The sequence below is a fragment of the Cynocephalus volans genome, chromosome 17 (genome assembly GCF_027409185.1).
Source record: "Cynocephalus volans isolate mCynVol1 chromosome 17, mCynVol1.pri, whole genome shotgun sequence".
Lineage (NCBI taxonomy): Eukaryota > Metazoa > Chordata > Mammalia > Dermoptera > Cynocephalidae > Cynocephalus > Cynocephalus volans.
Genome location: NC_084476.1, coordinates 44,007,471 through 44,151,649, shown reverse-complemented (window position 1 = coordinate 44,151,649; position 144,179 = coordinate 44,007,471). Strand labels below are relative to the sequence as shown.

At 39.3% G+C, this 144,179-nt stretch overlaps 2 protein-coding genes across 3 annotated transcripts in view; one reads left to right on the top strand and one right to left on the bottom strand.

Annotated features, from left to right (window-relative positions):
* Positions 1–57,523, top strand: part of ACO1 (aconitase 1) — a 63,182-nt gene extending 5,659 nt beyond the window's left edge. For both annotated transcript variants that reach the window (XM_063081804.1, XM_063081805.1), the window contains exons 2-21: positions 14,803–14,921; positions 16,017–16,185; positions 17,212–17,349; positions 30,677–30,746; positions 30,875–31,058; positions 31,549–31,688; positions 33,384–33,555; positions 35,941–36,041; positions 36,998–37,114; positions 37,996–38,155; positions 39,419–39,554; positions 40,388–40,472; positions 41,389–41,545; positions 42,705–42,829; positions 44,837–44,941; positions 45,626–45,768; positions 47,284–47,431; positions 51,357–51,479; positions 54,011–54,196; positions 55,131–57,523. In XM_063081804.1, coding sequence (XP_062937874.1) covers positions 14,825–14,921; positions 16,017–16,185; positions 17,212–17,349; positions 30,677–30,746; positions 30,875–31,058; positions 31,549–31,688; positions 33,384–33,555; positions 35,941–36,041; positions 36,998–37,114; positions 37,996–38,155; positions 39,419–39,554; positions 40,388–40,472; positions 41,389–41,545; positions 42,705–42,829; positions 44,837–44,941; positions 45,626–45,768; positions 47,284–47,431; positions 51,357–51,479; positions 54,011–54,196; positions 55,131–55,244 — 2,670 coding nt within the window. In that variant the 5' untranslated portion in view covers positions 14,803–14,824 and the 3' untranslated portion in view covers positions 55,245–57,523. The remainder of the gene's footprint in view (positions 1–14,802; positions 14,922–16,016; positions 16,186–17,211; positions 17,350–30,676; positions 30,747–30,874; positions 31,059–31,548; positions 31,689–33,383; positions 33,556–35,940; positions 36,042–36,997; positions 37,115–37,995; positions 38,156–39,418; positions 39,555–40,387; positions 40,473–41,388; positions 41,546–42,704; positions 42,830–44,836; positions 44,942–45,625; positions 45,769–47,283; positions 47,432–51,356; positions 51,480–54,010; positions 54,197–55,130) is intronic.
* Positions 57,524–64,560: 7,037 nt separating this feature from the next.
* Positions 64,561–135,079, bottom strand: RIGI (RNA sensor RIG-I). Its single transcript, XM_063082060.1, has 18 exons — positions 134,956–135,079; positions 118,537–118,671; positions 108,113–108,294; positions 107,032–107,179; positions 105,867–105,989; positions 104,131–104,238; positions 103,483–103,636; positions 102,651–102,909; positions 100,809–100,971; positions 99,123–99,227; positions 97,331–97,488; positions 93,597–93,732; positions 91,672–91,820; positions 89,369–89,459; positions 84,220–84,390; positions 82,863–83,014; positions 68,399–68,542; positions 64,561–66,582 (listed from the first exon to the last, which is right to left on the bottom strand). Exons 1-18 carry the CDS (start codon positions 135,059–135,061, stop codon positions 66,286–66,288), a joined length of 2,781 nt encoding a protein of 926 aa, XP_062938130.1. The 5' UTR covers positions 135,062–135,079; the 3' UTR covers positions 64,561–66,285.
* Positions 135,080–144,179: the final 9,100 nt, after the last annotated feature.

The following is a 144,179-nucleotide window of genomic DNA, read 5'->3' as shown; positions in this document are numbered from 1 at the left end:
TGTAATCTTCATGCAAAAGCAGTGTTTTCCCAATCTTCTTTTCTCCTGTGGTACCTAACAATGCTTAATGCAAAGAAGATACTCAAGAAATAACATGGTGAATGAATCTGAATTGATCAAATTCATTAGAGAAAAAATTTGACTATAAAAGAAATCTATCACATTAAAAGAAAAGTTACCAGATGTTACCTAGGATCAACAACATTTTCTCTCACTTGCGTCAACTTCAAAAGATTTTGAAGAATTGTGGCAAAAAGAATCTTGAATTTGAGCCAGTATTAAAAGGTTGCTTTTTTTTTTTTTAGGAAAATAGTTTTCTTAAGGCTCTTTTGTCATTTTTTTGCATCCATAACTGGAGCCTTTATATCTCCTCTGATCTTAGAATGCTTCCCCCCAACCCCTCCCCCTAGGAAAAAGACCTGAAAAAATAAAAGTGAATGATATTGGGTCACTGTTATCGGCCGAGTGATTCTTGACTAAATTTTAAATATTCGTTGCTTTAAAATATAGACTTAAATCTTCAGATATAGGCTACATTTAGAACCCGCCATGTCCCATGTAGTAAATCGATAGCAATCTCTTGAATTATGGTATCTCACAGTGATAGAGTTCCCAGGATATACAATGCGTGTTACCTCATTTAATTATCAGAGCAGCCCTTGTCATCTGAATGGAACAGTTCAGACAGGCATTGTTACCTTAAATTTGTAAAAAAGTAAATGGAGGTTTAAGAAGATAAAGAAAATCTTGTCTACGGCACTAAGCAGCAGGGTCTGGTTTTCAGTGCATCTTGGAAACCAAAGGGCTTTGGGATTTAATGTTGCAAGCATGCAAAGACACAAAACCATCTTTCTAAGCATTATATGTCTTTGGGAGACAGAACATGTTCTTGTACCCCTTAATGTCATAGAACTACTGAAATGATATCACACTCTGTAAGCCAGTTGTTTCTTAGATTCCTCATGTTCTGCTTTAGTCTTTGTGGTCAAAAGTAATCCACCTTTAATGAATTAACAGGGCTGTCTGCATGTGAACGCTGGTGTGGTTCTCTCTCATTCTCTTTTCTTCACCTAAGGAGAACTCTGGGCAAGCCCACCTTTGGATAGTGCAACTTGCCTGGGCCATTGCTCAAACAGATGTGTATGGAGCACTTAATTATTCGTTATCCTCATCATCCATTCTGTGACCATAATTGTAGAATTACAAAAAAGCAAGGTACAAGTTCTGGCATAGTTCATAAAGAAGGTGTGTCAGTCTGAGAAGTGTCCTCCTACATGATCACCAGGTTTGAATTTTTGTTTGGGAAGAGGAGAGGTGGATAAACCATTGCTGAGTGATGGAGTTTGGATGTGTTTTCTCCTCCAAAACTCATGTGGAAATTTAATCTCCAGTGTGGCAGTGTTGGAAACTGATTGAGTCATGGGGGTGGATCCCTCATAAAAGGATTAATGCTCTCCCTGGGGGATAAATGAGTGAGTTCTCACTCTATTAGTTCCCGCGAGACCTTGTTGTTTAAAAGACCCTGGCACCTTTTCTCTCTTTCTTGCTTCCTCTCTCTTGCTTCCTGTCGCCATGTGATCTACTTGTACCCGCTGGCTGCCTGCCACTTTCCACTATGAGTAGAAGCAGCCTGAGGCCCATGCCAGATGCAGCTGTACCAGAATCAGAAGCCAAATAAACCTCTTTTCCTTATAAATTACCCAGTCTCAGGTAATTCTGTTATAGCAACACAGAATGGACTAAAACACTGAGAATCTGTTGTGTGTGAGAGCTATGCTGGGAAAGACATAAGAAAGGTACAATTCTGTATGAATTGTGGGATCAAGACTAGCCTCAGGATTGGTGTTAAAGATGTTATATTTCATAAACCCTTATTCGCTCAGATAAGGAATCAGTTGTATTCCGAGTGCTGGTGATACCTGTATTATTCACCTCAACCCATCTGTATTAGTCAGTTTCTGTTGCTTGTAACAAAATACTTAGAACTGGGTAGTTTGTAAGAAAATAAAATTTATTGCTTACAGTTTCTGAGGCTGGAAAGTCCAAAATCCAGGGAACACATCTGGTGAGGGTCATGGTGGTGGCAACAGTGACCCAGGGGTCTCACATGGCAGAAAATGATGGAGCAGAGAGAGACTAACCTCTAATGTGTTCTCCCTTTAAAGCCCTCAGAACCACACCCCTGACCACCATTTTTAATCCATTCACTACTGCATGGTCCTGCAATCCAATCACCTCTTCAAGGCTCCACCTTTCAGTAACCATAATAGAATTTCCCACCCTCTTACCAGTCACAGTGGGGGTCAAACTACTAATGCATAAAACTTGGGGGACACAATCCATATCATTCCTCCCCTGGCTCCCAAAGTTTATGTCCTTCTCACAGGTAAATACATTCATTCCATCCCCAAAGTCTTAACTTGTTTCAACTCAAAAGTCCAAGGTTCAAAATCCCATCTGTGAATTCAAAACAAGTTATCTACTTCCAAGAAACAGTGATGGGACAAAGGGTATATATTCCCATTCAAAAAGGGAGGAAGTAGGCCAAGAGAAAGGAGTAACAGATCCCATACAGATCCAAACCCAGCAGGACAGGCATTAAATCTTAACAGCTAGTGAATCATGTACCTTGACTCCACGTTCAACGTCCTCTCCATGGTGGTGTGGGGGTTGCTCCACCAAGTCCTCGGGCAGCTCTGTTCCTATGGCTTTCCTGGTGTCAGGCCACACTTTGGCTCTCACAGGCTGGCATTGCATGCTGGTAGCTCTACAATTCTGGGGTCTCCATGGTGGTCCCTCTCTCACAGCTCTACTAGGCATGGCACTGATGGGGTTTATCTGCTGCAACTCTGACCCCACATTTCCTCTCAGCATTGTGGTAGTAAAGGGTCTATGTGGTGACTCCACTCCTGTGACAAATCTCTTCCTGGGCCCCAGTGCTTTTCCATACATCCTTTGAAATCAGGGTGGAGGCTCCCAAGCCTCCCCAACTCTGGCATTCTGAGAGCCTGCAAACTTAACACCATGTGGACACCACTAAGGCTTCTGGCTTGTGTTTTCCAAAGCTGCCAGTTCAGCCACACCTGGGGTCAATTTAGCCACAGCTGGGGCAGCCAAAGTAGCCGGAGTGCTGGTGCTAGAAGCAGCTTCCTGAGGTGGCCCTCAGCAGTGAGCCCATGGAGTGCGCCTTGGGCCTTTTCCCCAAGACCGCTCTGTTTCCCTAGGCCTCTGGACCTGTGATGGAAGGGTTGGACCCAGAGGCTTCTGCAATGTCTTTAGGGCCTTTTACCTAATCTCTTGATTATCCCTTTTTTTAAAAAAATACTAATCTTGTTAGTACCATCACATTTTTCTCCTGAAAATGTTCTTTGCTTCTCTACCACATGGCCAGGCTGCACATTTTCCAAATCTTTATGCTGTGCTTCTCTTTTAAATTCTGGCTTTATGTCTTGCCTTTGCTGCTATAACTCAGCATAAGTTGTTGCTACTAGCCATGAAGCTTCCTGAATGCTTTGCTGCTTAGAAATCTCTCTGCCAGATACCTTGTATGAACACCTTGAAGTTCCACGTTCCATAATACTTTTCGGCATGAAGAGAATGCAGCCAAATTCCTTGCCAGTTCATAGAAAGGGTGATCTTTGCCCCAGCTTCCATTAAGTTCCTTCTCATTTTCATCTGAGATCTTCTCAGAATGGCCTTTACTGTCCATATTTCTATCAGCACTCTGCTCACCACCATTTGATCAGTCTCTAAAACATTCCAAGTTTTCCTGGTTTTCTTGTCTTCTGAACTTTTGCCAGCATCCAGGCGTTTTCTAGCCTGTTCCTCCAAATTCTTCCAGCCCCTCCTCAACATCCAGTTCAAAAGCCACTTCCACATTTTCAAGTACCTGTTGTAAGCAACACCCTACTTCCCTGGTATCAAGTTTTTGTATTAGTCCATTTCTGTTGCTTATAACAAAATACTTGGAACTGGGTACTTTGTAAAAAAAACAAAACTTATTGCTTACAGTTGTAGAAGCTGGGAAGTCCAAAGTCCAGGGAACACATCTGGCAAGGGGCTTGGTGGTGACAACAGTGACCCAGGGGTCTCACATGACCACCATTCTTAATCCATTCACTAGGCATGGTCCTACAGTCTAATCACCTCTTCAAGACCCCACCTTTCAATTACCATAATAGGATTTCCCACCCTCTTAACAGTCACAGTGGGGATCAAGCTACTAAAACCTAAAACTTGGGGGACACAATCCATATCACCATCCTTTTGAAGGTATGGATCATACAAATTTTGCCAAAATCAAGGATATTTTAGGGAACTTGAAATTGACTCTCTGGTCCTCACATATTTGCCTTAGAGTTTGAAGATTGTTTTAAAGTGAGATTTAATTTTTTAAATCCATTTGGTTAATTTGGATCTTCATATATGAAGTGACTATACAGTGATATCACTCAGGCTGCCTGTTGGGACAGCAGCACGGTACAAGAAAGACCACTCTGGCATCAGGAGACCTCAGTTTGACTCCCAGCTTGATCTCTTACCAGCCACGAGACCTTGGCAAGTTACTTCACCCCTCTGATCCTCAGTCTTCTCACCTTTTAAATGGGGTGGTGATGCTGTGTTTCCACAGTTGCTGAGGGACTGCATTAGACAGCATGGGCAAGGTTCCTGGCACCCCACTGCACTCAGCACGTGTCTCCGGGCTGCAGTGTTGCTGGGATGATTGATATAGCGCTCAGGGCATAATGCCTGCACATTGCTGCCATTCTTCCCAACTTCTGTCGCAGCCCAAACCTCCTGAGCTCTGGGCCCACAGATGCAGCTGCCATTGGACATCTTCATCCCAAATTCACAATGTCTACAACCAGCCTCCGGGTTTCCAGCTTGGTCTTTGGCTCTGCCAGTTTGCCCAAATGAGAAACACAGAAGCTTTATTAGACCTCTCTTTCTTCCTCACCCACACCCAGTCCGTTCTGCATTCCTAAGTCTCCCTGGGATCTTGTCTCTACCGTACCTCCTCATTGCTTCTGCCCTCATTTTCTGACTTGCTGACTGTAATAATGCGGTAATCTGACACCCGTCCACACCACTATCAGAGAGATCTCTTAACATCAAGTCTGGTCTTGGAGATTGCAGCTTAGACTCCTTTAGTGGTGCCTCCTTGTCTTCAGTACAAACCTAGACCTTTCAGCGAGGTCCCTTGCAGCCTGGACCCTTCCCCATCCCTTTGCTCTTAGCCCTCCCCAGTATGTGCCCTGTACTTCATCCACATGGAACAACTTTATAATTCCATCAAAGACACACTTCTGTGCTTTTACATATGTCGTCTTCTTTGCCAGAATATTCTTTCAGTGACTCCCCACCTCTGTGCAACTCTGGAAGGCTCATGCATGGGGTTACCTGTCCCTAGAGGCCTTCTTGCCTCCCCCTGCCCCCCCCCCCCACCAATGCTGGATTAGGTGCTCTCTCCTGATGTCTCCTTATCACCCTCCGTCCACCTGGCTGTAGTGTGGGCTGCATGATTCTCTGCTTGTTGCCTGACCAATCTCTCTTCTCAGTCTGTGAGTGACCCAAGGAAGATGGGGACCTTTATCCCTTTGTCACAGTGGTCCATAAATGCCCAATGTGTGAATGAATCCACATCAGTCCCTTCTCTTAAACAATCCAGAAAGGCCCATGTACCAGATGTGTGAAGGTCTAATGCTGCTCTAATACTTTTCACATCTTCAACTCAATGAAATGCAAGTGTCATGTAGAAGCTGTGCTACTTACTGTGTGAGTCACTGAAATGGAACTAGAGTATAGTTGCTTGAGAGCTGAGCTTTAGAGACTGGTGGACTTGAGTTTGAGTTCCAGTTCCCCTTTCTACACACCCACATCTGGCCTCAGATTTCTAGCTCCTAACTGCGCTGCTATGCTGCTGTTGGGAAAAAATGTGCCAGTCAGAAACCAAGAGCATCAGGTCCTCAGGCAGTTGCCTTTCTTATGGGAAATTAGTAAATGCTCTGGGAATGTCATTACCATGAGTCCTGGTCACCAAGTCCAAGTAGTTCTGAGGCCCTGGTGAGATGTGAGGGTTGGGGGGAGGTATAGGGCCTCAGAAATTTGGTAAATTCTCAGAGATAGAGGCAGCCCTGTGAGACTTCTGGCAGCCAGACACTCAGCCTTTTGTGGTGACACCCTTCCTTTGTAAATCCTAAAGTTTGAGTTGGAATCTAAGTTCATTACCTCAATTTATGAAAGGAGTTCAGGAGCTTGAGGAAATCATGCAGCTTTCTTAAAGAATGGATCTCAACTAGACCTGCTCTGTAATGCTTTTTTTAAAAAATGCAGTGGTCTGCCCCCCTCTCCTCATCCCCCTCCTCCTCTCAAGACTTCGATGCAGTAGGACTTAGTTGGGGTCTCTGCAGGTGTCATTTACTAAGTGACTGTGAGAAGCTGCAGCATAGGGGGCCCACATTCTGAGAAGGGACTGAGAGTGACCCTAATGAGGAGGGGATGAAGTCAGATGCAGAGGGCTGGGTCAAGACACGGGGTTCTGAGGATCCAGGACCGCCGCTTCTTCCTCTACTTTCTGGCCAAATGTTTCATGACCCCACAATGACTTTCTTTTCTCAGCCCATCTCTGGAATTTATAAATGCTTGAAGTTAACCAAGACTTTTTATGAAATTCTGCTTATAATAGCCCACAGTGATACAAAAACGAATGTTTCTGTTGTCTGAGTTTGTGCTGCTGCAACTAATTTAAAAGCCGCTTAAAGGATGCATTGAGTTATGTGTCTCCCTTTGGGAGCTGCATACGATGCTGTACTTTCTCTTGGCCAGTGAGCCCAGAACTGGGGGAGCCCTGATGAGACAAGGGCTTGCTCAGTTGGGTGTTGCTCAGCATGGCCCAACTCCCCCAAATCCTGACCATTGTTTTTGGCATGGCTACACACATCTGTCAAATGAGTCATGATCATTTTTGTGATACATCCTGAAAATTTCTAGTGTTACTTAATAATGAAGTTTAGAGAAACAAACTTAGATTTCAGGAAGTGGCCGCTTTTTAAATGCAATCTAATATTTTTATGTTATCAGTTAATTTCTTGTCAAACTTTAACAAATCTTGATGTTGGAAATGTACAATTTAAGCCAGGTATACAGCTAGGAGCTTATAGTTTGTATTTGTCAGTCCCTGTAGTGGCTGGCAAAGACCCATGTAGTCTGGCCTCTGCTACCTCCCTGCCTTTTCTTTCTTGTCCTCACTCACTCTGGCCTCCTTACTATTTCTTAAACCCACCAGGCATGCCCTCACCTCAGGGCCTTTGCATATGATCTTACCCATCCCCCAGTGTGCCATAATTTGTCCCCTTACTTCCTTCAAGGCTCAAGTGGCTTCATGTCAGTGAGGTCTTTGATGATCCGACACCCCCCATGCCCCAGCACTCTGCTCTTGCCCTATCTTATCCACAGAATGGATCACCATCCAACATTCTGTTTCTATTTATTTGTTTAGTTTGTCTCCTTCCACTAAAATGGAAGTACTATGAGGGCAGGGACTTCGTCTGTCTTTTGGTGTATCTCCAGGACCAAAGACAGTTTCTGACACAAATTAGTTAACAAAAATATACATTGAATGAATTAATCGTAGAACCTTTTTTCCATTTCTGTTTATTTTTGTAGGGTACAGTTTGTTGTTTCAATACATGCATATACTGCATAATGATTCACTTAGGGTAGATAGCATAGTTTTACACCTATTAATCCACTACTTCTCTGCCCCACCCCCACCCCCCATCACCCTGTTCTCCAGCCTCGGTAACCATTATTCTACTGTCTACTTCTATGAGAGGCAATGTGGTATTTGTCTTTCTGGGATTGGAGAAGGAGGAAAGGGATTTGGGGATGGGTGAAAAGAGGACAGGGGGTGTCAGCTTGGATTGGTATGTTTGACCTCAAGTATGAGACTGCCCATCTAAAGCTGAGTATGAACCATTTAGGGATTCTCTCCAGAAACTTTTCGCTCCATTGGTGGATAACAAAGGACATATTTGGGAAAGCAAAGTAGGTTTATCTCGAGTTATAGCCACAAATTTACTTTTAAGTAAATCCTCACCAGGCATTATTAAAGAAAGACCTGCATATTTTAGTTCCAGGAACTTTATGAATTGTTCTGTCATCCTTTCAAAGAACATCACTGAAGATGTCAGGTTCTCATTTTATAGAGATGCTATTATAGGTATTTATGTACAAAGTTAAAATGACTGCTCTAGTTTTTAAAGAAAGTAAGTTGTAAATGAATACTTGCTAATCAGAAATAGAATTTGGATAGTACAGAAGTATATAATATAAAAAGTTTAAGTTCCCCTTTTATACAATGTGTTATTCAGTTTATAGATAATACATGTTAACTTTATATCTTTCTTTTTTGTATGCATTTGTATATACAACGGTGTATGTACAAATGAATCTATACTAATAATCTTGAAGTTTTTTAACTTAAATTGGATCCTAGTATATATATTATTCTGCAAGTAAAAAACTTTTCTCACTTAATGTGAATCTTTGCACACATTTCTTATGTTGAATCTGAGTAAGGAATTATGTATTTCATATTACATCGATAAAATGGATTTGCCCTTATTCCTCTACCTCCGTTGGAATAAACTGGCACTGAGGGCAGATTGTCAAAAACTTAAGTCAAAAACCATAACTTGTTTCCCCAAAGTTTAGCCATCAGTTCTCTGAAATTCTGAATCAAGCACTGAAAGACTGTGATACCTTAAGTAGTACTTTTTTCACCTCTACCTGTGAAATATTTTAAGCTTTTTTTTTTTTTTTTTTTTTTTTGCTTTTCATTGGAGGGAAAATCAGCTTTATTTTCTTCCCACTTTTACTACAATGAGCCTTGTCACCCTAGGCAGTCACTTTGTGTTTAGGGCCTCTATTTCCTCCTCAGACAAATGCTAGGTGATTTCTAATAGTACATGAGTTCTTTACAGAAAGCTCAACATTCTCTGATTCTGTCTCATTACCTCCTTAGCATCTGAGGTCAAGGTGTCCCTTAGGTGCCACTCAAAGTCAGTTGCAGGTGTCCTAAATTGAGGCCAGTGATCAGTTAGCAGCAAGCCTGTAGTTGGGGAGGAACCTCTCTGCTCTGAACTCCCCACACATTTTTATGAGGTTCATTTGTTAAATATCTTACTTCAGATCTGCCTGCCTGTGCCTAATATTTGGTATTTTTTAGTGATTTCCTTTAAAAATCTGGAGTTCAGAAACTTCACCCGCCACTCCCACCCTTCCATGCACAAAGTGTACCCGTGGGAATCATGACATTGTACAAGTCACCCAGCTGGTATTTCAAGATGCTTTGAAAGGCATTGCTTCTCTACCAAATAATTATGCTCACTTTTAGAATGTGAACTAGGTGTAGTGAAGGGTTTCGGATACAGAGCAGGTAACTCTTGATTGATTTTGTGTAAGAACTGTTCACGATGCGTCTTGCTTGATTCAGTGGCCAGGGACAAGAGTTCCCCAGCCCTGAGCATTCTGACAGCACCCTGGAAGGATGAGCCCTGAATGACTGTACCCACCTTGCTGCTTAAGAGATTTCAATCCCCCTTTTTTTCTTTTCTTTTTTTCCCCCCTGTTCTTTTCCTCTTTTTTCCGCTCTCCTCAATGCAGTATCATCTCATCCTGTGGAAAAGAAAAGACAGCATCCCCAAATATTGCCATGTATGCTCACTCTCCCCACTTCCAAAAAAAAGAAAAAAAATTAGGATAACACTCCACTCCCCTACCAAAAAGTCAACATTTACTCTCCTTGTTTGTTCATTCCTCTCTTTTGTTACTGAATGAGGATTAGATAAAACAGAGAAAAGAGACAAGAACAAAGCTGCAGGAAGAAAAGAATTGAAACAATAGGATCCCTAATGTATCTACGTGGATGTGGGAAGTAGGAGGGCTCCCTGGCCATTTAGTGAGGTTCCTAGACAATGTTAGTTTGGGAGTTTTCAGAGCCTGTGATAATACTCAAGGAGTGGGGATGGTGGGATTCTGGCCTGGGAAAAGTGGGTTGAGGGGGCGTTGACATTGCCTGCACTTTACTCTGGATCTGAACCTGTTCCCAAGCCAAAGATCTTTCTCCTCACACGTTCCTTGAAACAGGCTTGGTTTGGGCTTTTTCCTGGATTTTACTAAACCACTAGGAACTCCTGTAAGGAGATTTGAGACAAGAGTGATAGTACAGATGGAACCTTGGAGTGGCTCTAAATTCCAGAGTCCAGCTCTGTTTACAATAGCCAAGATATGGAACCAAACTAAATGTCCATTGATGGATGATTGGATAGGAAACTGTGGTATATAGACACCATGGAATACAACTCTGCCATAAATAAGAATGAAATATTCCCATTTGCAACAACATGGATGAACCTGGAGAAACTTATGTTGAGTGAAACGAGCAAAGCATAGAGGGATAAATACCGCATGTGCTCACTCATATGTGGGAGCTAAGAGAGAAAGGAAGAAAGGAAAGAAAGACAACAGTAGTGCCTTGATCCAACAGAGGGAGGGAACATTCCTAGGGCTACAAATTGAAGTTGAGGGGAGAGGGGGAGGCGGAGGGGGGTTGGGGGATAAATGGGTGGGGGACACGGGGTACAAAAGTTATTTCTGGTAGTGGGTATGCCCCCAGCATGAATTTGACCCTCATATAATGGGCATGAGGGTGACAATTAGCTTTGTATCTCATGAATACGATAGATAGATAGATAGATAGATAGATAGATAGATAGATAGATAGATAGATAGATAGATAGATAGATAGATAGATAGGCAGAAAGAAAGAAGAAAGAGAGAGAGGGATAAATTCCTAACCATAAGAAAAAAAAAAATAAAGTAAATTCAAGAGTCCTCTAGGCTTAGATGCAGGGACTGTTTTCAAACTTCTAAGCCAAACCAATGTTTGGTTGCCAGAACATGGCTGCTGTTGCTTTCTACTGACCTGTGGCTTAGTGAAGAGTAGCAGGGACATGTGACAATGCTTGGCTCAGCCCTGGTTGCTTGGGGGACCCCAGGGAAGAAGTAACAACAACTCCAGTATTCGGAGCTGAGTCTCTCCTGGCAGGATTTCTCGTGGCTCTGTCGAGTCCTGGGGCTGGTGGGTGACCTCCAGCTGGCATCACCTTCAGAGCAGGAGTTGCTGCACCTAAAGAGGTGGTTTGGGGTTTTGGAAAGAGCTGGGGTTCAAAACCTAGCTGTTTCTTTTACTAGCTGTATGCCCTTGGGCAAGTTTTTCCATCCCTCTGAGCTTCAGTTTCCTCAGTTGTGAAAAGGAAATCATGATATGCTTTCCTTCAGGGAGGTGTTGCCAGGATTCGTGGTGGTGTGAAGTGTATTGCACATTCTGGTCTTAGAAAGTAGTAATGGGTTCCTCTCTTTCCATACTTCTGCAAGTGGAATTTGCTTCATTAATATAGTGAAACTAGATAATTATCTAATTTCCAAGGAAAAAGGGAGGCAGGTGGTGGTGCGCTTTAAAACAAGCCATTTTCTACAAGAGCCACCATATTGATCACGATGTCCATCCTGAGATACCAGCTGACTTTGTAGGGTGGTGGGAATAGCAAGAATTGTGGGAGGCTTCCTGAGTGATCTGTAAGGCATCTGTAAGCTACCTGGAAATCAATCAACACATTTGGTCCTCACTGCATAATGGCAGATATGGATACAACTTAGCAACTGGTTTAACCATAAAGTTTTGGCAGACTCAGGGCACCTGGCCCCTTCACGACTTGACACAGAGCTAGGGCTGATTCAGAGACTTAAGCTCCCTAAAGAGGTAAATGACCCTTCTCGCTCAGTCCTGCAAGTTTCCCACCACTTGCACTGGTGCAGAGATTCTGAAATGTCCCGCAGCCTCTGTGGACACATTGTTCTGTTGATCTGCTTTTTCAGGGAGGCCCAACAGCAGTTTTACTGTTGCAGTTGCTACTGTTTAGGGCTTAGAAGTTTAGTCTGGGTGCTGTGGCCTGGGTGACAAATCAAAGGGAGAGTAGCACTATTGCTTCTTTAAATATACTTCTTCAGAATTCTAGTGGAATTTTTAGTCTTATTTTCTGATCCCACAGGTTTGTAGACTTCTCCCTCTGCAGACAAGCTAGCATGTTTCTTACTCAACAGAGTATTTATAGGTATTTTCCTCCTGACTGGCTGCTCATTTAGTGGGAATTAATGACAAATCTCTTGCATTTGTGTGGCACTTTATCTTATAAAGCACTCACCTCAAAAACTAAAGCCACCTTCTTCCCTCCCAAAGGAGTCCTAACAGCCCTCAATCCTCCACACCTGGAGTTAAGTTCTATATCTTCTCCCCTTTGATTATTCCCCATTCACTCAGTGGCCATTTTCTTGAAATTTTGCCTCTTCCGTTTTTAATCCATCCCCCTCTTTTTCTATTTCAGTTTCTGACACTCAGTTGCCCTCCCAGGTTACCTGTCACCTCTGGTCAAATAGGGACCACAGGTGTGTTTGGTTTGGCCATCATGCCACAGACGCACACGGTTAGTCTAGAAAAATTTAATTGCCAACTTTTATAAACCAGGACAGTTCATATAAAAATCTGTATTATCAGGCTCACTTGAAAAATTGGATGATCTGTCAGCACTGGGCAGGCGTTCCTGCCTGCAGCTCTGCCCCCCTAGGTGGGCACATGCTTCCCAGGCTGCCTAATCCCTGTGCAACCTGCTTCACTTGTCCAGGTTCTCTTCCTGAGCCCTGGAGGCACTTTGATGGTGACTCCTGCTTTAGAATGTGCCCCTCCCCTTTCCTGCATCTTCCTGCTGTCTCTGCTTCCCAGTGAAGTGCAAGCCCCTCACCTGGGAGGTTAAAGGTGGTGATTCCTGCCACCTCCCCCATTCACTCTGATTTAGTAGTTCAAAGAAGGGGGAGTGGAGACCCAGGAATGTGCATTTTTAACAAGAAAATCCCCAGGTAATTCTAATGCAGATGGCCCAGGATGTAGATGTTTTTATACTTTTAGAAACACAGTATCTCCCAGCGACCTTTGCTATTCTTTCTTTAGTTTCAGTTCCCAAACTCCTAGAGTAGGAAGTCAGTTGGCCCAGACTGGATCAGATACCTTCCCTCTCTCCCACATTTGGCAACTGCTGCAGACTTGGGGAGTAGCAATTCCTAGGAAAGAGGCAGTGGACAGACACCTCGTTGTTTTCCTCTACATTGTCGTGTGCCTTTTTACAGGTACCCAGTGGCTTGTCCTGTCGCCTGCAGCACTGGTAATCCAGGAAGACAAAAGGCTGCTTCTCAATTAACTGCTTCTCCCCAGAACTACCTAATACAGGTTGAGTAACCCTTCTCCGAAATGCTTGGGACCACAAGTGTCTCAGATTTTTGAATACTATTTGCAAAATACGTACCAGTTGAGCATTACCTTTGAGCTTCATGTTGGCACTCAAAAAGTTTTAGATTTTACAGCATTTCGGATTTTGGATTTTCTGATTTGGGATGCCCAACCTGTACTGCATTTTGGACAGAGGACCTGTGCAAATATCTATTTCTTTTAAAAATTTAACTAGTTTTTTTAAAAGTTATGTGTGTACACAGCTAAAAATGCAAACAATATTAAAGGATATACAGTGAAAACTGAGTGTTTCTCACAGTCCTGACTTCTAGATCCCTGTCCCTCTTAAAGTAACCCCAGACAGACCTTTTGGGCTGTTAATGAAGATATGGTCCTGTCCGTAGAGAAAAGGCACACTTCTAACTTTTTACTCACAAACAATCCTTTTCTATACACAGTGCTTTTCATTTTATGGTAATATATTGATCATTCCATATCAGTCATTCCATTAATATGTTGAATATTTAAATAATATTTACTCATAAAAAACCCTGGGATTGAGTAGGGAAATGTTAACTGTTCTTCTCTTAAAATTAAGAATATTGCAGAATGGATTGATTAAAGGATTTTTGGCCAAGAAGTAGGACCAGAAAGCAAGTCTTCTGACTCCCACCCCAGTGTGTTTTGCTCTAAGTTGTGTAAAGTTCTTTGAAATCACTGTTCATCTGTGTGGTGGAGGCCAGGAATAGTGTCTTCTCTTGTTCACTGCCTGTAATTTGTAAAAAGATACATGAGAAGTCCTGCCCAGAGCTGGGGCAGAGAGGGTCCCCTCCAAGCATATCTGAGGAGTTTGGGCCTTTATGCCACCATAATGTACTTTAAAAATTCCCTAATGTTAATACACTGTTGCCACAATATGTAAAAGCGAATTAGGGAGTATTCTAACTATGGTGTTCAAGTTTATTAAAAATGCTACAGAGATTGTTACAACTGGCAATTCAGAGGACAGTACTAGAAAACTACTTCTCTCAAGTCCTAACTTTGAAAGTGCAAGTTTCATACAATCGCATGTCACTTGATATGGACTTCTTACCTCCTGCCAAGCAGGACATGAGTCCATCTTAGAGGTTTGTTCATATATTCAGGATTTACAGTGAGATGTACTCTTCAGTGGAAGAATGTTGGGAAGTTGTAGAAATAAGACAAAAAAAATTGGGGGTTTTATGCTCTCTTGAGAGGTGAATGCAAGCTTTCACAGTAGCTTCACAGAAGCCCATCTTATTTGCTAAGAATATCATTCTTGTATTCATTTATGTCCCACCATCCCCCTACTTTGAAAATATAATAAGCAACTTCTTTCAGTGAATATATACTGAAATTGTTAAAAAGGGCAAACGCTCATCAGGGTGAATGAGGTCCAGCTTCAAAAGTAGGAATGAAATGTTCTCTTTCCTTTTCAGGGACACAAGGCCATCAGTAATCATGAGCAACCCATTCACCCACCTTGCTGAGCCATTGGATCCTACACAACCAGGAAAGAAATTCTTCAATTTGAATAAATTGGAGGATTCAAGATATGGTAGGTATATGGCTCTATGATGTAATTGCTCTGATAGCAACTGGAATCTCATTTGCATTATAATCGAGCTGTGTAATTTATTAGCCGCTGGGAGTGTTGGAAAAGGGAGTAAGAGAGAAGGAGTGAATGTTCTTGGATTAAACACATAAACATACAAACTCTGTCACACACACACCTTTTTTATATTAGCCATTTTTAATTTGGTTGTAATGATTATATACATGTAACATTTATATGACATTTCATAGTATATAGAGTGTTTGTATATATAACATACCATTTAATCTGAATAACCACCCTATGGGGTCATATTTATAAAATATAAGAAATCCTGAGGAAGCTGTGGCCCAGAGAGTCAGTGACATATGCTCAGATAACAAGTATGTGCGTAGCAGAAGAGGACAAGAACACGAGTCTTCTTTATTCCAAATCCTCTGCTTTTTCTACCATTGCACTGTCTTTTCCAGATAATATTTCCAGGTAATATTGGTGAGTAAATTTTCATATACAAAGATGAAATTTTTGTTAAATAAATAAACAAAATAGTTTTTCTATGAGTTACCATTGTTTTAGCCTAGAAACTCCAGTTACCAATAGCCATATTACATGGTGTTTAGTGTTTTATTTTCTTTGAAAGATGTACCTATACTTTGGTCTTAATTACAATAATTGTAAAGGGGTTATTTCCTCATTTCTTGAGCATTTGTTTTCATTAGCAATGTTACTCTGTGTGTGTATAAACATATATTATTTGCTAACATACAATACAGTAAAACTCTGGACTGATGGTGAGATGTGATGACTTATGGAAAATTTTGTTATTGGAATCAAAGGCAAGGCAACCATTTAGAATGAAAGAATAAACTAATATTTTACTTTTGCCTAGCCTGCGGGTATTTCCTATTACTGAATATCTCTTAAACCCATTCAAGATCCATATCTTTTAAACCATTGGTCACTTTACCCTCTTTCCCTGTTGGTAGAATAGTCTGATGCCTCATATCAAGTTTACCTAGAGTGGCTTTAAAGAAGGTTCTTATAATAGGGTGTCTCATGGTCTTTATTTGTTTTGTTGTGCTTACCCTCTTATTCTAGGACGCTTACCGTTTTCCATCAGAGTTCTCCTGGAGGCAGCCATTCGGAACTGCGATGAATTTTTGGTGAAGAAAAATGACATTGAAAATATCCTAAATTGGAAGGTCATGCAACATGAGAACATAGAGGTGCCATTTAAGCCTGCCCGTGTCATCCTGCAGGACTTTACGTGAGCCTAATGCTACCTGACTCTCTTCTTCTCTGCCTCTCTTTCAGCCTTTCAAGAAAAAAATTTTTTAACAAAAAAAAACCACTGCAGTGACTATAATTTATCACCCAATATTAAGACACGTTTGAAAGAAAAAAGGGGCTATTATTCCTGGCAGCAGGAATAAACTGGGATTGTATAAGGCAAACCAGGATGTGTAGTCACCCCGCCTTTTCCAGTGGCAAGGATCAATGCCTCAAAGACCCTAGTCCTGAGTATCCTAGGGAAAGGTGAAAAGAATAGCCCAGAGCAGAGATGTCTTGGAATCTTTTCCCCTTCTCGTCCTGTCACCCAGGATACCAGGTTTCAAACAGCTGTACTTGAAACATGATGTGCTGTCTTCTGAGGGGAGACAGGTAGCTCACAAGGCCTGATCGGTGCTGTGTAAGCCTCAGCTCACATCCTGCTCTTCTTCAGACTCCTTGCTCCTCATCACAGCCTCTTTTTTGAGACACTATCTTTCCATTTTTAAATGATGTTATTTTATTTCTTCTAGAGACCTAATTTCTTTTTCCTAGAGGAAGATCACCCAAATTTTATACTTTTTAGATAATAAGAAGGAAGGATCCACTTAACATAAATTTGATTCACAGCCTACTTTTCTGAATTATAAACATTCCTTTAAATTTGGTCTGAAGTTAATGTGTGATCTGTATGTCTTCTTCAGGTCTTTGTCAACCCTCCATGTGAATGGAAGGCGGTCATAGCAGTAAAAGGTTCAGAGTTTTTAAGTACCAGCTTTCCCATAGTTTCTCTGTTTAGACCATAGTTGTCATTAAATTTAATACAGTGATAAAATTGTATATAGAGATACTACTCAGTCACGGTACTTATTACCTATATGATTTCTGCTCAAGGAAATATGCTTAGAAGCTTTCACTTTTCTGAAGAGTTAGTCCCTTATGAGTATTATCAATGGAAGCAAAAGCTGAGAAATCCAATTACACGTGTTTACAATTACACATGTTCTGCTTAATTCTCTCTTAGGGGTGTGCCAACTGTGGTTGACTTTGCTGCAATGCGTGATGCTGTGAAAAAGTTAGGAGGAGATCCAGAGAAAATAAACCCTATCTGTCCTGCTGACCTTGTAATTGATCATTCCATCCAGGTTGATTTCAACAGAAGGTGAGATATTAAGATATGAATTACCTGAGTGTTCTGCTTTGTGTGAAATCTTTGGAATACATGTCTTTTTTGTGTGTATGTGTGGTTAAATTAAAATATATGTGTGTTTAAAAGATATCTTCAGGAAAACTCAAACTTAATGTAGATATTCCAGTGAAGATTTCTGGGGGGTGGTTGGGGGATATTTTTTAAATCTTTTTTCAGTGCATGTTTACTTCTTGGGTGGGATTAGCCTGCATTTTAATCTAGATTAAAATCTGGGTGAAAAGATACACACATGGAGTTCTGCAGTGAGAGCTTCTCAATACAGGTATACGTTTGACTCTAAAAGAGTTTGGGATTTTTCATCCACTGGATCCTTATTCCTTTTTTGATCCCAAGCTATCACTGCCTCTCTGTGGGCTTTCATAATGCCTATCTATCCCTTTCTTTTCTTCTTCTATTGTTTAGGATATCCTCTCCTCTATTCCTGTGAAAATCCTACCTGTCCTTCAAGGCCAGCTTAAATTCTTTTCTATTAGGAATTCCTTGCTCTGCAGCCTACATCAAGCTACAACAAAGCTTCCCTTTTCTTCAGTTTGCTAGAAGACTTAGAAAATATGAGTCTGTAAGTGTCAAATGTCTTGATGAGAAAGATCTTTCTAAATTTAGAAGCAATAAATGAAACAAAAAAGGAAAAAAATCTATAGATGTAATGACTTCAAAGTTAAGAAGAAATAACTTGAAAAATATTTGCAACAAATAAGACAAAGGATTAATATCTTTAATATAAAGAGGGTGTGTAATTCTCTTAGAAAAATGGTAAGAGATCCTCACTGAGCGGATCCTAAGATGGCGGTGGCTGCGGCAGTTGGCGCTGAGTTGCTGAGGTGGAAAAGGTGGCCACTGGGCCTCAGGCAGCCAGGAAACTTGTGGACCTCCCTCTTGCCGTCTCTTAAGGGAGGACCGCTGCTGGTGGCCGGTCGTGGGCGCTGACCGCCACTTTGCCCTTGGCAGGAGAGGCTGCCTCGTTTACAGGCAACAGTGTTGAAGTGTGGAGCAGGAAAAGAACTGTTCCTTAGCTGCATCGGCCAGCTGCCCTATTCAGGATTCGAGGTTTCAGGCCGGCATAAAAGAAGATTTCTAGGAGCACCCGAGCCGTGCCGCAGGACCGAGTGAGCAGCCTGAGGTGGCAGCGGCCGAGGACGGGGATGGCGACGGTGATGACGCGGAGGCAGAGAGGGAGCCGCCCGGCCCAGCCCCGTGAGTGACCCCCGGCCCGGCCCTGCTCGGGGGGCGGACACCTGCCTGGCTTCCGCCTGCCCCACCGGGCCACTCACCGGCCCCGGGGCTGCCTCCATTTTCTCAGGTGGTGGCGGCTGTGGCCTGGCTCGGCTAGTCCTGTCCTCCTCACCTGGCTCGGCTCCTCACTGAGCCTTCCCACTTGCTCGCCACAGCGCGGGGCTTCCCGGGGCCTGCGGGCCGGCTTCCCCTCCCACTCCCTCCATGGTTCTCTGGCGGGGCTGGTGGCGTGGGACATCCCCAGCCAGTGTCAGGTGGGCAAGGAAGTACGGGCTGGGCCAACTGTCACTCCACTGCACCCTGGTCTCCAGCCCCCGGTAAACTTCCTGTTACCGGGCGGCAGATACCATCTCTGCGGCCACCACTTCGGAAAAACGCCTAACCGATTTCTGGTTAGGAATAGTGTGGTCGGAGTGTTCCCGAGTTTGCTTGAACCTGCCGGAGAGCTGACTGCGGGCGGGCAACAGACTCGGTCCACACCATGGGGATTCAAAGGTGAACCGTGTGATGCGGGCTCCTCCCCTGAGGAGCTCACGCTCTGGTGTGGAAGATAAGACAAGCACACAAATAACCACGATACCAGGAAGAAGGTGATAAGTCCCGAGAAAGATCTACACAGTGCTACAAAGGCACCCAGAGCGACCGGTTGTCTGCGCCTAGCAGAAACTGTTAGACTTCATGGGCGAGGCGGTGCTGAGCAGGGTCTTGAAGGCCCGGCCGATAGACGAGGGTTACAGAAGACACGTTCCAGCCCAGCCCAGTGCGCACATGGCAGGGAGACGTCCAGCTAGGGAGGCAGAGACTTGACAGAAACCACACACCCTGTGGGGCTGCCACTGCGTGATCTAGCAGCCCAGGCCAGAGTGCACGGAGCAGGGAGAAGTCCTGCACGGGAAGTGGAAGATCAGCAGAGACCACACACCCTCCAATACCGCCCTGTGATCCAGCAGCCCAGCAGAGTCCAAGCTGACCAGAGAGGTGGCTCCCCAGAGAGACCCAAGACCCGAGGCAACCACACACACAAGGCACTAGAGGCCAACTTAGCAGTCACAGAAGTAGCCATACAAAATTGGCAACCACAGCAACATCTTAGTTAGTCAATAGTCTCAAACCAGTGGACTGTGAAACCCCCTGCCACAATAAATAAACATCAAAAAAAAGATACCAGCAATACAAAAAATCAAGAAGCACACCACCAAAAGTTAATAAATCTCAAACTCTAGATCCTATAGAACAAGAAGCCCTTGAAATGACTGACAAGGAATTTCGAGTGATAATTCTAAGGAAACTGAATGAAATACAAGAAAACTCAGCTAGACATCATGATGAAACGAGGAAAAGTATACAGGACCTGAAAGAGGAAATGTACAAGGAAATCAATGTCCTGGAAAAAAATGTAGCAGAACTTGCTGAACTGAAGAAGTTATTCAGCAAAATAAAAAACACAGCAGAGAGTTTAACCAGCAGGCTTGTCGAAGTTGAAGAGAGAACCTCTGAACTTGAAGATGGGCTGTTTGAAATAACACAAGCAGACAAAAACAAAGAAAAAAGAATCAAAGACATTGAAGAAAATCTGAGAGAGATATCAGACAACCTTAGGCGCTCAAATATCCTAGTCATGGGTATTCCAGGAGGGGAGGAAAACAGAGATTGCATTGAAAACATATTCAACAAATTAGTGGCAGAAAACTTCCCAGGTATAGGAAAAATCACAGATCTTCAGATCCAGGAAGCTCAACGATCTCCAAAAGTATTCAACCCCAAAAGGCCTTCTACAAGACATGTTATAGTCAAATTGGCAAAACTCAGAGACAAAGAGAGAATCTTAAAAGCTGCAAGAGAGAAGCATCAAATCACCTATAAGGGAGCCCCAGTCAGGCTAACATCAGACTTTTCATCACAAACCCTAAAAGCCAGAAAGGAATGGGATGATATATTCAAAATACTAAAAGACAAAGATTGCCAGCCAAGAATACTCTACCCTGCAAGGCTGTCCTTCTGAAATGGAGGGCAAATAGTATATTTCACAGACAAACAAAAACTGCAGGAGTTCACTACCACACAACCACCCTTACAAGAAATCCTCAAGGGAGTACTGGGTTTGGTTCCTGAAAAATAACTACCACTGCCATAAAGACCCAAGAAAAATCAAAACCCACTACTACAATAAAAATGGCATTCATGAAGAGAAAACAAACAAACAGAAATGCTATCTACAACCTAAGGAACCAACAAACACAGAAACCAAACAGTAAATCAGAAAGCAAGGAACAAAAGACACCTAAGACAACCAAACAAGCAATAAAATGCTAGGAATTAATCAACACCTTTCAATAACAACTCTTAATGTAAAAGGCTTAAATTCCCCAATCAAAAGACACAGACTGGCTGACTGGATCAAAAAGCAGGACCCAACTATATGCTGCCTACAAGAGACCCACCTCACCCATAAAGATTCACATAGACTAAGAGTGAAAGGATGGAAAAAGATTTGCCATGCAAACAGAAAAGAAAAACGAGCTGGAGTAGCTATTCTTATATCTGACAAAATAGACTTTAAAAGCCATAAAAAGAGACAATGAGGGACACTACTTAATGATAAAAGGACTGATCCATCAAGAAGACATAACAATCATAAATATGTACGCACCCAATGTTGGAGCAGCCAGATTTATAAAACAAACTCTATTAGACCTAAAGAAGGAAATAGACACTAATACCATAATAGCAGGGGACCTGAACACCCCACTGTCAATATTAGACAGATCATCTAGGCAAAGAATCAGTAGAGAAACACAAGATCTAAACAAGACTCTAGATCAATTGGAATTGGCAGATATCTACAGAACATTCCACCCAACAACCTCAGAATATTCATTCTTCTCATCAGCACATGGATCATTCTCCAGGATAGATCACATATTAGGTCACAAATCAAGTCTCAATACATTCAAAAAAATTGGAATTATCTCATGTGTTCTCTCAGACCAACAATGGATTAAAACTAGAAGTCAATAACAAACGAAACTCTGGAAACTATACAAACACATGGAAATTAAACAGCATTCTACTTAATGACATATGGGTAGAAGAAGAAATCAAGCAGGAAATCAAAATATTTATTGAAACTAATGAAAATAATGATACATCATACCAAAACCTGTGGGATACTGCAAAAGCAGTATTAAGGGGGAAATTTATCGGCTTAAATGCTCACCTCAGAAGAATGGAAAGATGGCAAGTGAACAACCTAACACTTCACCTTAAAGAACTAGAAAAACAAGAACAATCCAAACCTAAAGTTAGCAGACGGAAAGAAATCATTAAGATCAGAGCAGAACTTAATGAAATTGAAACCCGAAAAACAATACAAAAGATCAATGAATCAAAAAGTTGGTTTTTTGAAAAGATAAATAAAATTGACAAACCATTAGCATGGCTAACAAAAAAAAGAAGAGAGAAGATTCAAATAACAAAAATTAGAAATGAAAAAGGCGATATTGCAACTGATTCATCTGAAATACAAGGAATCATTCGAGACTACTATAAACAACTATACGCCAACAAATTTGAAAATCTGGAGGAAATGGATAAATTTCTGGACACACACAAGCTCCCAAAACTGAGCCATGAAGATATAGAAAATCTGAACAGACCAATAACAATAAAGGAGATTGAAGCTGTTATCAGAAGGCTCCCAACAAAGAAAAGCCCAAGACCAGATGGATTCACAGCAGAATTTTACCAAACATTCAAAGAGGAATTGACACCGATTCTTGACAAACTATTCCAAAAGATTGAAACAGACACAAATCTCCCAAACTCATTCTATGAAGCAAACATCATCCTGATACCAAAACCAGGTAAAGATATAACCAAAAAAGAAAACTACAGGCCAATATCCTTGATGAATATAGAAGCAAAAATCCTCACTAAAATACTAGCAAACAGAATACAGCAACACACATGTAAAATTATTCACCATGATCAAGTGGAATTCATCCCAGGGATGCAAGGTTGGTTCAACGTACGCAAATCAATAAATGTGATACACCATATTAATAAAGTCAAACACAAGGACCATATGATCATCTCTATAGATGCTAAAAAAGCATTGGATAAAATTCAGCACTCATTCATGACAAAGACCCTCTATAAGTTAGGTATAGAGGGAAAGCATCTCAACATAATTAAAGCCATATATGATATACCCACTGCCAATATCGTCCTGAATGGGGAAAAGCTGAAAGCTTTTCCTTTAAGAACAGGAACTAGACAAGGATGCCCACTCTCACCACTCCAATTCAACATAGGGTTGGAAGTACTAGTCAGAGCAATCAGAGATGAGAAGGAAATAAAGGGCATCCAGATTGGAAAAGATGAAGTCAAACTGTCCCTGTTTGCAGATGACATGATCCTATATATCGAACAGCCTAAAACCTCTACAAAAAAACTCTTGGTATTGATAAATGATTTCAGTACAGTAGCAGGATACAAAATCAACACACAAAAATCAGTAGCATTTCTTTTCTCCAATAGTGAACATGCAGAATGAGAAATCCATAAAGCCTGCCCATTTACAATAGCCACCAAAAGAATAAAATACTTAGGAATTGAGTTAACCAAGGAGGTGAAAAATCTCTATAATGAGAACTACAAACCACTGCTGAGAGAAATTAGAGAGGATACAAGAAGATGGAAAGATATCCCATGCTCTTTGATTGGAAGAATCAACATAGTGAAAATGTCCATACTACCCAAAGTGATATACAAATTCAGTGCAATCCCCATCAAAATTCCAAAGACATTTTTCTCAGAAATGGAAAGAACTATCCAGACATTTATATGGAATAATAAAAGACCACGTGTAGCCAAATCAATGCTGAGCAAAAAAAAATAAATCTGTAGGCATAACACTACCCGACTTTAAGCTATACTACAAAGCTATAATAACCAAAACAGTATGGTACTGGCATAAAAACAGACACACTGATCAATGGAATCAAATAGAGAATCCAGAAGTCAACCCACACACTTACAGCCATCTGATCTTTGACAAAGGCACCAAGCCTATTCACTGGGGAAGGGACTGCCTCTTCAGCAAATGGTGCTGGGAAAACTGGATATCCATATGGAGGAGAATGAAACTAGACCCATACCTCTCACATATACTAAAATCAACTCAAAATGGATTAAGGATTTAAATATAGACCCTGAAACAATAAAACTTCTTAAAGAAAACATAGGAGAAACACTTCAGGAAATAGGACTGGACACAGACTTCATGAATACGACCCCAAAAGCACAGGCAACCAAAGGAAAAATAAACAAATGAGATTATATCAAACTAAAAACCTTCTGCACAGCAAAAGAAACAATTAACAGAGTTAAAAGACAACCACCAGTGGGAGAAAATATTTGCAAAATATACATCTGACAAAGGATTAATATCCAGAATATATAAGGAACTCAAACAACTTTACAAGAAAAAAACAAGCAACCCAATTTAAAAATGGGCAAAAGAGCTAAGTAGGCATTTCTATAAGGAAGATATACAAATGGCCAACAGGCATATGAAAAAATGCTCAACATCACTCAGCATCCTGGAAATGCAAATCAAAACCACATTGAGATACCATCTAACCCCAGTTAGGATGGCTAAAATCCAAAAGACTCTGAACGATAAATGCTGGCGAGGCTGCGGAGAAAAAGGAACTCTCATACATTGTTGGTGGGACTGCAAAATGGTGCAGCCTTTATGGAAAATGGTGTGGAGGTTCCTCAAACAATTGCAGATAGATCTACCATATGACCCAGCTATCCCACTGTTGGGAATATACCCAGAGGAATGGAAATCATCAAGTCGAAGGTATACCTGTTCCCCAATGTTCATTGCAGCACTCTTTACAATAGCCAAGAGTTGGAACCAACCCAAATGTCCATCATCAGATGAGTGGATACGGAAAATGTGGTACATCTACACAATGGAATACTACTCGGCTATAAAAACGAGTGAAATACTGCCATTTGCAACAACATGGATGGACCTTGAGAGAATTATATTAAGTGAAACGAGTCAGGCACAGAAAGAGAAATACCACATGTTCTCACTTACTGGTGGGAGCTAAAAATTAATATATAAATTCACACACACACACACACAAAAAAAACCGGAGGTGGGGGAAGAAGATATAACAACTACAATTCCTTGAAGTTGATACGACAAGCAAACAGAAAGGACATTGTTGTGGGGGGGGAGGAGAGGGAGGAGGGAGGGAGGTTTTGGTAAGGGGCAACAATAATCAACCACAATATATATCGACAAAATAAAATTAAGAAATAAATAAATAAATAAAAAATAAAAATAAGAAAAATAATAAGACCCAGCAGATAAATGGGTAAAGGAAAGTGGACAATTCACAATAAAAGGAAATGCAAATGGTAGTAAACAGTATATAAAGCCTTTTCAATCTTACAAGTAATAAAGAAGTAAAATAAATATGTGATATAATTTTTTCTTATCAATATAATTAAGATTAGAAAATAAACATTATTAATTATAAAGGTATCATGAGGGAGACACTTTTATGCACTGGTGATATCACTGTAAATTAGAAATCATGAAAACAATATCTATGAAGACCTTAGAAATTTCTGTATCCTTTGTTTTGGAATTTCTACTTCTAAGCATACCTTTAATAGATCACTGAAGTTCAGAAAAAGCTTAATGGCCAATAATGTTTATTAAAGTATTATTTGTAAGTAGAAATCTAGAAACATTCTATATGTCCAACAAAGGAGAATGGCTTTTAAATTATGGTATATCCCTAAGTGAATTATTAGGTAACCTTTACAGTTAGGGTTACAAAGTGCTTAATAACACTCAGAACATGCTCATGATATAGTTCAATAAATGAGATACTAAACTGTGTATGTAGAGTGAGCTCAGCTAGATGAAAAGTTATGCAGGGATTAAAAGATTGAAAAGAGGTGCCAAACTGCTAAGCAGTTATCTCAGGTGTTGTATTTGGTCTTTATTTATTTTTGCAATAAGAAGCTATTATTTTTATGATTTAAAAAAGTCATTTAAGAATATGAAACAAACCACTCAGAGGAAAACAAAAACAAAAACATCTTTATTTGCTTCCTTGAGGATTTAAGTGGGTTCCAGGGCTGGCTGGTTAGTTCAGTTGGTTAGAGCGTGGTGCTGATAACACCAAGGTCCAGGGTTTGATCCCTGTACCAACCAGCTGCCAAAAAAAAGAATTAAACGTATTCCATACACCCTCAAAAGAAACTTAGAAAATGGTCATCTGCAAATTAATATTGCCAGTATCTAAACCAGATAAATTCATGATAAAGAGAAATCTGCTTTGTTCTCTGAATTGACAGTTCTTGGAACAGACTGGAATACTTGCCAATGCTTCACTTTCTTTGGACTCTGAAAGCATCCTTAGGCGATGTGTCTTTTTTTTCCCCTTTAAACCATGTGAACTCAATTTAATGTTTTGGTTTCAAAGGGAAGAGCTAAAAATATATGTGTAAAATGTTGGATATTTGACAATAAGGATGTTTCCTGAAGTCCTACTTCAGAAGTTGTAAAAATAGCCTCACAAAATCACGGCCAACTGCATCTTTCTTGGAGACTCTCATTGATGTTGATGGGTTTACCTTCATTTCACTGGCCTGGAAGGTGACAGTACTGGTGGAGACAGAATTGTAATTATTTTCATGACTAAAGTCTATCGACTCAGAATTCAAAGAGCTCGTGGCTGTTAATGCATCACTGCATCTGGGTCATCACCAAGTTCACTGTGATTTTTTTTTTTCCTTTAGACCTTGACTTCCCTTAACTTTGCTTTCAATTTTTTATGGACCTTTTTCATTTACACTGTAGTTCTGAAAACATTATTATAAAAACAGCAAAATTCAGTGGTAAACTTTGACCTAGATTGATATCCAAATCTAGTGTTCACACACACAGGGTGCTTCAAAAAGTTCATGAAAAAATAAAAGATAATAAAAATCTTTCTATGAATTTTTGGAGTACCCTCATGTATAATTAGAATCTTCCTGTTAAAAGTGGTTTTGATGGTGTTTTTTTGTTTTTATTTCTTGAATTTTGGTTTTGCAATTTGACCTCCTGGTCTCTTCCCTTATTTTTGTAAGGATTTAAGTGTGATATGTCTCAACCCGTGTGGAACTGTGTGCTGTGGGCTTATTTCCAGCTCCATTTCCAGAAATGAGCTAGAAAAACTGGGTAAGGGGTGGTAGAGTGGAAATTTCTCAGTTAAATATGTCTAAGTTCTTTGCCTGGTTTGAATAATACTAATTGGCCTTACACTATATTTAGGAATTAAGGATCTAACTAACACATTATTGTAAAGTTACACTAAGTTATCTCAGAAATAACCCCCCCCCCCAAGAAGAGTTTCGTAACAATTTCTGATGATATTTCATGACAATGAAACTATCTCCTCTATAAATATTGTTTGTGATTTCTGGAGCACCATTAGATGTAATTCTTAGAAACTTTGAACTACGTCCAAATATGAATTCCAATTAAGTAACTAAGGAGAAATTTCTTCTTTAGTCTGTGAGGCCATCCACATTCTTATTAAAAGAGATCTTATTAAAAGCTCACTAGATTGGGCTAATTTAGGAAAGTTTTGAGTGGTAGAAAAATGTGAATTCTAGGTCTGTTTATTGATTTCAATAACTAGAATGAGGCTAACTGAGCCAAGATTAGCATAATGAATGTTTTGTTTTCATGAGGAAATAGGTTTTTACTTGGAATTACTGTATCCTAAAACAGCCTAAGCACTTCTGGCATCTGCTTGTCCTGTGAATATGTTGTTTCCATCAAACTGATGTCCCCAGCGTTTTCTGCGGTAAATATTCCTCTTCAACCCTGCTTGTGCTGTGAGAAGCTCCCTCCTAATGCTGGAGGGAAGAGGACGAGGATAATGACTAGAAGCCCGGAAGTGCTGAAGTGCAGCAGAAGAGATGGGGGCACGAGGGGCATGGGCCACATGTGGTTAAGAGTCTCACGTCTACTGGAGCAAACCATGGTCGGAGATGTCTTCTTCTTTTTTTAATTAAGTCAGTTAACAGACCTACTGTGTGCCAGTATTTATTCAAGAATCAGGTTAGTTTAGAAGAGGAGAGAGGTTAATGAACACACAACTTTAATGCAATTGGTAAGTAGTCACCACAAGAAGGGACAAATCAGAGGATCAGACTTGGGAATCAGAGGGTCCTCCAAGGAGTGTCACTTGATCTGATCCTGAAGCATGTTTACCAGGGAAAGAAGAGCTGGACAAGGCATTCTGCTTAGAGAATAGAGTGTGCCAAAGGCATGAGAAAAAGTAGGGTTTGGGGAAGAGTACGAGGGCTACAGCATGGCTGAAGCTGAGAGTCTGGACTGGAGGATAAGAGAGGGCTTATAAAGAAGGTCAGATTGAAGGACTTCATTTTTTAAGACCAGGAATTTGTACTTTGTTAGAAAATGGGAAGCCATTGGCAGATTCAAGTTGATGCACAGTGATCTGTATTTTGGAAACGCATTCTGGTGACAGTGCAAAGGTAGGTTGAATGGACTGACAAAGAAACTGGTCGGCTACTTTTGGAATAAACACTTTGATAGCTGTAGGTACTAAGTGGTAGGAGAGGAGATCATTAGATGAGATGGGGACAGACAGGAAAGAGAAAGAGATTTGGGAAAGAAGGCCAAGCATTAGGGTTATGACCTGTTGAGTCTGTGGTACCCGAGGTATTCCTTATAGATGCCCAAGACACAGTGGAAACATGAATCTGGACCTGAAGAGGCAGGTGGGAACTGGGGGGATATAGCACTCAGCGTACCAGTGAGAAGGTGACATGAGTACCTTGAGGAGCAGCTGTGTCTCCTCTGGAGCATTTGCTGACTTGGGTGTCTGCACTGGTATCCCACCTTGATCTGCTCTACCAGGGTCTCCTTTCTCTTTTTCTTCCTTTTGCCTTTCTCTAACGTGCACACATTCACAGACATTTATTCTCTCAGGCAGGGATCAGCACTCTTTTTCTGTAAAGGATTGGTAGTAAATATTTTAGGCTTTGCTGGCCATGTACTATCTCTGTCACATATTCTCCCCCCATCCCCTCCACCACTGCCAGCCTTCAAAAATGTAGAAATCATTCTTTGCTCAAGCATATACAGGCATTGGTTCAGATTTGGCCCGCAGGCTATAGTTTGTAGAACCCTGCTCTGAGGCAGTCTTGGGAGTTGATCCCATTAAAGCAAATGACACTTAAACCTTGGAGAATATTCACTTCAAGAGAGAAAGAGAAAAAAATCAGTGTGGTAACTGAATGTGTTTTTTGCAAGATAAATAATTTGAGCCTCTAGTCCTTTTCTTCTCAAGGAATGCCTGCCCGTTTTTCTCTGGCTGACATCCTTCAGACTACATTGATGGCATTCTGGACCCCCTGGTCCAAGTTCATGACCCTATCTGAGTGCTCTCACAGCACTCTGGACTTGCCATGTCAGGCACTGATGATCACACGCCTTCATAGTTGCTGGTTGCTTCTCTATATCTCTCACCAGGATTTGAGCTCCAAGTGGCCATGAACTTGCAGCTTCTGCACCCTTTTTTTTTTTTTCCTTTCTGCTTATGCCTGGCATGTGGCACGTGATAGGTTCTCAGTAGATAATAAGTGAAGGGAGGCGTGGGTGGGAAGTAAAGTATGGTAGTTAAGGCAGAGACTCCAAGGCCAGTCAGCCCGGGTTCTGATGACAGGCATCTGACCTTGGACAAGTTATCTAACTTTTCTGTGCCTTACCTGCTGTTCCTGTACATTGATAACAGTAGTATCTACGTGAGGGATTGTTACAATGACTGAATGAATTCACCTGTGTAAAGCACTGAGCGCCTGTAAGATAGTGTTGCACCTTAGCTGCTGCTGCTGTTCTTGTGGTGGTGATGGTTTGATTACTGCTACCACCATTTCTGCAACAGTCTCTGTAACTACCACTTCAGGGAGACTGTATGGTGTAGGGATTAAGAGTATCAACCTTGGAGTCAGTCTGCCTGAGATTCAATTCCAGTTCCACCATTTACTGTGTGGTCATGAGTGAATTTCTTAACCTCTCTGTGTCTCAGTTTTCTCATTTGAAAATATGGATATTAGTTATATCAAACTCAAAGGGTTATTATGGAGACTAAATGAGAAAATTAAAGCATTTAGAATAGTGGCTGGTTCCTAGTAATGTCAGTGTTAACGATTATATAATTGATGAAGTGTGAGTTAGGTCTTAGCTATTAATTTTACTGTCCTTTCCTATGTCACTCAATCCTATGATGTACAATTTATAAGTGCCTTCTGTATGCTGAACCTGCCACGTTTTGACTTAATTTACCTTGACTTAAAACAATGCAGTTTGATTATAAAAACCCCAGAAAATCTTCTTGAGGCCCCAAATTGTCCTGCAAGACTGAATGACTTTGAGTAAATTACAGCATATAACCTGTGGTGTGCAGATGTAATGGATGGCACCATCCTCACCCACCTCTGTTCAACAGATAAGCGATGGTGATTCTATAAATGGCTGAGCTCCTGGTGTTGCTGGCTCCCCATCTCCCAAAATAAGCAGATGAAAATGCCAGCCCAGACAGCTCCGCTCGGGATGCTGTTATATAACAACGTCATAGATGAAAAATAGGTACACAAACAAGGGTTCTTTAAATGTCTAACCTGCTGTTATATAAATGTCTTGAGTCTGTTCCTGAGAGTCAGACCTTATGATTAGTTTAACTTGAATTCTGTTTATGTTTTGTGCTTATCAGGTTTAAAGGCATTGTAGGAATCACTGGAACCAAGCAATAATTATTCTTTTTACTTTCACTACTTGCCTCTCCTTTTCCGTATTGTGATAGTCACAAATGAACTCCTAGCAATGCCCGGCAAGCTGTGGATGCAGTTGCTGTTTTGATTATTCATCACTGTACATTTGACCAGTAACATTTTAAGCCTCAAAATTTATACGTTTGGTTTTTCTCTCTGACAGGGCAGACAGTTTACAGAAGAATCAAGACTTGGAATTTGAAAGAAATAGAGAACGATTTGAGTTTTTAAAGGTACGGACAATTTGATTCTGCTGTTTGGTTTTCTGTGTATGTGGGGCACGAGGCAGCGGTGCCAGGGAGATGAGCCGAGTCAAAGTCTGTCAGGTTTTCATAGTGTTCTTTCCATTTTTCAATCTTAGTGGGGTTCCCAGGCCTTTCACAACATGAGGATTATTCCCCCTGGCTCAGGAATCATCCACCAAGTGAACCTGGAATATTTGGCAAGAGTGGTATTCGATCAGGATGGGTACTATTACCCAGACAGCCTCGTGGGCACTGACTCGCACACTACCATGATTGACGGTTTGGGTGTTCTCGGTTGGGGTGAGTATTCTTCGCAGTTTCTGTTCTAGGGCATGCAACTTAATTCACTTTTTTGAGGCCATTATATCCCAGTAGCATGAAATTGTATGTCCAAAGTATCAGAAAGGTATTTTTGTCTGTTTTGTCCACTGCTGTATTTCCAGTGCCTAGAAAAGCACCTCGCACCTAGTAGGCACTCATTATTTATGTTTGGAAGAGTGAACCGGGGGAATAAGAGTTAAGGGCATTTAGCATAAATGAAAATCATTTAGGTTGTTTGTTAAAAATGCAGACTCTTGAACCCTACTCCCCATAAGGTATGGTACCACACTTTGAGAAACACTTGTTAAAAATTCTGTAGAGGGAAATAGAGAAAAATAACTGATTTTCATAGAAGCATAACTCTGTACCAGTTAAATATTGTAGCTGTATTTATTACCTGCTAATGACACTGAATTTATGCCTGAGGGATATACTGTAGTGAGAAGAATGAAAGCATTGTTCACTGCAGGTGTGGGTGGAATAGAAGCAGAAGCTGTCATGCTGGGTCAGCCAATCAGCATGGTGCTTCCCCAGGTGATTGGCTACAGGCTGATGGGAAAGCCTCACCCTCTTGTAACATCCACTGACATCGTGCTCACAATTACCAAGGTAACGATAAGCTGCCTCTTCTGTGGTCCTGGAATATTGTAATGACAAAGAGGAAATACATAATGGAGTCTCTGTTGGTTTTCATGTGCTCTAGAAATGCTAGGAAACTATGTTGATGATTTCAAAAAGACATGAGATAAGGGAAGTATTCTGTTAAGCTTAGATAGTTATGTTCATTTTACTCTTCTATTACCGAGTGGATCTTTATCTTAAATTTTTTTTTAAATTGTGAAATAGTTTAAAATATACAGAAATTAAAATGACATTCATATGCACACCACCTAGATTTAACAGTTAATAACATTTTGCTGTATGTGCTTCAGAAGTCTCTCTGTATATATTTAAATAAATAATATGTAATTTTTATAGCTAAAGCCACGCTTCCCATGCCTAGAAATAATTACCGTCCTGAGGTTGTGAGAATCATTCCCATGCGTGTGTTTATACTTTTAGTACATTTTTTCCACATGGTTCTTCTTTATATGTAAATAGCAAAATTAGTTTCAAGAACGATATTTGGTTTCTTTATTCTCTTCTCTCTATTATAAGTTATATTATGGTAACAGATATTTCTCCAAGCTGGAAAATACTAGTTTTCTTCTTTAGCCCTCATAGGAAATTATCTTTTTTGTGAATTACTTGCTTTGCAAAAAGAAGGCTGTTTTATTTTGCAAGACTATTGGAAAAACCATGGTTTTTTATTATCACAAGGATGATTTTTTCTAGTTGTATAGTTTGGAGGCTTGGGGTCTTTTGCCTGGACACTGTACTGTTAAAGACCATAAAAATTTATCTTTGATTTAATCTTCATGGAATTTGGAATTGGATTTATTTAGCTTATCACAAATGTCTGTGCACTGTTCTCCAGATATAGAATAGGAGATATAATAGGACTTACCCACAAAATTTGGCAGAATCCCACCTAGCCAAAAGAGCCTATCCATGTAGTTGTCCACTGTCCATGAAACTGGCTTCATGCAGGGTTAAGAGGGTCACTTGGGCCTTAACCCTAGATGATGGCTTATGTGGAAAAGATATGGAGAGTCAGACTGTCTGGATCTTTTGGTTACATTTGACTTGTACTTGTAGCATGAGTTTTGAAAATAAGTCATTTATTTACTCAACTAGTGCAAGTAATAATTTATTAGGGTTGAAAGAATTTAACATTTAGCACTTGTAGGCACTTCCAATTTTCTCATTAGAGAGAGAAACAGAGTGTTTCTCATTTTGAAAAACTTTTCTTAATGTTTTTTGTATTTTGGGCATGCTTTTTTAAAAAATAAGAACTATTTTGACATAATCTTAGATTTACAGGGGTGTTGGAATAATGATAGTACAGAGAGTTTCTTTTTTTTTCTCCCAGCCTCTCCTCATGTTAACATCTTACATAACTGTGGCACGTTTATCAAAACTAAGAAGCTAGCATTGATATGGTACTCAGCTAAACTACAGACTTCACCAGTTTTTTTCAGTAATGTCCATCCCTTTTCTGTTCCAGGATGCAACCCAGCATACCATCTTGTATTTAGTTGCCATTGCTTTATAAATTTTATTTTTAAAAGTAATGAAAGATATGTTGGGCTAATTTATTGTGTTTATTCACAAGGCTAATTTATAAGAATTGCAAGGTGACTGTTCTGCACTTTAAACACAGGCTAACAAGTCTCAGACTTTTCTATTATTTCTGCTGCTTAGCACCTCCGCCAGGTTGGGGTAGTGGGCAAATTTGTGGAGTTCTTTGGGCCAGGAGTAGCCCAGTTGTCCATTGCCGACCGAGCTACGATTGCTAACATGTGTCCCGAGTATGGAGCAACTGCTGCCTTTTTCCCGGTTGATGAAGTTAGTATCCAGTACCTGGTGCAGACAGGTAAGTGAAGGACTGTGAAAGCAGAGGGGTCTTGGTAAAAGTTTCATAGAATGCTAAGAATCAGAGCACTGCCTTCTGCCTCCACCCACAGAGTACACTGGGTTAGAGTTACACAGGTTTTTTTACTTGTCTGTGGAGTTAAACAGGTTGTTGCAATTTAAGGAGGTGTGAGATAGCATTGGTATGGCCAATAGAAAGAGCTCAGGTACTTCAGAAGCCTGGATATTTATACCAGTCTTCTACATCTAGTTTTTTAACAGTAAGCAAGTGATCTTAGCAGTGGTGCGGGATGTCTGTGCAACACCTGTTGTGTACTGGGCAATTGGTGTGTGTTTGCTGTTAACTTCTTTACACATCTATTGGATGGATTGATGAGTTAATTAACTAAGAGGAGAGAAAACTGAGGATCAAAGAGGTGCTATTACCCAAAGCTAATAAATAGCAGAGCCAGAATCCAAGCCTGCAGCTGCCCAGCTCCAAACAGGAGGGCCTGTGTAACACCCCTCAGGGGTGTCCAAAAGGTGAAATAAGAGACCTCTGTGAAGGCATTTTGAAACTTCCACAGATTTTTAACCCTGTATCTATTGGTTTAGAAATTGACTTTTAACTTTGAGAAAGCTTTTTTTTAAAAAAAATTTCTCAAGTTTATTTTAAAAACATTAAATATTCATTCAGTCATTCATTTAACAAATTATCAGTATCTGATCTAGGTCGTAGAGATACAGCAGTGAGCCAGGTAAATAAAGTCCCTGCTGTCAGGAGCTTACGTTACAGCCAGGGAGAAGGACAGCAAACAAGTAAATAAGCACGTAAGTGTGATAGTGTAAACAAAAGCAGGGATGGTGGTTCAGGCACCCCAGAGGTGCTTTTTACTTATAGGAAGGTCAGCAAAGGGCTCCTAGAGGTGAAATGTAAACAGATGTCTGTGTGAAGTGAGGGGACAAGCCATGGGAAGGGTTTCATGAGGATCTTACAGACTCCAAGTAAATCCAAGTCTTCTCCCGTAGCCCGAGGAACTTCCTCTGGAAGTAGCAACGATTGTGATAGAAACACTGACTTAAAAAAATGTTTTTATTAAATATAACCACATTGGAATTGATTAATACATCCTCATTTCCCAAAGGATTTGAGGTGAAAAAGATGTAAGAATAAAAGAACAGAATAAATAGTTGAAGGAATCAGCCTAGAGAAGAGAAGGGAAGGGATGGTGGGCTGGGTAAAGGGAAGAAAACTTCAAAATACATCCAGAGGTAAGATTTTTCGTTTCTGTGGTGCTGGCCACTAAACTTCTTAGTGACCCAGTACCAAATTTGTAACATCTGTTACACTGAAACAAACATACTGCTTCCGAAGAGGACAACCCTTTCTTGTACTACACCCTAAGAGAAGTTTCTCCTGTTCATCCTAATGGAGAGGATGGCATGGGATATAATGAACAATGGGCTCAAAAACGGGTCATGAGAAATATGTTAATGAAGCCCCTACAGCTGTCTTTTATGAGATCCATGCAGAAAGCTGATGACCTTTACAATTCAGCTAAAACAAACAAACAAAATTCTAATCTAATGTAGACCCCATAATCAAGCCTTCAATCTCATTTAACTGTCAGAGAAATGGGTGGAGTGCATGCCCAAAGGGCATATTTTGTGAGAATTATCTTCTACACCAGGATCTTGGTAAAAAGTTAATAGCAGAGGGTTCAGGGTCATATTTCAGGTCATGAGTTACATACAGCTTTGGACTTTGGAGTCAAACTCAAGCTTAGATCCTGGCTCTGCCATCTGCTGGCTGTGTTCTGTGAGAAAGTTACTCAGTACCTGCCGGAGCCTCCATGTCCTCACCTATCAATGAGAATAATAATAGTGCTGTCTCATAAGGTCATGATAAAAGATTAGATTGAGGTAATGCATTTAAAATGTTTAGCACACAGTACCAGGCACACAGACGGTGCTCAGTAGCTGGTAGTTTGGGATGGGGGAGGTGGGTTATTATTTTAACAATAATAATGTGGAATGCTGAGAGTCCGTATGGCCAGCTGAAGGGAAATGCGTAGGTGTGCTTTGACAATTGGCTAAGACTTAGGATTCTCCTAATTAAGGGCCACAACCAAAAAAGAGGGGGAGTATCTATAGGTAGAACAGGAAACTTTTTCAGAAAATAGTCACTTTAATAAGAGCAATAAATCAGTTAATAGCCCATAATAAAAAGCAGCATTAACTAGAGAGTCAAACAATTAGCTTGAAAGTTGAAATATCAACAGAGCTGTTGGTGTGTGTAGGTGAAATGCAGATTACTTATATAATTGCTGATGGAAGTATTCATTCATGGTCTTTAACCAAGAAATATTAACATAGGTTACTTGTTGCTCCTTAAAATACCATTTAGGTCGTGATGAAAAAAAGGTAAAGCACATTAAAAAATATCTTCAGGCTGCAGGAATGTTTCGAGATTTCAGTGATTCCTCTCAAGATCCAGACTTCGCCCAGGTAGGGGAACACCTTCCTCAAACATGTGTTTCCTCTTCCTCAAGGCTGCAATTTTAGTCATGTGTGTTTTTTTTGGGGGGGGGTGCAATTGTGGGAAATTAGTTACTGCCAAGTCATTGCAGGAGAACAGGGTGTTAAAAGGCTAACAAATCAAAAGGATAAGGAAATTGTAAACAAAATGATATAACTTCCTACATTCCTACTGGCCTAATCGTTTTAAGTTGTGTGTGCCTATTTTTCAAACTGCCGATTCACGCCTCTCATGTGGAAGATGGTTGAAAAGACTTTACTGGAGAAACTAAAGCTATTTGAAAGCTAAGGCCATCATTACTATAGACATGGGAAGAAGTGAGGTGTGAACTTATCAATTAGTTCTACTTATCCTATGACTTCCCTTTATTTTCTAGGGTACAAACTGAATCCTCATTTTTCTAGACAGCCAAGATTGGAGGGTAAACTAGACTTGGGACCCTTGTTTTGTTCATATTACATTGAGGGAAAGAAATATTCGATTAGACAAAGATCATTTCCTGGCATTGATGACTTTAAGGCTGCCTTCCTCCCCAAATCACCTTAGAAGAATAAAAGTTTATGTACTATTTCAATAGACAATCCTTCTCAACGTAACACAGAGATAAAAAGCATGTATGACCTGCTTTACAAGGACAGACAAGTGGAAGACGCTGGGCAGCAACTACAACATCCACCCTGGTCTTTCTGAGCAGCGACAAGGGTTCCTGCCTGTCTCACACTCCTTAGATACCCATCTTGATCTTGGGAAAGTAATCACTTAAGTGTTAAGACGAACATTAATGTCCTTGTTTTTGAATGTGGTAGTTTCCTTTGTTTACTTGCCTGTTTTTATTGTTGTGATGTTTTTAATTCTCTGGCATACCTTGTGTTTCTTCTTTGTGAGTATAATATGAATTCTGTAATTTTTTCTTTTGAGTAAACAGGTTGTGGAGTTAGATTTGAAAATAGTAGTACCTTGCTGCAGTGGACCCAAAAGGCCTCAGGACAAAGTCGCGGTGTCTGACATGAAGAAGGACTTTGAGAGCTGCCTTGGAGCTAAGGTAGGGCCTGGGAGACACGGGTATTGAAATCCTCCTGACTCCGCGCCATGACCGGTTTCTTAGTCCAGGTTTTCACCCCACTCGATGATGAACCCTGAAGCCTGGTAAACATCTCACCTCCTTTTCACAGGACTCTCACCACATTGTTCACTGTGTTTACCAGGCTTTGCTGGCCACTGTACTTTTGTTCCTGCCACTCCCCATCTGGTCATGTCCTGTTCTGTTAGTTCTATAAGACTCAGTTTAGCTTCCAGCTCCTCTGCAACGTAGCCTCAGAATCTCGTAGCAGAAAGTCATCTTTCCCTCATTTGAAACTTCATGCCACTTGGTCTGAAACCATTTGATGGCATTCATATTCTTTAACTTACATTGTTGGTATTTTATTTGCATGTGTGATTTCCCTTACTGGACTGTACATATGAGAATAGGATTTGTGTCAGACTCACTGTGGTATCCCACAGAGTACCCAGCATAACATCTTGTATGCAATAGATTTACAATAAACATTTCCCAAATGAGTGGTTAATATGTGTGATGGATTTTATGTATGGGACACCAGCATTATACCAAACGTTCAGTTATACTGTGTTTGCCTTATTGATCATGATTAGTTAAAACTGGTCAAAATGGCACCTTTTTTAAAATTTCTGTAAGATTAGAATCAGTATCCTCAGTCAGTATGTATCTATTAAACTGTACAGTAATGTCATCAAGTTCTGTTTACAGTAACTTTGAACTAAATTTGTAGTTTTAGCATTTTCATTTTTTAGGTGGGAAGGAGGTATTTGTTATTTTTCTTCCTATAACAAGATATATATATCTCGCATATATATTTTTTCTTCCTATATGTAATATATATGTATATTTTTTTCTTTCTATAGCAAGGATTTAAAGGATTCCAAGTTGCTCTGGACCATCATAATGACCACAAGACATTTATCTATGATAATAGTGAATTCACCCTTGCTCATGGTTCTGTGGTCATCGCTGCCATTACTAGCTGCACAAACACCAGTAATCCATCTGTGATGTTAGGAGCAGGTAAACAAATCTGAATGCATCCCCATGGTCATATGGACTTGTAGGTGGAACTCTCCCGAGATTCTGCATGTAGTTCCCTGAACCTTGTCTTTTCCAGAAGTAGAGATTTATTGGCCCAGATATATACACAATAAATAGCATCCAAAGCAAAGTGTGTGAAATAGAATACCTAATGCATAAGTCTTTCTCTTTAGAATTAACAGAAAATAAGTAGAGGAAAACAAAAGAAGCTGAATTTCTGGCAAAGCCTAGAATGTTGTGTTGGACTTTGGAAGGAAAAAAACACTGTCATCGTGTCATAGACTTTGTTCTCTAAAAACCGTGACCAGCAGAATTTAGTACTGTCTTGGGTTTGTTGGCAAATGCATCCGAATTAGGGCACAGGGCGCTGGTTGATAAAATGCAGTGCACCTGACCTGTTGTGCAATTCTAGTTAAGTAGTTAACATTTACATGCAGGGTCTCTTTTTTACATAATAAGTTCTCTTTAGTTTCCAAGTTTTTAGTCATCCCTGACTTTCTCTTTTATCCTAAGATTAAGCAGTGCCAACAGTTCTTAATTTATGGGCATAAGAGAACTTCTTTGTCTAAGGGTTCATCTGTTGTCACCTAACCTCTCCTTATTTGGAGCAAACCAGTTTTCTTAAGACAGGTCACCAGCTTGTCTGTAACTTTCTCTCCTTTATACTTTCATCCCATTCATTTCTTTCCTACTTCTGCGATACTTCTGCAGACAGAGCACCCAGTGTTCCAGTAACAGTCTCTGTATTTGCCAAAAGTCAAAAGCCCCAGGAGATCTTGATCTTCCACTTCAAGAAATATCTGTGGACTAGATTTGTATCTCTAGGCTGACTGTATTTCTCGTCAAGTGATATACTTTTAGAAAGGGCTAATTCGATTATAATTTTCATCCAAATCAAACATAATGTATTACTTAATTTATTAATTATTAATTTAAAATTTTCCAAAAATTAAAAACTCATTTTGTAACACATTTCTAAATGATTTTAGGTTTATCTCTTAAAAAAAAATCAGTACATCTCCATCTTTATTTCCATGACTAATTTTGAGTTTGCTGCATACATGAAGTGACTTTGGGCCAGTGAGCTTTTGATTTCTGTTAGATGGCAGAAAGTGCCAAAATGGAGGGGGCTTTGTCAGGTGGTGGCAGGAAATGCAGACTGAAAAATCAGTCTCTTTTCTGAAGTGTTCCTGGCATCTGAGAAGGCGGCCACCCACACTGTCTGTGTTTACCATTTCATAGGACTGTTAGCAAAGAAAGCTGTGGATGCTGGCCTGAATGTGAAGCCTTACATCAAAACTAGCCTGTCTCCTGGAAGTGGTGTGGTCACCTACTACCTACGAGAAAGCGGAGTCATGCCTTATCTGTCTCAGCTTGGGTGAGAGAGAGTTGCCTTTTACATCATTGCTTTTGTTGTGTTTTATTGCTCATTCATCTTGCTGTGTCACCTTGTAACAGATGTGAGCTTATCTGATGGTGTTTAATTGCGTAGCCTTTTATCAGATGGCAGGTAGACTTAAACCCTTACATTTTAACTGAGGAGGATCCTCCTCTACAGTTGTGCTAGTTGTTAATCATACAAGGATGCCCTGTAAGGGCATTGCAGAGGCTGAAATCAAGCCTGTGCTCTGCTTACCAAGTCTTGTGCTCTGAAGTGGTACTGCCTCTCCTGGAGAACGGGGGTGCCTTTTCTTAGTTGCACCAAGGTATGCTATGGGCTAGCAGTGGCTCTGCAACTGAGAGTCCGTCTGCCTTTTGGCATGGAAATAGTTATTTACCATAGCTAAAAACATTCTAATTCATTGAGGCAACTTAGTTATTAGTTGCAAAATACAGTTTCTCCAGTTTCCATATTATTCTTAATTTGGATGATAAATATTTTATTCTTGTGCCTCATAAAATTAAAGTCCTTAGGATTTTACAATAATAGTAGTGAATGGAGACATTAAATGCTATATATGATTGTGACTTTTAAAAATTCTAGATCATTCAATCCGACTCCTTTTTAGACGTTAAAAATATGAATAGTATTCTTCTTTGATATGCTATATCAAAATGTTCTCAAGAATGAAAGCTTTATAGAAATAGCTCTGTACTAAACTTACTTCATGCACTACTGTTCCTCTTTGATCAGTGGTCTCCAGGAACTGTTCTCAGCAGCAGGGCTCACTGAAAGTCGTTTTCTTTCTCATGCTCCCCTTTGGCACCTAGGTTTGACGTGGTGGGCTATGGCTGCATGACCTGCATTGGCAACAGTGGGCCCTTGCCGGAACCTGTGGTAGAAGCCATCACGCAGGTAATCACAGAGGAGCCTAGAGGTCTTCAGAGCTGCTGCTGCTTTTCATACAATGTGTGAAAAAAATGCTGGTAATTTTGGGCTGGCCAGTTAGCTCATTCGGTTAGAGTGTAGCCTTAAAACCCCAAGGTCACAGGTTCAGATCCCTGTGAACTGGCCAGCTACCAAAAAGAAAAAAAAAATGCTGGTAATTTCAAGAAGGTCCATGGAAGCAGGGGATGTGGTTAAGAGTGTGGTCTTTGAAGTTAAGCTCAAATTATAAGTTTATTAACCTGTTCGTGTCTCCATTTCCACAACTGAAAGTTGGAGGTGGTAAGAGTATCTGTTTTATACATTTGTGTGCACTAAGATGAGGACGACCGTAAAACACTTAGTGCAGTGCCTGTCACACAAGTAAGTGTTCAATACATGCTAAATTTTGACTGCCAGAATTGGTTTGGGCTAAAGAATTGTTACCAATAATTTGAAAATTGGTTCAAAGTCAGACACGTCTCTACACAAATGAATCTAAACTAAATTGCACTGGCTTGATATATGTCTGCAAAGTTCTTTAGCCTTGAAAAATACTGTTTGGTTCTCTTCGCATTAATTATAGAATTTATAAGTCATTGTGGCTTCCTTCGGCTCTCAGCTTTTAGTCTTTCCCGCCTCTTCTTAGACCTCAGGCAGCAATAACAAGGATGTTGCCTTCTAAACTACCTGCTGTTTTCTCATGAGCAGAAACTACTGAACATTTTGACCCAGAGTATCTCCCACAGGGACACCTGTGTATACCCTTCTCTCCAGTAGTAGGAGAGCGCCAGGTGAAAGGGCAGCTTAAAGAGCTATGTCCATGTGATGTGGAAACTATTCCAAAGATGAGAAGTCTAGGCAATCTCTTCTCTTTGTGACCTGATTTTTCTCTTGCCTTACACAGGGAGACATTGTAGCTGTTGGAGTACTGTCTGGGAACAGGAATTTTGAAGGTCGAGTCCACCCCAACACTCGGGCCAATTATTTAGCCTCCCCACCCTTAGTAATAGCATATGCAATCGCTGGGACCATCAGGATCAACTTTGAGAAAGAGCCATTGGGTAAGATTTTGTTTATGTGGCTGTAATTTTTTTTTCTAGTGAATTCGACAATATTACTGGAAGAAAGTTGCTGCTTTCATTTATAATAAATGGAGCATATACCTTCCAGAGATAAGACAAAGAGGAGAATCTTGTTTTTATTCCCCAGTACATGGCTAAAACATAACTGAAGTAGTTAAAGAAGAATCTGCTGAGGGGAAGGGATGACAAAAGAGAAATGAATGCCAGATGTGACAGTGGTTGCTAATCTGGTTTCATCTGCAGTTCTTCTCTTCCCATCTCTCACTTTCGTCTGACAATAGGCATTGTTTTGGTATACACTCTGTAGGAACACACTCCAAATATTTCAACTCAAAATTCTGGAGAAATGATGCTTCGTCTCTTTTCCTTTGGTCCTCTCACTTGCTATCCATTCTAAGCAGATTAGATAACAGGAAAACAATGCCCCTTAAATTTACTTTTTTAGGAATTCGTAACTTGAGAGGTGCAGTTGATCCTCATTATTTGTGGATTCTCTATTGCAAATTTTCCTACTTCCCCAAATATATTTTAACCCCCAAATCAATACTTATGGTGCTTTCGTGGTCATTCACAGACACGCACAGAGGCGTGAAAAGTTAGTGTCCCTCAGCGCATGTGTCCCATGCTGAAATCAAACAAGACAACACTCTGCCTTCTTGTTTCAACTCTTGTACTATAAACAAGTATTTTTTTCACAGTCTATTTAGTGCCATGTTTTTTGCATTTTTGTGGTGATTTCACTGATATATGGCCCCTGACCATAATGCTGAAGTGCCATCTGGTGTTCCTAAGCCCAAGAAGGCTGCAGTGTTTAGAAAGGCTTTACTCAGGCATGAGTTATAGTGCCGTTGGCTATAAGTCTAGTGTTAATGAGTCAACAATATAGGTTAAATTAGGTGTCTTTAAACAGAAGCACACATAAAACAAGGTTATGTATTGATCAGTTGACAAAAATGTGACCAGGCCTCACAGGAACCCAGTGCTGTTTCCCCTAGGAGCAGTGATTCAGTATTCACTAGGTAGTGTTCACACAGGCTTTATAGAACAAAACTACTGAGAAGAATGAGATGTGACTGTATGTAATAATGAAAATTCCGTATTAGAAAATTTTTCTCATTAATAAACATTTTCTCCCCAGGGGTAAATGCAAAGGGACAACCAGTATTTCTGAAAGATATCTGGCCTACCAGAGATGAGATCCAGGCAGTAGAGCGTCAGTATGTCATCCCGGGGATATTTAAGGAGGTCTACCAGAAAATTGAGGTGAGGTCCCTTGCTGCCCTCCCCTCCCCAAGGATCTAAGGGAAAGCAGCTCCTATGTACCATATCTGCAAACCTTGAGACTAAAGGGAGTAGAAACTGTAGAAAGTAACATTTATTTTTTCAAATAACTAGGGAAGTGGTTCTCAGTCATTTTTCTTCCATGACTCACATGTTTAAAAACCCCACACTCCCCAGATGTTCCCAGATTTGGACAGGTGGGTGACAGCCCACATTAGTCTGTTTCTGTTGCTTATAACAGAATACTTGGAACTGGGTAATATGTAAGAAAATGAAATTTATTGCTTACAGTTTCAGAGGCTGGGAAGTCCAAAGTCAAGAGGACACATCTGGTGAGGGTCTTTGGTGGTGGCTTTACGGCAATGCAGGGGTCTCATGTGGCAGAAAATGGTAGAGCAGAGAGAGAGAGACTCTCATGTGCTGTCCTTTTAAAGCCCTCAGAACCACGCCCCTGACCACCATTATAAATTCATTCACTACATCATGGTCCTGCAATCTAGCTACCTCTTCAAGGCCCCACCTTTCAATTACTATAATAGGATTTCCCACCCTCAACAGTTACAGTGGGAATAAAGCTTCTAATATGTGAACTTTGAGGGACACAATTCAGTCCATCACAGCACAGCCTCAAGAAGAAAGGCCTCAGGTTCAGCTGTCTGTAACTTCACCCCTTTCTCAGACACCCTGGGGGTGTGTCAGCTGTGGTGAGGACCCCTGTTGGTCACTATATTGTGTCACTGAGGTAGAGTGAGTTGGTTGAATGCACCTCTCAATGCAGCATTTGGATACTTAAATAAATAAATAAAGCCACTCTATAGGAAGTGTCGAACTGCTGAAATAAAACTTTCTGTGCATCTTACAAATAGGAGAAAATGTATGGGGCTCAGTATCATTTTCTGAGTCTTTTGGATGTTATTCCTTTCCCTGCTTTCTGAGGGAAAGCTGTTAGGCTGACACAAGGGCTTCTGCCTGGGGCTAGTGGTTTGAAATGAGAGCAGAGCCATCTGGAGAGGGTAAAATGGGCATGATGTCCACACACTGCACCTCCCACAAGCTGCCGGCTAGGAAGTGATATTAGGGAGCTTGGCAGACCTTGGGTTTAATGTGTTTCTCCATAGGCTAAGTTAATGGACCTGTGGAGAATTCAAGCCACTCCTAGTGCATAACAGCTGTCATTTGCAATCTAGCTTCCATGTAACCTGGAAATCCTTTCCCAAAATACAAAATATTCAAAGAGTTAATAATTTCCCCTTTGGTACAATCTGGATTATTATTTCATGAATTATTTATAAGTATATGTATGAGTATTGGTTATCTGTTGCCTTACAACAATTGCCCCAATACTTAATGAGTTGGAACAACAAGCATTTATTCTCTCAGTGTGTGTGGGTCAGGAATCCAAGTGCAGCTTCACTGGGCACCTCTGCTTCACAATTGCCTCTGCCAATCAAAAGGTCATCGGGACTACAGTCTGTGGAGGAGGATCCACTTAGCTCACTCATGTGGTTGTTGGCAGGACAAAGTTTCTCACGGGCTGTTGGCCTGAGATCCTCAGTTCCTCACAGGCTGCTAGCTAGAGACCTCCCTAAGCACTTGCTACATGGGTCTCTTCACAGCTCACAACATGGTAGCTGGCTTCCATCAGAGCCAGAGAGACAGAAGGCAGAAGTCTCTTTGTAACCTAATCTGGGAAATGAGTCATTAGGTTCAGTCTACACTCATAAGAGGAGGGGGTCACCTAAAGGTGTGAATCCTAGGAGTGGGGATCATTACCACCATCTTAGATGCTACCTGTCAGAATGCATATGTATTTTTAAGTTACATAGCGTGACATAATCTTAGTATAAAGAAACTCTTTTGTGACACTGTTTAGAATAAAAATGATTTTTATTGTGCTTCTTAGCTTGAATGTATTTTTTGCATTTGCATATTAAATTTTCCCTAGAGTGGAATGTGATTTGATCTGCCTTTCTTTTCCTTTTTTTTAAGACTGTGAATGAAAGCTGGAATGCCTTATCAGCCCCATCAGACAAGCTGTATTTGTGGAATCCCAAATCTACATACATTAAATCACCACCATTCTTTGAAAACCTGGTATGACTTTTTATTTCTTAACAAAACAAGTTCTGCAAAAGGTTTCTTTCCTTATAAAATCTACTTTATTACCCCATACCCTTGCTTTAACTACCTATTTAATTAAAATTTTGCAAACCCAAGCAGATGATGCTGGGGAGAGTCCTGGAGGCTATATATTTGGCTGTATTGGGCCCTATGGCAGTGCAGGGGCACCCTGGTAATTAGGCACCACCTGGACATAGACTCAGTAAAGTCTGAGGGACTGTTCCAGGAGAACATCTCCAGGGTTTATTGAAATCTTATACCCATAAAAATGTGAAACATCTTTTCCTAAAACTGATGATCAGGAAGTCCTTGCTCCCCTGGTGGGTCCTCCTGGGAAGGGATGGGAGTAGAAGTCAGGATTCCACTTGTCCTTAGCATCTGAGGAGTTCTGTGATGTGAAGAGACAGAGTGTCATTTGCAGCTGCATTCCTGTTGTTTTTGAGGGGATAGTGCCAGTATTTTGCCTTCTCAAGGTTGAGATATGAGTTTTGAGTAAATTTAACTTACTTTTCTCAGCATCCCTGATAAAAACCTGAAAACTAGGATTTTCTGTGCACTGATGTAGAATTGTCATCTGGTTCAGATCCATGGACCACTACTGTGGAGACTCACCTGGAGATAACCTAGCACACGTTGACTTCTTGTATTCTTTGCTAGACTTTGAATCTTCAGCCCCCTAAATCTATAGTGGATGCCTATGTGCTATTAAATTTGGGAGATTCAGTAACAACGGACCACATCTCTCCAGCTGGAAATATTGCAAGAAACAGCCCTGCTGCTCGCTATTTAACTAACAGAGGGTAAGTATGAGTGAGATAGGAAAGACTAAAGGCAAAAATGGAATAAATGGAGCAAATGAGGCCAGTATTTCTCTTTTTACTTGGTCTCTTTAGAATCGACTCTGGTTTTTCACTGAACTCTGGGGCTCAAAAACCAATTGCTTTTTCTTAGCAGCTTCTGTGAGAGAATCCATCAGCATAGGAATCCTATCGGGGGAAGGGGAGAGTGACCTTTTTGAGCAAATGTAAGCATTAGGCCCAGTTGTCATCCCTGCCCCCGGCCTGTCTGGTTGTTAAATTATAAGGTTCTACTTTTAACCTGTGGCGAGCCTGATAGAACCTGAAGGGCATTGCCGTGTCCTGGTTGAGAGGCATAATGTTTATAGAGACCTGCATCCATTCATCAATCCTTCAGTAATATACTGATATTAACAGATATTATACCAGTATTATCTACTGTTATGTAATAGATCAATATTAATCAAGGTCAGTGGTTCCCAAATCAGATTTTCCATGAGAGTCATATGGAAAGATAAAAATTCCTGGTTTCTGTCCCCACCTCCTGAATCAGCTTCTTCGTGGATGGGCCCAAAGCAAATGTGAGGAACATAATCCAAACACCTTGTTTTGATGGTGATTCTTCACCTCTTTCGAGACATGAACTCTTTAGGGAATTGAATGAAAGCAAATACAATGTGTTCCCAGAAAAATGCACAGACCCACAGCATTTGGATTTCAGGGGTTCCTCGACATGGTTACCTGCTCCTGAAGGCCATTCATAAACTCTCAATCCTCAAATTAGATCTAACCATTACATCATATTAACATTCACATCCACCCCTGGTATTTTAAGAAACAGTCCAGTGAACTGGTCACTGTGTTAATTGTAAGATGTTCTTCCTGACATCACAAAGTTTCCTTTCATTGGGGCCCACAGCCGAGATTTTTCTGTGGTTGGGACCAGAAATAGCTGTTCTGCCTCTTTGGCACTGCATTGACTTTTATCTTATGAGAGTTGGTTATGTTGTCCGTTGTGTTTCTTCACTTTGCATTGAGTTGCTGATAACTCAGGGACAAATTTGAACCTACTTCTGGTTAGTTTATAGAACATATTTTCTATTTCCCCTAAGTCTTGGCTCCATCTGATTTGCGTACCCTTGTTATTCTCTTTGCTTCTATTTTCTTACTTATTTTTAATCAAGCTTTTTTGGCTTGTATGAAGGCTACTCCACTGAGTAAGAAAAGTAAATACTCTTTCTTAAAAAGTTCCTCTTGATTTTTCTACCCAGATTTGAAAGACCCTAAGTTGACCCCAGGAGATCACTGGTTTCCACCTTTCTTCAGCTCACCTCTCACCTCTCACCCTACCCTCAGTTGAAGCTATGGGAACAGCTTTTCTGCCTTAGAGAACAAGCTTAGTAGACATGGAGAAATAGCTGGGTTTATGGGTTTATGTTTTATTCTTTTCTTGGTGTAAGCAAAATTTAATCTTTGCTCACTTCACTAAGGCAGCTCCTCTCCTGCTTGCATTATTAGCCTGACTCCACGAGAATTCAACTCCTATGGCTCCCGCCGAGGTAATGACGCCATCATGACACGGGGGACGTTTGCCAACATTCGCTTGTTAAACAAATTTTTGAACAAGCAGGCACCACAGACTATACACCTGCCTTCTGGAGAAATTGTGAGTAGTTTCTTCTGCTTCCTTCAGAAAGCACCGTTTGTAAGGCTCTGAGAAATTGAATATTTACACAGTTACTTTCCTTTGGTTTTAGTTTTTCTTCACAGCCTTATCCTACCTCAGGCTTCCTATTGTCCTTGCCAGGTGTCCATTTATGTGGAGCTTATCACTGATAGAGAAGCCCTTTAAACTTAAAACCTGTACCATCGTTTAACTAATCTTGTTTCCTGGGAGTTGAGCTCAAAAAGCCTTTGAGTGAAATTTCATCAGAAGTGTTTGAAGGGGAAATTCTGGGATAAATTAGAGGATATTTATCAAGAAATGTTATTGTATGACTTTATTAAAATTTAATTTAATTCACTGTACACACTAGGAAAAGAAGGAATGCAGAGGCCCTTGGAGGCCTGCTTGGATCCTAAGGGAGCCATTTGGAGTTGGTAGATTACAGCTGGATTGTTTGTTCACAGATCGGAGGTGTGGTAGATGGGGAAAGCCTGCACTTAGAGTCAGACAGATCTGGGTTTAAGACCCAGCTTCACTTCATCCTAGCTGTGGAGGCTTTAGCAAGTTATATTCTTCTGTAAGCCTCATTTTTCTTACCTGTGAAATAGAAATAATACCTACCTTGTAAGACTCTGAGGCTTAAAATAAACAGAATGACGTGGAAAACCTAGCATAGTATCTGCAGCATGTAGTACATCTTCAGTGTCACTTCCCTTCCCAGTGAATGCAGTCAAACTACCTGAAAACTATTTAACCTACCTGAGAAATAACCCTGCAACTCATTCAAAAAATAGTAATAGCTAATATTTCTGTGGAACTTACTACATTCCAGATACTCTTCTAAGCTCTTTGCATAATTGATTTATTTGGTCCTCATAACAACCCTTTGAGGTAGGTACTGTAGTTATCTGTGTTTTAAATTGAGAACCTGAAGAATAGACAGGTTGTATAACTTCCTGAGGTAACACAGTAGAAAAGCTGAGATTAAAACCCAAGGAGTCTGGCTCTGAAGTTAATGCTCTTTACCACCATGTGTACTAACTCACTTATAACTGATTGTATTTTTGTAAAGCAAACTCTCTCTTCATAGATAATCACTGGTCACCAGGACATAGCCCAAGAGATGTTTGTTTAATGAATAGCAAGTATAATAAACTATTCCACACACACACACAAAATATATATATATATATTGAATGATGGAATACCCAAGAGAACAAGGGGAAAAACTTGGAGTTACAGTCTTTGGACCCCCAATAAACTGTCACAGTGAACCTCAAACCTCAAACCCTGCCATGACACAGAACTTCTAGTCAGATGTTTAGTGCCTCATCTGAAATAAGGAGACAAAATCAAAACAGGCATTTGAACCAAGACTTTAACTTAAAAGGCAGACCTAGACAAAGAACAGGGGGATAAAAGTAAAGAAAACAGACAATGCAAAAAAGTACAAGAAAACTTTAAGAAAAAGAATTGTCTTCTCAGAGAGATGAGTTAATTTTCTGTTGCTATAAAGTAACAACCAGAAAACAAGAAAGAATTCTATAAATTTAAAAAAAAAGACGCTCCCCCCCCCCCCCCAAATTCAAAGGAAAAGTTGATTAGTTGAGAAAAATCTCCTGGAATATAAAACAGAAAGACAAAGGGAAAATCAGAGAAAAAAATGTAAGAAAATTAAGGGCTGAACAGAGGTCCTAAAAAGAGAACAGACAAGATGGAACAGAGGAAATTATCAAAGAAATAACACAAGGAAAATTCCCCGATTGAAGGATCTGAGAATCGAGATTGAAAAGGCCTACTGCGTGCCCAGCCAAATGATTTTAAAAGACCAGTCCAAGCCACATCATTGTGAAATTAGAAACAACAGAGGTAAGGAGAAGACCTAGAAACTTCTGGAGGGGAAAACAGCTTACATGCAATGACAGGAGACCAGAAGTGCTCCAGACTTCTTGAGAGCAACACTGGAAACTTAGACTGAGGAAAATGATTTGCTCCCACAGCTCTCTGCCTGTCTTACTAGCAGTCAAGTGCAATTAAAGTAATGACACATGCAGATATTCAAAAGCTTAGAAAATATCCATCCCTCAGTCCTTCTCTCAGGAAGCTACTTAGTGAATGTATTCCACCAAAATAAGAGAGTAAACTGTTCCAGCTTGGAACAGGACCAAGAGCTCCAGGAGTGATGTTGCCATGACAAAGATTTTTAAATGAAAGATTGCATGATGTGTGTCAATGTCTTTAGTGAATATTTGTACTTTAGGCAGAGCATTTAGGATTAATGAGTAGGGATATAGACACAGGTGAGTACACCAAAAAGGAAAATTACTAATTCCAGGAGAAACATTTTAAAAATTGCCAAGAAAAGGAAGTCGTAGTATATTACATGGCTCAACTGTAAATAGTATTTACATAATCATAATGATTATTGACTTACCACAGTGTATGGCATAATTATATTGGCAGGTTGGGGAGAAGTGAGGTGCGGTGGGATGGGGGGAGGTGGTATTCAGGAGAAGTTCATCAAAGCAGGACATCGATAGATGATAACAAAAGTGGAGAAATCAAGAACTAGCAGTTTAGATATAATACTTAGAGATGGAGACACAATAACAGAAGAAACAGCTTAATTTCCTATTATGTTCTCTTCTTCAGAAGAGAGGGAGGGTACAGGAGCTGTTGCTGTATAAGCTGTTTAGTGCTCTCAGCGGGGCTCACGTAATAGAAGAGTCAGGACACTGGAATTCTAGACCTGCCTAGCTTAGTGCCTCTGATCTTGGGTAACATGACCTGCTTTACCATGGGACTGTCAGTTTTGCAGTAGTTTTGAAAACACTTTTTAAAACACTCCCAAGTTAATACGCAAAGTTAGTGATATCTGAAATTAGCAGGTAAAGTTGTTTCTTTTTTGGTCTTTGAAAGGATCCAGACTATTTGGGCAGAAGAGGCTTTTTACTGTTTTGCTAACAGTTTCTATATTCATGAGTTCTGTCTAGCTGAAGACATACAGAATCCTCCCCAGGTTTAGGTAATGTTGTGTGAAATTAACCACAGTCTCCATCAGTCCAGCAAAATATTAATTTGTGGAAAGCCTGCTTGAGAATTTGATTAAACACCTTTCTTGAACTCCTTTCAATTGAAACACATCTCTGTCTTTTAAGAGATTTTGTTTTCTGACTTACATAGCAAGGACAAATAATTGTTTCATTACTCAGTCACCAGTGATTATATCAAATGTCTTTGTGAAGTCTCGGCACAGCAGAATATTCAGAATTCCTGTGAGAAATAAACGAATCTATTTGTACAAGGCATTTCTCTTCTATTAAAATATTAGTTAATTCTTTTCTGTCCTTTAGTGATTTGTGCTTCTATCCACGTTTCTGCTGTCTCTACCCTTGACCTTCATGTAGAAGGGTGACTGATAAAAGGTTTGCATTTTTAATAATTTCAGAACACATTACCTTTCGTGTTTTGCTACCCTTCACAACTGACCTGCGCTGAGTCTCTGATACTGACTGATCAAAACCCAGGTTTAGGTAGGATTCTCTGTTTTCTTAAGTTTTGAAATAGTTCAGGCAATGGAAGAGAAAAAAGCCTAATCTAGTTTACTTTTTTCCCCTGATGACCTAGCATTTGAAAGTTTTTATAAAACCAACAACAGTTAGGCATTTCAGTCAAAAAATATATAAAATTCAATTTGGTAGAAGTAAAATGATTGAGGAAATTGGGACTTTGTAGACGACACAGCTGGTGGGTTGAGTTTTCCATTGGCTGTGTATTGACTTGGCTGTCTGCGGGCCCTTGTGACCCTGCACTTCTCACTAAGGCTAACTGGGCCTGTGTCTACACCCTTTGCCTCTACCGAGTTCTGAAAACCTAAGTACTGAGTACTACTGAGTACTGAACACCTTCCTTTTCTCTTCCTGAGCTTGATGTGTTCGATGCTGCTGAGCGGTACCAGCAGACAGGCGTTCCCCTGATCGTTCTGGCTGGCAAAGAGTACGGCGCAGGCAGCTCCCGAGACTGGGCAGCCAAGGGCCCTTTCATGCTGGTGAGTGTGAAGCAGAGACGTCCCAGCAGGCAGCTGCCCCTCTGAATGGGAAGAGAAGCTGGGAGGGCGCTTTCGTTTCCAAGATGTAGTGGAAAAGCAAGCACTGAAAAGCATGTAGTGTCTATTTGTCTCCTGCTTCTTGGTGGATCTAGATTTATTTCACTCAGTGAAGGGTAATAATCTAGAGTTGAACTGATTTCCTTAAATCAGACATTTATACCCTGGATTTTTTGCTGGTAGGTGTCTATAGATCAATTTGAGGGGACAGTCTGTGAAGTCTCTGAAATTATATCCAGGAATGTATATGTATGTCTTTTTTAATAGGGAGAAGTTTCACGGTTTTCACAACATGCTCAGAGGTTGAGGACCCAAAATTTATTTAAGGCCATGGTCCCAGGTGAATGTAAGGAATAAGCCAGGGATACTGTATTGTCTGTCAGGTCACAGAAGGGAAAAAATAAGGAACCTGGGCTTTTTCAGGAGTTACTTCAGTGAGAATGGTTCCAGGTGTCTTGGATAAGCTAGGAGAATGCACTTTTTACAGTTGCTTTTCACTGCCAGTGAAAATCTGCTTATAGTTTTCAAAGAGAAAGGGAAGCTCTCTCTGTACGTAGCCAAACAGCTTTTTAGAACCTTCTACCGTTTCAGGGTTCAGCCTGCTTGAGGTGTCCCCAGAGGAGGGGCTATGCGGGAAGCAGAACGCTCTTATCTCTTGAGAATTTGCTTGCCCGGAAAGCAGGAAAGAATCCTGCTGCCTGGCTTTAATCCTCAGGGTGGGGTAAAAATGGCTTAGCTAATGTCAATTTATATCAATTATGGCTCAAGCAAATTAATGCATTAATGCACTTGGGAAACACTAAGTTGTCTGGCAGGCAGCCCTCCAGACATCCAATCTTCTGAAAATGACCATCACATCTATTGTTTTTTTAATTGGACATTTTGCTGTGAGGGGGAAAAAAAGTTCTGATTAGTTGGTAGTAGGTCAAAGGCCTACCTTTTCTGGAAACTGCTGAAAAGAACCAGAGAAATTATAGAAGAAAAGGATTTTAGGAAGAGAGTTGGGGGTCAATAGCAGAAATGAGACCCAGCCAGTGAGCAGTCAGGTGGGGAACTCTGAGATCTGATAGATGATGAGAAGCAAGCTGGCACCGAAGGCGCTCTCTGCAGTCCAGACCTCTCTACAGAACCTCTCTGAGTGCTGTTGCCCAGGAGCCATGCACAGTTCCGTTCTGTAGCTGCCCAGGCTGGGCCATTCAGCAGTGCTGGACTATACTCAGAAAGGGCTAGGGCTAGATGACTATGATTTGCAGCATCTGCAGCACAGCACAGCTGTTTACACAAAGCGTGTGTTTAGAAAGTTCCAACATCCCCCAACATCCCCCAAAATGTACATACATACATTTCTGCAAAATATCTCCTGTCCCAAAGAATCTGCCTTTCCTCTATGGCAGGGGTTCTCAACTTTGGAAACACCTGTAAGATTTTTAAAAAATACCTATATTTGGATCTCATCCCCAGAGATTCTGTTTTAATTGGTAAGGAGAAAGGCCTGGCCACTGGGATTTTAAAAGCCTTCCCTGGTGATTCTCCTATGCAGCAGAGTTTTAAGAACCACTGCTCAAAGTTACAAGTTTTGGTTCTCAAAACTTACAAGAATCACCAGCCCCCTCTAGCCCCATGCTCTCTGCAAGAGATTCTGATGCAGTAGGTCTGGTATAGTACCCAAGAATCTACATTTTTAATAAGCTCCCCAAATGACCCTGATGCAGAGCATCTTAAAAGTGCCTTGGATATCACGAGACCTTTTAGAGGTATCTCTGTATTAAAATTAATATTATAATTATTGATAATAATGGGGAGTTCTAGTTAACCGAGTACCCTGCTTTATTGATTGTTGCTGTATATTGCCAATTATAGATTACCATTAAAATGTACTTTATAGGAAGTTTAATATCTGGACTATATTCAATACAATTTGATCCTTGAAACAGGAAGCATAAAAGCAATACACAGTAGGTAATCATTTATTTTATCTGTAGTGTGTTTTGACAGTTGCTTTTTTGATTAAACCTTCTGTGTCTGCTGATGCACCTACAGTATTTGAAAAATTCAAGGGAAAGAAAATAATTTTCTTTATGTTGTTTGGTGGTGTGGATTTCCAGATACAATGGAAGTTTGTCAAGATAAGTTGTATCACCAAGTGGCTAAGTATGTGGGCAGACTTCATGGGTTCAAATACTAGATACCACCACTGACAACCTGGGTAAAGAGGGACAAAAATAGCATCTACATCCCAGGATTGCTGGAGGGTAGAATGAGAGAATTCATTTAAGTAAGTGCTTACCTAGTGCCTGTCTATTGTAGGCAATCAGTTAAGACTATTATGTTATTTATAACTAGATGGTAACATATTTTATATAAAAGATTAATTGGTACTTATAAAGAATTTAGGTGTGAGCGCCTTTTGTAAAGTTTCTGTGTATCTAAGGAAAAAATTGGACTATGTCCAAACGACTCTCTTTGTTCATCAGGGAATCAAAGCTGTCCTAGCTGAGAGTTATGAGCGCATTCACCGCAGTAACCTGGTCGGAATGGGGGTGATCCCCCTTGAATATCTCCCTGGTGAGAAAGCAGACACCCTGGGACTCACAGGGCGGGAACGATACACTATCATAATCCCAGAAAACCTCAAACCACGAATGAAAGTCCAGGTCAAGGTAAGCCGGAGCTTCTCCATGCCAGGCCCTTCTGAAAGAGGCCCTTCATTTGTAATCAGTCTTGTTAGAAGGAAATTGGTGGAATTGGAAGAAAAAAAAAGTTACTCAGTAGGACTTAAGAGTCCTACCACCCTTTTCTACCTGCCTTCACAGCATAGTGAGTATACCTGTTGATTTCTCATTTGTTTCCCTGATTATTTATAGAGTTATCATCAGTTCTATTCTTACTTCCCAATCCCAACCATCCCCACTGTCTCCTATTCCTCCCACTCTCACTAAGCCCAGGGAATCATGATGAAAGTTGAGGGATATGACCGAAAAGACACTTTTTTATTATATAAATGTTAACAACAGACACACTCACCCTGTCCCTAAGCCTCACTGTAGACCCCAGGCTACGAGTAGCCCTATGGTGGAAATGACAGATCCCGAGGCGAGGTGAGGATGAGATGCCCAGAACAAGTATCCCAGGGGTGATTCAGCCACCCAGGCAGAGGCAGCTGCTGAGGTTTGTGTCTCAGGGTGACCAGCCTGGTCAGCCCTCTGAGGAACAACTTTAATGAAACCTCTGCTGATCTGAGACACTTCTGTCCACAGAGAAGGTTTACAAAATATCATCCCAGTGTCACTAGTAGCTGCTGCCCTGAGAAACTATTTCTGGTTCTCAAGTGCCTTTCACTTCCATCATTTATACTCTGCAGTGCTTTTCAAACAAATGTGCAGATCTCTCAGGGATCTCGCCAAAATGCAGATTCTGATTCAGTGGGTCTGGGCTGGGGCCAGAGGCCTTGCAGGCTCCCATATGCTGCTGGTGTTGCTGGTGTTGCTGGTGCCGCACCTTGAGTGGCAGGCTGGAGGGCAGGCTGGGTGGGATCTCCTCCTGCTATCTCGCCTCCTCCCTTGGTGATTCTTCTCTGCTTCTTTGTCCTTGCAGCTGGATACCGGGAAGACCTTCCAGGCTATCATGAGGTTCGACACCGACGTGGAACTCACTTATTTCCACAACGGGGGCATCCTCAACTACATGATCCGCAAGATGGCCAAGTAGGCCCTCATTTCTTAGGAGACTTGCCCTCAGTGCTGCCCCAAGTGCCTCCCACAGTGGGGTACTCCACAGAGGGGTACAAGCCTCCCCCACTGCCTCCACAGAGGGGTGCCACCTCGCAGACGGAGCACTGGGGTCTTGGTGCCATTCCTGCAGGCACAAAACCAGAAGTTTCTACATTTTATGCTTTTGTTAATGAGAGAAGCAAGCTCATCTATTAAGTTACTGATCACAGGATGTTGATTTTTCACTCTTACCAATTAATCTTCAGCTGAACACAAGGACGTCTTCCCGGAAGGTGTCTCCTACCCTTTTTATTATTCCTCTCATCCTCTGCTCAATGAAACTTTTCCCTTCAGGGTCATTTTCCTTTGCATATTATACCAGTGATAACTGACATGGGTAGATGAGAGCTTTTTACACTTCAGATCATAGTTATTATTGTGATTCTCTCTCCTCTTCCGTTCTCCTTCAGAGTGAGTGATCCAAACACCTTATGGACAGGTCAGATGTTGAGTGTTTTAAATTATGTATGTACCTTTTGATAGCTCAACATAAAAAGAAATACAAAGTTTTCTTTTACTACCTTCAAAAAATTTTCCCAGAAAATATTTTTGTCAAGAGGAGACCTTTGTTTGGAAGTGGTTTGGGAGAGAGGCACAGAACATTTCTAATTTGAATAATATTAAATCTATTTTCAAAGAAAACTTGTTGATTTTGGAATTGAGTTTCGCTGTGTGTGTGTGGCTATAACTTGGAGGTATTCAGAGCAGAGTGAGTCTCAGACCACATCATCTTGAACCCTGAATGGCCTTCGTGCTTTTCTGTTCTTACAACTACATCAGACCTGTGCAGGTACAGTGGAAGTGTTGAGGAACCTGTATGTTCTCTGCCCTGTTCGGGAGCAGACAAGAAGAAAGAATAGCCTGGTAGCAGTAGCAATGATGTTAAGTATGGTAAGCAAATCACAGCTTTTTAGTGTCCTGAAGTTTATCTGCTCATTTTTATCAATGATGTTATTTCAGGGCATGTCTTAGTCTGCTCAGGCTGCCATAACAAAATATCACCAGCTGAGTGGCTTAAGTCACAGAAATTTATTTTCTCACAGTTCTGGGGGCTGGAAGTCCAAGATCAAGGTTCCAGCCACTTTGATTTCTAGTGAGGGCAGTCTTCCTGGCTTGCAGGGGGTCGCCTTCTTGCTATGACCTTATGTGGCCTTTCCTTGGTACATGCCTGAAAAGAGGGAGAGGGAAAGAGAATGGGCTCTCTGGTGTCTCTTTATATAAGGACACTGATTGTATCAGATCAGAGTCCTATCCTTATGATATCACTTAACGTTAATTACTTCCTTAGAGGTCCCATCTCCAAATATAGCCACATTAGGAGGTTAGGTACTCAACATATGAATTTTGGAAGGACACAAACATTGAATCCATAACAGGGTACCTTATACTTACAGGTCAACCCCCTTGCAGTGAATATTTTTTAAATTTGTCACCCACACTTTAATATGAGGTTAGCAACACCATGAAAGAGGACAAGTATTATTAGTTCCACTGTACATATCAGAGAGGTAAAATAACAAATCTTAGATCTAGTAAGTGGAAGTGCCAGGACTTCAGAGCCAGTTTTCTAAACCTAATACTAGAGATTTTTCTAAATTTCTAAGAATTGACATTTGGAATATATGAGATCTCCAGGTCTTAGCAATTTGAAGATCATGGATAAAACCCTTTAAATTCCCTCCCTGTTTGTTTTCTGTCTCTGGAAGCCAGCCTGCCACCTGTTTTCTTGGACTGTCATGCTGTGGGCCTGATCTCCAGTGTCCCAGGGCTTCCAGGCTGCATGAGAACCACAGCATTAGGGACATCACCTAGCTCCACACAATGGTTTATCTGTCTGAGCTTTGGCTACAGCCCAGCCAGTGCCCCTGTTATGGATTAAAATTGAATCATTTCTTTTTTTAAAAAAAATTTTAATTGACAAAAATTGTACATATGCACAACATGATGGTTTGAAATATGTATACATTGTGGAATAGCTAACTCGAACAAATTAACATATGCATTACCTCACATACTTGTCATCTTTTGTGATAAGAACACTTAAAATCTACTCTAAACAGTTTTCAAGAATATAATACATTGTTATTAACTGTAGTCACCATGTTGTATTTCTTGAATTCCTCCTAACTGAAGTTTTGTATCCTTGACCAACATCTCCCCAATATCCCCCCTTCCAGTCCCTGATAACTTCTGTTCTCTGCTTTTTTGAGTTTGACTCTTTTAGATTCCACATATAAATAAGATTATGCAGTATTTCTCTTTCTGTGCCTGGCTTATTTCACTTAACATAGTGACCTCCATGTCATCCACATTGTTGCAAGTGAGAGGATTTTCTTCTTTTGTAAGGCTGAACAGTATTCCATTGTGTATATAAAACATTTTCTTTATCCATTCATCTGTTGATAGGTTGTTTCCATATCTTAGCTATTGTGAATAATGCTTCAGTGAACACGGGAGTGCAGGTATCTCTTCAACATACTGATTTTATTTCCTTTGGATATATACCTAATAGTGGGATTGCTGGATCATATGGTAGTTCTATTCCTAATTTCCACTAACAGTGTGCAGGGGTTCTCTTCTCCACCAGCATTTGTTATCATTCATCTTTTTGATAATAGCCATTCTAACAGGTCTAATGTGGTAACTCATTGTGGTTTTAATTTTCAGTTCCCTGGTGATTAGTGATGTTGAGCATTTTCTCATATACATGTTGGCCATTTGTATGTCTTTTGAAAATGTTTATTTAGGTTCTTTTCCTATTTTTTAATTGGAGCATTTGATTTTTGTTTTTGTTGTTGTTGAGTTGTGAGAGTTCTGTTTATATTCAGGATGTTAACCCCTCATCAGGTGTATTGTTTACAAGTATTTTGTCCCATTCCATAGGTTGTCACTTCACTCTGTTGATTGTTTCTTTTGCTTTGCAGAAACTTTTTAGTTTAATGTAATCCCATTTGTCTATTTTCACTTTTGTTGCCTGGACTTTTGAGGTCATATCCAAAAAATCATAAACTAGACCAATGTCATGGAGCTTTTCTCCTATGTTTTCTTCTAGTAGTTTTACAGTTTGGGGTCTTACATTTAAGTATTTAATTCATTTTGAATTGATTTTGTGTTTGATGTGAGATAAGGATCTAATTTCATTCTATAGCATGTAGATATCCAGTTTTCCCAACACTGTTTATTGAAGTGATGGTCCTTTTTCTATTGTGTTATTGACTCCTATGTCAAAAATCAGTTCACTGTAAATGTGTGGATTTATTTCTGGGCCCTCTATTTTGTTCCACTGGTCTCTGTGTCTGTTTTTAGTGTCAGTACCATGCTCTTTTGTTTACTATGGTTTTGAGAAGTATATTTTCAAGTCAGGTAGTATAATGCCTCCAGCTTTGTTCTTTTGCTCAAGATTGCTTTGGCTATTCAGGGTCTTTTGTTGGTTCCGTAAGAATTTTAGGTTTGTTTTTCCATTTCTGTGAAGAATGTCAGTGGAATTCTTACTAAAGAAATAAGTGATTTCCACACCACCATTACAGTATTAGAGTATTCTGAATTTGACTGTGTACTTGCTTTTACCAGCAAGTTTTATACTCTCATGTGTTTCCATTTTACTGATTAGCCTCCTATTCTTTCTCCTTGAAGAACTTTTAGCATTCCTTGCAAGACGGGTGTGGTGTTGATGAACTCCCTCAGCTTTTGTTTGTCTGAAAAGGTCTTTATCTCTCCTTTATTTCTGAAGGACAGCTTTGCTGGGTACAGTATTCTTGGTTGGCAGGGTTTTTTTTCCCTCCAGCACTTTGAATGTATCCTCCCACAACCTCCTAGTCTACAAGGTATCAGTTGAGAAATCTGCTGTAACCATATTGAAACTACCATATATGTTATTTGCTGCTTTTCTCATGTTGCTCTCAGGATCCTCTGTGTCTTAGATTTTTTGACAGGTTGATCATGCAGTAGTTTCTTTTATCCATGGGGTATACTTTCCAAACCCCAGTGGATGCCTGAAATCAGATACTATGTTTTCTCCTATATATACACATACCTATGATGAAGTTTAATTTATAAATTAGGCACAGTACTCTTGTGCTTTGTGGCCATTATGAAGTAAAATAAAGGTTACTTGAACACAAGCACTATGACATTGTGACAGTTGATCTGATAACTGAGATGGCCACTAAGTGACTAATGGGCAGGTAATTTATACAGTGGGAATATGCTGGACTTAGGGATGATTAATGTCTCAGTCAACAAGAGCAGCACACATGACATTTCATCACACTACTTAGAATGGCATGCAATTTAAAACTTATGAATTATTTCTGGAATTTTTTATTTAACATTTTGAGACTGCAGTTGACTATGAGTAACTGAAACTGTAGAGGGTGAAACCATGGATAAAGGGGGACTACTGTAACATGTCTTAGTGTAGTCTTGTTTGGATTGAATCTGATTGGAGACGTTTGACTTTCCTGTACCTGAATATTTATATATTTCCCCAGATTTGGAAAGTTTTCTGCTATTATTTCTTTAAATAAGCTTTTGACTCCTTTGTCTCTCCTTCTTCTTTAATATTTATAACATGAATATTTGCTCTTTTGATGCTGTTCCATAAATCCTGTAAGCTTTCTTCATCCCTTTTTTTTTTTCTTTTTTTGCCTGTGTATATTTTCAAATAACCTTTCTTAGAGTTTACAGATTCTTTCTTCTGCTTGATCAGTCCTGCTGTTGACACTCTCTATTGCATTTTTCATTTCATTGACTGTATTTTTTAGCCCCAGAATTTGTTTGATTTTCATATATATATATATAATTTCAATCTCTCTTAATTTCTCATTTTGGTTGTTTTTTGTCTTCCTGATTTCATTGAATTGTTTTTCTGTATTTTCTTGAGTTTGCTGACTTCCTCAAAACAATTATTTTAAATTATTTGTCAGGCAGATTATAAATCTCCATTTCTTTAATGCCAGTCACTGGTACTTTATTTTATTCCTTTGGTGGGGTCATGTTTCCCTGGTTGCTTTTGATCCCTGTGGCCATGCATTTGTGTCTATGCATAGGAAGAAGTAGGGACTTATTTCAGTATTTGCTGTCTGGCTTTGTCTGGAAAAGCCCTTTAACAGCCAGCCTACCAAGAGATTTTGGGGAGATCATCTGGAGTGGACTGTGGGTGGGCTTGCTGCTGGTGTCCCTGGGAAAGCTGCCTGGTGCCTAGGTCAGTAGGTGGGTGGGCCTACTCGGTGGCTGGGTCTGCAGGGTTGGGCCTGGATCCTGGATCCACTGGACTGGCTCTGTTGATTGGAACAAGAGGGTGGACCTGGAGCCTGGGTCACGGGAGGTGAACTGGTACTGAGGTGGCCATTGTGCCTGAGTCTGCAGAGTCTGACCAGGGACTGGGATGGGCCTGGCCCCTGCATCCACTGGGACAGTCCTCAACCTTGAGTTCATGGCACTAGAGTAGGCTTGGGTCCTGGACCCACAAGTGCTACCCTGGAACCACGGGTTTGCGGGAGTGGTTCTGGATGCTTGGTCTGCTGGAGCAGAGCTGGACTGGATTATGGAGCTGCAGCAGCCTGTGGCTATGGATGTCAGCCTGGTGCCTAAGGCCAGGGGTTCCAAGCTGGCATGGGATGGACTTGAAGGGATGGGCCAACCTGGCTCTGGGGTGGTATGGAACCTGTATCCACAAGGATCAGCCTGATGACTGCCATGCGGCGGCCAGCCTAGTGCTGGGACAGGCATGTGGCCTGGTGCTGGGGTGGGCCTGGAAACCAAATCCTCCAGGCAGGCCTGGAGCTTGGGGCTGCAGGGGTCTGCCTGGTGCTGTTTTAGTGGGGTGGACCCAGTGCTGGGGTCCAAGGCAAAGTCCTGTGCTCACCTCCCTCTCCTTCCCCAACACAGTGTATCTTTCTCCACACTTTGCTGCCTGAGGTTGGAGAAGGGGTAACATGGGTAATATAAAACTGTCCCTCCTGCCCTCTTCAATTCATCTTTTCTTATTTCTGTTCTACATCCAGGTGCTGTATTCTCAGACTTGATTTCCTTAGCTTTTTTGATGGTGTTTTTGTGCATGGATAGTTATTCAAATTGATGTTTCTGTAAGGGGATGAGTGCTGGAAAGTCCTATTTCATCACCTGCTCAGGTTTCATCATTTCTTGATACATGTGACTATGGAGACCAAGAGTCACATGTGCCATCTGCAAGCTGGAGACCCAAGAATACTGGAGATGTAATTCAACCTAAGTCCAAAGGCCTAAGAACCTAAGAAGGGGCATGGGGAATGCTGGTGTAAGACTCATAGTCTGAAGTTCTAAAAACCAGGAGCTCTGATGTCTGAGGATAAGAGAAGATGGATCCTTGTAATAAACTTTTCATCTCAACTTTAGCAGGGGATGTGGCCTGGTCATCACAACACCTGGGATCTAATCTTGTCTCTACCTCATGCCAGATTAGGGATTAAGACAGGTTATATAGCATCCCTGCCTTTGAGGTCCTGGAGATCCAATTTGCATTCATAAATAAAAATTGCAAACAGAATCCCATTGTCCAAAAAAAAAAAAAAAAAGCCTGTAACCCTCAAATTAGAGTCAGTCCTATGCATAAAACCACTAAGAAATGCTGAGAAAACAGACCTCTACCACCTTAGGTCTCCATTACTGAGCATCTGGAGAGCTGTCTAGCTCCTCACATTCAATAGTTGCTGTTATCTGAATGTTTGTGTCCACCGAAGAGTCATATGTTGAAATCTTAACCCCCAAGGTGGTGGTAGTAGGAGGTGGGGCCTTTGGAAGATGATTAGGTCATGGGGGAGGAGCCCTCATGAATAGGATTAGTGTCTTCTTTTAAAAGAGCCCCAAGAGAGACTCCTTACCTCTTCCACCATGGGAGGACACAGCAAGAAAGCACCATACTATATGAACCAGAAAGTGGGCCCTCACCAGACACCAAATCTGCCAGCACCTTTATCTTGGACTTCTGGCCTTCAGAACTATGGCAACTAAATTTCTGTTGTTTATAAGCCACCCAGTTATGGCATTTTGTTAAAGCAGCCTGATCAGACTAAGACAGTAGTTGTGAGAAACAGATTTTGGGGGCTATAATGTCTGGAATTGGGTTCCTTCACTTCTGGACTCTCCTCCTGTACCTCCAAATACACCCACCCTCTGTCCTTTTTGTTAACAAAGTATATTGGCCAGTGTCCCATCTTTGCCCACAACAAGGCTGAACAAACAAACTTCTTTTAACTGGTTTCTCAAGGCACCGGTCCTTTTACTCTCCAAATTAAAAATATGCTGCTCTTGCTGGTCCCAGTCCCTCCTTCCTCTGTATGGGATAACCATCTCCTTTGTTCTTATAGTTTTCCAAGTCCATTACTGCCTGATCCTTCCTAGGGAAAAAGAGGCATCCCCTTGGTGTCCAGTGAGTTAACTGGCAAACATTTAATGCAGCAAATAAATACATGCATCTTTGGCTATGGATGGCCTTCATGTGTGTATACACACCATGTTTTCATAGTGCATGGACAATAGTCTAGAGGAAAGATATATTAGTCATGACTCTTAGTTATGGCAGTAGAATCCCAACTCAAACTGGCTTAAATAAACAAATTGGCTCAAAGAACTTGAACAGTGGTGGCCATAGCCACAGGCTTGATTGGATCTTGTGACTCAAACCCAGGCCTTCTCCCCATCTTTTCTCCTCTCATCTTACCTTCCGCTGACCTCTGCAATGGAGTGGCCAATGGCCTCATTCTGGGTCCCTCCATGTGCCAGGGGATATGCCCACCAGCATCTCCGTGGTGATAGTTAATAATTTGTGATCTTAGAGATTTGTCTCCCAGTATTCCATAGGGTAAAAATATTGGGAGTTCCTAGTCACCTAAATGAAGAACCTTATTTTGGGCACAGTTTCCCTTTCAGAGCTATATTAGGACAGTGTGGAGTATCCTGCAGGGTTATGGTGAAGCAATGTAGAGCTACTTCTGAAAAATAGTAACCAAGGTTCTACTGGCTGTCTTCTTAGAAAATTGTTAAATGCCTTGACCACAGCAGAATTAACACCCAAGTATAGTTTTTGTTTACCCAGACAGACTAATTATCATGAACAAAGAGTATATAATTACAGCTGTTATAACACTTTTAAAAGTTTTCATCCCAAGAGTTGAAGTCCACATATTAAATACAGATTTGTTGAATGAAATTAGTAGTTTTATTCTGCGGGATAATAAAACAGTTACTGGCACAATTCTGAAGTAAATTTTCAAATTTGTTTCTGATTGTCTAGTCAGTATCCAGGGAAGATACATGCTATGGTGCTTCTACAGGATTTTAACTGTCCCGTGAATAAAAGGGTTCCAGGCTCAATAAACTGGGGAAGCTCTGGGTTAAATGAGTCTTATTACCACAGAATTACACAGTCAACCACAGTCCAAAAATATTAAATGGAAAATTCCAGAAATGTTTTAAATTGCATGCCATTCTGAGTATTGTTATAATTGCTCTATTTTATTATTAGTTGTCGTTAATCTCTTATGTGCCTAATTTATAAATTAAATTTTATCATAGATATGTATATATAAGAAAAAACATAATATATACAGGGTTTGGTACTACCCGCAGTTTCAGGCATCCAGTGACTGGGGCCCTGGAACATTTACCCCAAGGACAAGAGGGAACTATTGTAGTTGTGTAATAGGTTGTATCTGAACCACCTGAGCAACTTCAAAAAATACACATGGCTGCCAGGATGCTCTAATGGGGGCTGGGCACATGCCCATGAGAAAGACTCCCCCGTTGGTTCTGAAATGCAGCGTTTGATCTAGAAACCCAGTGACCAGCATTTGGGTGTCAGTAAGAATTTGCACTTCCTAAAACCCTACCTACTTCTATCTTTCATTTAATACATATTAACCAAGTGCCTACTCTGTTCCAGAATCTATGCCTGGCAATGGCTCTACTACATGTAAAAGTCAAACAAGGAAATTCTAAGTTTGTCTTGTTTCAGCTTTAGTCGGCCTTCTGTTGGCTGAAGAGAGGATGTTCACCTTCATTCAAATTTAACCATTTAGATAAAAAGTTCTTCAAAGAACTTTTCTCTTCTGAAACAGATTTCCAGTAGATGTTTTATACATCCTATTGGAGCTCTAAACAATAGCATCAAAAACAGGCAATCACATATAAAAAGAGATACTCTAATAAAATAGAGAATGAAAAAAGATCACCTCTCAGCAAATTGGTTTAAATAATCCATTTTTTATTGTGTCTTACTAAGAATACTACTAATAGTAACTATTATCAAGCAACTACTGTGTATCATGTACTTTTCATATGCTCTTTTAGTTAAAAACCCTCCACTGGCCCCTTAGAGTCTGGTATTATCTCTGTTTTACAAAGAAAAGCCAAAGAGAAGTTATGTAATTGGCAAGTTTCTCTGGCTCCCTGACAGCACTACTGTTCATCAGATCACATGGAAAGTGAGGGGGGTGTAGTGTGTCACCCCATTGATCTCCAGGGTGGATTTGGGTAGTATGAGTGGCTTAGGTGGTCTTCAAATAACCTTCAGGTATAAATAGGTGGTACTTGAAAAGGGTTACTACATTATTTCAAGTAATATGTTGAACATATTACTAACATTTTATGATCTTGGAGTTTTGCTTAAGCCATTAACAGTCCTGGTGAAATACAAACAACTAATCTGAATTCGTTTTAGGAAGATGCATAAATTACTATAGAGCCTACAAATTACTATAGCGCCTACCCTGAACTGAATACAAAATACATTAGCCTGGATGGAAATAACAAAACTCAGGCACTTGTCTCTATGTCTCGAAAACCCCAAAGTAAGCTCTCTGAAGCATCAGCAAACCTTGGTAAGTGGCACAGGAATGCCATTTGGATATATATTCTAATTTTTAAGAAGAAAGGACAGCCAAATTACATGGCCTCATCAGAATCATCCAGGGCACCTGAGAACAGACAGCTGAATATCAACCATTACTGGGAAACAACTTGAGATGACCATTCAAGGGAGCAATGGCACAGGTTAAGAAAAATTAATAGGGCAAGTACAATAACTAAAAGAGCAAAGATAACTTCTCAGGAAGTATTGTACCATTTTTATGCCTCCACTATTAAAAGCTGCCCACTCTAGAGTTTTAAGATTACCATACCACACATTGCTACATAGAGAACATGAGTATATATACATAAGTAGATATGAGCATACGCATTCATGTGATACGCGTGTGTATATGTGTATTGAACCCTTGGAATTATCAACACTTAAGGGTTCAGCAAAGAGGAGCCAATAAGAAAGACAGAACGAGAAGACATAGAGGCCAAGGGAGAATTTCAAGAAAGGAGTGCTCAACAGGGCTGAAAGCAAAGAGATCAAATAAGGAGAAGAACCAATAAGTGCCCGATGGATGTGGCAACCAGTCACTGGTAACCTTGAAAAGAACAATTTCAGTAGATTGTTAAGGACAAAAGCCCCTAGGTTAAAGAAAGAAAGGAAGGTATGGAAAAGCTTTCAACATTCCATTTACTGTTTCACTCACCCATCCCAGTGTGTACACTACTGTGGCTACTGTGTGTTTGCTGGCAGTTGGTTTTGAAGAGAAGGATAAAAACAGTAGGCTTTTTATTTTTTCCCAAGTATGAGTAGCCTTCAAAAGTTAATGGAAATAGTCGTATTGTCTTTTAATTCTATTAGTCCCACCAACTTTTTGAACTGCCCTCATACTATGATCTCTTGGCCTATAAAGTATTCAGTGTTGTGATTCATTCACTCATGCTTTGCACATCTGACATAGTACAAACTGTTGAAAACAATAAACAGAGGTGAAGTTAAGTAATAAATATTCAATGCAGGACAAGCCTTAGATAAAACATCTTCTGAATGGTACAAGTGATCCATTACTGTACCTACTGGTTTAATTTTTTCTTTACTCAAAGTCACCTGTACCCTGTAGCTGAAGATTGAGGCCCTGAAGTCATCTGGACATTTCTGCAGGATCAAACGGTATCTTCTCAAAATGAAAGTCTTTCCACTTTGAGTGCAGTGTCTGAATCCCAGTTGCAATATCCTCTACCACAAAACTTTCAATTTTTATAACTGGAATCTCAAAGGCCTTGTACTTCACATGGATTCCCCAGTCATGGTTGCAATCCTGTCCGGCACAGTATATCTTTGCTCTCTTCTCAAAATTCCCAAATTTCTTTGCATTGGGGTGTTTTTTACTCACAAAGCACTCCTTAAAAGCATCTCCAATCACAGTGTAATGGCATTCCTACAGATGAGGGGATCAAATATCACACAAAAGAACATTAGAACCAGTACGTAATTGTGATCAGAAAAAGAAAACTCCACAATAATCTGAGATGAAGAGCAGGTAGAATCTTACTTATTTAAAGTTGGGTAAAAAAGGAAAGATGGATTCATCTAAAGGATAGACTAGGATCTGTGTACCTGACCCCCTCATACAGGTGGGGTGGAGGTGCTAGTGAGACTATACCAGACACCTCATAGAGAGGAGGATTAAGAAGTTACCAGATAATCTAGTTTCTGAAGGTACTCTTTATTAATTCAGAAACAAAAGGGATATTTGTTGAAGATCTATGAAACCCAAGTTCACCAGCAACCCTGACAGGCATAATCCAAAGGATACAGGGAAGAACAACAGAGATCACTGTACATCTGAAGAGGGTCAGGGATTAATGTATCCAAAGGCCCCACCCACAGTCAACTGTAAACTGCACAGGAACAAATGCAGATCCAGCATCCCAGTCCCTCAGGAAAACACACAGTCTGAAAGGATCATTTTCAATAGAATAATCACGCAAATTGGAGCTTAAAGGACCTTCTACAGCAGGAAAAGCAGATTCATAAAGGTAAGAGAACTGAACAGTATCACTCCTAATATTCTTCCTGACCAAACAGTTGTACTGATTAGAGATTTCAGCTTTCTGTTGACCAAAAAGAACCTTAAAGCAGCAACTCATTTTCTGAGTCAGCCCAGCCAATCCACCCTGCCCTTCATTGGTGGCAAGAGAGTTACACCCAACTCTTTGAAGATTTTTCCAACAAGTTGGGAAAACAAAATAGGAAGAGAGAAGAAAAATCATGGAATCTCACCACTAAAATATTAATACATTTTGGTATATTTCCTCTAGTCTTCTTTTCTGTACAAAGGTAGGTTTCTTGGTTTTTTTCTTAACAGCAGTGATGGTGGTGTTGCTTCTATTGTATCACACAGCTATAGCAGCATATTTATAATTTCGTATTGTGGTTATTTTTTCCACTTTACCATTAGTTTGTAAGCCTTTCATTCTATTACATAAATTTCATAATCATTTTTAAAATAAACTTTACTTTGGAATAATTTCAGATTTACAGAAAAGTTACCAAGACACCCCAGAAAATTCCTGTATACCCTTCACCCAGTTTCCCTGAATGCTAATATCTTACATACCATAGTACATTTGTCAAAACTAAGAAATGAACTACACGTATTAGCTGAACTACAGATTTTACCACTCTTTCTACTAATATCCTTTATCTGTTCTAGGATCTAATCCAGGATACCACATTGCATTTAGCATAACCATTGTTTTTTTGTTTGTTTGTTTGTTTGTTTGTTTTTGTCTTTTTCGTGACCGGCACTCAGCCAGTGAGTGCACCGGCCATTCCTATATAGGATCCGAACCCACGGCGGGAGCGTCGCCGCGCTCCCAGCGCTGCACTCTCCCGAGTGCGCCACGGGCTCGGCCCCATAACCATTGTTTTTAATGGCTGTACGAGGGTACTTCAAAAAGTTCATGGAAAAAATAGAATTAAAAGATAATACAAATCTTTCCATGAACTTTTTGAAGGCCCCTCGTATAATATTTAAGTAGGAGGCCATGCAGCAATTTTTGAGGACTATTTCTTTATTATTGAACATTTAGGGTTTCTTTTTTGCTTTTTAGCTTTTTAAAATACACGGACCATGGCCATGATAGCAACAGAAACAATAGTATTCTTACTATAAATATTACACAAGTAGATGGTAAGCTTTAACTCATAATAAAAAATGACCAAGAGCTCTTTGTAAAAAGGCTCCTTACCTCCACCACTCTTATATCTGCTGTATAACATGCCAAGGCTTTGCACTTTCTGCAGAGCAGTTTTTTGTTTTCCTTATCAAGTACAGGTTTTGCTTTTTCTTGACTATCTCTGATGAATTTTTCATTCATCTGTATTTGGAGAATCTACATGCAAAAAGAAAAACCTCATAAATGGAATTTGAATATAACTAACATATCATGGGTTACATGTATACATAGATAGATGTACACATACATAAATATGCACACACACAAAAATATATAAATATGCACATACACATATGTAATCATTCATTTACAACTTTCATGAACATACACTACCTGGCTTTGTTTATAAAAATTACATAATTTCATTGGTTTTAACTCTTTATTAGGCAATGTTTAACTGACCTCCAATTAAGTCTTTCAATTTCATCATCAAAGAATCCCATAAAAGCACTAAAGATATCCATAAAATAGTCGAATCATGCTTTCTACTTTAGTGATTGTCAAAACTTTAAAAACCCTCTACAAATAGATATATAATATGAACTGACTATTTCACGTGCAATTACGCCCACTGTAGGCATAAACTCACTGAGTAGTAGGCAGAAGATCTCCTGCCACCTAAAATCTTTTCTTTTCCCTTCCAACCACAGAGAGTATTGCTGAATTACAGTAAAGTTAAATGTATGTATAGTGTGTGACTATATTCTATTTCAAAATTTAGGCCTTGGCTAAATACAACTAAGAATGCTAGACATTATATATGACATAAACATAAGATTCTGAAGGGGGAAGAGAGAAAGGCAGACCAGCTAGGAACCTTGGGACTCTAGGAACCACTTGGTGGTGAGTTCCCTGGGTTTTCTTTTCACCTGATATATCCCAGACTTAAGGCTGAAGAAGCTGGCAACCTGAAATGCCTATGGGTGCAAAAAGAAAGTCTCAATAAAACCATGCTCACCCCAGCCAAAGGACCAGGAAAGGGGTAGCCTAGCAAGATAGAAAACTTTTGGACAATAACTGCTCCACTTCAGCCAAACACCACAGAATAAAAAAAAAAGAAAGAAAACCCACCCATGCCAGCGCAGGCCAAGTGGAGAACCTGGACATCTACCTGGCAGAGCGGTAAGGAGACACACCAATATCCCCACCTGGGTGGTGTCAGAGAAGGCCAAGAAGGGAGCCAGGACTTTCAGCTCTGCTGACTGGTAATGTAGCCCTCTCCCTGTGGTGTCAGTGGAGACCACACTGGGGGGCCAGAACTCGTACCCCAATCCAGCAGTAATGAGGATCCTCCCCCACTGCTGGTATCAACAGAGACTGAGTGGGGAACCTGAGGCATAATCACCACCTTTGCCAGAGAGGTGTCAGAAGCCAGAGTTTCATAACATGTCTGGGTTTTATCAGACAAATCACACTTCATATCAAGAAACAGGAAAATCTCAACCTAATTAAAAAAGAAGACAGTGGATGCCAACATTGAGATGACAAAGACTTTTGAATTATCTGACAAAGCAAAGCAGCCATAATACAAATGCTTCAGTGAGCAATCATAAACACTTTTGAAACATGAAAAAATATAAAGGCTCAACAAAGAAACGGAAGACAAAAAAGAACCAGATGAAAATTTTAGAACTGAAAGATCCAAAAACTGAAATAAAAAGTACAGTGGATGGGTTCTACTGAAATGAAAGGACAAAGGAAAGAATCAGTGAAGTGGAAGACAGAATAAAAATTACCCAGTCTGAACAACAGAAAGAAAATAGACTGGGAGAAAAAAAAAAGAGCACAGCCTCAGGGGGGAAAAAAGGCATCTCACTGGAGTCCTGGAAGGAGAGGAGAAAGAAAACAGAGTTTACAAAGTGCTCAAAAAAGTAATGGCTGAACATTTCCCCCAAATTTAACAAGCAGCACAAACCTACAGATTCAAGAAGCTGAACAGACCTGAAACAGGATAAAACCAAAGAAATTTACTCCAAGACACATTATAATTAAACTTCTGAAAACTGAAGGCAAATAAAAAAATCTTGAAAGCAGCCAGAAACAAAATAATACACCTCACCAATAGGGGGAAAACAATAGGGAAACAAAAATTGACAATGGATTTCTCATCAGTAACCATGGAGGTCACAAGAAAGTGGCACAATATTTTTCAAATGCTCAAATAAAAGAATCATCACCCCAGAGCCCTATACCCAGCAAATATATCCTTCGAAAATGAAGGGGAAGTCAAGACATTCTCAGATGAAGGAAAACTAAGAGAATTTGTCACCAGCAGACCTACCCTAAAAGAACAGCTAAAATGTTTTCTAAGCAGAAGAAAATGATAAAAGAAGGACCACTGAAACACTCTTAGGGAAGAAAGAACATGTCAGTTTCCTCAACAGCATCTACGGAAGCATCTGCCTGTCCCACTGGTTTGTGGTGCCACCTCTCCTGTTTCACACTACACTTTCAAATGTTCCAGGTGGAGACAGACAGCCTAGATATAAATGCTATCCCTGCCACTTACCAGCTGTGCAATTTGGAACAAGTGCCTCAGTTTCCTCAAATACAAAATGGGAACAATGGCAGCATCTACTTCATGAACTGTCAAGAGGTAACATAAGTTTACAACTGGCCAGGCTCAGGACTGCCTGGCACAGGGTAAGTGCCTGTCAGTGTCAGCCTGGGTCTGTTAGGCTAGTCTTAGGCTATGAACCATGAAAATGTTAATGATGTTGGCTTGTCCTTTAGTACTAAGTAGGGCAATCCCCATTCTGTAGTTATTCTTCTAGAAATGTCATAGCTATTTTCATCTATTTATTCTTCTGTATAAACTCTGGACCATTTTATCAAGTTAAAAATATTTACTTTTATGGGTTGTGATAAATCTATAAGTGAATTTGGGGTGAATGCACATCTCTAAAATATTCAGTCATTCCATTTAAGAGCATGACATTTCTTTTCTTTTGTCTTAATTTACTTCCATATCTCCCAGTGAAATTTTTGTAGTTGTCCTTATTTATGTTTAAACTTTCCTTGTTAGGCCAGTAGAGGTAGTGGTTAGACAGATGGGCTCTACCAGCTTCCCCACTAACTAGCTGTGATATACTGGTACTGAAGCTCTTCGTGACTCAGTTTCCCTTCTATAAAATGAGCTAAGAAGCTATGCTGCATGGACTGCTGTGAGGCTGGGCTTGGTGAAGAGTCAGAATTCTACATTCATGAGTCGCAGTTACTGTCACCATGAATGGAAATCTCTCTCCCTCTTACATCTTCTAACTGGTTACTGATCATACACAGAGAATCTATTGATCCCTATACTACTTCAAATAAAATTTGGTTTATATTAGAAAAATTTAGACCTAAAATTTTTTATTAGAAAAACAGTCAAAATTTGTTTTCCCTCCTCCACTCCCTGTCCCATTCCACCTAAAATTATCTTGTTTTTGTAAAAATAGTGGGTGTTTATGTCTCCTCTTTTCAGTCCAACTTTTCACTACTGTAAAACTGTTACATTATGTGTGCTTATCCCATTATTTCCTTCACATAAATTTCTAAAATTGGAATTCCTGTTGCAGTGGATTGAATGCCCCCCCCCCAAAGTCATTGAAGCTTAATGCCCACTGTAACTATTAAAGGTGGGAAATCCGAGAGAGACCCAAGATCCACGGAGACTACATGCCCTGCGGTGCCAGCATGCAACCCAGCAAGCAGGTAGGCCTTGCCACCACTGCCCGACTCCATCCCCCGCCCAGCCAAGGGCACGCTAACCAGAGATGCACCTCCCCGGAGAAGCCCAAGACCCAAGGCAACCACGCACCGAGGCACTAGTGGGCAACTGAACAGACACTGAGGCAGCCATACCAAATTGGCAGACCCAGCAGCATCCTAGCCAGAGAATAGTGTCAAACCAGTGGACCGTGAAATCCCCAGCCACAATGACTAAACATCAAAGGAAAGATAACAGAAATATGAAAAATCAAGAAAGTATACCACCAAAGAGTAATAACTCTCCTGCCCTAGATCCTATAGAACAAGAAGCCCTTGAAATGTCTGACGAGGAATTTTGAGTGATAATTCTACTAAGGAAACTAAATGAGATACAAGAAAGCTCAGCTAGACAACACGATGAAATGAGGAAAAGTATACAGGACCTGAAAGAAGAAATGTACAAGGAAATCAATACCCTGAAAAAGAATGTAGCAGAGCTTGCCGAGCTGAAGAATCCATTCAACAAAATAAAAAACACAACAGAGAGTTTAACCAGGAGGCTTGCAGAAGTAGAAGAGACAACTTCTGACCTTGAAGATGGGCTGTTTGAAATAACACAGGCAGACAAAAAAAAGAAAAAAGAATTAAAAACATTGAAGAAAATCTAAGAATGATATCAGACAAACTTAAGTGCTCAAATATCCGAGTCATAGGTATTCCAGAAGGGGGGAAAAAAGGAGATTGCATTGAAAACATATTCAATAAAATAGTGGCAGAAAACTTCCCAGGTATAGGAAAAGACACAGATCTTCAAATTAAGAAAGCTCAAAGAACTCCAACTGTATTAAATCCAAAAAGGTCTTCTCCAAGACATTTTATAGTCAAATTGGCAAAACTCAAAGACAAAGAGAGAATCTTAAAAGCTGCAAGAGAGAAGCATCAAATCACCTATAAAGGAGCCCCAATCAGACTAACATCAGACTTTTCATCACAAACCCTAAAAGGCAGAAAGGAAGGGGATGATTTATTCAAAATACTAAAAGACAGACATTGCCAGCCAAGAATACTCTACCCCACAAGGCTATCCTTCGGAAATGAAGGGCAAATAGTATATTTCTCAGATAAACAAAAACTGCAAGAGTTCACTACTCAACCACCCTTACAAGAACTTATCAAGGGAGTCCTGTGTTTGATACCTGAAAAATAACTACCACTGCCATAAAAACTCAAGAAAAATTAAAGCCCACTAGTAAAATAAAAATGCCAACAATGAAGAGAAAAAAAAAAGTTTATCTACAACCCAAGGAACCAATAAATACAGAAGACAAACAGTAAATCAGAAAGAAAGGGAAAAAAACACTTAACACATCCAAACAAAAATCAATAAAATGCTAGGAGTAAATCAACACTTTCCAATAACAACTCTTAATGTCAAAGGATTAAATTCCCCAATCAAGAGACACAGACTGGCTGACTGGATTAAAAAAGAGGACCCAACTATATGCTGCCTACAAGAGACCCACCTCACCTATAAAGACTCACACAGACTAAGAGTGAAAGGAGGGAGAAAGATTTACCATACAAACAGAAATGAAAAATGAGCTGGACTAGCTATTTTAATATCTGATAAAATAGACTTTAAACTAAAAACCATAAAAAGAGACAATGAGGGATACTACATAATCATAAAAGGATTGATCCATCAAGAAGATATAACAATCATAAATATATACACACCCAATGTCAGAGCAGCCAGATTTATAAAGCAAACTCTATTAGACCTAAAGAAGGAAATAGACACTAATACCATAATAGCAGGGGACCTGAACACCCCACTGTCAATATTGGACTGATCATCTAGGCCAAGAATCAGCAGAGAAACACAAGATCTAAACAACACTCTAGACCAACTGGACTTGGCAGATATCTACAGAACATTTCATGCAACAACCTCAGAATATTCATTCTTCTCATCAGCACATGGATCATTCTCCAGGATAGATCACATGTTAGGTCACAAATCAAGTCTCAATAAATTCAAAAACATTGGAATTATCCCATGTATTTTTTCAGACCACAATGGATTAAAATTAGAAATCAATAACAAATGAAATTCTAGAAACTATACAAACACATGGAAATTAAACAGCATTCTACTTAATGACATATGGGTCCAAGAAGAAATCAAACAGGAAATCAAAAATTTATTGAAACTAATGAAAACAATGATACATCATACCAAAATCTGTGGAATACTGCAAAGCAGTACTAGGGGGGAAACTTATCACATTAAATGTTTACTTCAGAAGAATGGAAAGATGGCAAATGAACACGCAAATACTTCACCTTAAAGAACAAGAAAAACAAGAACAATCCAAACCCAAAGATAGCAGATGGAAAGAAATCATTAAGATCAGAGCAGAACTTAATGAAATTGAAACCCAAAAAATGATACAAAAGATCAATGAATTAAAAAGTCAGTTTTTTGAAAAGATAAATAAAATTGACAAACCATTCGCATGGCTAACTAAAAAAAGAAGAAAGGAAACCCAAATAACAAAAATTAGAAATGGAAAAGGTGATATTACAACTGATACCTCTGAAATACAAGGAATCATTCAAGACTACTATAAACAACTATATGTGAACAGATTTTAAAATCTGGAGGAAATGAATAAATTTCTGGACACACACAAACTACCAAAACTGAGTCAAGAAGATGTGGAAAAACTGAGCAGACCAATAACAATAAAAGAGATTGAAGCTGTTATCAGAAGGTTCCCAACAAAGAAAAGCCCAGGACCAGATGGATTCACAGCAGAATTCTACCAAACATTCAAAGAGGAATTGACACCAATTCTCTACAAACTATTCCACAAGATTGAAACAGAGGCAATTCTCCAAAATTCATTCTATGATGCAAACATCATCCTGATACTAAAACCAGGTAGAGATACAACTAAAAAAGAAAACTACAGGCCAATATCCTTGATGAATACAGATGCAAAAATCTTCAATAAAATACTAGCTAACAGAATACAGCAACACATATGAAAATTATACACCATGATCAAGTGGGATTCTTCCCAGGGATGCAAGGTTGGTTCAACATACACAAATCAATAAATGTGATACACCATATCAATAAAATCAAACACAAGGACCATATGATCATCTCTATAGATGCTGAAAAAGCATTGGATAAAATTCAGCACTCATTCATGATAAAGACTCTCTATAAGGTATAGATGGAAAGTATCTCAACATAATTAAAGCCATATATGACAAACCCACTGCCAATATCATCTTGAATGGGGAAAAGCTGAAAGCTTTTCCTTTAAGAACAGGAACTAGACAAGGATGCCCACTCTCACCACTCCTATTTAACATAGTATTGGAAGTACTAGCCAGAGCAATCAGAGAAGAGAAGGAAATAAAGGGCATCCAGATTGGGAAAGATGAAGTCAAACTGTACCTGTTTGCAGATGACATGATCCTATATATCGAACAGCCTAAAACCTCTACAAAAAAAACTCTTGGAATTGATAAATGATTTCAGCACAGTAGCAGGATACAAAATCAACACACAAAAATCAGTAGCATTTCTATTCTCCAATAGTGAACTTGCAGCAACAGAAATCAAGAAAGCTTACACATTTACAATAGCCACTAAAAAAATAAAATACTTAGGAATAGAGTTAACCAAGGATGTGAAAAATCTCTGTAACAAGAACTACTAACCACTGCTGAGAGAAATTAAAGAGGACACAAGAAAATGGAAAGATATCCCATGCTCTTGGATTGGAAGAATCAACATTGTGAAAATGTCCATACTACCCAAAGTGATATACAAATTCAATGCAATCCCCATCAAAATTCCAATGACATTTTTCTCAGAAATCGAAAAAACTATCCAGACATTTATATGGAATAACAAAAGACCATGCATAGTCAAAGCAATTCGGAGCAAAAAAAATAAAGCTGGAGGCATAACACTACCTGACTTTAAACTATACTACAAAGCTATAATAACCGAAACAGCATGTACTGGCATAAAAACAGACACACTGATCAATGGAATAGAATAGAGAATCCAGAAATGAACCGACACACTTACAGCCATCTGATCTTTGACAAAGACACCAAGCCTATTCACTGGGGAAGAGACTGCCTCTTCAGCAAATAGTGCTGGGATACTGGATATCCATATGCAGGAGAATAAAACTGACCCATACCTCTCACCATATACTAAAATCAACTCAAAATGGATTAAAGAATTAAATATACACCCTGAAACAATAAAACTTCTTAAAGAAAACATAGGAGAAACACTTCAGGAAATAGGACTGGGCACATATTTCATGAATATGACCCCAAAAGCACGGGCAACCAAAGGAAAAATAAATAAATGGGATTATGTCAAACTAAAAAGCTTCTGTACAGCAAAAGAAACAAGAGAGTTAAAAGACAACCAACAGAGTGGGAGAAAATATTTGCAAAATTTACATCTGAGAAAGGATTAATATCCAGAATATACAAAGAACTGAAACAACTTTATAACAAAAAAACAACCCAATTAAAAACTGGGTAAAAGAGCTAAATAGGCATTTCTCAAAGGAAGATATACAAATGGCCAACAGACACATGAAAAAATGCTCAACATCACTCAGCATTTAGGAAATGCAAATCAAAACCACACGGAGATACCATCTCACCCCAGTTAGGATGGCTAATATCCAAAAGACTACGAATGATAAATGCTGGCAAGGTTGCGGAGAAAAAGGAAGTCTCATACATTGTTGGTGGGACTGAAAAATGGTGCAGCCTCTACGGAAAAGGGTATGGAGGTTTCTCAAACAATTGTAGATAGATCTACCATATGACCCAGCTATCCCACTGCTGGGAATAAACCCAGAGGAATGGAAATCATCATGTCGAAGGTATACATGTTCTCCAATGTTCATTGCAGCACTATTTACAATAGCTAAGAGTTGGAACCAGCCCAAATGTCCATCATCAGATGAGTGGATACGGAAAATGTGGTACATCTACACAATGGAATACTACTCAGCTATAAAAACGAATGAAATATTGCCATTTGCAACAACATGGATGGACCTAGAGAGAATTATATTAAGTGAAATGAGTCAGGCACAGAAAGAGAAATATCACATGTTCTCACTTATTTGTGGGAGCTAAAAATAAATAAATAAATACACAAATAATGGCGGGGGGAGGGAAGAAGACACAATAATTACAATTCCTTGAAGTTGATATGACAAGCAAACAGAAAGGAGATTGTGGGGAGGGAGGGGGGAGAGGAAGGAGGGAGGAAGGTTTTGGTAATGGGCCACAATAATCAACCACATTGTATATTGACAAAATAAAATAAAACTAAAAAAAAAAAGGTGAGAAATCCTATTATGGTAATTGAAAGGCGGGGCCTTGAATAGGTGATTAGATTTTAGGACAATGCCCTAGTGAGTGGATTAATAATGGTGGTCATGGGCATATTGCTGAGAGCTTCAAAAGCAGGGCATGTGAGAATCTCTCTCTGCTCCACCAGTCTGCCACATAAGATCCCTGGGTCACTATCACAACAACAAGGCTTTTACCAGATGTTTTCCCTGGACTTTGGACTTCCTAGCCTCCAAAACTGTAAGTAATAATTTTTTCTTATAAATTACCCAGTTCCAAGTATTTTTTTAATAAGCAACAGAAACAGACTAATACAGAAAATTGGTACTAGAGAAGTGGGGTGTTGCTTATAACCGATACTTGAAAATGTGGAAGCAGCTTTGGAACTGGTTAATGGGCAAAGGCTGGAAGAATTTGAAGGAGCAGGCCAGAAAAAGCCTAGCTGCTGGTGGGAGTTTAGAACACAAGAAAACCAGGGAAAGCTTGGAACTTATTGGAGACTGGGTAAATGGTGGTGAGCAGACCGCTGACAGAAATACGGACAGTACAGACCATTCTAAGGAGGTCTCAGATCGAAGTGAAAAGCATCTTATTGGAAACTGGGCAAAGATCACCCTTGCTATGAACTTGCAAGAAACTCGGCCGCATTCTGTTCATGCCCAAAAGTTTTGTGGAGTGTGGAACTGTAAGGTGCTAACCCAGGGTATTCAGTGGAAGAAATTTCTAAGCAGCAAAGCATTCAGGAAGCTGCACGGCTACTTGCAACAGCTTATGCTGAGTTATGGCAACAAAGGCATGATGAAAAGCTGGAATTTAAAAGGGAAGCAGAGTGTAAAGATTGAGAATATTTGCAGCCTGGCCATGTGGTACAGAAGCAGAGAGCATTTTCAGAAGAAAAATGCAATGGTGCAACCCAGTGATCCTTTGCTAATGAGATTAGTACAGAAGAAAGGGATTATTAAGAGAAGGGGAAAAAGGCCCTGAAGGCATTTAGAAGTCTCTGGACCCAACCCTTCCATTACAGGCCAAGAGGCCCAAGGAGACAGAATGGTCTCAGGCACAGGTCCAAAGCACCATCCACAGGTTCACTGCCCAGGGCCACCTTGGGAAGCTGCTCCTTACACCAGTACCTTAGCTAATTTGGCTGCTCCAGCTGTGGCTAAATTGGCCCCAGGTGTGACTGGACCTGCAGCTTTAGAAGACACAAGCCAGAAGCCTTGGCAGCATCCATGTGGTATTAGGTCTGCAGCCTCACAGAATTCCAGAGCTGTGGAGCCTTGGGAGCCTCCACCTCAATTTCAAAGGATGTACGTAAACATCTGGGGACTCAGGAAGAGATCTGTTGCAGGGGCGGAATCACCACAGACAGCCTTCACTAGAGCAATGCCGAGCAGAAATGTGGGGTCGGAGTTATAGCAGAAAACTCCCACCAGTGACATGTTTAGTAGAGCCATGAGAGTGGGACCACCATGGAGACTCCAGAACTGTAGATATACCAGCACAGGACATCATCCTGCAGGAGCTGAAGCATGGCTGGAGACCAGAAAACCACAGAAGCAGAACTGCCCAAGGACTTCATGCAGAGGACATCAAACACAGTCAAAGTACATGATTTGCTTTGAGATTTAATGCCTGCCCTGCTGGATTTCAGACTTGTTGGGACAGGGTTACACCTTTCTTTTGGCCTATTTCTCCCTATGTACCTTATACTTGTCGCACTGTTGTATTTTGGAAGAAGATAACTTGTTTTGATTTCACAGATGGGACTCTGAACTTTGGACTTTTGAATTGAAACAAGTTAAGACTTGGGGGATGAAATGAATGTATTTGTAAGTGAAAAGAACATGAGTTTGGGGGAACTGGGGAGGAATACAGTGGATTGAATGGTACCCCAAAGTCACTGAAGCTTAATCCCCACTGTAACTGTTGAGGGTGGAAAATCTTATTACGGTAATTAAAAGTGGGGCCTTGAAGAGAGGATTAGATTCTAGGACCATGCCCACGGGCATGGTGCTGATGGCTTTAAAAGGAGAGCACGTGAGATTCTAGGACCATGCCCATGGGCATAGTGCTGAGGGCTCTAAAAGGAGAGCATGTGAGACTCTAGAAACATGCCCATGGACATGGTGCTGAGGGCTTTAAAAGGAAAGCATGAGTCTCTTTCTCTCTGATCTGCCATTCTGCCATGTGAGATCCCTGGGTCACTGTCACCACCAATAAGGCCTTCTCCAGATATGTTCCCTGGACTTTGGAATTCCCAGCCTCTCAAACTATAAGCAATATTGTTTTCTTACAAATTAGCCATTTCCAGGTATTTTGTTATAAACGACAGGAATGGACTTAATACACCTGTGTTACATGATACATATTTCCCTATGAGCTATTAAAATTTTAATTTTCTTTTTTCAGTAGGTTCTAATCATTAATTGAGGCAAGCTCAGAGTTGGGAGAATGTGATAGGAAAGAAGGTAAAAATACAAACTTGCCCCTTGGACATCAATTTTTTTTTGAATTCACTTATATCTAGTGGTATTCAATTACATACTAAATTTCAATTAAATACTAATAATCTCAAGTATTTTAAGTGTTACTATAAGCAATAGATAAAAATTATAATAAGGCAAAACTATTACTGGTAGACTTAAAACTAAGTAAAAATCAATAACTGGAGAAAGAGGCTCGACCAAAGTTATAAGTTAAGTCAATAGCACACTGCCCTCCCTTCCAATCTGTGGTTGAAAGATGCCTACCTCCCACACAGAAGTGGAAAAAAGCAAAACCACCGAACCCCAGTTGTGTACGATCATGGGTACACATCATGTAAGAAGTTCTCTGTTCAAAATGAGCTTTGTTTTACCCCCATCTGTTCTCTGTTTCATAAAGAAGGGGAAAAAAGCAGACTTCCACATTTTATTCCAGATAACCCTTCACAACCAGAACTCTCAAAAATACCCTTCATACCTTAATTCCTCCAGAATAAAATATTGCCAAATCCTGAAGCTTCAATCATGGAAATTAGTTCTTGGATACCTCTGGACCATCTACCTGCTAAGATGACTGCAGAGTACCCAGAGAATTCCACAGGGGCTACACACAACAGACAAGGCCCTGGAGCTTGGGAAGAAAGTGCAGCCTCTTTGTTCCCCCCTCTCCTTTTCCACCCACTTGCAGATTGTCCTAAAGAGCTGTATACTTTTTCCCTCTCTTCTACACAGTTTCTTTCTTCCATTAAAGCCAATATACAGGGACCAGAGTGCTTGTATTAGTTCTTTTCTGTTGCTATAATAGAATACCTGAAACTGGGTAATTTAGAAAGAACAGAGGTTTATTTGGCTAACAATTCTGGGACAGCTGCATTTGGCTCAGGCTTGAGGCTGCTTCTACTCATGGCAGGCAGACAGACAGCAGGTACAAGCACATCACATGGCGAGAAGAAGCAAGGGGGGGTGGTGCCAGGGTCCTTTAAACGGCTTTAATGGGAAATAACAGAGTGAGAACTCACTACCCCCACACCCCAGGGACAGCATTAATTCATTCAAAAGGGATCTGCTCCCATGACCCAAACAGCTCCCAACGCTGCCACATTGGGGATAAGATTTCCACATGAGCTTTGGGGGGACAACACATCCCAACTCTATCAGTGCTCAGATCCAACCCCCATGCCCTTATCAAAATACCACAGAAGGGGATCTAACCCCAACAACCATAATTCCTTTTAGCTTTAAGAATATAACATTTCCCTACCTCATTATATTTCTACTAAGCCTTTGAAAGCAAAGCTTTCCCTTAAACAGAGCAGCTGGGCTGATCACCTATGATAAGACAGGGATGTCACCAAAAGTCTGGGCTCCCAGCTGCCATGGAATTACCAATAACTCCCAGCTCCACTTGTTCTGGGCTCTCTTGTTCTTTACCATTACACCTGTCTTCTATCTATGGGTGTTAGGGGACCCCCAAATGCTATCAAAGTGCCTAATTCAACCCCACTCCTTGTCTTGATGTGCTGGTTACAAAACAATGTCTATGTCTGGTCCAGCCTCCTTCTTCCTCAATAGACTTTTACTCTGTCACTTCGGTCACATATGAGTCTAAGTAGCTTGTCACCCAGTGGAGGAGGTAAAAATTATTCCATGGTTATTGAGACTCAATATGATTTTTAAGCCTTGACTGGCAACATCATTATATTCAACAAAATGCAGAGGTGGTGCAGTAAAACTAAGGAAGGAACTAAAGAATTTCCCTACAATTCTCACTGAAAATGTAGAAGCAATGGTTTTAGATACCTTCATTCTCCAAACTTTAGGAAGAAATGTTTTTTTAAATGAGTAAACACTGACATAAAGTTGTAATTTTGTCCTAAAAAAGTGTTAATTTGCTTTAGATCATTGCTTCTCAGTACTTTTTGGAGCACAGAGATTATGACTTTTTAAAATTACGGACACTACAGAGTTGTTCTACTGAATGGTAAGGCTCATCTTCATGAACTTGAACTATGCCTCATTCCTCTGTCCAATAACAACTCTCCTTTTCTGAGCAGTTGTTTTACATGAGGCACTGGTCTAAGCAATGCATACATCTCATTTTATCTTCACAACTGCCCTGTGAATTAAATACCGTTATTTTCCCAACTTTACAAATGAGGAGATTATTTAAAAGACAGAGCAAATACCTGAGGTCACACATCTTGTTAGTGGCAGAATGGGATTTGAACTACGGATTCTAGTGTTAAAGCTCTCTCTGAGCCCTGCAGTGTTCAATGCTTCCAGAGATTCTGAGATGAAAATCTCTGCAAAGCGTCCAGAAAAAGTGTTAGCATGCATGCAAGCGAGTGTGTGTGTGTGTTTCTTGACTTTCTCCAATCTGATTTCATGCTTCTGTGTTATAAAGGAAATTACAAAATAATGAAGGTCATTACCAAGAGGCTGATTTGAATAGGTGTACCACTCCAAGTTATACATTATTGTCTATAGCTACAATAGGCATTCCAACACCTGCACAGTGACCTGGGAGATTTTCTCCAAGGACTGACTTTCGCTGGGCAAGAGAGAGAGACATGTGAGGAAGAGACTAACGAGATCTCTGCCCTGCAGTGTTAAGGTGTAGCCTTCAAGATGGACTGTCAACTTAAGAGCAATTCTAGCTCAGTTTGCCTTTTAGATCTAAAAACATAACTTCATATTTCAGCAATAATAAAGTATATTTTAATCTTATTGACACAAACAGAATGAATTTGATGTTTACTGCAGGATAAAACCATTATTCTAGTACACACTGAGCGATATGATAAAAGGCACCAACCATGCTCACTTTCCCTGTTTGTTATTCATAGTCAGATTCTGAAAGAATAACACAGATGAAAACTTACCTTTTCTTTAAATACTTCTTCGTCCCATCTCTGAAGGCTTAAAATGGAATCGTTCATCATTTTCTCTTTGTACATGTTTATTTTTTCTTTCTCAATTACATAAGCATTACTAGTCAGAAGAATGCACTTGCTACCTCTTGCTCTTCCTCTGCCTATCAGAAAATAAATATTTCATTTGTCATCTTTGACTTAAAACTCTAACACAACCTGAGAATACGTAAACAAAGGGATAGAAGTATTCCTGAAATTCAACTTTGGCTCACTGGATTCTGCTTTCTAGGGAAGTGAGCTGTTAAAAGTAGACTCAAATGTAGGTGTGCACCTGCATGTTAAACATGTGAATAAACTAGTAGGCTCACCTTAGACTGGCTTTCTCAGGGTATCCATCAATGCAATGTGATCGGACAGTCTTATTATCAGAAACACTGCTTTATAAATATTCCAACATAAACCCTCAGTATGAAGTATAAAGGCTCTACAATGAATAATAAACATATCCTCCCTCAAGAGTCTTCTAGGCAATGGGAAAATGAAATATGTTCACAACCACCAGAACATAGGTGGAAAATTATAAGGACTATTACAAAGATAGATATAAAGGGTTATGGACATTCATAAGAGAGATTATTGCCAGCTGGGGGAATTAGGGTCAGGTGATATGGTGGAAGGGGAAAAGGTACAAGGAAAGAGTAGCAATACATGAGTAATTCCTTCAAAAAGCAATAAATGATAAAGTCAGTTTGGCTGAAGTAGATAATGAACAAAAGGGAAGAATGGGAAATAAGGTTAAAAAGATAAGTGGGTGCCAAATGTTGAAAACTCTTTAACATCAAGCAAATTGGGGAACCACTGGAGTGTCTATACAGGGAAGTGACATGCTCAGAGTTGTTTTTCAGGAAAAGTAATGTGGCAGCTATTCTTATGGAAATTGGAAAAAGGAGAGGAGACTAGTTAGGAGACCATCTTGTCCAGGTAAGACAGAAAAACTCTCGGGTATCTCTTCTGGAATACAAGGAGCCCACCAGCACCACAAGCACAACCATGAAAGGTCCACATGTTGACTAGCAAATCCTCAATCCAAGTTGGAATCATCCTTCCAGAAATGTCAGTCAGTGATAGGCAAGAAAGCAGTATTATTGTGATCAAAACTGGGTACATGTTAGTGGACAAAACTGTAACCAACCAATCTTGACCAAGTAAGTCACTTCTAGGGCCAATGATACCAGAGTCCACTGTGCCTGCCACTGGTCACATACTCAACCCTGGCTCAGTAAAGGCGAAAGGCCAGAATGATAGACATACCCACAAATCAGATAAAATGGAAGCCATATAGGAATGGCACCAAAGCTCCTCTTACCTCTGGTTTGGATCATTTTGATGACGTTGCCCACATACTCATACAGGATGACCAGATTGCACTGAGCAATGTCAATGCCTTCATCAGCAACCGAGGTGGCAATCAGGATCTTGTTATCTCCGTTGGTTCTGAACGTGTCCAATACACACTTCTGTGCTGGGAGGGTCATTCCTGTGTCAGAGTAAGAGTGCATTATAAAACTCACTAAAGAGAGACTTTCTCCTTGAAAAAATAGCTACTAACTATGGAATGATTATTACATGTAAAAATATCCACAGCAAATACTCAAACCTTTACATGTATATAGGGGTTTACAGTGGTAAGTGCTTTACAACAACCCTAGGCAGTAAGGTCTATTCCTATGCCTGTTTTAGAGAGGGCATTTAGGGTGGCCTCTAACAGCTTGAACTCTGCCATAAGACTGCCTGAGTTCAAATCTCAGCTTTGGCACTTACTACTTATGTAGCTTCAGCCATGTTATCCCAAAACAAATATGGAGTATTTTGTAAATAAATCTACAGCTAATACTCACATCTTTACATATATATAGGGGTTTACAGCTGACTAAACATTTTCACATCTACTCTTCACAAAGCGTTTTTAGGTCAATGGGGCAAGTGTTATGATTCCCCTTATAGATTAGGGCCTTAAGGTTCCAGAGGTGTGGTAAACTGACAGGCTAGCAAGCGGCAGTGAGGCCTTGACCTTAAGTCTAGGACCCAAACAGTGTGCACTATTGGGGTGTCAGCATCCCCTCCCACTCCTGTTCTCTAAGAATCCTTCCCTGCCACACCCACAGGGGTAAAACCCTGGATAGCTACAGTTACACAATGTTTGTCTATGAAAGAGACAAAGCTATCTGTTCACGAAGCCCTGTATCTTTCTTCTGCTGGGTACACAGCTAAATCACACTTCCCAGCCTCCCTTGCAGTTAGGCGGGGCTTTGTGACTTAATTCTCATTGGTGGCATGTAGGCAGAAGTAATGCATGTCTCTTCCAAACCTGACCCCTAAAAATTGTCCATGATCTTGTTATTCTCATCAGTGGACTGGATAAGGTCACAGTGGAGGACTCTGAGATCTCCTGGGATGGCAGGAGTCATACAAGGAATGAGCCTGGGTCCCTAAGTGAGTGGAGGTGTGTGGAAGAGAGCCCCCAGCTCCTCCTATCTATACTTGGACTGTGATTAAGCAAGCAATAACCTTATTTGTTACATGCCTGAGATTGTGGGGTTGTCTGTTGGAGCAACTAGGTTACCCTGACTTATAAAGAGACTGTTCCCCTGTCTGGAGCTACTGGATTGAAATACGCATTTGAACCATGTTGGGCAAGATTTTCCCTCTTGGAATCTGAAATTGGGATTTGGAGACAGGTAGTAAATGGAGAAGGTGTGGAGTAGTCATGAGTGGAGAAGCAAAAGAGCAACCTGTAAAGGGAAAAGAATGAAGCAGATCTGCAAGATTCAGGTGACTTTCCAGTCTCAGTTACAATTGTCCATGAAGCCCAAGTGTACTTCCTGATCATGGGTTATGTGGAGCCCTGATTATCCTTGCAGCCAGCCCTACATATCCTTGGACTAGCCTAGGTGGGTTTCTATTAATTGGGGGAAGGAAAGGATCTTGACTAAGAGAGCCACATACTGCCTTCTAATATCCTATAATCTTGGAGGCTAAATTTAAATTGTCTGAATACAGAGTGAAGTGAGGACTTAATCATCAGCCAGTTCGTGTGATCATGACAAACACCCAAAATAGTGGCTCAAAGAATATGCACACCAAAGGTTAAACTTTATGGGTCTCAAAGACCCATCTACATTTATGTATTAGTTGAATCACTTCTGCTCTCCACTTCACTCTTACAGGGCAGACCTGTAGAGGATTCTTAAAGCATATGTACCTCACAGGGCCTGGCTTTCCAAAGCCCTGCAGTTTTAAATATTGACCTTGCAGAGGACTGGAAATTTTCCTCAGGCTATAAAGTCTCTGGTGTAAGACAAAGATTTGTGGCACAGCAAGGTTTCTTGCTCAAGGACAGACAGGTTACTGCTTGATATGTGTAGATACTGGAAAATTGTGGAGGGAGAAGGAATGTTTGCTAAGATCAAGCTGCTGTTGACAGGACCACTTAATTGTCTACTGGAATGTCATCTGGCTTGTTTCACTGAAAGTTACCAGCCTATATTGTTAAACTATAATCCCACCTATGTTCTCTTCCTATAACTTCCTGGTCTGGAAAATAAATGCAGGAAGAGAACCCAATTCATGGTTAATTTCCCAAGGAAGGGATGCCTCTCACTGGAGCATTCCCAAGGGAAGTTAACCACTTCGGGGTCTCTCACTGCTCAGAAGAGATGGGCTTTGAGTAATCCTTTGCATCTCTGTCACCCAGGGGAAGTGGGGTGACAAAACTGTGGGGGGCAAAGCAACACAAAGCAACACAGACTCACCTCAGACAGGTAGAGAAAGGTACCCTCCTTTACCTAGCTGGCAGTGGGCTCTCAGAGTTTGTAGAAACATCTTTTGTAGTTTATGAATTATTTATAATTCAAAGTCATGAAAATTAAAGTGCAGCCATTTTTGGTTTTAGAAAATACATTGTGGACCACTATATAAATGGTCTGTATGTGAACAGCTAATATTTAACATATGCTGAGCACTCACCATATGCCACGCACTGTTCTAAGCCAAGAGTTGGCAAACTTTTTCTGTAAAGGGTCAGATGGTAAATATTTTAGTCTCTGTGGGCGATACTGTTGCAACCACTCCACATCACCTAATGCGTGATCATAGCGTGAGAGCAGCCACAGACAACACATGAATGAATGAGCATGACTGTGTTCCAATACAATTTTTTTATTGACACTGAAATTTGGATTTCATATACGTTTTACATGCCATGAAATATTCTTTTGATTTTTTTTTCAACTGCTTAAAAATGCAAAAGTCATTCTTAGCAAGGGTTATATTTTTAAAAGGCAGTAAAAAAAATAAAAAATTTAAAAAGGCAGTAAACCAAATTTTGCTATTCCCATTATCCCTATGAGCTAAATGCTATTATCATTCTTCCATTTGACAGATGAGAAAAGTAAGCTATAAAGAGGTTTAAGTAACCTGCTTCTTCAAAATAGGAAATCAAGAAAGGGAAACAGAAAAGGAAATTTGGACACATTCACACTTAGCAAACTAAATTTTTGCTTTTTTACCTGAAGCTTTTTGTAAAAGCTCACAAACAACTTTTCTAATTTTTAGTGAAAGGAAGAGGAGCAGACCAGAATAAAATTCAACCAAAATCATTTTAATTCCCTAGTAAATTAAGTTTAACTCATTTGGTATAGAGTTCACACTGATATACTGAGAAAAAGAATTTCAGTGTTCACCTCAGAGCTAGTATAATTTACAAAATTTCCAAATTTTTCTAATATACTACCAAAATCTTTTTTCTTTTTTTTTTTGGCAGCTGGCTGGTAAAAGGATCTAAACCCTTGACTTTAGCATTATAACACTACGTTCTAACCAACTGAGCTAACTGGACAGCCCCTAAAATCTTGATATATATTTTGTTAAGGCCAAAACAATTTCTTTTCACTGTCATCTTTTACTAAACAATGAGCATCTCTAGGACAGATATCATACTTCATTAATTTCTGAATTTCTTTATCCATTCATTTTATCAATCAAACATTTATTCAGGAATTATGGTTCGTCAGATAAGGATACAGTAGTTAAAATGTCCATTTTTATCCACAACAAGCTCATATTTTGTGGAAAAAGGATAGAAATAGGAAGCTATAATTCAGCATGATGCTCTATGAAATGGATGCTACAGGGATTTGGAGGAAGACATCTCTTCCAGTTTTAGGAGTTTGGGGAAGGCTGGTTGGCAGAAGTACAATATCTGGCACAGAGCAAGTTCTAAGTAGTGTTGTTGGATGGATGGATAAAAGAACAAACAAGAAAATATTTTCTGAAGGTCTATATGTGGAGGAATAACAAAGTCTGAAAATCAAGTTAGACTCATGTTGAAGTCAGATTGCAGAGAACACTGAATTCCACCTGCAATAATGTGTATTGGACTTCATTTGGTAAGCCACTTTTAAAGATCTGAATCTACTTTTTGTATTCATGAAGTTTAAAAATTTCATAAGGGTAAAGAGGAAGGGTGATGACTAAGGACTGACAGGATGGGTATGAGGGGAGGTTGCTTATTATAAACAACACCAAATAGGAAGACCAGAGTGAGGACCCATCCCTGCCAATCACTGAGGGGCAGGGAGCACAGCTGTGAGAACGTCAAGATGAGGGCTGGCCACCTAGATCCTCCCAGATGATAACAGGGGCAGCCTTTATCTTGGACCACACAAGCTAGACTTCCAGATTGTCTGCATGGATTTTTTTTTTAATTGTAAAATATATAATACACACAAAAGCTGTATAATCTACCTTTTAAAGAATAACAATGAAATAGAAACAGAACATTTTGATTTCTAGTTAACCTTAATGAATTGATTAAGAATTGGAGCAGGAGAATGATGTGTTCAAACAGCATTTAAAAAATAATTTCAACTTTGTCTGCAGGACATATGAGATGAGGCAATGTCTACAAGGAAAGAGACTAGTGTAGTTTTTGGTAGTTAAGCATTGTGATGGCCTTTCGATGTGTCAAGTTGTCTAGGCTGAACTATAGTTCCCATTTATTCATCTAGGTGTTGCTATGAAGGAATTTTGCAGATGTGTTTAAAGTCTTTGATCAGTTGGCTTTAAGTTACATCAAAAGGAAGTTCATTCTATGTGGGCCTAACCCTTTTAAAACAGGTCTTATTCATTCCCTGACCTCAGAGATTACAAACAGCTCATGCCTGTGGGGTTCCAGCCTGTTCCTGATCTCTCCTTCCTGAACACCTGAACTTCCTGAACACAGACTATTTTTGCAATCCCAATAACATAAGCCAATTTCTTGTAAAAAATCTGTGTGTATGTATGTGTACATATTATACATACACATACACACCATATACATATTTATAATCTCCTACTAGTTTTGTTTCTCTGGCTGAACCCTGACTGATAGAAGACTTTAAAAAGAATTTTAATATATTATATATATTCTTATATACATAGTATACTAAATCTGATTCACTATATATAAATACCTATGTTCTGATCTGTTTTGCCACGTCCAGTCAATGTGCCAGGTTTTAAAAAGCTGAGTTTAGAATTTTCTTCAATCCATTTCTTTAAAGCCTGAAAATGAAAAGCAATGGTAAGTTGGACGCCAATTGTAAAACATGTATATTAATTCAATATTGAAATATATGCAAAAACGAAAAAACTTAAAGTTAATATTCATACAGTTTTCAGATTGACAAACTTAAGGAATTGAACTTTATGCAACAATTAGCTGTAATGGTACAGATCTTTGTGACCTGATATAGTTTAATCTTCAAGATATTTTTTAAGTGAAAAAAGCAAAGTCCAGAATAGTGGGTGCATAGAATTAATAAATGAGTTCAGCAAGATTGATGGACACAAGATCGATATACATAAATCAATTGTATTTCTACATACCAGCAACAAACAATTGGAATTTGAAAAGTTTTAAAAGTACCATTTACAACAGCATCCAAAAAAATTAACACCTAGATATAAGTCTACCAAAATATGTGCAGAATCTCTATGATGAAAAGGGCAAAACACTGATAAAAGAAACCAAAAAAGATGTGGCAGGTAGCCCTCAATGATCTTCGCCCCCTGTATTCAGATCCTTGTGAAATACCCTCCTGACTGTGAACTGGACTTAGTGACTTGCTTCTAATGAATAAAATACAACAGACATGAAGAAATATCACTTTCCAGATGAAATTATAAAATGACTATGGCTTCCATATTAGGCACTCTCTCCCAATCTCTCTTGGATCACTCACTGTAGGGAAAGCCAGCTGTCTTGTTGTGAGGTAACCCTATGGAGAGGCCCACATGAGTGAACTTAGAAAGCACATCTTCTGAGGCCTACCAAATAGCCTGTTAAGAGAGCGTGGAAGTTGATCTTCCCCAAGTCAAGCCTGGGGATGACTGCAGCCCCTGCTAACACCTTGACTGCAGCCTTTTGGGAGATTTTGAGCCAGAAACACCCAGTTAAGTTGTTTCCAGATTCCTGATCCACAGATTCTGTAAGATAATAATTTTTGTTGTTTCCAGACACTAAGTTTTGGGGTAATTTGCTGCTCAGCAATAGATGACTAATACAGAAGCCCTACATAAACGAAGAGATGTAATATGATCATGGATTGTAAGACTCAATATTGTTAAGATGTAATTTCTCCCCAGTTTTATCTATAGATTCAATGCAATCCCAGACAAAATCCCAGAAGACTTTTTCACAAATGTGGACAAGCTGATTCTAAAATGTATATGGAAAGGCAAAAAAAATAGCTAAAACAACTTTGAGGGAAAAAAAAAAGTTGGAGGACTCATGCTGCCACATTTCAAGACTTACTATAAAGCTATTCTACTCAAGAGAGTGTGTATGGGTGAAAGGAAAGATGTATAGATTGATGGAATAGAATAGAGAATCCAGAAATAGATTTATGCAAATAGTCAACTGATTTTTTTTTTTAAGTTGCAAAGGCAATTCAAATAGAGAAAAGATAGTCTTGTCAAACGTGCAGTTTTGGAACAATTCAACATCCATATAAAAAAGAAAAAAAGAAAGCATCTCAACCCATACCTCACAACTTACACAAAAATTAATTCAACATGGATTGTAGAGCTACAAAACTTCTAGATGATAACAGAGAAAATCTTTGTGACCTGTGTAAGCAAAGAGTTCTTAGATACACAGGCAAAATCCATAAAAGAAAAAAATTAAAAATTGGACTTTGTCAAAACTTTCAACTTTCAATCTGCAAAAGACACTATTAAGAGAATGAAAAGACAAGCCACAGACCAGAAGAAAATATTTGCAAGTCACATTTCTGACAGAGGGCTTTTCTCTTAGAATGTAAAAAAGAACTCTCAAAAACTCAACAATAAGATGATTAACAGCCCAATTTTAAAATAGGCAAAAGGTCTGAACAGACACCTAACCAAAGAACATATATATAGATGGCTAATAAGTATATGAAAGATGTCCAACCATACTAGCCATTAGTGAAATGCAAATTAAAACCCTAGTGAGACACGAATTTTAGCCATTCTATGGCTAAAATTAAAAAATTGACAAAAGGTACAGAAGAGGACAAAGTGCTTGCTCTTCACATATCAAGATATTATAATCTAGAGTGATTAAGACAGTAGGGTTTTAGTGTAAGGATAAACAAAGAATTAGAAAAGAATAGAGAATCCAGAAACAGACCCACACATACATGGATACTTGATTGCAGAGTAGTGGAGAAAGGACAACCTTTTCAATAAATGGTGGGTCAATCTGTCATCTACAAGGAGGAAGAAAGCTTACATCCACAAGTGCTCTGGTTTTCACAAAGAGAATGGTTCTTGACTCTGGGTTTAAGTGGTACTCCTCTTGCAAGACGAAACAGAGGTCTTTGAGTTTAGGGTTCTCATTGCTGGGATCCACAGAAATACTTTCTAGTTCCTGTAGCTTTTCTGCAAATGAGAAACATTTTATAAATGGCTTATAAATTCTAAAAATGTAGAACACAATGTGACCTTTTGTGATAGTTCTAACGGTTCATTAATTGCTCAATGTTTGACCAGAATTTTATGAGTAATAACCACCAATTTAAATTGGCACAACCTTTTAGGAAGGCAATTTGGCAATACCCATCAAAATAAAAAGCTCATACATCCTTTGATCCAATAATTCTCCACCTAGGAATATGAGACATAGTTATATTTAGAAAACTACTGATGACACATCCAAGGATATTCACCATACTATTGTTAGGAACATAAAAGAAAAATAGAAAACAACCTAAATACCCAACAATAGGGAAACAATTCAACAGATCATGGGCTATGCATTTGATGTTAATATAATGTGGCTGTTAAAATTAATGAGGGAGCTGTTTGTATGCTGATATGGAAAGATCTCAAAGATATTTTAAGTTAAAAAATAAAGGTACAAGGACAGTGTGTTCACTATGATCCCACCTTTAATATATATATATATATCTCCACCTTTAAAATATATATATAGTTAGTTAGTTAGTTATAAAACAGTAGTGTGCTGGGGCCTGATCATACCAGAGGATGAGTCAGTTGTTTATAAAATAGCATGCTACTGTTCATCTGTCTGTAGCACTAGTTCAATGACATCATACTAGTGGCTTGAAATTGACTACAGTATACCACGGAAATCAAGAAATACTAAAAAATCAAGATTGTTGACAGTTTAGACTTATGAAAGTTATAGAGAAAATAATAATGCAGATTAAATTTAGCTATTACATTGTGAATAGCACAAAAAAATGAGAAAATATCTTCCAAGTGTCTGAAAAACTATTATCGAATTCAGTAAAAAAGCTGTTCACATCATTGACAAACAAGTGAAGTTCCAACATATGTCTTTGTTGTTTCATTTTCATCTTACTCCTAACGTTAGTGAAAATATATACCAACATCCAAATCAGAACTACACATTTGTCTGTTGTAACCAGTGATTAGCTATGAATACAAGAGTTCCGCAAAAACCACCAAAAGCATTCTATGAGAACTAATTGGCTATATGAAATTTATTATAAAGAAAATATTTTTATTGTTTGTAAATTGTGTGCTAAAATCCTCTGTTATCAATAAAAGTTATAATAAACAGATGTGCATATATACGCATGCATTTTTTTCCCCAGAGAGCTGGTTGTCCAACACACCACTGGTTACACATATGCATAGTAAATATTTCAGTATAGGTGAAAAAAAAATTATTAGCAGCGATTACCTCTGGAAAAAGGAATTCAAAAGAGGGGAAAGGGAAAGTTACTTTTCATTTAATATCTTTCTGTATTTTAATTAATATGAGGGCAGTGAGATTATGGTTAATTTTGTTTTCTCTTTATATAGAAATATATATAAATTACAGTCATTTTAATATCATTAAAACTTTTTTGTATTTTTTAAAACTTCATAAAATTAATAAAAGTTAAACAAAAAGAATGCTACTATTTGAAATTGTATGGGAAGTACCCTTTGTAAATCCTACTATTTTTCATTTTTCCAATTAGGAAATGTCACAAACAACAGAATCTTTCCATAGGTACTAGATTTCACTGAAGCAAAGAAGTCCTACCATCCATAATGTCTTCTTAAATCCAGAACAACCTCCGAAGCACCACCAAACTTATGTATGCTAAATACAGTACCATATACGTAAGCTGCCACCCAAGTCACCAGACTCCAACGGATTCCTCTGAAAATACCACCTACCATCAAATCTCCGAGTAAGATCTTGCTCGATCTCATTAAATCCTGCTGCTCGGACTTGGCTGAAGAAGTCTTTCAAGTAATCCAGGGCATCTTTCATTCGCGCGTGCTCATTGATAATGAGGGCATCATTATATTTCTGTTTCAAATGAAAACTGAGTTTCAATATGTTTCCAATGTCTAACACATTCACTGTTCTTAAATTCAATTAGGTGTACTTAATAGGAGACCAGTTTCAACAAAACCTTTCTCAAGTCTATTCCAACTTAGCTTTTTTAAGATTAATGGTCCCTAATAGTTCTGGAATAAAACCTTAGAATCAAATACCATTTGAAAAAAATCTCAATTAGCCAGAAGCATTAGTTAATTAGAATCACTTTGGATTCTAGAATGCTACCTTAGAAAAGAAAGAGAAAACTACATGAAAAATGCTTATCAAAGGTTACAGAACAATAATTCTTTACAAACTATTCCAAAAGATTGAAACGGACGCAAATCTCCCAAACTCATTCTATGAAGCAAACATCATCCTGATACCAAAACCAGGTAAAGATATAACCAAAAAAGAAAACTACAGGCCGATATCCTTGATGAATATAGATGCAAAAATCCTCACTAAAATACTAGCAAACAGAATACAGCAACACATACGAAAAATTATTCATCACGATCAAGTGGGATTCATCCCAGGGATGCAAGGTTGGTTCAACATACGCAAATCAATAAATGTGATACACCATATTAATAAACTCAAACACAAGGACCATATGATCATCTCTATAGATGCTGAAAAAGCATTTGATAAAGTTCAGCACTCATTCATGACAAAGACCCTCTATAAGTTAGGTATAGAGGGAAAGTATCTCAACATAATTAAAGCCATATATGACAAACCCACTGCCAATATCATCCTGAATGGGGAAAAGCTGAAAGCTTTTCCTTTAAGAACAGGCACTAGACAAGGATGCCCACTCTCACCACTCCTATTCAACATAGTGTTGGAAGTACTAGCCAGAGCAATCAGAGAAGAGAAGGACATAAAGGGCATCCAGATTGGAAAAGATGAAGTCAAACTGTCCCTGTTTGCAGATGACATGATCCTATATATCGAACAGCCTAAAACCTCTACAAAAAAACTGTTGGAATTGATAAATGATTTCAGCACAGTAGCAGGATACAAAATCAACACACAAAAATCAGTAGCATTTCTTTTCTCCAATAGTGAACATGCAGAAGGAGAAATCAAGAAAGCCTGCCCATTTACAATAGCCACCAAAAAAATAAAATACTTAGGAATTGAGTTAACCAAGGAGGTGAAAAATCTCTATAATGAGAACTACAAACCACTGCTGAGAGAAATTAGAGAGGATACAAGAAGATGGAAAGATATCCCATGCTCTTGGATTGGAATAATCAACATAGTGAACATGTCCATATTACCCAAAGTAATCTACAAATTCAATGCAATCCCCATCAAAATTCCAAAGACATTTTTCTCAGAAATGGAAAAAACTATTCAGACATTTATATGGAACAATAAAAGACCACGAATAGCCAAAGCAATGCTCAGCAAAAAAAATAAAGCTGGAGGCATAACACTACCTGACTTTAAGCTATACTACAAAGCTATAATAACCAAAACAGTATGGTACTGGCATAAAAACAGACACACTGACCAATGGAATAGAATAGAGAATCCAGAAATCAACCCACACACTTACTGCCATCTGATCTTTGACAAAGGCACCAAGCCTATTCACTGGGGAAGGGACTGCCTCTTCAGCAAGTGGTGCTGGGATAACTGGATATCGATATGCAGGAGAATGAAACTAGATCCATACCTCTCACCGTATACTAAAATCAACTCAAAATGGATTAAGGATTTAAATATACACCCTGAGACAATAAAACTTCTTAAAGAAAACATAGGGGAAACACTTCAGGAAATAGGACTGGGCACAGACTTCATGAATACGACCCCACAAGCACGGGCAACCAAAGGAAAAATAAACAAATGGGATTATATCAAACTAAAAAGCTTCTGCACAGCAAAAGAAACAATTAACAGAGTTAAAAGACAACCAACAGAGTGGGAGAAAATATTTGCAAAATATACATCTGACAAAGGATTAATATCCAGAATATATAAGGAACTCAAACAACTTTACAAGAAGAAAACAAGCAACCCAATTAAAAAATGGGCAAAAGAGCTAAGTAGGCATTTCTCTAAGGAAGATATCCAAATGGCCAACAGACATATGAAAAAATGCTCAACATCACTCAGCATCCGGGAAATGCAAATCAAAACCACATTGAGATACCATCTAACCCCAGTTAGGATGGCTAAAATCCAAAAGACTATGAACGATAAATGCTGGCGAGGCTGCGGAGAAAAAGGAACTCTCATACATTGTTGGTGGGAATGCAAAATGGTGCAGCCTCTATGGAAAACGGTATGGAGGTTCCTTAAACAATTGCAAATAGATCTACCATACGACCCAGCCATCCCACTGTTGGGAATATACCCAGAGGAATGGAAATCATCAAGTCGAAGGTATACCTGTTCCCCAATGTTCATCGCAGCACTCTTTACAATAGCCAAGAGTTGGAACCAGCCCAAATGCCCATCATCAGATGAGTGGATACGGAAAATGTGGTACATCTACACAATGGAATACTACTCAGCTATAAAAACGAATGAAATACTGCCATTTGCAACAACATGGATGGACCTTGAGAGAATTATATTAAGTGAAACAAGTCAGGCACAGAAAGAGAAATACCACATGTTCTCACTTATTGGAGGGAGCTAAAAATTAATATATAAATTCACACACACACATACACACACACACACACAAACCGGGGGGGGGGGGGAAGAAGATATAACAACCACAATTATTTGAAGTTGATACAACAAACAAACAGAAAGGACATTGTTGGGGGGGAGGGGGGAGGGAGAAGGGAGGGAGGTTTTGGTAATGGGGAGCATTAATCAGCTACAATGTATATCGACAAAATAAAATTTAAAAAAAAAAAAAAAAATACAGAACAATAATAAAAGCAAATAAACCTGCCTAATAGTTCAGACATTCAACTTAACATACACTGCAGCCGTTACTAAATTGTAAATACATCTATTCAGAATAATGGCACTGATCACCTGCACCAAATATTCAAAAAGCTAATTAAAATTCTATAAGTGCATGCTAATCAAATGCATTTTAAAATATTTTCAATGGCATGATAAGCAGAGGGGGCAGCTGTTACTGTTGTTCCTTAACTTCTCAGTTAACTAGAGACCCCTGGATTTCTGAGCATGTGGCTTTGAAAACATACGGTGGAATAAGGTAAGAAAACATGTGCTTCAGGAAATGGCAACAGGACCCATTTACTGAACTGTAAAGATGGCTGTCAATAGTCACACATTTAGAATAATGCTCTCTTATCACCACCCAATTTTTTCCAGCCATGTCAATTATGAGAATGACGAAGGCACGGCACAGAATATGAACCTTTGTTTCAGTCCTGTTGCCTTCAGTGTTAAGTTTCAGAAAGCAAATTAAAGTGATTCTAAATGAGACAACTTTTGGAGCTTGCTTCATAAGAACCTTCTGGGAGGGTTCTTAAGCAAGCTCTGGGGGACAAAATGAGAAGTTGATGTTCTCTCATCTGCTACAGTGCAGCTTCCAGTAGGTGCCACGACTAAAATATGCCTTCCAAAAGAAGGAACATACCCGCAAATGTGAAGTGTACAAAAACAGTGCTTTACAAATCCTGCTCTCTTCATCTTTGTCTTGCATCTGAAACACCACGCATGCTTTCTGAACTGCAACAATCCACTGTTCATATCTCTGTGTTCCAAATTCCCTATTTTGAATTTGAGACAGGTTTTCTGGAAAAAAAAAAGTTTTTCACTGTGCCATATGGCCAGTCATTTAAGTTTCTAAATATGCCTCATCCTCCAATTTTCTTTCTTACTCTCTGTAAACAGGGTATTCCCCTTTGAATAGACTTGAGTTTTCAGCAGTGTATCTGTGTATATAATTGTTTACTAAGTACCTACTATGTACCAAGAATCAAAGTCCCTGACATTCTTAATTTCACTTAATTTTCACAACCCAATAAGGTAGATATTACATTTTATAGATGAGGAAACTGAAGTTCAGAAAGGCTAAGTAATGTACCCAAAGTCACACAGCTAGTACATGAGGGGACGGCAGGAATTTAAATCCAGATGTGTCAGACCCCCAAGCTCTACTGGCTCTATAAGCTGACAACAAAAGCAGCACAGAGGTAAAACAATGGACATGAAAAAAACCCAACTTTGCCTTTAAAAATGAAGAAGCAGTGAGTAAAAATAGATAACAGGTCTCAAGAGCTTCATCAGAGGAGGACATATAAAAACCAGAGGCTCAGGACAACCTATTCTGCTTTGATATGAACTTAGGCCATCTGATCTCCAGAGCAGCATTCACAGGGCCAAGCATACAGCAGGTGCTCAAAAGACACGTGTCATGGACACTTCTGTATGTGTGCATTTCCTAAGCTAAGCCTCAGTTGTTTGGTTCAAAATAGAGCATCTGAGGGCCAGCACGTGGCTCACTTGGGAGAGTGTGGTGTTGATAACACCAAGGCCAAGGGTTTAGATCCCTTTATAGGGATAGCCGGTTAGCTCACTTGGGAGAGCGTGGTGCTGACAACACCAAGTCAAGGGTTAAGATCCCCTTACCGGTCATCTTCAAAAAAATTAGAGCATCTGTTTTAGTCCAGGTTCTGTGCAGAGAACTGGGGATATAAAATGAGGAAGGAAGGTACAGCCCTGTTCTCAAGTGCCTTAGTTTGTGAGTTACACTAGTATACAATAAATTCACAGGCAAGAGCCATATCTGTGGGTTATATTTCTCCTCTCACCCATTCATTTTTAATAAGAGGAACAAAGGACACTACTGACATGCTTCTTTCTCAGCCCCGGCTACAACGAGGTGGCCAGCAGTAAAGAAGATGAACCAACAAGTATTTATTGAACTTGGGTCGGTATGAAAATAACCTAAGCAATCTGGAAATTAGCAGTTGACAGGATCTGCATTGGCAAAAAGGTTGAGACAGGGTTCCTGAGGTGAGAGCAATAAGAAAGTAGAAATTCAAGTGACTTCACTGCCACTTCTCCATCCTTCTGCCATTTCCTCAATTCAGAACATGTCATTTTGCTTCTAACTGGTCTTCCTACCTCTTGTCTTGTTCCCTCCAATCCATTCCCTATCCAGCAGCCAGAGGAAGTTTCTAAAATTGCAGATGCAAAACTATGCTACCCCACTATTTAAAAGCCTTTAGTGGATTCCTCTAGCCAACTCCTACAAGGCTCCTGAATAACATATAATCAAGAAAGCCAACCTCTGGATGTGGTCTTGACATTGTCTGAACTAAGGAGAATGAAAAAAGACACTAGTGAACAATATATGGCTATTTACAGGCGGAAAGCATACAAAATAAGAGATTTATCCAACTGAGAGTTAAAGTAGAACTCACCAAATTCTTCATAGATACTCTTCGCCATACTCTCTGTCTGCCTCATTAACTGAGATACGATGCACTTAAATTTGTCAGTTGTCCTTGATTCCACTTTCCTGAAAACTAGAGTCATCAAAGAAAAGTGAGCATTTTTCAGGAAAAACAGATCATAGTTCAAAGCAGGTATCTCCAAACCTTTCTCTGACTTTGTTATTTCCTCTGGAAAACCTGAAATCCCAAGCTCGCTGGCAGGTGGTCTAAATGATATAACAAATGCTCAAAAATCTTGCAATGGCTTCCTATCACTTCGTGCACCAATTCTAACATCGTTCATGGTCTGGCTCTCATCCCACTGCTCACCCGGCTTTCCCGTTACCTCTGCGCTGAGGAGGCTGGTGTGCCTCCTTACTCTGCAAGGCCACGTTCTAACCATCTCTGTGCTCGGATGTTCTCCCTCCCCTCCCAACCCCCAGGGGGGTTCACACTGATCCTTCCATTCACTACTGTACTCTTTCAGCGGAAACTTACTTGCCTACCTATCATGTGCCAAGTTCTGGTGACAGACAGTTAAAAAGAACACACTCCATGCTCCACAGAGGGCTGCATTTTTAGGGGGGATACATAGTCAAATAACCACATCAGAGTTTTGTAACATAAGTATGTGCAAGATGTCATGGAGCACAGGACAAGGAATATCTAATTTTTCCAGGGAAGGCAGTGTTGTAGAATAAATATGAGAAGAAGCAAGAGCAGCCATATACAAAGGACAGCATGGAGAAAAGCTTAGAGAAAGCACATGACATGTTTGAGCAACCCAGAGGAATACAACATGGCTGGGCTTATGGGTTTGGGAGGCAATGAAGCTCAGAGGGCCAGAAGGACTGGATTACAAAGAAATTCACAGGTAAAATATTTCAGACATACAAAAAAGTACCAAGAATAATATATTGAGACTTGTGTACCGACTACTGAGCTTAAGAAATGAAATATTATAGTCACAATTTTTTTAAAAAAAGAAATTCATAGGTGATACTAAAAAGCTGAAATTGGATACCTTCTCTAAACTCCTTACAGACAGCTCTCAAAAAGGAACTTAACTGTGCCCCTCCGTACTTCGCATGTATTTGTTCTGCCTTAGGCTCATACAGTCATATGCTACTAAGAGAGCAAGCATGAAAACATATATGTCTTTTGAACTCCCTCTCCCTTGCAGAGTCAGTATAATAGTAAAGTCAATAAACATTTGCTAGCCAATCCTATAAAAATCATATTCTGATCTTTTGAGGAGAGATATGATAAATTCATGTAACGTCATTTCAACTAAAATTATCAGATACATATTTAAACAATGATGACCACAAAATATGTGCATGGGCACAGGGAAGGACTGAGCCCAGCAGTGGCTACCTACATGCTTAGATTTTCTCATCACCTCTTTCGCATTGCTAGTACTTTTATAATTGTTTTTGTTTTTGGAACCAAAGAGTAAGAATGTTTGCTGTCTACAGGCACTTCCGAGGTTCATCAATTGCTTGGGGACAGAGCTCAGCTAGGAAGAGAGGCCAGAAACATAACTACAAGTTTGGGGATAAAAATTTTCTACTAAACAGAAAAAGGGTCAGAGTTCAGTGTTCACCTAAATCGCTCTGAAGCAGGGGTAGCAGAGATTAACACCCAACAGGCTTGTTATTCGCTTTCACTTACTCTTCTGGGGCTTATAAACAATTTCCTCCAGTTCTTCCAAGTTGTCTTTGACTGTTGCTAGCACTGTTGCATCAAGAGAAGCACACAGCTTGCAGATATAATCAATGGCTTCATCTGGGTTTTTGGCATCCCCAACGCCAACTGAGGCAGTCAGCCCAACGACCTGTAAGAAGCATTCCAAATCAGCAGATGTCTGAGAAATAGCATGATGTCTTTTCAGCACCTCATATAACACTTTCCTGGTAAAGTAGGGTTTTTTGTTTTTACCAACTTCAGATAAAGAGCAAGAACAGTTTTTTTTTCTGAAATTGCAAAAAGAAATGTCCCTGTTAGGCAAAGCACTGAATAAATGCAGGAATCACCCCTCATCAGCTGGACACTAACCAGCACAGAAACTGAGACAGGAAATCCTTTCAAGTCAAGACTTCTCTCTTTTCTTTAGCCTTGTGTGCCCCATGATGTGAAGAACAATGTATTGAAAACGAAAAGGACTGAAATCAGACACACTTCCATGTCACACTGGTTTTGTGTCCTTGGACAAGTATCTTCAGCTCTCCATAAAGTTGGGAAACAACAGCTATTTAAAATGGTAGCTGTGTGGATTCAGTAAGATAACATTTTTTAAAAGAATTTAGCTTAAAGGTAATCTAATAAATATTCATTTCTTCCTCCAATAGCCACTCAATAATTATTCAATAACTGACTCACCAGCAAGGAATCTAGTTAACCATCGATTTTATTCTAGAAGAAAAAGTTGTAAGAAATATGATTGCTATGGAAGGGTACTTTTCTCCTGTGGGCACCATACTGAATTTCTTTTAACCTGCACTTCCTAAATGGGTAATTATTAGGGCAGGAGGATTTTATACAAATGTGCAAAGTGGTATACCATAAATTTATGGTTTCCAACCTCATTTGGGCCTCCAATATGACCAAGGAGTTCATCAGTGTATTCCTCTCAGTTCTCTCTCCCATTTCAAATCCTCTCCACCCTCCCCAAGCTCCTTCCCCCATTCCCATATTGATGATTCTCAGCAAATATTCTACCTCTCTTATGTTCAAGAGAAAAGAGAGGTTATACACCAGTAATTTCCTTCCTTTCCTCATCTAAGAACTACTCTCTGAATTTACTCTTCTCACTCCTGTTCTCTGATGACACCAAAAATGGTGTTTCCATCTTCTCTCCCATATTAATCTATCTACTTGCCTCCTTATCCCACACCCTCTGATCTCTCCGGACATCTTGGTCCATCAATCATTCTCTCTCCCAGCCTGCTTCACCTACTGCTATTCCCTACCTCACACTCTAAACTCAAGTAATATTGAAGCTCTTTAGGATTCTTGAGCACACCAGGCTCTTTCATACCTCTGTGCCTCAGGACACACAGTACCCTCTTAATGAAAACCATTCAGCTATCTACCTGGCAAACTCTTGTTAGTTTTTGCTTAACCTAACTTCTATTACATCTTGCCTTACTTTCATAGCACACTTAGCAGTACTTTCACTTTATGTTCTGACTGTACCTTGTACCCATCTCCATAGCATGATACCACCATAAACTGTGACATAATTCTTACATATCTGGTTCCCCAGGAAACTTATTCCATTTGAGGGCAAGGATTATGTCTTTTCATATTTGTATCCCCAGTGCCCAGAACCATACTTGGCACATGGAGGCACATAATACATATTTGTTAATGAATGAATCAAAATTAATCAGTAAATTGTACAATATGGACTTAGAACCTAAGAAGAACATCCTCAATGTGGCCACAACAGTAAGTAAATAGGATTTAGGATAATTATAGCTCTTCTGAGGAATTCATCTGATTTGGCAATACCTGGGGCAGTGGGTCTGAAGATCCTCCAAGTTTTTGATCTAGATAATTGAACATGATCATATTGTATGGGTGTTGTTTACTGGTGTTGTGGCATTCATCAAATATCATCAAAGTAAAGACAGACAGTGATGGAATAGTTCCATTTTTAAGATTGTTCACAAGAATCTGTGGAGTTAAAATGATGATGTCACTGTTCTCAACAATTTGTGCCACTGGCACATTCTCAGCTGTTGCTCCAGAAATGCCTGCAACTCTGTACCTAGGAAATGACAGAATTCCCTATTATCAACCACAATGTAAATGAGCAACCACAGAGATAAAACACTAGATTAGAACATCAGTTGATTTAAGTTCTCGCTAAAGTCCAAAAGGAATACAACTGGAGACAAGTTAAGTCCTTAGCACAGAGACTAATACATGGTGATAAATAAATGCAAGGTAGTTATAATTTATAGCAGTATATGTTAATTAATTATTAATAATAAATAATAAATATTAATAATATATTAATATAATTATTCACTGAGAGGTGAGTACTTGAAAGAGTAATATCAAATAAATTATAAAATCATTAAAGAAGTTAAATGTACCATTTAAATGTTAAATTAATATCTCAAGTCATTTATTCACTCTACATGAGTAAAATAGGGAAGTTTAGGCTTCCTGGTATATCTAACAAAAAAAGAGTTGAATCCTTGAAGAAATTACATCTCGGTTATATAAAAGCTAAATCTATTATAAAATTTTTTTAATGATGGCTTTCCAAAAATAAAACAGAAAACACATCAATTACATGAAGCTAGAGAAAAAGAAGTTGGACTGATATACTTACCCATGTCGTTCAAAATATTTTGAGTACACAGATTTCTGCTGTTCATACACTGGGATGTGATTAGCAAAAAAGGCAACCTTCCCATTTTGTCCTTGTGGAAATTTTTTAAGATGATGGTCACATATAAGAAGTGAAACAAAGGTTTTTCCACAACCTTTTAACATATAAGGAAAAAAAATGTAAAATGTAACTAACTCACATGTAACTAATATTTCTGTAAAAGGTATTTATTTTGGGCTCTTCTAATACCAATGGGCTGACCAGCAAATTGATAATTTAGATGGGTTAACAACTGCAGAATTTACACTTTGACTAAAAAATATCGGGCTATTTCCTAGGTAACATGCATCCAAACAGCCAAGACCAAAAGCAAACTAAAAGAGGGTATTTTTCATTGGGTAAAAGTAATCTTTTCACATGACACCCATTTAAAATTAATTAATTAATTAATTTAAAAAGAGGGCATTTTTCTTTCCCTTCTCATGTCCCTTAAGATATATTGAAGCTATATTAATATGGTAATTTCTCAAAAGACAAACAGAACAAGGAGAAAACAAACTTGCCCATTTTGTCCCAGTATTCAATAAAAGAAAAAAAAGGAAGCAGAGAAACAAATTATACTCACAAAACTAATAGCAATTGGCTTACCAGTAGGAGCACATATTATTGTGTTTTTTCCTTCCTTAGCAGGCAAAGCAAGCTCTAGTTGATAATTTCTTAATTTCAATGGGCTATCCAAGTTATTATGAGACACTTCTGGAATACAAAAGTAACAAAATACCACAGTCACTGCACTGAGGAATCACTGCAACAGCTATAGTCCGATGGACACAAATTCTGACTCTAGCAGGAAGGGCCTCATTTGAGAAAGTTTGGAAGCTTGTCTCTTGTTAACCAGTCCAGCTTCTCCACTGATTTGAAGTACAGCACTCTCTCAATGACAAAGTATCTATGGCAAGAATGGGGAAAAAAAAAAAAAAAAAATACATAAAGATTTCTAGGTTAAACAATCATGGAAGCCTAATAAAGAGAAACTAAACTGGTTAAAGGCAATGAATGGTACATAACAACAAATCTCTCCAAGATCTCTGAAGAAAACCAAATTGATAATATTGGATTCTCAAAGCAATTCCCTTTTTTTTTTTTTTTTTGTCTTTTTCGTGACCGGCACTCAGCCAGTGAGTGCACCGGCCGGCCATTCCTATATAGGATCCGAACCCGCGGCGGGAGCGTCGCTGCGCTCCCAGTGCCGCACTTAGAGTGCGCCACGGGCTCGGCCCTCAAAGCAATTCCTTATTGAAGAGCAATCATGCATTGTAATTCTTCAGGCTCTAAAGTAGTATTTTTCTCTCAGTACAACCAGAAGTTTTAAAAAAATAATCAGAGACTTTATCTCAGTAACAAGTTAACACATATAAAATGTTGAGAGCTAAAAAAAAGACTTTGGAAATCATCTAATGAGTCTAGCCTACCCATTCTGAAGAAAGGGAGAACTTCTAAAAGGTTAAATGAGTTAACCTCACTTAGAAGACAGGTAAGGATCTCTACATGTCAGAAAAATTTTAAGCAACCTGTACTCATTGATTTTATTCTGGAATGACAAAAAATTTTATCATTCAGTTGCAGAAGAAATCTGTAAATTTTCTTTTTGTGCTATTATTCTAAAATCACATTTTTCTTCTGACACTTCTCATTAGTAATCCTAATTTCCTTCCTGATATCCTTTTATAAATAACATTTTATTATGGCATATTATACAACTTTCTGTATCATAAAACAGTCATGAAAATATGCTTTAAGAAACATAAGGGGGCCTTATAGGGCCACAGCTAACTTACATAGTGCCTTTGTGTGAATGAGAAAGAGGAGCTTTTCTTGGGGAACACAACCCTATAGAACATTGTTTGGCAAACAGCACAGGCTGGATCTCAGCCCCTACTCAAACTTTAAGTTTTATGGGCACTTCTATGCAGTACACAACTTCATCAACTTGAATGGCAGCTCTAGGATCTTAAAAGGAAATTGAGCAAGTGGCTCAAAAATAGTAGAAGTATTTCTTTAAGAAGCAAGGCTGATTTCTGACACATTGAGTTCCTGGGAGGACTCTATTTACATTTCCAATGTAGACATGCACATACTTTCTTAGTGATAAAAGATTTTTTAAAAAGAAGAAGAAGAAGATAAAGCAGAAGAAGCCACTATGGAAGGAGAGAATGACATTTTCAATTATAGAAAAAGTATCTATTTTAACATAAATTCTCTTTTCTTTCTTAATTTTTCTTAAAAACCTTTTTGTAAGGCTGTGACAGCTGGCACTGAAAAACATGTGCCCACACAAACACCTGAAGAGCATCATTTGGTAAAGAATAAACAGTGCTGGGTACCTGAAGGTGGACATGAGTTCTGACTAAGGTTCTGGAATTCTGGATCTTCCTGGTAGAAAATCTGCACGTCAGAAGTTTCCATTTCATCATCCTCAAGATCTTTACTTTCAACATCTTTTTCACCTTTATGAGGCCAAAAAACATCTTAGAATCTGAACATAATCTGATTATAGTTTTGATGGTGAAAGCCCCAGAAAGAGGTCACAACACTAACATTTTAAACTTCCATTAAGATTTCTCACAACCACTCCCCTTCACCTTTTAAAACAATTAAAAGAATCATTTTGAGTTTGAAATTCCAATTTGGAATTTGAACTCCAATGTCATTTAAGACTACATTACTCTAAGTGTAGAACATGGAGCAGCAACTTCAGAAATTTGTTAGAAATGTAAATCTAAAGCCCCTCCCTACTGAATCAGAATCTGCATTTTAACAAGATCTCCAAGGGACTCACATGCACACTAAAGAATAAAAGCATGATTCAGCAGACATTCACGTCTTCCATTCCTGACTGAACCCTGACCCAGGAAATCAGATGTGTATTTATATAGTTTCTGGAACAACTTATGATCTTAGAAGCCTAAGCAAAGCTAAGACCGGATAATCAGACATTTACCAAACTCAGCCTTTGAAACAATGCTCTGAGAAGATGTTAGTTTAAATCAAATGATGGCTCAGACACTTAGTCACAACAAATTCTTCATTCACCCCTGTTCTGGTTTAGTCCCAGATGGCTTCTAGGAGAGGGAACCAGGCAATATCTATCAGGATTCTACTTTGAAAAGAGGGCAAATCCTGGAGTTTGAACATTTAACTCTAGAATTCTCAAGCTATTTCTCTGGGAGCTCAGATTCTGCTTTCCCCAAGTCCTTTGGGCCCAATGGGCTAATTCTGGATAACATTAGTTTGCCCTGATCCATTTTTAGGGGTTATATACAATCAAACTATTACATAGGCAAGAAGCTACCTTCCTCCCAGAATTCAGCTTTATGCTGGTCTCTCAGTAGAGATGCAGCCCTGGGTATGGAAGGGAAGAACATTTCTCACAGTAAGTAGAAAATGGGTAGGAATGAGGGAATCCTTATGTGGAACCATGAGGAGGACACAGCATGTTTTCAGACCCTCCCCCTTCTCCCTTCAGAGCTCTTCCTTGGGATATCCTACCTTTCTCTAAAGTCCACAGTTCACTGAACTTGCTCTCTTCTTTCTCCAAAGCAAGTTTCAAAGTTTTAGGCCAGTTCTCCTTGTCTGATCTGAGAAGGCATTCAACCATCTTCTCTGCACCTGCCATCATCCCCATATTGGAGGAAACCTAAGCAAAGCAACTGCAACTTATTTATCAATTATTTCAAAGTTTTCCTTCTATGAATTTTTACTGAATAAATGTCAATTCAAGTACTATCTGGTTTAAAAATCACTGCACATTATGGTTCAATGGGTCTTATTCATGACCATTTTTGCATCCTCTAACAGGTCTTTCGAGTTACCCTTTCCTTGTCCTTTTCATGTGATACCACTATGTAAAGCCACGACTTCTCACCTCCTGAGTTCTATGATCATCAGTGATATTAGGAAAATAACTAATCAATCTGACAACCATTCACAATATAGATATATTGACATACAGCAATATTCAGAAGGGTGTAACAAAATATAAACAAATGGTTTTTTCAAGGTAGAGGGATTTACATGATTTTTATTAATCATAATAACTAAAATTTATCGTGCACATATTATGTGCCAGGCATATGTAAGCACTTTACATATATTATCTCATTTAACCCTTAAAATACCATATTAATAACGTACTATTATTATTCTCATTTTTTGCATGAAGAAACAGATACCTAGAGAGGCTAAGTAACTACCCCAAAATCACACAGCTAATAAGTGTTTGATCGGGGATTCTAACAAAATTTATCCATGTCTAGAGCCTTAAATGTTTAACTGCTAGAGTACATAGCCTTTTTCTTTTCATTTGCTGAACTGTTCAATTTTATTTAAATTTGCATAAAATATAATTCGCAAAAGTAATAAAGTAATTTTAACTGAAAATAGGGCAAAGCTGAAAAAAAATTTTGTAACATAAAAATTACCCAATTCACACTAAAAGTACTATTCTAGGTACTTATGCCTTAGATATGAGGATTTTTGTGGGTCTCAATTATCTTTCTGAGGTCTAAAACAGAAGACATTTCCCATGTTCCAATTATTCCCCCAAATTTAGTATTTTATATTAACTTACCTGTATAATTTCTTCACATTCCTGATTAATTAAACATTCAGATATTTCAGGAAGAATACCTGTTGGATTAACGCTTGTTTTAAATTCTGGTTGTAAACGTTTTAAAAGTGACCTATATTCTTCCAACTTTTCAATTTTTTGGAAATCCCAACTTTCAATGGCTTCATAAAGTCCAGAATAACCTGACAAGAAACAAGAAAATTAGGACTTTCATGAGACCAACTGAAAGAATCTTTGAGATTATTATTATAAGAAACATGTCTGAATGTATGGTACAGAACTCAAAAAAATCTGCAAATTACCTCAATTATTAATGATTTTTCAAAAAGAAAACAATATTGATTTTAGGCACCCAACACTTTAGGTGTTTTAACCATGTCTGTTAGGTGAAAGTACTGAGGACAAATGTGAAGTTTTACATTTGGTCTTAGTATAAAATCTTCCTTCCAAAGTGCCCCATGGACTTCACCTATGACCCCTAATTTTTCTTTAAATAAGTAAATTCATCATGTTTATTAAGTAGCTTCTCAGTGGAAAACAGTAAAGAAGGCAAAAGAAAATAAAAATCTTAATTCCTGCCCCCAAGGAACTTTCCTTCTACATTATTCCAAGAAAATAATATGAAGTAAATGAGAAATTTGAGGAGAAAAAAATGATTTCCAACTGTGACAATCAAAGAATGTCTCTAAGGTTCTCTAACAGAATCACCAGGTGTGAGGAAAATGAAGTAGTTTAGTCAGGCCCCCTCACTTCCCTCTGGTTGGATGTGGTGCAGCACATTCTTTGTAAACAAGTTGTGTGGGGGTGGAGTTAGTGCCATGCCTGACCTATATTTTTAGCTTGTTTCTATTTTTGTGTGTTCTTCACTGTGTGTGAAGGAAAGGCTCTGAACTGCTGATCAGCAGAGCTCCCCTCTGGAAATAAAGACTATTTTTTCTTCAGCCACGGCTCCAAGGGCCTTTTTCTTGTTACCTAGCTTGTAGACCTGCGTGTGAAACATTTGTGAACGGGCTCAGTTTGTGAAGGGGCTGAGGGGTCTGTGAGACCTAGCCCTAGCTCTACAACCGGGTTTGTCTGACTGTAGGGCCCACACTTTCATTAAATTAGGAAAAAAACGCTTTTCCCCCTATATAAACCAAGTGATAGCGTTTGGACGTGCCCCCCCCCAAAAAAAAAAAAAACTCGTGCAAATCTGATCCCCAAAATGGCAGTGTTGGAAGCTGTTTGAGTCATGGGGGCAGGTGCCTCACGAAAGAATTAATGCTCTCCCTGGGGGATGGGGATAGTGAGTGAGTTCTCCCTACATTAGTTCCCGGCAGAGCTTGTTGTTTATAGGACCCTGGCACCTCCCCTCTCTCTCTTGCTTCCTCTTGTCATGTGATCTGCTTGTACCTGCCGGCTGCCTGCTGCTCTCCACCATGAATAGAAGCAGCCTGAGGCCCGGGCCAGATGCAGCTGTCCCAGAATCATGAGCCAAATAAACCTCTGTTCTTTATAAATTACCCAGTCTCGGGTATTGTTATAGCAACACAAAAACTGACTAATACACGAAGTAAAACTAAAGCAATCATAAATATGCTTCAGCTGCAGAAATGGCTCAGATGGAAAAACCCTTGGATTCTGTTAAGAGAGTCTCGACCTGATATTTGCCCTGCAATGTTCTTTCTGTAAGTGAACATATAACAACAAAAAATACAAGAAATATGCTAGAGACCACAGTAAGCAAAAGATACCACTAATGATAATATGTTTAATGCATATCAACTGTGTCATCCATTTTCAGAAAATTCCAGCTGTCTCACAGTGACAAGTTCAGCAATATGTACATATAACTTTAGCGTATTTTTATTATAATTGAAGTTTATTCTTTATGTCTTTAAAAGGCATTTTTTCTAAAAATAATAATAATAATATTTTAAAAGTTCAGAGAAACATACCAATGGACAATAAACATAAGATACTCAATCTCATTCATATTTTTTAAATTGTGGTAAAATACACTAAGGATTGCTCTCCGGGAAGCAGCGGCTACGTGGTGGTAGCGCACAGCCCTACCTAGGAGCTCCCGGTCCAACCAGAAGTCCCGGCCCAAACAGCACCCCCAAGACCCTGATCCTCCGAAACCCCGGGCCCAAACTAGCCCCCACCCTCCGAGCCCCCGACCTTCTGTCTTTGCCTGTGGGGCAGGCAGCAACAGCGCTCTCCCAGGGGCGCTGCTCGGCCCAAGAGACTCGGGTCGTTGCCCACGCCGCCCTGCGGGGCACTGGAGCCCAAGGGTCTGGCGTCGGCGTCCGGTGGGTGGTGCTGGGGGCTCTCGCGGAAGACCCAGCGACTGCGCGGCAGGAGCCCTCCAGGTGAGGTGCCGCGGGGGGAAGGGAGCAGTCCCAGCCAAGCGCGCCTGCGTGTGTGCCACCGCGGAAAGCAGAGGCGGAAGGTGGGGGTGCCCGCGGGAACCTGAGCCCCTGTAAGGGGATACTGGGGTCTTGGGGAGGGAAGTGACTTGACCTGGGAAAATCCGACGTGAGCACTGGCCAGAATGAGCGGCCCTTGCGGCCTCAATCGAGGTCAAGATGCAGAGGCCAGGAAGGATGTGGGCTTAGCTCCGTGCCGTGCAGCACGTCAGAAAAGAGTGCAGATACGGGTTCTGGGACCTAGGACATCACGGGTGTGGCAGCGTGTCACGTCCTCAGGTGCAGAGAGCACCGAATGTGTTTGCAGCCTCACAGCCGCTCTTTCCACATTGGCTCCGAGGTCTACCCACCGACCTCCAGCCTCGTCCTCTCCACCTAGGCAGGACGGTGCGCTCCAGTTGCCTGGGTTCACCGCAGCTGGCTAGGGACAGCTCTAGGACCTCGCCTCACAGCCTCCCTCTGCAATGAGGGGAGGACTCGCGAGCTCTTGGCGGCTGGATTATCCTTGGCTGTTGGATTATTAGGTTGCTCTGCCACTGTATTCTGAAGGTAAATATAATCTTTTGGCAGAGGTTTTGAACGGCCTAGAACTCAAGATCCCAACCTATTTTTTTACTGTATTTGGATTATCTTGATTTGGCCCAAGGAGAGGGAAAAGGTTATCTTAAAATACAGGATGAGGTTTAAGAATTAGCACTGAGAATACGAGCATTATAGCTGAAGTTTTGGAATTGCAACTGGAATTACAGTTGAAGTTTTAACCAAAAGATGTTAAAGTGATTTGAAAGATTTATTTAATGTACTTTTCTTCAAGGAAATTATTTCCTTTTGTGTTGGCAAAATTTGAGAATAAATTGGTCTTGAATTTAAAAAACAACAACATAAGGATTGCCATTTTAAGCATTTTAAACATACAATTATGTGGAATTAATAACATTCACAATACTGTGTAACCACTACCTCCATCTATTCCCAAAACTTTTTCATCATCTTAAACATAAACTCTGTACTTATTAAGCAATAACTTCTCATTATTCCTTCCTCCCGGTGTCTGGTAACTTCTCATATACTTCTGTCTCTGAACTTTTTTTCTTTTTCTTTTTTCTTAATTGACCCATGATAATTGTATATGTTTATGGAGTACAATGTGATATTTGGGTACATTTATACAGTGTGCAATGCTCATATCAGGGTATTCACCATATCCATCACCTCAAACATTTATCACCTCTTTGTGTTGGGAATATTCAAACTCCTCTCAGTTACCTACTTGAAGTTATTGCAGTAATTTGTTGTTGACTGTAGTCTCACTATATTGCTACAAACACTAGATCTTATTCTTCCTTTCTCCTTTCAATTTTGTATCCATTGACCACCCCTCTCTTTTTCTCCTCTCCCCTCTGCCCTTACCAGTCTCTAGTAACCACTATTCTACTATTTTTTACTTCTATGAGATCAACTTTTTTAGCTTCCACATGAGTGACAACATGCAGTATTTCTCTTTCTGTGCCTGGCTTATGTCATCTAACATAATTTCCTTCAACCTCATCCATGTTGCTGTGAATGACAGAATTTCATTCCCTTTTTATGGATGAGTAGTATACCATTGTATATATATATATATATATATATACCACATTTTCTTTATCTAATCATCCATTGATGGACATTTAAGTTGGTTTCAAATCTTGGTTATTGTGAATTAAGCAGTGATAAACATGCGAGTGCAGATATCGGCATTCCTATTTTTTTACTGTGGTAAAAAACACACAACATATAAGTTATCATCTTAACCATTCTTAAATTTACAGGTTAGTAGTATTAAATATCCCGTTGTTGTGAAACAGATCTCCAGAACTTTTTCATCTTGCAAATCGAACTCTATACCCATTAAAAAGCAACTCATCTTTCTCCCCTCCCCCCAGCCCCTGGTAACCACCATTCTTTCTGTTTCTATGAATCTGACTACATTAGGTCATTCACATAATTGGAACCATACAGTATTTACCTTTTTGTGACTGGCTTATTTTACTTAGCATAATGTCCCTAAGGTTCATCCATCTTGTAGCATGTGACAGGTTCTTCTTCGTTTTTAAGGCTGAATAATATTCCATTGCATGTGTATACCACATCTTGTCTATCCATTCACCCACTGATGTACCTTTGGGTTGCTTCTACCTCTTAGCTACTGTAAATAATGCTGCTGTGAACATGGGTGTGTGCAAATATCTCTTTGAGACCCTACTTTCAATTCTTTTGGAAATATACCAGAAGTGGGATAGCTGGATCATATGTGGTAATCATATGCACCAATAGAACTGGTGGTTCTATTTTAATTTTTTTAGGAACCTCCATACTGTTTTCCACAGCAGTTAAACAATTTTACAATCCTAGCAATAGTGCACAAGGGTTCCAATTTCTCCATATTTTTACCAAGACTTGTTTTTTATTTTTTATTATTATTATAGAAGTCATTGCAAAGGGTGAGGTGATATCTCATTGTGGTTTTGATTTGCAGTCCTCTGATGATTAGTGATGCTGAGCACCTTTTCATATGCTTGTTAACCATTTGTATATCATATTTAGAGAAATATCTGTTCAAGTACTTTGCTTTTCACTCTGTTGATTTATGTTCTTCGATGCACAAAAGTTTCTAAGTTTGATGTAGTCTCATTTATCTATTTTTGCTTTTGTTGCCTATGCTTTTGGTGTCATATTCAAGAAATCATTGCCAAGTCCAGTGTTATAAAGCTTTTCCCCTATGTTTTCTTCTAGGAGTTTTACAGTTTTACATCTTACATTTAGGTCTTTAATTCATTTTGAGTTGATTTTTGTATATGGTACATGATGGTTAATTTTATATATCATCTTGACTGGGCTAAGGGACACTAAGATAGCTGGTAAAACTATTTCTAGGTATGTCTGTGAGGGTGTTTCCAGAATAGATTAGCATTTGAATCAGTACAGGGAATAAAGAAGATACACTCTCACCAATGTGGGCAGGTATCATCCAATCTGTTGAGGGGCCAAATAGAACAAAAAGGTGGAGAAAGGTCAAATTCTCTCTCTCTCTTCTTGAGCTGGGACATTCATTCTCCTACTCTCAGACATCAGAACTCTTGGTTCTCAGGTCTTTTGACTCTAGCAATTACACCAGTGGCCCCCTAGTTTTCAGGCCCTCAAACTCACATTGCATTACGCCACCAGCTTTCCTAGCTCCAGCTTGCAGATGGCAAATCATGACACTCTCAGCCTCCATAATCATGTGAGCCAATTCCAATTTTATATATATATATACACACACACACAAACACACACATATACATATATATATACACATACACACACATAAATAACATATATGATGGTACTTTGAAAAGTTCATATGAAAATTGAATTAAAGATAATATGAAACCTTCCATGAACTTTTTGAAGACCCCTCATAAGTGTGTGTGTATATATTGCATAACACACACAAATAACATATATGTGTGTATAAATGTATCCCATAATATATATACACACACACACATATCCTATTGTTTCTGTTTCTCTGGACAACTCTAACACATGGTATAAGATAAATGTCCACCTTCATTCTTTTGCTTTTCCAGTTTTCCCACCACCATATATGTATTAGTCCATTTCTGTTGCTTATAACAAAATACCTGAAAGTGGGTGATTAATAAAGAAAACGAAATTTATTGCTTACAGTTTCAGAGGCTGGGTTCCAAAGTCCAAGGAACACTTATGGTGAGAGCCTTCTTTGGTGGTGGCTTTATAGCAATGCAGGAGTCTCACATGGCAGAAATGGCAGAGCAGAGAGAGACTCTTCATGCTCCCCTATTAAAGCCCTCAGAACCACGTCCTGACCACCATTAGTAATCTATTCACTACTGCAAGGTCCTAGAATCTAATCACCTCTTCAAGGCTCCACCTTTCATTTACCACAATAGGATTTCTAACCCTCAACAGTTACAGTAGGAATTAAGTTTTGGAGGGACATTTAACGCAAAGCAATATATTAAAGAATCTGTCCTTTCCCCATCGAGTGGTCATGGTACCATTGTTGAAGACCATTTGACCATCTACCCACGGGCTTATTTCTGGGCTCTCTATGGGTCCATATGATTATCTTTATGCCAGTGCTACAGTGTTTTGATTTCTGTAGCTTTGTATATGTTTTGAAATCAGGAAGTATGAGTTTTCACAAGTTTGTTGTTCTTTTTCAAAAGATTGGCTATTCATGGTTCCTTGAGATTCCATATGAATTTTAAGATGAATTTTTCTATTTCCACAACAAATGCCATTGGGATTTTGATAGGGATTGTGTTGAAATCTGTAGATCACTTTGGGCAGTATGGACATCTTAATATTAAGTCTTACAATTCATGAACACAGGAGGTCTTTCCATTTATTTGTGTCTTTGATTTCTGTCAGCAATGTTTTGTAGCTCTTTCATCTCCTTGGTTAGGTTTATTCCTAAGTACTTTATTCTTTTGATGCTATTATAAATAAAATTGTTTTCTTAATTTCCTTTCTGGATTATTTGTTCTTAATGTAGACATACAACTGATTTTCGTGTGTTGATTTTGTATCCTGGAACTTTTCTGAATTTATTAGTTCTAACAGGTTTTTTGTAAAATCTTTAGGGTTTTCTGCATATTTGATCATGTCATCTGCGAACAGAGATGATTTTACTTCTTCCTTTCCAATTTGGATGCCTTTTATTTCTTTTCCTTGCCTAATTGCTCTGGCTAGGATTTTCAATACTAAACCTCAATCAATTTTAAAAATAAAAATTAGAAGTACCATTTTTACCTAACAGATTGGTAAGAGTTAAAATAATTTATAATATCAAGATTAATTATATCCTCAAAGTGGAGAAACAGTGGTTTCTCTGAAGAGGGCTGTATGAGTAGCAGGGAAGAAAGTAAACAAAAGGCAACTTTTACTTTTCTCTTCATACCCCTCTATACCATTTGAATGTCTCATAATAAATAAGCATGTATTACAGTAATTGTGTAGAGGACTTATAAGGCAAGGTGAGGAATGAAAGAAAATAAATCAACAACTATTAATTATGTTATTAGAAGCAGAATACCAAGTTTCAGTTCATAATAAATATTGTAACCAAGATTTAAACCCTTTCACCTAAAAAGTTTTTGAAAAAAAAAAAAAAACACATTACTTTTCATAAAGCAACTGCAATCAGTGACTACTTATAGGCCTCTTGAGGAATTCTAATACCTAAGAAAGGTAGTATGTGTTTGTTTTTAATATATCTGTGTTACAACATGATAACATAGGTAATAGAGGATACCCCAGCATCAGTAGGATTTTTTTTCAGTAGCAGTCCTTAATTTGTCCATTTTAAAAATCATTTTACTACAATGAAAATAATAATAGTTGTAATAACTGCTATATTTTCTTTAGTGCCTTTTGTATGTACTATGCTAGGTTCCTTATATATGTTCTCTCGCTCATTGTTTACAACACTGAAAAAAAGTTATCCTTTTGCTTCTTTGAGAAATGAATAACCTGGAGCATCAGAAAGGCAAAGTAATTTGGCTAAAATCCCCTAGAGAGTAAGTAGCTGATTTGGTATTGGAGCCCAATATCTGACTTCACATTCTGGTGTTTCAGTGAGGTGAGTTACCCCAAAACAGAAACTCCATGAAAAGACCCAGGTTCTGGCTCCAGCTTTTCTACTAATCAGCTGTGTGACCTTCAGCAAAGCACCTACCCCTCTCTAGGCCTTAGTGTCCCTGCGTTAGGAAGAAGGGAGGTTGGACTAGATAAATTCTAAGATGTCTTTCACCTCTAGGACACACTGACTTTGTATGCTACGGACAGGAGAGAACAAAGAGCACATCATAGCTCTGAAAACAGAAATTCAAAAATTATATAAAAACTGAAATGCATAACAAAATATTTGTAGCATACACACACACACACGCACACACACACACACACACACATATAAAACACAGAACACACCAACAAAATGAACACATGTTAACCGACTACCCAACTTAAGGACTAGAATATTCTAATACTTTGTGCCTTCTCTTTTCCATCCCTGTATCTCCCTGCCAAAGATACCACTATCACATATTTGATGTAGTACTCCCTTAATTTTTTTTAACATTTTCATGGCATATATTTGGTTCCCTAAACAATATATGTTTAGTTTAGCTTGTTTAGAACTTTATAATATTATATCCTATGATATGTAAGTTTCTTTGACTTTTTAAAACATCGTATTACATTTCTAAGGTTCACTTGAGTTGTCTATAGCTATGTTCACACATTTTCTTTAAAGTATAATGGACCATTGTATGAATACTATAAAATTTATTTATCCTCTTGAAGGATACTTGGGTTGCTTCCAGTTTTGTTTGTTTGCTTGCTTGTTTTTGTTATTACAATTACACTATGGACATTCTTGTATGTGTATTCTGGAATATATGTGTAAGAGTTTTTCTAGGGCACAAACTTAAGAGTGAAACTTGGATAGAAGGATACGTGAGAGTTGAATTCTATAAGATGATGTCAAAGTGTTTTTCAAAATAGTTGCATCAATTTATACTCCATATAATGATATTTAAGATCTCCCATTATTAAATATCCTCTTCAAGCCTCAGCACTTAAGTTTTGCTATCTAGTAGTTATAAAATGCTATCTCATTGTGTTCCTAATTTACAATTCCCTATACCGGCTAATTGGGCTGAGAATCTTTTCATATGCTTATTCACCTTTCACTCTTCCTATTCTTTGAAACATCTGTTTCTATCTTTTGCTCTATGGCTGTTTTCTTTCTTTTTCTAATTGATTTTCAAACATTTTTAATATATTCTTGATAATAAGCCTTTGGTGATTATACATTTTGTAAATATCCTCTCCCAGTATGTGACTTGTATTTTCCCTTCCTTTATAGTGTTTTTTTGGATAAACGGATGTTCTTAATTTTAATGTCATCTAATGTATTCAGTCTTTCTTTTATGGTTATTGCTTTAATGTCTTGCTTCATAAATCCCACCATGCCCCAAGGTTCTAAAAATACTATTCTATATTGTTTTCTAAAATTGTTAAAATTATAAAAAATTACATCTTTAATTCTTTTGAATTGTGTGTATTGTAGTATGGAATGAGGTAAGGAATACAAATTTATTTGTATCTACATATGTATGAAAGTTAGGGTTTGTTTGGTTTTTAACATTACCCTGTTTATAATGGCCCATTTCTATTTATTGAATAGCTCATTTCCCAGTGATCCTCTTTTCCCAGTGAGTGTACTTTAAAAATTTTGTGGAAAAGTTTAATTAAAAGACAATATCAATCTTTCCATGAACTCTGAGAAGACCCCCTGTATATCAGGCTTCCATAAATACATAGGTCTAATTGGAGGCTCTCTATTCTATTTCTTTGGTCAGTTTGTCACCACCAATACAAACATTCACTGTCTCAATTCCTGCAGCTTTATAATAAATCTTGATACCGAGAAGAGGAAGCTCCAATCTACTTAATTCCTCTTCTTTAGGAGTATCTTGACTATTCCTGGGTCATAATTCTTCTACATACATTTTAGAATCAGCTTGTCAAGCTCATTGAAAAAGCATATAGGCTTTTTATTAGAATTGTATTGAATATATAAATCAATGTAGGGAGAACTGACATTTTTATGATATCAAGTCTTCCTCTCCATGTGCATGGGAATATTCTTTTACTATTATAAATGGTATTTAATTTTGGATTACATTTTTTATATTTGCTTCCAGTAGGTAAAAATGCACTCTCCCATTAGTTACAATAATCTCTCTGTAGATTCCTTTGGATATTTCACATAAACAATTGTATCATCTATCTGAAAATCGTCTTTACACTGCCTCAGACTCAGAGACATGAGCGATAATATGTGGATACCTTAAAATTAATGGCTTTTCACTTCTACAGCATTATGAAATAGCAAAATAATAAACTCAGATTTGTGCATAAGAAGCGTGAACAAACCTGCTTGGCCTAGGGCATCCAAAAAGCCACGGAACCAGCCTTCCTCCTGGAGCTCCAATAGGAACTTGAGAAAAAGTGTGGCAGCCTCCATTGCGCCCTTGTTGTTTTTCTCAGCCTGAATATACTGCAATTCATCTACAAACAGAAACAAGAATGACTCAAACTGCAGAACCACTACTAATCACTGGAAGAAAAACCAGAAAAAGATTGCCAGACCTTTCTGAATGGGGATGAAGACTGTAACTAGTCATAGCATTGAAAGGAACTTCAGGAAAGCAGTGAATTCTCTGCCCAAGCTGATTACGCCCCTTCTTCACCAACGCACCCTCCCATCCTCTCTGGAAACTTCTCCTAGTTTGGTGTAGAAGTCTGAGCACACACTCTAGAAAAGGAGTTTCCTCAAAATGTTTGAAAAAGTCTCCCCACACAAGGGAGAAGTTATGATAGCACTGATCAAAGAACAAAAGCTTCCTCTGACATTTTGATCATGTTCTGTTCAAAAGCCTGAATCAACTCCTGTACTAAAAGAGTGTGAGAACAGGACCACTCCATGGCATCAGTAACAGTTATGATAGACTCAGCAAGCTGTTAGAAATAAATAGAGATACTTTCATGGTCCTTTTTGTAGGTTTTTGCCAAGCAGGTAGGAAATATAGCAGAAAAGAGAAAGGGAGAGGAGCAAAAGAGAAACACGGTGAGGACAGCTGGCAGAAAACTACCCACCTGCAGGTGGTCATTGAGTTTGTACACTAACTCCACGGCTAGGGAGGAGTGATCAAACCACTGCCTCAGTATGACCTGATGTTTGATCATTTTCCATTTCTTCCCCATTGTTGATGGAATGCAAATTCTAAGAGAGTAAGCATGTTGTCTGGCTGGTGAACCACTGTATTCTCAGAGATTAGAAGAGGACCTGGCACGTAATAGACACTCAACAAAGGTATGCTGAATGAATGAAGGAAAAAAAGGAATGTCTTATATTCTAGCTCTAATTAAAGGGATCTTAATCAAGGTCTCTGTCTTGGCAACAATAAAATTAACCTTTTAAAGTGTAAAATTCAATGGTTTTTAGAGTTGTGAATCTATTATCTAATTTTAGTACACTTGCATTAGTATAAAAAGAAGTGCTATACCCATTGGCAGCCACTCCCCACTCTCCTTCCCCTCAGCCTCAGGAAATCACTAGTTGACTTGGGTCCCTATGGATTTGACTATTCTGGACATTTCATATAAATGGAATTATACAATATGCGGTCTTTGTGACTGACTTCTTTCACTTAGCATAATGTTTTCAAGGTTCATCTACGCTGTAGCACGTATCATTCATTCCTTTTTATTGCCACATTTTGCTTATCCACTCATTAGTTAATAGGAATTTGGATTGTGTTCACATTTTAGCTATTATGAATAGAAATGCTGTAAACATTCATGCACAATTTTTTGTGTGTGTAGATGTATGTACTCTTTTCTCTTGAGCATATACCTAGCTGTGAGATTGCTTGGTCATATGGCAAATCCATTTTTTAACATTGTAAGGAACTGCCAAACTGTCTTCCAAAGGAACTGCACCCTTTTACATTCCCACCAGCAATCTAGGAGGATTCCAATTTCTACACATCCTTGCCAATGCTTCTTCTTATCTATTTCATTTTTGCTGTCTGTATTAGTTTCCTATGGCTACAATAACAAATTACCACAAACAAGGTGGCTTAAAACAATAAAAATTAACTTTCTCACAGTTCTGGAGGCCAGAAGTCAGCAGGGCCACACTTCCTCCAAAGGCTCTAAGGGGAACACAGTCCTTGTCCCTTCCAGCTTCTGGTGGCTGCTGGCATTCCTTGGCTTGTGACTATACTCCCTCCAGTCTCTCTGCCTTTGTCTTCATACTGCCTTTTCCTCTTTGTCTGGCTTGTAGTCACATCCCTCCACTCTCTGCCTCTATCTTCACTTGGCATTCTCTTTGTCTCTGTGTCTTCACTTGGCTGTATTCTTATGGGGACACCAGCCATTTTGGATTAAGGGCCCATGCTACTCCATTATGACCTCATCTTAACTCAATAACTCTATAGGGACACTGTCTCTGAATAAAATCACATTCTGAGGTATTGCGGATTAGGACTTCAACATATCTTTTTTGGGAGACACAATTCAACCCATAACAGCAACCTATCTTTTCACCTATCCCAGCTTCTCTGGGCCCTCAACGCTACCTTATTCCCTTGAGTCAGTTCACTCTGTTCCTGAACCCAGTCCTTACAGCTGTGTTCTTGTTCCCAGGCCTCTCCACGGCTTGATCTTCCCTTCAACATGCTACCAGCCATTACGAGTACTGATACTCCATGTGGCAGTCCAGATTTATCCCAGCCACAGCTGAGGCCTTACCAGGTGAACTGCCCTGCTGTGTCCTGAGCAGTTTAGATTTACTTTGCATGTGGTCAGGCCCATCCTGCTGCTACCTGGCCCCAATATCTGCTGCTACAAGTGGTGATAATTTTGTCAAAAGCACTGGGAGTTCACCCAGCTTCAGCCATCAGTATTTCCCCCTGCCCTTGCTGCCTTGGGCCCTCTGTGTTGCCATCCTCAGCTTGCCAAGGCAGAATTTGCTGATCCCTTCTCTATGCTTTCTTAGTCTCTTTACAGGCCTCTGACTAGAGCACTTAAACTGCCTGTCTTCTCCCTTAGACTGTGACTATGGTCATTCTGTATTCAACTTTGTCTTCATCTTTGTATTCTAATCATCCACACAGTGCCTAGCTCATGCATGTGTCCAGATAATTTTACCAAAGGAATGGATACTCAGAATCTGAATATTGCCTACCCAGCACCCCTCCAGGATAAGGGTTAGTCTTTGACTCCAAAGTCATATTGAAAAAAATCTGTAGCCTACCCCCAGGTCTACCTCGAAACATCCTGGTCAACCTGTAGACAAGCAAAACCCTGCAATATCCAGGGAACCATGCAAGTTCTCCAGAAGAAACCTTGCTTCTGTGTTCCTTTGCCAATGTGCAACTAGCACCAATGATCACAATATTCAACTTGTGGAGAAAAGGATCACAGTAAAAGAGATTCTGTATGGGCATGGGGAGAATACAGTAAGTTCCCACTGCCTTCTAATGAGGGGAAAAAAATAAGAGTTAAAAATTTATATCCAGCTCATAGTGTCTCTGGTCCCTGACTGAATCCTGACTGATGAAATAGACTTGTCACAATAAGGTTAATGGATAGAATCCAGAGCTTCCAAAGCAGCCAAGGAAAAAATAGGGAATAGAAAAAAATCAATCAATCTAACAGAAAACACAAAAAGCAGGAGGAAGAGCAACAGGTGTATGAATACATATGTACATTTTAAAGTTTAAAGACATGAACAGGATGATATAAACTATAACAGCAGTTGCCTCTGGGGAGGGGATCGAAGATGTCAATGGCATCTTTAACATTCAAAAATACAACAATATTATATGCAGTGTTCTTCACCTTGCCTTTTTAACTTGCCTTTTGGCAATCCACCCAAATCACACCACACAGAATGAATCACATGTAATATTCTGGAAAACATCCTTCTGGGTATCTAATTATATGTATAAACATATAGTTTTAAGTGAATAGGATCCTATAAATCTGCCTTTTCTCACTCATTAATAGATTATAGATGTTGTTTTCCATCAATAAATATGAATCTATATCAACTTTTTGTGGCTGCATAGTTTTAAATCACATAAATATATTTATTTAAGCCATTCCTTATTAATAGATAATTAAAATGTGTTTAGTACAGACATATCTATGTCTTTGCCTGCTTTACCTACCAAATTTTCCTTAGAATAACTTTCCAGAAGTATAATTTCTGGGTTAAACAGTATACACTTTTAAATGTTTATATGCATTGCCCACTGCCTTCCAGACAAACTGTTCAGATTTACCCTCTATCAATAGCATATGAATGCCTGCTTCCCTCACAGCACTGAATCTGTTCAATCCTCATAATCTTTGTAAAACTGAGAGACAAAAACAGACCAAACAAACAAACTTCATTGTTTTTAACGATTTCTTATTTGTTTCCTCCCTTGGCCACTGTATACTGTATACTGTATTTCTTTCTTTCTTTCTTTTTTAAATAAATTTCCTGTTCACGTTCCACAGCTAGTTTTCTGCTGGGGTCATTCATCCTTTTTCTGAATTAGATTTGTAAGAATCCTTTGTGCATTAGGAAAAAGTTATATTTTCTAAATGGTTTTTCTAGTATTTAAAAACATTATTAGTTTTTAAATATCTACTGCAATAAGACTGAATGAACTCTACTAGTTCCAATAATTTAGGGGAATTTATTTTTTCTGTTCTTTATTTTAGCTGATTTGCTTTCTTTGGAGTTATCTGATTGCTCTTCCTGTAATTACTTGAGTCAAATCCATTAATTCATTAGTTTTCATTCTTTTGAAATACCAATAAATCTACTTAGGCCATAAATTTTCCTCTGATTAAAAGCTTAGCTGTGCCTTAAACTATGTAACGTGGCCTAATTGCTATCCTTACTTTTGAAAGTGGGTACAATTGTTTTGATTTTCTCTTTCCACTAGGAGTTATTTTAAAAAATGGAAGTGTATGAATACCTATTTCCCTCATAACACTGAATTTGTTCACTCTTCATAATAAATAAAAGATAATTTTGAAATTATCTGATAATTTTTTTAAAGACCAATGATTAATTTCTGGGATATAGAATAATAGCTAACATTTATTTAGTGCCATGCACTTTAATTCTCAAAATATCTAAACACAATTGTTATTCTCATTTTACAGATAAAGAAACTAAGGTACAAAGGAGTTAAGGCATTTGCCCAGAGTCACAGAGCCTAGCAATTAGAGAATAAAACTCATATAAGCTATGCTTTGGGAAATTTATTAAAGATTTATCTGTAATCTAATATAGGATCAATTTGGCAAAGCTTGTTAAGAATTGGGGAAGGAGGACACATTCTTTATAAGAGTACAAAATGGAACGTATAGTCATTAAATCATCCTTATTACATTAAACAGATCATTTATATCTTTATTATCACTTACCTGACTTAGCAACACAAGTAAAGATGTTTTATAATTACCAAAATTCTTGACTCCTAAAAATTTTTTATTATATTTAGTAAATAAAGATTTATATGTGTCACATCTTCATTGTGAGTTAGGTGTCCTTTTCATCTTAATACTTCCTGCCTGTGCGATACTTTTTTGGTATTATTAACTCTTGTTTTCATTTGCATTTATTTAATGTATCTTTGTCACTTTTTAATTTTTGATGTTACTTTACTTTACATGGGTCTCTGGCAGACAATAATGACCTGGAATCTGCTTAATGACTCATTTAAACTCATTTAAAAGACACATTTGATCTAATTACAAAGCCAACACTAATATAACTAGTCTTCCTTGTGTTACCTTGCTTTATACTTCCCTTTTCTATGTTTCTTGTTTAGCTTAAATTACTAAATACATTTTTCTCTTTTTTCTTCTCTAGAACAACAAAATCTACATAACCTCCCTTAAATTGCTGTATTATTATCTTTAACCTTTCAGACAGCATTTTTAAACTATAGAAACAAGAATAAAATATCTTTACAGTCTCCCCTCTTTTGAAGCAAGGAATTTAACTTTTATCTATTATTATTTTCCCTAGCTCCTTACTGACTTAATCTAAAGGTTTTAATACAAATGAGTACTTTGAAATTGTTTTATTTTTTACTATAAACCCTCTCTTTAAAAAAAAGAAAGAAAAACAAAAACAAAAAGTGCTCTCTATTTACTTTTGTGGCCAGATTTATAAAATCATTTAAAATGAACTCTACATGCCTGGTTTCAATATCCATCACCAATCCTTGTATTCCAAAACTCTCTTTACTGAGCTATTAATATTTTTCAGGTCTCAATGACTTGGAATCATGTTTCAAGTAATTTCCACAAGAAATGTATTTGACACCCCATAATGTTTTCCTTTTGCTTACACACATAAAAACCTGGCTATATATAAATTTGGGGGAACTTTGTTTTACCCTCAAAATTCTGCAGCTGTATTGTCTAGCTACATTAGAGTTGTAGAAAAGTTAGAGAACAACTTGATACTGATACCTGAGGAGTATACTATAAAGCAAATATATTTCACAGGACCTAGTTTCTTGTACTTTTGGGTTTAGTCTAACTTCTTAAAAGTACATATAAAGAGTTTCAAGATGGCGGCGGCTGCGGCGGCTGGTGCGGAGTAGCTGAGGTGGAAAAGGTGGCCACTGGGCCTCAGGCAGCCGGGAAACTTGTGGACCTTCCTCTGGCCATCTCTTAAGGGAGGACTGCTGCTGCTGGCCGGTCGTGGGGGCTCAACGCCACTTTGCCCCCGGCAGGAGAGGCTGCCTCATTTACAGGCAACAGCTTTGAAGTGTGGAGCAGGAAAAGAACTGATTCTTAGCTGCAAAAGTGAGTCTTGAAACAGGGAACACGGCGCCAGGGCTGCTGTGGATGCAGCCAGGATCCCGGAGGCTGGGGCCGCACTGAAGGCGGCCAGCTGCCCTATCCAGGATTCGAGGTTTCAGGCCGGCATTAAAGAAGACTCCTGGGAGCGCCCGAGCGGCGCCGCGACTGAACAGCCCGAGGTGGCAGCGCCGAGAACACGGAAGGCAACAAACCAGAGACAGAGCGAGCGCCCGACCTGGCACAGCACTGTGAGTGATCCCTGGCACAGCTCTGTTCGGGGGGTGGATGCCCACGAGGCTCCCCGCCTGCACCACCAGGCCACTCACTGCCCCGGTGCTGCCTCCATTTTCCCAGGTGCGGGCAGCTCCGCCCTGCTCGGCCATCACTGAGCCCATTTGCTTGGCCTGGCGCGGGGCTTTCCGGACCCTGCGGGCCGACCTCCTCTCCCACTCCCTCCACGGTTCTCTGGCAGGGCTGGGGGTGTGGGGCGTCTCGACCAGTTTTGGGAGGGCTAGGAAGTACGGGCGGGCCGACTGTCACTCCACCACACCCTGGACTCCGGCCCCGGTAAACTTCCTGTTACTGGGAGGCAGATACCATCTCTGCGACCTCCAGTTTGGAAAAAAGCCTAACGAATTTCTGGTTGGGAATAGTGTGGTAGGAGAGTTCCCAGGTCTGCTTGAACCTGCCGGAGAGCAGGCTGCAGGCGGGCACTAGACTCGGTTTATACCGGGGGGATACAAAGGTGAACAAGACCCGAGAAAGATCTACACAGTGCTACAAAGGCACCCAGAGAGACTGGTCGTCTGTGCCTAGCAGAAACCTGGTAGACTTCCTGGGCGAGGCGGTGCTGAGCAGGGTCTTGAAGGCCCAGCTGATAGACGAGGGGTGCAGAAGACACGCCCCAACCCAGCACAGTGTGCACAGAGGGGGGAGACGTGCGGCCAGGGAGGCGGAGACTCGACAGAAACCACACACCCGGTGGGGTCGCCACTGCACGATCTAACAGCCTGGGCCAGAGCACACTGAACGGGGAGAAGTCCTGTACAGAAAGTGAAAGCTCAACAGAGATCACACACCCTGTGGTACGTGATCCACCAGCCCAGCAGAGTACAAGCTGACCAGAAAGGTGGATCCCCGGAGAAGCCCAAGACCCGAGGCAACCACACACACAAGACACTAGAGGCCAACTGAGCAGTCACGGCGGGAGCCATACCAAATTGGCAACCACAGCAACATCCTAGTTAGTCATTAGTCTTAAACCGGTGGACTGTGAAACCCCCTGCCACAATGAATAAACACCAAAAAAAAGACACCAGAAATACAAAAAATCAAGAAAGTACACCACCAAACGTTAATAAATCTCATACTCTAGATCCTATAGAACAAGAAGCCCTTGAAATAACTGATAAGGAATTTCGAGTGATAATTCTAAGGAAACTGAATGAGATACAAGAAAACTCAGCCAGACATCATGATGAAATGAGGAAAAGTATACAGGATCTGAAAGAGGAAATATACAAGGAAATCAATGTCCTGAAAAAAAATGTAGCAGAACTTGCTGAACTGAAGAAGTTATTCAGCGAAATAAAAAACACAACGGAGAGTTTAACCAGCAGGCTTGTCGAAGTTGAAGAGAGAACCTCTGAACTTGAAGATGGGCTGTTTGAAATAACACAAGCAGACAAAAAGAAAGAAAAAAGAATCAAGGACATGGAAGAAAATCTGAGAGAGATATCAGACAACCTCAAGCGCTCAAATATCCGAGTCATGGGTATTCCAGAAGGGGAGGAAAATGGAGATTCCATTGAAAACATATTCAACAAAATAGTGGCAGAAAACTTCCCAGGTATAGGAAAAATCACAGATCTTCAGATCCAGGAAGCTCAACGATCTCCAAACGTATTCAACCCAAAAAGGCCTTCTCCAAGACATGTCATAGTCAAATTGGCAAAACTCAGAGACAAAGAGAGAATCTTAAAAGCTGCAAGAGAGAAGCGTCAAATCACCTATAAGGGAGCCCCAATCAGGTTAACATCAGACTTTTCATCACAAACCCTAAAAGCTAGAAAGGAATGGGATGATATTTTCAAAATACTAAAAGACAAAGATTGCCAGCCAAGAATACTCTACCCTGCAAGGCTATCCTTCCGAAATGAGGGGCAAATAGTATATTTCTCAGACAAACAAAAACTGCGGGAGTTCACTACCACAAGACCACCCTTACAAGAAATCCTCAAGGGAGTACTGGGTTTGGTTCCTGAAAAATAACTACCACTGCCATAAAAACCTAAGAAAAATCTAAACCCGCTAGTACAATAAAAATGGCATTCATGAAGAGAAAACAAGCTAACAAAAACACTATCTACAACCTAAGGAACCAACAAACACAGAAACCAAACAGTAAATCAGAAAGCAAGGAACAAAAGACACCTAAGACAACCAAACAACCAATAAAATGCTAAGAATAAATCAACACCTTTCAATAACAACTCTTAATGTTAAAGGCTTAAATTCCCCAATTAAAAGACACAGACTGGCTGACTGGATCAAAAAGCAGGACCCAACTATATGCTGCCTACAAGAGACCCACCTCACCCATAAAGATTCACACAGACTAAGAGTAAAAGGATGGAAAAAGATTTACCATGCAAACAGAAAAGAAAAACGAGCTGGAGTGGCTATTCTTATATCTGACAAAATAGACTTTAAACTAAAAACCATAAAAAGAGACAATGAGGGACACTACTTAATGATAAAAGGACTGATCCATCAAGAGGACATAACAATCATAAATATGTACGCACCCAATGTTGGAGCAGCCAGATTTATAAAACAAACTCTATTAGACCTAAAGAAGGAAATAGACACTAATACCATAATAGCAGGGGACCTGAACACTCCACTGTCAATATTAGACAGATCATCTAGGCAAAGAATCAGTAGAGAAACACAAGATCTAAACAAGACTCTAGACCAATTGGAATTGGCAGATATCTACAGAACATTCCACCCAACAACCTCAGAATATTCATTCTTCTCATCAGCACATGGATCATTCTCCAAGATAGATCACATATTAGGTCACAAATCAAGTCTCAATAAATTCAAAAAAATTGGAATTATCCCATGTATCTTCTCAGACCACAATGGATTAAAACTAGAAATTAATAACAAACAAAACTCTGGAAACTATACAAACACATGGAAATTAAACAGCATTCTACTTAATGACATATGGGTCCAAGAAGAAATCAAGCAGGAAATCAAAAAGTTTATTGAAACTAATGAAAACAATGATACATCATACCAAAACCTGTGGGATACTGCAAAAGCAGTATTGAGGGGGAAATTTATTGCATTAAATGCTCACTTCAGAAGAATGGAAAGATGGCAAGTGAACAACCTAACACTTCACCTTAAAGAACTAGAAAAACAAGAACAATCCAATCCTAAAGTTAGCAGACGGAAAGAAATCATTAAGATCAGAGCAGAACTGAATGAAATTGAAAACCAAAAAACAATTCAAAAGATCAACGAATCAAAAAGTTGGTTTTTTGAAAAGATAAATAAAATTGACAAACCATTAGCATGGCTAACAAAAAAAAGAAGAGAGAGGACTCAAATAACAAAAATTAGAAATGAAAAAGGCGATATTACAACTGATTCATCTGAAATACAAGGAATCATTCGAGACTACTATAAACAACTATACGCCAACAAATTTGAAAATCTGGAGGAAATGGATAAATTTCTGGACACACACAAGCTCCCAAAACTGAACCGTGAAGACGTAGAAAATTTGAACAGACCAATAACAATAAAGGAGATTGAAGCTGTTATCAGAAGGCTCCCAACAAAGAAAAGCCCAGGACCAGATGGATTCACAGCAGAATTTTACCAAACATTCAAAGAGGAATTGACACCGATTCTTTACAAACTATTCCAAAAGATTGAAACGGACGCAAATCTCCCAAACTCATTCTATGAAGCAAACATCATCCTGATACCAAAACCAGGTAAAGATATAACCAAAAAAGAAAACTACAGGCCGATATCCTTGATGAATATAGATGCAAAAATCCTCACTAAAATACTAGCAAACAGAATACAGCAACCCATACGAAAAATTATTCATCACGATCAAGTGGGATTCATCCCAGGGATGCAAGGTTGGTTCAACATACGCAAATCAATAAATGTGATACACCATATTAATAAACTCAAACACAAGGACCATATGATCATCTCTATAGATGCTGAAAAAGCATTTGATAAAGTTCAGCACTCATTCATGACAAAGACCCTCTATAAGTTAGGTATAGAGGGAAAGTATCTCAACATAATTAAAGCCATATATGCCAAACCCACTGCCAATATCATCCTGAATGGGGAAAAGCTGAAAGCTTTTCCTTTAAGAACAGGCACTAGACAAGGATGCCCACTCTCACCACTCCTATTCAACATAGTGTTGGAAGTACTAGCCAGAGCAATCAGAGAAGAGAAGGAAATAAAGGGCATCCAGATTGGAAAAGATGAAGTCAAACTGTCCCTGTTTGCAGATGACATGATCCTATATATCGAACAGCCTAAAACCTCTACAAAAAAACTGTTGGAATTGATAAATGATTTCAGCACAGTAGCAGGATACAAAATCAACACACAAAAATCAGTAGCATTTCTTTTCTCCAATAGTGAACATGCAGAAGGAGAAATCAAGAAAGCCTGCCCATTTACAATAGCCACCAAAAAAATAAAATACTTAGGAATTGAGTTAACCAAGGAGGAGAAAAATCTCTATAATGAGAACTACAAACCACTGCTGAGAGAAATTAGAGAGGATACAAGAAGATGGAAAGATATCCCATGCTCTTGGATTGGAAGAATCAACATAGTGAAAATGTCCATACTACCCAAAGTGATATACAAATTCAATGCAATCCCCATCAAAATTCCAAAGACATTTTTCTCAGAAATGGAAAAAACTATTCAGACATTTATATGGAACAATAAAAGACCACGAATAGCCAAAGCAATGCTCAGCAAAAAAAATAAAGCTGGAGGCATAACACTACCTGACTTTAAGCTATACTACAAAGCTATAATAACCAAAACAGTATGGTACTGGCATAAAAACAGACACACTGACCAATGGAATAGAATAGAGAATCCAGAAATCAACCCTCACACTTACTGCCATCTGATCTTTGACAAAGGCACCAAGCCTATTCACTGGGAAAGGGACTGCCTCTTCAGCAAGTGGTACTGGGATAACTGGATATCATTATGCAGGAGAATGAAACTAGATCCATACCTCTCACCATATACTAAAATCAACTCAAAATGGATTAAGGATTTAAATATACACCCTGAGACAATAAAACTTCTTAAAGAAAACATAGGGGAAACACTTCAGGAAATAGGACTGGGCACAGGCTTCATGAATACGACCCCAAAAGCACGGGCAACCAAAGGAAAAATAAACAAATGGGATTATATCAAACTAAAAAGCTTCTGCACAGCAAAAGAAACAATTAAAAGAGTTAAAAGACAACCAACAGAGTGGGAGAAAATATTTGCAAAATATACATCTGACAAAGGATTAATATCCAGAATATATAAGGAACTCAAACAACTTTACAAGAAGAAAACAAGCAACCCAATTAAAAAATGGGCAAAAGAGCTAAGTAGGCATTTCTCTAAGGAAGATATCCAAATGGCCAACAGACATATGAAAAAATGCTCAACATCACTCAGCATCCGGGAAATGCAAATCAAAACCACATTGAGATACCATCTAACCCCAGTTAGGATGGCTAAAATCCAAAAGACTATGAACGATAAATGCTGGCGAGGCTGCGGAGAAAAAGGAACTCTCATACATTGTTGGTGGGACTGCAAAATGGTGCAGCCTCTATGGAAAATGGTATGGAGGTTCCTTAAACAATTGCAAATAGATCTACCATACGACCCAGCCATCCCACTGTTGGGAATATACCCAGAGGAATGGAAATCATCAAGTCGAAGGTATACCTGTTCCCCAATGTTCATCGCAGCACTCTTTACAATAGCCAAGAGTTGGAACCAGCCCAAATGCCCATCATCAGATGAGTGGATACGGAAAATGTGGTACATCTACACAATGGAATACTACTCAGCTATAAAAACGAATGAAATACTGCCATTTGCAACAACATGGATGGACCTCGAGAGAATTATATTAAGTGAAACAAGTCAGGCACAGAAAGAGAAATACCACATGTTCTCGCTTATTGGTGGGAGCTAAAAATTAATATATAAATTCACACACACACATACACACATACACACACAAACCGGGGGGGGGGGGAAGGGGATATGACGACCACGGTTATTTGAAGTTGATACAACAAACAAACGGAGGGGACATGGTTGGGGGGGAGCGGGGGAGGGGGAGGGGAGGGAGGTTTTGGTGATGGGGAGCATTAATCGGCTACAATGTATATCGACAAAATAAAATTTAAAAAAAAATTAAAAAAATAAAAAAATAATAAGAAACACTTTTCCACATAAAAAAAAAAAAAAAAAAAAAAAAAAAGTACATATAAAATGTTGACCTTGCAAAAAACAGGAAATTTTCCCCAGGCTATAGTCTCTGTTGTAAGATAAAAAACTGTAACACAGCAAGGTTGCTGGTTCAAAGACAGACAAGTTACTGATGGATATGTAAAGATACTGGGAGCTGTGTAGGGAGAAGGAATGTATGCTAAGATCAAGCTTTTTTTTTTTTTTTTTTTTTTTTTTTTTTTTTTTTTTTTTTTTGATGGATCACTTAAATTGCCTTATGGAATGTCACTTTGCTTGTTTTACTGAATGTTACCAGCCTATATTGTTCAACTATAACCCCACCTATATTCTCTTCCTGTTACTTCCTGGTATGGAGAATAAATGCAGGAAGAGAACCCCAATTTGTGGTTAATTTCCCAAATAAAAGGAATGCCTCTCTCTTGAGGGTTCCAGGACATTAACCACTTCGGGGCTTCTCACTGCTCAGAAGAGATGGGCTTTGAGTAATCCTTTGCAGCTCCATCACCCAGTGGAAGAGGGGTGACAAATCCATGGGAGGCAAAGCAACAATACCATTACAGGAGACCTGAGTAACCTCATTTGTTTTTCCCAAATGCTTATATAATTATTTCTTCAAGTCAGAAATATGAAAAGCCTACAGGTGTATATAAGACATGATGCTTTTTTCATTAAACTCACATACAAAGTGCTATTTCTTTCTTAGATAAGTAAACTTTTCTTCTATCTTTTCCATTTATTTTTACACCTCTTCTGTTCTCATATCCTTTCTTGGAATCCATATTGTACCCAATTGTATAGTCTGGATTCGTGCAAACATACTACTAAGTGCTGCCTCTGTTGCAATTTTTAACTTGGCAATAAGTTTTAAAAAGAACTGCCTACATTTACTTTCTCCACTTCTTTATCTTTTATTTTTGCTCAGTCTACTCTTGCGATTAGTTTCCCAACTATCTATACCCTTACCTCCACTCCCACTCCACAGAAACTACTCCTGTGAGTGGTCCCAAAGGTTTATAATACCAAAGTCATGGGAAATTTTTTTGTTTCTTTGAATTTTCATCATACCTGAAACCTGTTATTCACTCCATTACTCGACTCTGGTTTTCATGATGCCTCCTTGCCCACACATCTGGCTCTTCTTTTCCAGTCTTTTTTCCAGCTCTTTCCTCCTCTGCTCATCTTCTAAATGACGGGCTTTCTCAGGATTCTGTCCCAGGCTTTCTACTCACCATCCAATGGGCAATCTCACCTACTCTCATTGTTTCAGCAAGGATCTCTACATGAATGACTCCCCAACCCTAGACCTTTTTCCTGAACTCCAGACCTGTGCAGCAGACAATCTGATGAACATCTCTTCTCAGATATTTCCAAGGCACACATACTCAGCTTTTGGAAGGATTCCAAATCTGAACCCTTCATCTTCCACTGCAAACCTGTCCCTCCTCCCGTGTTTCCTATCCCAGACACCACCATTCATTCACCAAAGGGCCTAAGCAGGAGATCTAGGAAGTCATTCTCCATCCTGCCCTCACCCTTACCTATTCTCTCCACCCCCACCACCAAGAATAATATTGATTATACTTTCCAAATGTCTCTTGAATCCACCCATTTCTCCTTGTTTCTCTGGATTCCTGTTCTTGTAACTGACCTTCCTGCTTCCAGTTTTGCCACTCCACTGTCTTGGAATCTTTGCAGCTGCTATTTCTTCTCCTCCCAGTCTTGTGCCTACCCAATCCATTCCTCAAACTGCAGCTAAAGTCATTTTTCCACAACACAAATTCAATTTTGTCTCCTCTCCTTATAACTTTTCATTAGATAAAGTCCAAAACTTGATATCCCCTCTTCTGCTTGCCTCTCAAACCCCATTACTCCCAACTCCTATCTCCCTGTCCACATTTCAACCACACTAATATTCTCCGGATTCCTAGAACACACTGTTTTATCCCTCACCTTGGACCTTTACATACAATGAACCCTTTGCCTGCAATTTCTTATCTCCTTCCAGCTAATTCTCTCTCCTTCTTTAGACCTCAGTTCAAATGCCACATACCTGGAAAGCTCTACCTGTCCCCTTCAGACTAGGTAGACACCCCTGCAATGTACTCCCACAGCACCCTGTGGTTTTCCATCAAAGTTCTTACTGCACTTTGTTATTTATTGTTTAGTTACATGCCTTCACATGTGCATTCTGATCTCTGTTAGGGCAGGGACTATTTCTATTGTGCTCACCACTGATTCCTCAATCCTAATATGATGCTCCTATTAGATAATAGGTGCTTAGTAATTACTTCCAATGCTGACATAATGCCTGACATGAGTTGCTTATTTTATTTAATCAGCATTTATTGTATCAGTACATCAGTGCGTGAAAAAATGAGATTCATAGCCGTTTGTTGGGGTTTCATCCAAAGATTTCTGAGAGATGTCTCGCATAGACTTACATTCTTCAGGGGCCCAAGCTACTTTAGTCATTAGGATATCATTTTATTACTTATCTCTGGGCACAACTAGAAAGTGGAGGTCCACTTTTGTTGCTGGCATTCTTTCACTACTCACTCTACAACCTGTGATTTGATTTTGCAGAGCAATTAGCACAAAAGTTACCTGCCTGTTTTAATGCAATTTCCAAAAACTGCCTAACATCAGGAAAGACACTTAGGCACGCCTGAAAAGAAACTGCCAGACCCTCTTCTCTCATCTGAACTCTTTCCAAGCACCACCTTTCTTTCTCCTCTTTCCTGGACGCCTCTTTTCATCTCCAGCACAAAGCAATTCACAAAAATGGCCCTTACCCACAATCATGCCTCTCAAAAGTCAAATGGAAACACCTACACTAAGGCCTAAAGCTATTCAATCTGGGGAAAGTCTTGCTCCTCTCCGGCTTCCGGTTATATGGAAGTGCAAATATGACCCCACAAGATAAGCATCAACTTCCTTTGAGCTTGGACAGCATTTTGTACAGTGGTATTGTAATCATCTGCATACATCTGTCCTGGCCCTTCGTTCCCCTCCTCCCAAAACCTTGGGCTGTAAAGTATGTTAAGGAAGGGTCTATGTCTTATTTCTCAATTTCTGATACCATTACAAAACAGAGCACACAGCAGACTTAAGTATTAGTGGAAATAAATGAAACAGGCGAGTTCTTTCCCCACCTTTGAACCTAAATATATTTGCACACCTAGGCAAGTCACTTCACCTCGCTGGAATTGTTCTGCTCTCTAGGCATCCAAGAGCTCCTGAAACTGAATATTTAGTCCGAAATGCTGTGTGGATCTTGCCACAAACCCGGCATCCCTAAATAACATATATTGATTAAAAGAAAGTAACAACACGAGGGGAAAACAAGGCAATTGTCTTCCTGTCCCGACCGGCGAGCGGGCGCCGCTGGGGACCACTCACCCTCCCTAAACCAGGGACTCATGTAGCTCAGGATGTAGGTAGGGTCCAAAGTCTTCCTGACATAGTCCTGGAAGGCGCGCAGATTCCGCCGCTGCTCGGTGGTCATGCTGGTCTCGGCTCCCTGCGAGGTCCCTGCGAGGTCCCAGCTCGGCTGCCCGAATTCCCTTTAAAGCCGGGCAGGCGGAGGAGGACGCTGCGAGCGGGGAAGGCAGGGATTTTCCGAGAAGTCGAATCTGGCTGAGAGGCGGATCCGCGGGGAAACTTTAACCACTGGAGGAAGAATCGAAACTGCAACTAGCGACAGCGAGGGGCTGGCAGGGCTCGCGGACGCTGCGCTTCCGCAGATCACGGTGTCCTGGCCCCGCCCCACTTTCGTTTCTCGCCAGTCTGAGGGAGCCCGCTGACCCGAGGGGGCAGAAGAATACTGTTGGCAATTGCTTTTTATCTTATTTGTCTTATTTTCCTTTTGCTTTTATAGCGGTAAAGATTAGATATAGTAAAATCCACCTAGTTTAAGTGTGCAATTCGATGAATTTTCAAAAATGCATACAAGTGTAACAACTTCCCCCAAGTTGGCTGGGTCCTACGCTAAGTGTATGTTTAACTGTATAGGGAACTGCCACCTGTTTTCCAAAATGGCCATACCAGTTTGCATTCCCACCACAGTAGAAGATAGCTCTAGCAGATACATTGGTCATTCTTTTTTTTTTTTTTTTTTTTTTGCTTCCGTCTTGATCGTTGTGAAACGGTACATTATTGTGGGTTTAATTTTAATTTCCCATAAAATTAATGATATTGGACACATTTGCATGTGCTTTTCGACCATTCATATATCTTCTTTTGTGAAGCATCTGCTCTGATGTTTTGTTTTGCCTGCTTTTGGAGGGGGGTGTGTGTGTGTGGAGGGGGGGGGGTTGTTTGTTTCTGGTTTTTTTAATGGATTTATAGGAGTATTTATTCTAGGTACAAAAATTGTCAAATATGTGTATTTGACATCTTCTCCCAGTCTGTGGCTTACCATTTCATTTTCTTAAAGGTGTCTTTTGATGAGCGGAAGTTTATATTGGTGAAATCTAATTTATTAGTTTTTTCTTGTTTATTGCTTTCTGTATCCTCTTTAATTAATCTTTGCCTACCCCAAAGTCACAAAGGTGTTCTATGTTTTCTTTTAGAGTTTTTAAATTTTTAGTGTTTACTTGTAGGTCAATGACTACCTCAAATTAATTTTGTTGAGGTGTTATATAGAGGGTCCAGGTTCATTTTTTTCCATACTTCTAATTGTTCCAGTACCATTTGTTGAAAATTTTTCCTCCCCACGTTGTATAACCTCAGGAGCTTTGTCGAAAAGTCAATTAACTGTATATGTGTATGTCTATTTCTTACTCTATTCTATTCCATGCTATTTCCTGATACTTCTGACAATACCACTCTCTTCTGATTACTGTAGGTTTCAAGTAAGTCTTCAAATCAGATAGTATTGAGTCCTCCAAATTTGTCCTTTATTGAAAAGATTTTATTAACTATTCCAGGTTCTTTGCATTTCCATATGAAATAAGAATCAACTTGTCAATTCAAAAAAAAAGCCTGTTGGGATTTTGATAAAAATGGCATTGAACCTACAGATGAACTTGGGGAGAACCGACATCTTAACAATATTGAGTCTTCTAATCCATGACATGGTTGTCTTTCTACTTACATCTTTAATTTGTTCAAGCAATATTTTATAGTTTTAAGAGTACAGTCTTATACATATTTTGTTAAATTTGTTCTTAACTATTTTATGTGCCTCGATGCTACTGTAAGTGGAATTATTTTTAAAATTTCATTTTCAAATTGTTTGTTGCTACTATGTAGAAATGTAAGTGATTTTTATTTGTTGACCTTATATCATGCAATATTGCTAAATTCACTTATTAGTTCTAGCAATTGTTCTGTAAATTCCTTAAAATGTTTTAGGTAAACAATCATGTCATTTGTGAATACATAGTTTTACTTTTTCCTTTCCAATATTTATGCCTTTTCTTTCATTTCCCTCTCTTATAGTTTTACTTCTTCCATTCCAATCCTTTATTTTTATTTCATTTCCTTTCTTTATCGCACCACCTAAGGCCTCTAGTAGAAAGTTGAATAAAAGTGGTGAGAGTTGGTACCCTTACCCTATTACTAATCTCAGTGGGGAAATGATCAATGTTTCACTTTACCTACAATGTTAGCTGTAGGCTTTTCTTAGATGAACTTCTCTTTTATTTCTGGTTTGTAGAGAGTTTTTATCATAAATGGTTGTTGAATTTCTCATGATTTTTCTGTATCTATTGAGACGATCATATATTCTGTTAACATACCAAATTTCATTAACAGATTTTTTCCCAGGTGGTCTCCCATCCAAGTACCAACCATCTCCGACTTAGCTTCGGAGATCAGGCGGGCACGGTCAGGCTGATATGGCTGTAGACCATAAACAGATTTTTTAATGTTGTCAGTCTAGTATTCCTCCGATAAATTCTATTTGGTTATGATGTAGCATCCTTTTTACATATTTCTGGATTCACTTTGCTAGTATTTTCATAAATATTTTTGTGTTGGTGCTCATGAGGAATACTGGTCTGTAATTTTTTCTTGCAATGCCTTGATCAGGTTTTAATGTCAGTGGTATGCTATCCTCATAAAACAAAAGTTTAAGAGTTGTATCATTTTTCCCTTAAATGTTTAACAGAATTCACCAATAAAACTATTTGGGCTTGGAGTTTTCTTTGAAGATTCTTTATAATGTTTAATTTCTTACTAGATATAAGACTATTCTGATTTTTTATCTCATCTTAAATCAGTTTTGGTAAGTTGTGCTTTTCAAGTGTTAAAATAAATGGGAGGTCCTTAGACTGAGGCAGCTCTAATGCCCTAGTAAGCAAAATGAAGCTTAAGCTCAGCCAGTCATGGGCAGCCAACTAGACATTATATTGTCTTGAATAGTCCAAATAAGGCAATCGCTCAAACTTTGATCAAATAATTTCTTTGCTCTGCTTCCTTCAACCCCCTCTGGTGGAGCCCCAAATAACTTCCAGTTTGGAGCTGCCCAATACATGAATCACTGTCTGCTTAAATAGATGCCATAAAATTTTAATGTGCCAAAGTTTATCTTTTAATCCAAGGAATTTTGTCATCTCCTCTAAACTGTTAAATTTACTGGCATAAAAAAATTGAAAAACTGATTTTTTAAAAAAATCAGTCTTGCTAGGTGTGTCATTATGATAAGTATATTTCAGTTTGTCATCCATGGTTCCTGGCTTGTTCTAACCTTACCCTGCCTTTCTGTCTCAGAGCTGGCCATAAAGAAATCCTCTGACCTATCTTATCTGATTGTAGGTCATAAGACTTTCATTTGAAAAGGAGTTCCACCCCATACCCAGGAGGAAGGAATGCTGCACAGAGAGGCTGAGAAGAACCTGAACAAACAGGCCTTATTTAGCTTCCCTACCCAGTCTGTTAGCATTAGAGGATACCCTTTTGGTCTAATCACATTTCTACATGGTTGTCCATGCTTCAGTTATGCCTACATAATGAAGCTTCCATAAAAACCCAAGAGAACAGCATTCAAGGAGCTTCTGAATAGCTGAACACATGGAGGTTCCCGGAGGGTGGCACACCAGGGGAGGGCATGGAAGCTCCACACCCCTTCTCCTATATATAACCCTATGCATCTCTTCATCTACATACTTTGTAACATCCTTTATAATAAACTGGTAAATGTGTTTCCCTGGGATCTGTGAGCTGCTTAAGCAAATTAATCAAGCTTAAAGAGGAAGGAGGGGATCATGGCAACTCTGATATATAACTTTGGTCAGAAGTTCCAGAGGCCTGGGCTTGTGACTGGCATCTGAAGTGGCAGACAGTCTTGGGGACTGAGTTCTCAACCGGTGGGATCTGACACTTATCTCCAGGTAGTGTCAGAATTGAATTGAATTGGAGGACACCCAGCTGGTGTCCACTATAGAACTGACCTACTTGCTGGTGGAGAAATCTCCACACATTTGGTCACAGAGGTCTGTCATCTGTGTTGATGATTGTGCTGTAAGAGAATAAAAAATGTTTGTGTTTTTTCCTCTAACCAGGGATTTATCAATTTATTTATCTTTTCAAAAATGAACTCTCACTTTAATAATTTTCTGTATTGTTATTCTACTTACTATTTTATTGCCTTTTACTGCAGTCACTATTCTTTTCTCCTTCTTTCTTTCCTATTTTCTCATGTTGTTTGCCATTTCCAGTGCTATTCATTCCCTTTTGTAGACATTGGTTTCTATCTGATGTCATTTCTCTTCTGGCTTCTCCAATCAATTGTTAAGGCTTCCAGTGAATTTTTCATTTCAAATATTGTTTTTCACATTTCTATAATTTCCATTGTTTCTTTTTTTCTGCTTGCCATGTCTCAGCTGAGAACCTCCATTTGTACATTCTATAATGTACAAATATATATATGCTTTCCCTTTAATTTCATATACATATTTCTAATAGTGTCTTTAAAGTCCTTGTCTGCTAATTTCCCTCTGGGCTATCTCACAGTTTGTTTTTCTGACTGCTTTTTCTCTTGACTATGGGTTCCTTCACATGTCTAGTAATTTTTTATTTTATACTGGACATTATGGATATGTTATAGAATCTCTGGATTCTATTATTTTACTCTCAGAAGTGTTGCTTTTTGTTCTAGCATGCCACTAAATTATCAGCCGATCACTGTGAACTTACAGAGGATTTGTTTACACATTGTGGTGGGTCTGTTTGTTTTGCTCTTAATACAAGGTAAATCCTTCATCCTGGGTCATGGTGTTCTCTGGTAAGCTATGGCCCTGCATGGGTTTCAGTGAAAAGCCCTATGTTTCCCAGCCCATCTAAGTTGGTGGGACTCAAACTGAGATATCTGTTGAGCTCTTTCAGCCTTCCAGCTATTGCTTACCTTGGAATCTTCCCTGCACAAATGTACTTCAGGTCAGATAAAGATTTGAGTGAACACTGCATACAAATGGGCTCTCTGTGTCTTTCTGAAATTTCTCCCTCAAAATCCAGTCACTGTGGCAGCCCCAGGGTCCATCTTCTAACATAATGACTGGGGTTTTCTGCTTGCATTCTAGCCTCCATATGGAGGAGAAAGTCCCTCAGATAAAAAGCCAAATAAACTGGCCAGAAATTAGGAACTGTTCATACTGTGCAGTTCCTAATTTCATGGGTCAAATTCCCTCCAGTTTCTGCTTTTTGATTTTTCTCCAGTGCCTTCAAGTAGTTATTCTTTATGTTTTGTCTATGTTTATAATTGTTATCTCATACAAGCAACTCTGCACTACCTAGGTTTGGGGTTTTAACTGAGAAAAAGAAATCAGATCGAAAATTCCTTTAAAAAGATAAAGATGTCCTCTTTTATGCTACCAGTGGGAAACATGTACCCCTGAATGACAATGGATTTACTAAACATCAACAATTATAGTGTAGACTATATCTGAAAGAACTGAAGTCCCAGAAATGGAATCATTTGGCAGATTTGTAGATAAAATATGACCAAGCCCAGGGAAAGCAGAGTGCCACAGAATGCTAGGGAAGAAATATCTCAGTTTTAGACCCTCTACTCACCTGGGCATTCATTTATTCAGTACATTCTCAGAACATATACTATATGTTAGGTACTGCGATATATGAGAAAAGGGAAAAAGAATCTCCCCCATGAGCTTAGAGTCTGATTGGGGGAGGAAGAAGACAGACAGTAAAGATGTAAAAATACAAATAATTAAGTAATTGCCAAATGTGAAGTTATATGAAGAAAACTATTTCAAGTGGTAAGGGAATAACTTTCCGAGTAGGTCACATTTCAGCTGAGTCCTTAAGAATCAGAAGGAATCAGTTACTCAAAAAATGTAGGTAAAGGGGTATTCCTTACAGGGAGACAGAATGCACACAAGAGTCAAAAAAAAAAAAAGTGAAAGACCTTTGTAGCAGGAACTTTGTAAACAAGGGGTAAATGGTATGCAGTGGAACTGAAAAGGTAAATGGGGCCTTTAAGGCAAGGAATGAAGTGCAACAGAAACATACAACAGAGTTTTAAGCAAGGACTAACAAAATCTGATTATGTTTTTTAAAAGACCTCTCTGGCTCCTTTCCAGAATGAGACCAGTTAGGAGGTAACTAAATCAAGTAAGAGGTGATGAGGGCACAGATAAGGGCAGTGGTAATGGAGAGTATAAGAAGTTAATGGTTTGAGACATAACTCAGAGGTAGAACTGAGTGGCTGGCAGTGGAAAGGAAGAGGAAAAAATAAAGGATATATATTCTAGCTATCTGGACTAGCAATTGGGAAAATGGTAGTACTATGACTAAAATGGAGAAGATGGGTTTAGAACATACCATATTCTAGTGTGGGAGACAGAAAAGTAGACATTATATAGTAATAAGTGCAGTGAGGAGAAATAAAGCAGGGTAAGGGAATAAGGAGTAATGAGGGCTGCTTATATTAGATGAGATGGTCAGGGAAGACCTAAGTTAAGGGAGGAGGCAGGTCTTTTGGGTGAAGAGCATTATATTCACAAGGAACAGAATGTGCAAGGGCCCAAAGGCAGCAAAAAATTTGGTGTGCAAAGGAATAGGCAGTGGACAGGGCTGCTAGAGTGGAGTAGGCTAGGGAAAGAATGAGAGGGAACATGTAAGGCAATTCATGTAAAGGCATTATAGATCATTATAAGGACTTTGGTTTTAATCCTAAATATGATGGGAAACCACCGCAGGATTTCGAGAGGAGGAATAACACGATCTGATTCATGTTTTTAAAGGATCACTATGATAACTGGAGGAAAACAAACTGCAGGGGGGCAAGGGTGAAGGAAGAGTGACTAGGTAAGAAGCTACAGCACTAATCCCAGTGGAAGTGGTGAATTGCAGGAGGATATATATAACCCTGAAACCCCCTACAATTTGCTGATGAGTTAGATGTAGGATATGTGAGAGGAGGAGTCGAGCAGAGCTCTAATTTATTTAGCCTGAGCAGCTGCATGAATGGTAGTGCCATCTACAGGCTGAGCATACCTAGTCTGAAAAACTGAAATCCAAAATGCTCCAAAATCTGACATGTTTGAGTGCCAACACAAGTGCTGAAAATTCCACATCTGACCTGATGCGATTTGTCACAGTCAAAAAACACAGGCACACAACACACAGTTTACTCATCATCCCCAAGGAGGGGGAAAACATCCTCTCTTGTGTGAATAAGTGTAAGAAAATGATTACTTATCAATAATATATAAATTCAGAATCAGGAATGACGGTGATGTGTAACAACCATAGATTGTCTACATGGGTGGCTCAGATAGTGATACCTTTGCTTTCTGATGGTTCAGTGTACACAAATTTTGTTTCATGCACAAAATTATTTAAAATATTGTATGAAATTAACTTCAGGCTATTTGTATAAAATGTATATGAAACATAAATGAATTTTGTGTTTAGACTTGGGTCCCATCCCCAAGATATACCATTACGTACAAGAATACTTCAAAAAGTTCATAGAAGAATAGAATTAAAAGCAGTTCAGCCTTTTTGGCAAAAAGAAGTGAACTTCTTTCCTTCACCTCCTGCCCTTCTCGTACCTTTTCAGTGAAATTCCAGCATGCAAGCTCAGAACCAATACATTACTCTCTGTGCCTAATGTTCCTCAATGTGATGGATATTTTTTTTTTTTTATTTATAGAGCATTTCTAGGGGGTGGGGGAAACACACCTAAACACTTTATCTCCAAAGTTACAAAAGTTCGAGGTGCAAAGGGAAGGCCAGATTTTTTTTTAATGAAATTATATAGATTAGATCTCTATATGAAAACTGTTTCTCAATTTTGTGAGGCTCTGTTGGAAATAACCCGCCTCTAGTGCTGTTGGTATGCAAGGCAGTGGTGCTTATACAATATTTCCTGTGCTTACCAGAGACAAAACATACCAATTTCCTGACACCATTCTCTTCCACTTACTTCTGGTGGTTACCCTGAGTCTTGACTATTAGAAGTGCCCACGATGGAGCTAACCTTTATTATACAGATTGTGTATTATGATCTTGGTGCAGCCATAGTGCAGCTCCATATTCACTACAGACCAAACCATTTGTATCTGGCATCACTTACTAACACACGACATGCAGCTTTTCTGTATCAATTGCAGCGATGGGTAAGAATATCAGTATACATGAAGGAGTAGAAAACAGATACTGTTTTAAATAATCTGTAATTTCAATTTTTTTTTTTTTTGCTGAAATACATTATATTGTATGTTTGAGATAATTCTAGTACAAAACATAATAAAACGAGATGTATAATAAGCCTTTTAAATCACTGGTAAGTGTACAAGTGGAACTGAAGCATTTATTGGACAAAGTAATGTTACTCTAATGTTTACTTGCTTGTGTGTTGCCACACTGTTATAATTTGCTTCATTACCTTGCTATTTGATACATAGTGTGCATTTCTCTGTCACTGTAACTACTGTAATGACAAACTTTCGTCTTACTGAACAATCAAAATGGCATTGATAGGAATGAACTCCAGAGGCTGGGCCTGACAGGGAGGTGGTCGCTCAGGCCTGATGCCCAGCTGTACGACCTATACCTCTCAACTTTGGCCCTATCTGTTAAATATATGCTATGTCATTAAATGCTTCTAAATCTAAAAATAAATAAATAAATAAATAATATAAATCTTTCCAAGAACTTCTTGAAGTACCCTCATATATTCAAATGTTCCAAAATCAAAAAAAAAAAAAAAAAAAAAATACCAAAACACTTCTGGTCCCAAGCATTTCAGGTAAGAGATACTCAACCTGTATTAACACAGGAACATTGGAGGAGAGGCAGGCTTGGAAGAGGAAATCCAAAACATGCATGCTTGAGAGTAATTCACAGGCAGTGCTTCTCAAACATTAACATGCACATAAATCACGCACAGGTCTTGCTAAAGTGCAAGTTCTAATCCAGTAAGGTCTGAGACTCTGCATTCCTAACAAGCTCCCAAGTGATGCTGATGCTTCCAGTCAACAGACCTCACTGAGTAAAAAGTTGCTAAAAAATAAGGGATAGAGGAAAAGGGATAATTAAAAAATAAAAATTCTCATTAAAGTGAGGGTAAGTGAAATCCAAAGCACATAAGGATTATCCTAGAACAGTTCTCAAACTGACCTGCAGCATCAGAACCACCTAGAAACTTGTTAGAA

Coding starts and splice junctions, on each gene's coding strand:
- RIGI (XM_063082060.1), bottom strand. CDS start 135,061: ATGACCACCGAGCAGCGGCGGAATCTGCGCGCCTTCCAGGACTATGTC. Junction 104,239..105,866: donor GAACTCATGTCCACCTTCAG/GTACCCAGCACT, acceptor TTTGTATTCCAG/AAGTGTCTCATAATAACTTG. Junction 89,460..91,671: donor AAACCAGAGCACTTGTGGAT/GTAAGCTTTCTT, acceptor TTTCATTTTCAG/GCTTTAAAGAAATGGATTGA.